This window comes from Mytilus trossulus, chromosome 14, assembly GCF_036588685.1.
Source record: "Mytilus trossulus isolate FHL-02 chromosome 14, PNRI_Mtr1.1.1.hap1, whole genome shotgun sequence".
NCBI classification, from domain to species: domain Eukaryota; kingdom Metazoa; phylum Mollusca; class Bivalvia; order Mytilida; family Mytilidae; genus Mytilus; species Mytilus trossulus.
In genome coordinates, this window is record NC_086386.1 from 60,373,097 (window position 1) to 60,495,193 (window position 122,097).

General features: G+C 33.0%; 3 protein-coding genes and 1 long non-coding RNA gene across 4 annotated transcripts; 1 reads left to right on the plus strand and 3 right to left on the minus strand.

Annotated features, from left to right (window-relative positions):
* Window positions 1-12,045: 12,045 nt before the first annotated feature.
* LOC134696554 (uncharacterized) lies at window positions 12,046-12,494 on the minus strand. Its single transcript, XR_010102968.1, has 2 exons — window positions 12,387-12,494; window positions 12,046-12,215 (listed from the first exon to the last, which is right to left on the minus strand). It is a non-coding gene; the product is annotated as an uncharacterized LOC134696554 (long non-coding RNA).
* Window positions 12,495-12,619: 125 nt separating this feature from the next.
* On the minus strand, window positions 12,620-13,342 carry LOC134697940 (uncharacterized). The gene has a single exon (XM_063560224.1). The coding sequence runs from the start codon at window positions 13,340-13,342 to the stop codon at window positions 12,620-12,622; it is 723 nt and encodes a 240-aa protein (XP_063416294.1).
* Window positions 13,343-14,519: 1,177 nt separating this feature from the next.
* LOC134697941 (uncharacterized) lies at window positions 14,520-16,973 on the minus strand. The gene has a single exon (XM_063560225.1). It carries the CDS (start codon window positions 16,971-16,973, stop codon window positions 14,520-14,522), a length of 2,454 nt encoding a protein of 817 aa, XP_063416295.1.
* A 7,338-nt stretch (window positions 16,974-24,311) lies between these two features.
* On the plus strand, window positions 24,312-113,284 carry LOC134697942 (uncharacterized). Its single transcript, XM_063560227.1, has 5 exons — window positions 24,312-25,112; window positions 28,843-29,160; window positions 43,301-43,528; window positions 97,026-97,167; window positions 112,677-113,284. The coding sequence occupies exons 1-5, from the start codon at window positions 24,312-24,314 to the stop codon at window positions 113,282-113,284; spliced, it is 2,097 nt and encodes a 698-aa protein (XP_063416297.1).
* Window positions 113,285-122,097: the final 8,813 nt, after the last annotated feature.

Below are 122,097 nucleotides of genomic sequence, written 5' to 3' on the forward strand. Positions count from 1 at the left end.
CCAATATCTCAAATTTGAGATCTTTATCAGACAATTAAGATATTTAAAACAGATAAGAATATCTGGTTACCATCGTCATAACAGTTGATATCAGTTTGTATTATATTTGGGTTTAAATGTTAGAGACATCATAAAAGATCCTGTGATTTAATGCAATGAAAACATTTCAAAGTTTTCACTGTTTTTACTATTTAAATACTACAGTGTATGCATGGGTATTATATATAAATGATAGCTGCCATACATATGTAAAAAGGGGGGAGGACGATGTGCATTTAAGATTTTTCAAAATAAATATGTTCATATTTCTTTAAGGGAGAAAGAAATGGATTTATGATTTAGAAATTATACCTTGTTGAATTTGTTTAATTCATTTAGAGGGAATAAACCTTAAACTTTGTTATTGTTTCTAGTCATACATTGCCCAAACTTAAATGTAGCACCGCTTTCTCTAGTATAAAGAAACTGATATTTTAATGCACACAATCTTCATTATAAACACTCAAGACCAAACGTTTTGGATGCCATTTTGGATTGTGATTGAAGAAGATTGTACTGTAAATAAAGATTTAGTAGTGTAATACGAATCAAAGATGTAGTTTGGATATATAGGTATTAGAATTGCAGTTTCGGTGTTGTAAAACTACACATCTCTTCTTATTTTCCTAACTGTAAGCTGTCAACACTTAGGTTGTGACCGCCACCCCTAAACCCTTTACATTTGTTTACTAAATGATAATGCGTTTTACAGTCATGGCCATTATGAAAACACAAAAAGCCAGGTGTGACCGTGTCAAGTGTTGTCAACAAAAGTACACTCTGCAAAATGAGGAGTTTAAGTAACTCTCAAAATATGCCGCAGCATTCAATCAAGTATCCCTGTTACGCACAATTATTACTGAATATCCAGGAAGAATATACAGTAAAACTTATTTTATTTTAAACATGGTCATTTAAATACATTTCCATTTTAAATAATTACTTTATAAATAATCATAATATCATATAAAGTCTTAGCGAAGTAAAGATGTTACAAACGCAGTGATGTGAAATTTACGGAGGAAAATCCGTTATCGATTCTTTGAATAAGATTTTGAAACATGTGAAATATGTGAATGAGAGACAGCGTGGTTACTGTTTCTTTACGTTATACCTTTGGATTCATACAATTTTCTAGGAAGTGTTGATAATAATAGAGAATGGTAAGTTACATTTGATTTTTGTTTGTTTCTTATAAGGGACAAATGAATACTAAATATAATTGACCTACCATTAGTGGTTCACCAGTAGTCAAAGGGTCATGACTGCGTAGCCGGCCTCCATAATCTCTATTGAAGTGAAATGTGCCAATTTTAATACATCTGCAAACATGCCAAATATGATTGATTTACCAATTATGATTTTCTATTAAATTTAATTTATCACAAACTTTTAAACAAATCTGATACCACCGAAGCCAGAAACGTAACGCCACAGTTTCGATTCGGTAACTTCGTTGCATGCAAGACAAACCTATGTGTTGTTAATGACTTGTCGACATTTCTTTTCAGAAATGCAAAAAAAAATATGAATTTATGATGCAAAAAAGATGTAAGTTTTGAATCAAAATATTATTTTATAAATGCAGTTCATTTAAACAGAAACGTAAACATATTATACGTTTGTAAATTCTTGTCTGTCCGAAATAAGAAACCGTTTGAAGATACCTAAGTGTATGTTCCAATTACGTCAATTATGTGCATGAAAAGTTAAGATATTTGCAATACTTCTGAACAATAATTAGACTTTCTCTAATTTTTGTGCTATTTTCACATTTCCTGACCGGTGTGAGAAAATATTTCTTCTCACTAGTGAAAAATCTGTTCTCGGCAAAGGATTGGTTGAAACTTATTTGTGACGTTAAATTTTCTTGTTTCGACCATGTCTGATGACGTTACATCAAAAGTACACAACTTTCCTCAAATCTTTGAAAAGGAAGCTGTCAACACGGAGGTTGTGAGTTCTAGCCCCCCCCCTTAAACCCTTTACCATTTTTAACTAAATGATAATGCGTTTTACAGTCATGGCCATCATGCAAACACAACAGCCAGCTGTGACCGTGTCAAGTATTGTCAAGAAAAGTACATTCTACAGAATGAGCAGTTTAAGTACCCCTTTTCAAAATGCGCTGCTGAATTCTTTTGCTTGTTTATAATTGTCATAATGTAGTGCACAATTATTGTAAAAATATTATTGGCAATTTTGAACATGAAAAGTTTTTAAAAAAAATGATGAAGCGGGGCAAAATGATCAAATTGGAAATAAGGAATACCAATGCTTATACATGTACAATGAATACTAAATATAGTTGACCTATCATTAGTGGTTTACCAGAAAAATCTCATAATTAGTAACTTTAGTTTCTAAACTAGGTAAAATGTTCAAAGTCAAAGGGTCATTACTGAGTAGCCGGGCTCCTTTATCTCCATTAAAGTGAAATGTGCCAATTTTAATACATCTGCAAACATGCCAAATATAATTGATTTATAGATTATGATTTTCCATTAAACTCAATTTATCACAAACTTTTAAAAAAAATCTGATACCACCGAAGCCAGAAACGTCACGCTACAGTTTCGATTCGGTAACTTCGTTGCCGGCAAGACAAACTTATGTGTTGTTGATGATTTGTTGAAATTTTTTTTTCAGAAATGCAAATGTATATATGATGCAAAAAGATGTAAGTTTTTAATCAAAAATTATTTTATAAATGCAGTTTATTTAAACAGAAACGTAAAAATATTATACATTTGTAAGTTCTTCTTTTCTGTCCGAAATAAGAAACCTTTTGAAGATACGTAAATTCATGTTCCAATTACCTTGCCTTTCAGTCAGTGTCATAACTATTCATCATGTGCATTAACAGGTAAGCTATTTGCAATACTTCTGAACGATAATTAGAATTTCTCTAATTTTGTGCTTTTTCACACTTCTTGATCGGTGTGAGAAAAATATGTCCTTTGCAAATAATTGGTCGAAATGTAATTATGACGTAAAATCTATTGGTTTCATTTTAATGTCCCCAATCGTGACGTAATGAAAAAGGCGACCATGCCTGATGACGTCACATATACAGAGCACAACTTCCTGCAAATCTTTGAAAAGAAAGAATAAAAATCAGTAGAAAAACAGATTCCACCACTATAACTCGTGTATTACGATATTTCTCCACTCTCAACAGTTAAATTCTACTTATTTAAAAAGGTCAGCAAGCCCTGCGTTTTAAATTTATTTTAAAATATCACTGTCTCGAGTGGGGAAATATCGTAACACACTGTTTGTAGTGGTGGAATCTATATGTCCAAACAGTACATATTCATTGGTCTCTTTGTTGGATAAGGATAAAGCATAATGATCTTTTCAAAAACTAAATGAAACGGTATTTTGGTTTTTATTTGATTCATATCAAAATTCCATTCTACATGTTTTGTATCTCGAATTCCGCTAGAGGCGTGCAATTACTAATAATACGTCTTAATAAATGTCTCCAATAATGATGGTTAACATGCAACATGGGCACTGACATGGTTGATGTCTTTTATTTAGGTAGCAATACACAGTAAGAAGTTTAGTTTCGCATTATGGCCATGGTGAATTTTTTAAATATGAAAGTTTTTATACAATAAAATTAATTTTTAGATAATTGAAGAATAATATAGCCTTCTTAGCGGGTCTATGATAACATTAAAAGATTGTTTTTAGCATGTATCCCGAATTCCGCTAGAGGCGTGCAATTACTAATAATACGTCTTAATAAATGTCTCCATTAATGATGGTTAACATGCAACATGGGCACTGACATGGTTGATGTCTTTTATTTAGGTAGCAATACACAGTAAGAAGTTTAGTTTCGCATTATGGCCATGGTGAATTTTTTAAATATGAAAGTTTTTATACAATAAAATTAATTTTTAGATAATTGAAGAATAATATAGCCTTCTTAGCGGGTTTATAATAACATTAAAAGATTGTTTTAAGCATGTTTTATATGCCATTTATCTGTTTGACAGTCCGTATTTTCATATCCGTACCGCCCATATGTCCATAAATTATTGTAGTGTTTATCGACAAAGATTTTGCTCTCGATCTTTTCAATTCTATTTTATGGTAAAACGAGCAGAAATGCATATCAGTTTTTTGGTCCACTTGATAGATATAAACCTATGGTTTCAGGAAAGGTTTCACTGTGATTGATTGAAATTTTCCTTTGGACCAAATTTTGTGACATGTTCCCCCCCTTTTTGCTATATTTTGTATCAAAGAAATGCAGATTGTAGCCATCGTTACACGCCAAAGGGATCAAATTTCACCATTATGGCCATTAAAAATCAAATCTATGGAAGATTCTCTTTCTATAAATATATACATGCATAAGCCTTATTTGTAAAGATGGGAAAGAGGGTGTTTAAAAATTATGAGTGTCAATTTTAAGTTTTTTTCCTAACTGTGTATTGCTATCTTAAGTAAACTGAGAGGAAGGGGTGACGAAGAGGTCCTGATCCCGAAATCCCGGTCTTAAAATTATGAATCCCGAGGTCCCGAAATTTAAGAAATTTAAATCCCGACATCCCGAAATTCGAAAAAAGAATTCCAGGATCCGGAAAGGATCAGTTCCGAAATCCCGAGCTTACAAACACACGATCGCGACGTCCTAAAAAGATCCTTTCCCCTCCTCTATATCCAAATATCTAACAATCTGGATTTACATGAGGCTAACAAAATAGGCATGTATAAAGAGAAAGAAAAGAAGACGTTTCCGTTTATTCGACGTGTGTTAAAAATAGAGTTAGTTACAAGGATTTTCTTCCATAAGCACTGTAAACAAGTGGTTAACAATTTTTAATCAGTGATTGTCCATCTCTTATAAGTTATCAAAAGGAGGTTGATATTTTTTTAGACTAATTATTGTACTTAAACAGGACATTTTCAATGTGCTTTAAACGTGTCGCAGAATAAAGTTTCGGAGTTATTTTTAGGTCAGTTGATTTCCTTTTTCTTTCATATGCGCTGTAAGTTAGTGTTTTGAACTTTTTATCAGTACCTTTTCATCTTGAGCGGGAAAACATCTTCAGAAAAATGTTTCACTTCCTTCAAATTAGACTTTATTTTAAACATAAAAGATATCATTAGTTTCATGGTGTGTTAGTGACCTAAAATGAGGCAGTAAATTCCATATGGGATGAGAGCGAATCCCCATATGGAATTTTCTGACCCCATATATATTGTATTAGGGCACTAGCATCTTGTGTAACAAATTTATCGTACCGACTACCTTCACATGTGGTATTTAGACTAGTGGCCTATCAAAGTGATAACTTGTAAGTCTTCAATACTTGGCACATGATTTTACTCCTGGTTTCAAGTGGATTTTTTTTTTTATTTATTATTAATAACTGTTGATGTAAATGTCCTTTGGTTTTTTTTTTTAGTCTTTGTTTACTCCTTTGTTTTGGTTGTTATTGTCTTTTTAGTATTGAGAACCTACTTCCATTTGTCTATACAAAAAAGCTAACAATAACCTTTACATTTTTTTATGAACTTATTTCAATATTTCATGATCAATTTCTTCGTCTGTTGAAACATTATTCATTTTTTTTTCTCAACACCGTGTTGTCCATTTGTTCTTACGGCTAAAACAAATGCCAATAATAACAACTTGTTAGCTTTAAATGGGGTTTATGAAATAATCTTTCATAATCAAATTCTTCGTCTGTTGAAACCTTTCAGAGTTTTCCTCAACACCGTGCTGTTTTAATAAGGTGACGTGTCATCTTTTTTGTTTTGAAAGGGAAGTAATTCCTCACTAACCCTATAAATTGTAACTAACCATGTATGGTAACTAACCTCATTATTAAGGACACCCTATATCAAATATATATAGTCACCAAATGTAGTTCTTTAACCAATCATATCCCCATAAATTTATAGGAGGTAAGATAAAATGTTATACGAGGGTGAAAAAAAAAGAGATTACGATAATACATGCCTGATAAAGGAACAAACATTGTGGGCAGATAAGGGTTTACAGAACACCTACTGGAGTTATCTTTTAAAAGCCAGTTGCACGTTTTTATCATAATTATTCTATTAGTATAGATGTTTCAAGCTTTTCAATGATCTACTAACTGGTATCAAATTGCTATATATCAAACGAAATTATTTCTTTAAGTTGTTTGATTCCCATTTTTTGAGATGTGTCAACAATTAAAAGTTTATATTTTGTCAAAATTTTCAAAAATTTAAACGAAATAAAAATGTCTCAGTCAACGTGTTGACAAGCATTTGTACAGTAACAAATCCTTGCTCTTGCATACTCCCTTTACAATCCTTATTCGATAAAATTACGAAGTATGTAATCTTGCTGTAAAGTTATATTTAAATAATTATGTAGATTTTAAATTATGTACATTCGATTGCTTCTTCAGATGGTCCGCTAAAACTCTAAAATTTCACATTAAGCTATATGGCCAAGTGAGATTGTGTATTTTTTTTTTAATAATTGACTGATGAACACAAACAAATATAAAAGAAGATTAAAGAAAAAAAGTAATGTGTATAGACGGACAAAAAACATGAAAGGAGTAAACTGATAGTTTCAGTTATATCATCTTATTTGTAAATCTTATCTCATTGTTTTTACATGAACAGATTCGCACTAAATGTTAAAGGTTTAAAGATAAGCGTAGAAAGGGAAAAATCATCTTATCAAGACAATGACACATATGAAATAAGAATTAACATTAACCAGATGTATCAAATTTTAAATAATATTCTTTCTGAATTTGTCGATTTCTACATATAGATGTTGGCCATGTGTATATTGTCATTTCCTTCTATACAGGAGGAAAATGGACAAAACATGAAAGATTCCGAGTAACGTCTGACATAAAATATCAATTTCAATATCCTTGTCATGTTTCAAAGTACATTAAATAACACAATTTTAAAAAAAAAACTCAATCCAAATTTTAATTTCTTGTAAAAAGTAAAATCACAAAAATACTGAACTTAGAGGAAAATCAATTCGGAAAGTTCATAATCACATGCCAAAATCAAATAACAAAACGCATCAAAAACGAATAAACAAGAACTGTCATATTCCTAACTTTCTACAGGCATTTTCAAATGTAGAAAATGGTGGATTAAACCTGGTTCTATAGCGCTAACTCTCTCACTTTAATGACAGTCTCATTAAATTCCGTTATTCCGTTTCTTAAGTGTCTGATAATATAAACGTAACAAAAACACGCTTTTTATGCTTTTGTGACACGCAGTTTGTATAACGTTGATGGTGTACTGATGGTGAAGCAAAGAAAATCCGGATATAAAATTTAAATCGAGAAAAACAACGGAGCAACAAAACACTGATCGTCTGTGATAGCAGATGCCAACATACACAGAAACGGACTGTCTGATAACAACTACCATTTTCATAATTTGGTACAGGATTTTTAATACAAACATGACAAAATGGTGGGTTGAACTGGGTTAAATGGCTAGCAAAACCTCCCTTTAATATGGCAGTGTTAAAAATACCGCTAAATTGACAACACTTCATGACAGGAATACATTACATGTGTACTATTGTTTGTCTGTTTGTCCTTTTCATTTTTAGCCATGGTGTTGTCAGTTTATTTTCGATTTATGAGTTGGACAGTCCCTCCTGTATCTTTCGTCCCTCTTTTACAAACAAACGCAATAACACTTAACACATAGAAATACAAGGATAAATAATATAGTAGTACATTACACCATGTAAACCACACAATAACAATCGTCACATCTCATAATTTAAGACACCACACCAGTACACCACCAACGAAATATAAACTGCGTGTCACAAAAGCAAAAAAGCGTGTTTTTTTGTTACGTTTATATTTTCAGACACTTACAAGAAATTAAAATTTGGATTGATTTTTTTTTAATTGTTTTATTTAATGTATATAGTAATATGACAAGGATATTACAATTGATATCTTATGTCCTACGTTACTCGGAATCTTTCATGTTTTGTCCATTTTCTTCCTTTATAGTATGAAATGATTATATACACATCGCCAACATCTATATGTAGGATTCGACAAGTTCAGTCTTGATAAGATGATTTTTACCTTATCTACGCTTATCTAAAAACCTTTAAAATATAGTGCGAATCTGTTCATGTAAAAACAATAAGATAAGCTTTACATATAAGATGATATAACTGAAACTGTCAGTTTACTCCTTTCATGTTTTTGTCCGTCTATACACATTACTTTTTTTCTTTAGTCTTCTTTTATATTTGTTTGTGTTCATCAATCAATAAATAAAATAAAAAACATATACACAATCTTACTTGGCCATATAGCTTAATGTGAAATTTTAGCGTTTTAGCGTACCATCTGAAGAAGCAATCGAATGTACATAATTTAAAATCAACATAACTATTTAAATATAACTTTACAGCAATATTACATACTTCGTAATTTTATCGAAAAAGGATTGTAAAGGGAGTACCCAAGAGCAAGGTTTAGTTACTATACAAATGCTTGTCAATACGTTGACTAAGACATTTTTGTTTCGTTCAAATTTCTGAAAATTTGGCCAAAATATTAACTTTGGATTGTTGACACATTTCAAGAAATTGGAATCACGCCACTTACAGGAATAATTTCGTTTGATATATAGCAATTTGATAACAGTTATTAGATCATTGAGAAGCTTGAATTCTCTTTACTAATAGAATATGATGAAAACGTGCAAACTGGCGTTAAAGAGATAACTCCCGTAGGTGTTATGTAAACCCTTATCTGCCAACCAAGGTTGTTCCTTTATCAGGCATGTATGATCGTAATCTCTTCTTCTTTCCCCTCGTATTACATTTTATCTGACCTCCTATCGATTTATGGGGATATGATTGGTTAAAGGACAACACTTTGTGACTATATATATTTGATATAGGATGTACTAAACATATGGGTTAGTTACCAAAATTGTTAGTTACAATATACAGGGTAAGTGAGGAGTTACTTCCCTTTCAAAACAAAAAAAAAGATGACACGTCACCTTATAAAAACAGCACGGTGTTGAGGAACATTCTGACAGACGAGGAAATCGATGATGAAAGATTATTTCATAAACCCTATTTCAAGCTAACAAGTTGTTTATTGCTTTCATTTGTTTTTGTCGTAAAGACAAATGGACAACAAGGTGTTGAGAAAAAAATGTATAAGGTTTCAACAGACGAAGAAATTGATAATGAAATATTGAAATAAGTTCATAATTATTTTTAAAGCTAACAAGTGTTATTGTTGTCAATTTTTATAGACAAAGGGAATAGATTCTTAATACTAAGTATTGAATACTTACAAGTAATCACTTTGACTGGCCACTAGTCTTAATACCACATGCGGAGATAGTCGGTAAGATAAATTTGTTACACAATGTGGTAGTGACCTAATACGATATATATGGGGTCAGTAAATTCCATATGGGGATTCGAGCTTCGCTGTCACCAAATATTGAATTTACTGCCCCCATATACATGTATATCGTATTAGGTCACTAACACACCATGTAACTTATGATATCTTTTATGTTTCAAAAACGGATAAAAAAAAGTCTAGCTTGAAGGAAGTGAAACATTTTTCTGAAGATAATTTCTCGCTCAAGATGAAAAGGTACTGATAAAAAGTTCAAAACACTAACTTACAGTGCATATGAAAGAAAAATGAAATCAACAGACCTAAGTATAACTCCGAAACTAGTTTTGTTCTGCAACATTTTTAAAACAGATTGAAAATGTCCTGTTGAAGTACAATAAAAAACCTTAAAATATCTACCTCCTTTTGATAACTTATAAGAGATAGGAAATCACTGATAAAAAAAATGTTAACCACTTGTTTACAGTGTATACGGAAGAAAAAGTTCTGACCTTATCCTTGTAACTAATATAAAAAAAAGAAGGTGTGGTATGATTGCCAATGAGACAACTATCCACAAAAGACCAAACTGACACAAACATCAACAACTATAGGTCACCGTACGGCCACTCTATTTTTATCACACTTCAAACAAACGGAAATATCTTCTTTTCTTTCTCTTTATACATGCCTATTTTGTTAGCCTCATGCCAATCCAGATTGATAGATATTTGAGTATACTTTAAAAAAAAAAAAAACATCAACCATGTTTCTCATGTTGCATGTAAACCATCATTTTAAGATACATTAATTAAGAATGGAATTTTGCTATGAATCAATGAAAGGCAAAATACCGTTTCAATTAGTTTTTGAAAAGACAAGTATGTTTTATCTTTATCCAACAAAGAGACCAATGGATTTGTACCTTTTAGACATATAGATTCCAGCACTACAAACAGTGTTTTACGCTATTTCCCCACTCGAGACAGTTACATTTTAAATAATAAATAAAATTTAACTGTTGGGAGTGTAGAAATATCGTAATACACGAGTTATAGTGTTGGAATCTGTTTCTCTTATGATTTTTAATCTTCTTTTTCAAAGATTTGCAGAAAGTTGTGTTCTTTATTTGTAACTACATCAGGCATGGTCGCCTTTTTTCATGACGTCACGATTGGAAATTTGGATGAATAAATAAAGGCAACAGTCGTATACCGCTGTTTAACACTCGCAAATCTATTGACAAAAAAACAAAATCGGGGTAACAAACTAAAATTGAGGGAAACGCATTAAATATAAGAGGAGAGCAACGACACAACATTAAAACGTAACACACACAGAAACGGACTAAGCATTAGACAAAATCCGATGAGAATAACAAATATAACATTAAAACCAAATACATGAATTTGGGATAGAAAAGTACCGTGACACGTCTTATAGTAATGTGAATTCACCCTCAAATATAAAAGAAAACAAACGACACAACGGAAACACATTGTCAAAATGTCACACACACAGAAACGAACTACAATATAACAATGGCCATTTTCCTGACTTGGTACAGGAAATTTTACGTCATGATTACATTTCGACCAATCATTTGCCAAGAACTTATTTTTTTCACACCAATCAAGAAATGTCAAAAAGCACACAAATTAGTGAAAGTCTAATTATTGTTCAGAAGTATTGCAAATAGCTTAACTTTTCATGCACATGATGAAAAGTTATGACATAGACTGACAGGCAAAGTAATTGGAACACGAATTTACGTATTTTCAAACGGTTTCTTATTTCGGACAGACAAGACGAACTTGCAATTGTATAATTTTTTTACATTTGACGTTTCTGTTTGAATAAACTGCATTTATAAAATAGCATTGAGTAAAAATTTACATCATTTTGCAATGTTTTATTTGCATTTCTGAAATTACAGAAATGTCAACAAGTCATTAACAACACATAGGTTTTCTCTTGCCTGGAACGAAGGTACAGAATCGAGACTGTGGCGTGATGTTTCTGGCTTCAGTGGTATCAGTTATTTTTTTTTTTAAAGTTTGTGATAAATTGAATTTAATGGAAAATCATAAATGGTAAATCAATTATATTTGGCATGTTTGCAGATTTATTAGAATTGGCACATTTCACTTCAATAGAGATCTTGGAAGGCCGGCTACGCAGTCATGACACTTTGACTCCTGGTGAAGCACTAATGGTAGGTCTATTATATTTAGCATTTGTCCCTTATTAGAAACAAATAAAATCAAATGTAACTTACCATTCTCTATCATAAACCAACACTTCCTAGAAAATTGTATCAATCCAAAAGTATAACATAAAGAAACAGTAACCTCGTTGTCTCTTATTCACATATTTCACATGTTTAAAAATCTTATTAAATGAATCGATTACGGAACTCCTCCGTAAATATCACATCACTGCGTCTGTAATGTCTTTACTTCGATAAGACTTTATATGATAATATGATTATTTATAAAGTAATAATAGAAATGGAAATGTATTAAAATAAATATGTATAGAATAAAAAGTTTTACTGTATATTCTCCCTGGATTGTAGCTGTGGGCGTCGCAAAGAAAAATACACTGAAAGTTCTGATACTTTATTCATGACTTTATTCATGTCGCAATTGTCAAATAAACATACAGTGCATCGCATATTTCACCCAGTTGTCTAACATTATGCAAAGTTCATGGCATACGTTGTTATGCAGGTTTACGCAGGTTTACGCAGGTTTACGCAGGTTTACGTAAGAACTGAAAGTAGACAAAAAGAACCGTAAATAAGTTTCAATGCAAAACCCCTGTTGCATACCAAATATAAACAAATCGCAGTATATAAACCTTACACAATATCAAAATGACTATGCGAATATATCAATTATCCATATTAAAGGACATTTATTACATTAATAACGTTCAAATTACCTCTTTGGGCCATTAACATGTCAAAATTTGTGTTCATAGCATCGTGCTTCGTTCATGGGAATCTGATATATCGGGGAAAGAAACGACAATTTACTACTTAGTTTGTAATCGTAATGTGTATCTTCCTCCTAATCAATGTACAACGGTAACATGGCTCCCCAAAATTAATGTTTAATTTTTCCAAAATATCATAGTCTTATTACCACTATACTACCATTACTGAACATCGCATACTAAATGTCATTAAGCTCCTCGGTGGGGACTTCCTCGGTTTCCCCTACTTCTAATACTAACACTAGTTTTTGAATCGGCCTATCTAATTCCTGAAGAGGTGAATTCCTCCTTCCACTTTTGTCAATTTGAGCACCGATCGTAACCCGCACTTTCCTTACAAGTCCATCCTCATCTACGTGTGCTGTGTTGATCTTCCCAAGATGCCACTGATTTCGCGCGGCTTGTTCATCTTTTATCATAACTATATCGCCGACTTTTCGTCTAGGAGCAGTCCACTTCTTTCTAGATTGTAGATTAGACAAAAACGTCTTTCTCCACCTATTCCAAAACTCGTTTGCTAAGAACTGAACTCGCCTCCAGCGTTTTCGAGAGTAAATATCACTTCTTTGAAATTGTCCAGGCGGAGGAAGAATAATCTTTGACTTCATCGTAAGTATATGATTTGGCGTTAGGGGTTCTTCTGATAAAGGATCATTCAAATTGTCAAGAGTTAAAGGACGGCTGTTCACAATTGCTGCGGCTTCGCACATAAAAGTTCTCAAAGATTCATCGTCCAATTGTGTACCAGATTGATGCATTAGTGACGCAAGCACATTTCTAACTGACCGGATTTGACGTTCCCAAACTCCACCCATATGACTGGCAGATGGGACATTCATTTTGAATTCTACAAAATCACAACCTTCATTCGAAAGAAATTGTTTTATACTTTTATCATCCATTTCAGAATAAGCTTCTCGCAATTCTCGTTCCGCACCTACAAAATTGGTTCCTCTATCTGTCCTTAGATGTCTTACAGGGCCACGTATGGCTATAAATCTACGCAACGCATTGATGAATGAACTGGTATCGAGTGAATTTGCTGTCTCTATATGTACGCCTCGGCATGATAGACACGTAAACAAGACACCATAGCGTTTAAGTTCTTTACGTCCTTCTTTAATGTACTACGGTCCAAATAAATCAACTCCACTATAGGTGAAAGGCGGTACCGGATCAAGCCTGTCACTCGGTAAGTCAGCCATTTTTTGTTCTTGAGTATTACTTCTATGTTTCCTACAAATTACACATGTTGCTAGATATTTAGAAACGGCAGTACTACAACCAATTATCCAAAATCCGTTCGCACGTATTTCATTTATTGTCATGCCTCTTCCTTGGTGTTCGGCTTTCTCGTGGAAATGTCGTATGATTAGTTCTGTTACGTGTGAATGTCTAGGAATGATCACTGGATGTTAAACTGCCAAGTTAAACTCCGCTCGTCGAATACGACCACCAACTCTAATAATTCCATCCGAATCTAGAAATGGGTCTTACTTGTATAATGATGAAGTTCGTTTCAATTGAACATTTCGAATTCGGGTTGATTGTCTATCTTCATAGGTTTTACCTTCACCCATCGATTGTAAAACAGCTATTTCTTCGCTAAATGACGATGATTGCAATTGTTTGATAATTTCAATCTCTGCACGTTGCATATCGTTAACGCACAATGTACTTACAATTGATTGGTTTTTACTTTTAGTTTGAGATCTAAGTGTGTCCTTTAGTTTTAAGCAAATGCTTACAGCTCGCTTTGCGTGATTCCAATTAGAAAAATATCCCAAACGTTCTATCATAGACGCAAATTCAACAACATCCATCGTAGTAGAAAATGCCTTCACTATTCGTATTTCAGGGTCATTCAGTGACAAATCGGGTTTATTCGCATCTGCGTCAAAAGATTGAAGTGTCCATAAAAATTTCGGTCCGGTAAACCAATTTGAGTTCTTCACCAAATCATTTGCGCTTGTCCCTCGTGAGGCTACATCTGCAGGGTTTTCCTTGGTGTCTATGTACTTCCACTGTGTTGGACTAGAGTGTTCTCTAATCTGTTGTACTCGATTTGCTACAAATATATTAAAATCTTCGGTTATCGTTCGCAATATAACCAAGAACGATTTTGTTATCAGTCCAAAACCACTCAGTAATGTTCTCGTATTGAAGTTCTTGTTTCAGTAGTTGACTTATTCTGATTGATACAATAGCGGCTGACAATTCCAAACGAGGTATTGTTAATAAACGACGTGGAGTAACTCTGGCTTTTCCCATTAGAAGTGAACAATGAATAAGTCCATTTTCATCGATTAATCGTAGATACGAGCATTGTCCATAACCTAAAGTGCTAGCATCAGAAAAATGATGAAGTTCGCATACTGTTATATTTCCAAAGTCTTTCGGTTTAACACATCGCTGAATTCCTAGTTGCGCTAGATTTTGAATGTCATTTTGCCACTGTTGCCATCTTTGTATCAAAATTTCAGAAGGCGTTTCGTCCCAATCAATTTGATCGCTACAACATTCTTGTAGAATCTGTTTACCCAGAAGTACGAAAGGAGAAAGAAATCCCAAGGGAGCATACACGGAACTTAACGTTGAAAGTATTCCTCGTCTCGTAAGTGGTTTGTTCGTAAGTTCAATGCGAAATTGAAAAGAATCGGATTCGATACACCATTGTATGCCTAGAGTCTTCGTAATCGGCAGTTTGTCATTTAATAAATCTAAGTTCTTTAGATCTTTTGCTCTATCTTCAATTGGTATTAGATTTAAAAGTTCTTTCGAGTTAGACTGGAATTTATGTAGTTTTAAACCTACTTTATTACACATCTCTCGACTTCCCTTTACCAAACTTACAGCATCATCGATGGACGCAACGGACCTCAAACCGTCATCTACATAGAAATCGTTTCTCAAAAAGTTTGAAATATCTGATCCAAACTCATCTTCGTAATCGTCAGCAACTCTTTTCAGACCAAAGTTGGCACAACCAGGAGAAGAAGCGGCTCCAAATAAGTGAACGTTTATACGATATTCTATAGGATCTTCATGAAGATTGCCGTCTTTCCACCACAAAAATCTTAAATAGTCTCTATGATCTTTATTTACGTTAAACTGAAGAAACATTTGTTCTATATCACAAATCACAGCTATGTTTTCTTTCCGAAATCTACATACTACTCCAATAAGCTTGTTGGTTAGATCAGGTCCTTGTAACAAATGATCGTTCAAAGAATGACCTTGATATCTAGCACTACAGTCAAATACAACACGCAACTTGTCGGGTTTTTGGTTATGGTATACCCCATGATGAGGTATATACCATACATGACCATCGCTATCCTGTTTAGACGATTCAACTTTTTCTACATAACCCTTTTCGATAAAGTCATTCATGCTTGTGAAGTAATGTGAACGATAGGTTTTATCCCTCTGAAGACGACCTTTTAATTGATTTAAACGTGTTACTGCAATGTTCTTGTTGTTCGGTAGAATAGGCGGGGTGTTATCTTTGAACGGCAATGGCATAACATAATGTCCATTTTCCACACTTATTCCTTCATCAAGAATAGAAATAAATCTTTTATCATCGTAAGAATATGAAATCTTGTTAACATTTCTGTCCGAAAAGTCAAGTTCCATCATGCGGGCAACTTCACTTGGAATTATTTCCTTAACGCTCGAACCAAACGAAAAGTAAACATGTTCTGAATCTCCACTTTTAATTGATAACTCATTCGGAACCTCAAGAGCAAGAGTACGGTGACTGAATCCTATCGAGTCGCAGTTGTCTATTTGCAAGGGATCAACTATACCAACGATTCCCCATCCTAAATCAGTTTTCTGTCCATACGGTCCATTATCAATTGAAGGTATTACCTCACGTGGAATAAGTGCACGAGGACATTTGTAACCAATCAAAAGCCCAAACTCACAATCTTGGACGGGCATCAACTTTTCTGCAATGTGTTCTAAATATGACCATCGACGTGCCATTTCAGCTGTTGGAATATGAGATCGATTTGCTGGCATGATGTCACGTGTAAATACGTTCGGAAGTGATATTCTAACTTCACTGTCAAATCCCCTTACCACTAGACCTTTTATTTTACGACTGTCAACTATATGATTTTCTGCATGCATTGTAGATAGTGAGAGTTTAACATCTGTTCCACGGAGTCCCAACGCACGGCGTGTTTCATCTAAAACAAAAGTAGTGTCGGACTGTGTGTCTAGTAAAGCATAAACAAGTCTTTCATTTTCGGGATCGTCTGAATGCGACACATAAACAGGCACAATCATAGAACTTTTGCAACTTGCTTTTGTATTGTTCATGAATACGGCTCCGGCCTGAGACTTATAATTTTCCAAGGTGCCAGTTTCTAACGGTTTATCCTTGTTGACGGAAATGTTCGGTTTTTGAAAGTCACCATGTAAAGACGTTGGATGAAATCTTGAACATACCTCACACTTTTTACGTTTTTTGACATTTCTTCGATGTATGTCCATATCCAAGACAACCAAAACAAAGTCCATTTTCCTTCGCAAAGTTTTTTCGCTCGTTCACGGACTTCTTAAGAAACTGATAACATGAATCGATGAAATTACCAGTTTTCTTACAAAATGTACATGTTAGATCCTTGTTGTAAGTGTTTTTGTTTTTATCAGGCACTCGCGAAGTTTCTGTCGCAAGAACATTATTACGCTGATTATCATATTTACCATGCTGAAATCGATTCGTCTTAAACTTGTCACCAGTGCTATTTGTAGTTTCTGATCTGACGGACTGTATTGAAGTTACCGGGTCATTTGCTATGATTGCTTCCTTTTCTATAAAATCTACAAACATTTGAAATGATGGAAATTCACGCTTATCGTCTTTGTGTTTCGCAACGATTCTGGACCATCGTGTTACAATCCAATCTGGTAATTTTGACAAAAGTTTACGATTTTCTCTATTGTCGTTTAACGCGTTCAATGTTCCCATAGTTTTCATCGCAGACAAGCACTGTTTTAGAAAGTCGGAAAATTTTCTTAGAGCAATATTGTCTCTAGACGGTACTTTCGGCCAATTATCGAGCCTATCACGGAATGCATTGCTGATAATAAATGGATCACCGAATCTCTTCTCAAGGAGTTCCTTTGCATCATCGTAAGCGTCTTCGGTAGACAATATTAGAAAGTTTTCAATTACCTCTCGCACTGAATCTCCGACATACTTTCGCAAGTAATGTATACGCTCAAACGTTGGAATTTTTCGTTGTTCAATAAGAGTTTAAAATGATGATTTCCACGCAGGATATTTTAAAGGATCACCGAAAAAGACTGACGGTTCGGGTGGCGGCAGTCGACTAAGACTCACTTGTTCGGCGAGTGATTTCGTAAGGTCTTCAATTTGAACGTATTGTCCTGTAACATTAGCAGTGTTTTCATTCTGAGGTACAAATGTTATAGCTGATGGATTAAGGAATGCGGAACTTACGCTTGACACAACTGGCATAGAATTTACGTTTGTTACTACTGGTTCAGAACGCATGTGTGTCATTACTGGCACATAACTTTCACTTTGTACAAATGACTGACTTACATTTAATGCAGACTGATCTAATAGTGATGGACGGACGTTGGATGTAGACTTAGCTTGCCTAAATTTATCGACATTTGAGACAAATTGACCTTGACCTTGTAGACTTGCAGTTGGGACGGAATAACCTTGAACTGGATACTTATAACTTGTATTGTGTATTGACTGAACTTGATCATGGTCAATATTCAACTTCTTCGGTACTGTTGACCTTGGCAGAGTACTTACAAAATCATCATGCTCAATATTTTCAATGTCAGTATCTACTTTAGCATACGGATTTACGTGTTGAAGAAATTTATCAAGAGTATTATCTTGCGGAAGTGATTTCTTCAATTCATCTAAATCTGAACCTTGACTAGCTTTATCCATAACATCTAGCTTGGCTTCGGTAGCCTCTAGTTCACGTATTGTTTGTATTCTTTCCAAATCTAATTTCGCCTTCGCCTCGATTGCAATATACTTTAATTTTGCTTTCAAGTCTGCGGCTCGCGTAGCAGTTTGTGACCGTTGTGATGCACTTGATCTATGTGAACGAGATGAATGACTAGATTTCGACTTGCATGTATATGAACCTCTAGTTTCTACATTGTCTCTATCAATTTCCTGAACACGAGTCGTTATTCTTTTCATGAGATCTGCGTGATAGTTTTCACAAGTTTCGTATCGCTTAAATATATCAGTGTCACTAATTAATTCCGGATGACCATGTGACTCACTTTCATTTTCAATAAGATTTGATAATTGTTTATAAACACTAGTTAAATGATTCATGTTTTCAACTAATATATTTCGATGTTCACGAATGATATTTGTGTCTTTAGTGTCACTTAATTGTACTTCTATTTTGTTTGACCATGACTTCCATGAAGAAACTGCCTTTCGAAAGTTTTTCTCTAAAGTATCAACTTGCCACAAAAATCCCTTATCGGTTAAACCTCGCTGTCGCGTGCTAGTACGAGTTACACCGCTAGCCTCAATCATATCGCCCTCGAAATCGCCTCGGGACATCATGTTCAATTATTTCAAAATATATATATATCACAAAATACAATGTATATCACAAAATATCAAGTTATCAACAAAGACATTTTAGTAACATTATTATTATTGTCATAAAATTGTCAACATGTAGTTTCAATCTGTAATTGTTCATCACATGGATTCTTCAAATCTGTGTCGCAATCTTCACACTTCAGACAGGTCAATGATGTAGAGTTCGTACTGTAGCTGTGGGCGTCGCAAAGAAAAATACACTGAAAGTTCTGATACTTTATTCATGACTTTATTCATGTCACAATTGTCAAATAAACATACAGTGCATCGCATATTTCACCCAGTTGTCTAACATTATACAAAGTTCATGGTATACGTTGTTATGCAGGTTTACGCAGGTTTACGCAGGTTTACGCAGGTTTACGTAAGAACTGAAAGTAGACAAAAAAGAACCGTAAATAAGTTTCAATGCAAAACCCCTGTTGCATACCAAATATAAACAAATCGCAGTATATAAACCTTACACAATATCAAAATGACTATGCGAATATATCAATTATTCATATTAAAGGACATTTATTACATTAATAACGTTCAAATTACCTCTTTGGGCCATTAAGGTTCATCATAAGGAATTGAAAAATATGGCCGTGTTTACACCTCAAAAATTACTATGAGTACAGACAAACTGGTACATCCAGGAAAGTTTTAAGGCATGGCAGGAACTAGATATATAAAAGTTATATGAAGTCTACGTTTCAGAAAATTAAAAACTTACCTGCATTTTGAGGTGCATTTTTTTCCAGTTTGCAGAAGATAGCAAAATAAACAAACACCCGAGTTTCATTTGATACGGTCCACTCAGTTACACAGTTTAAACCTGTTAAATCACCTATTGTCTACAGGTGTCTATTGTCCATCTATTGTCCATTTAAATCAATACTACTCACAACATTGATTATATGAGGGGAGCTTCTCAATCGTTTTCACTACTCAGTTAATTTTTGCACCTTCTGCAGGAACGAAAAAAAATGGATAGCAAAATCTAGAAAAGTTTATAATTTTCTGAAACATAAAATGCATTTAAAATTTATATATCTAGTTCCTGCCATCCCTCAAAACTGTTCCAGGTGTATAGGTTAGTCTGTACTCAGAGTAAAATTTGGGGTGTAAATACGGCCATTTTAGCCAAAAGGTTATGATGAACCTTAACATGTCAAAATTTGTGTTCATAGCATCGTGCTTCGTTCATGGGAATCTGATATATCGGGGAAAGAAACGACAATTTACTACTTAGTTTGTAATCGTAATGTGTATCTTCCTCCTAATCAATGTACAACGGTAACATGGATACTAAGTTATAATTGTGTGTAACAGGGATACTTGTTTGAATGCTGTACATTAAGTATTTTGTTAAAACAGCATGAGTGCAATATAGAATGTATGAATGTTAAAAAATAGCATTCATTTGTAAAAGCATTTCCAATTTGATTATTTGCCCCACTTCGTCATTTTCTCTTTAATTTTGCATGTTAAAATATTGCAAATAATATGTTAACATGCATAATTTGTTAACATTAATTTTGCGCTACATTATGGAAATAATATACAAGCAAAACAAATACAGCAGCATATTTTGAATAGAGGTACTTAAACTCCTCATTTTTGCAGAGTGTACTTTTGTTGACAACACTTGACACGGTCACAGAAAAGATGTGTAGTTTAACAACACCGAAACAGCAATCCTAATACCTATATATCCAAAATACATTTTTGATTCGTATTACACTACTAAATCTTTATTTACAGTACAGTCTCGTTCAATCACAAGTCAAAATGGCATCCACAACGTTTGGTCTTGAGTGTTTATAATGAAGATTGTGTGCATTAAGATATCATTTGCTTTATATTAGAGAAAGCGGCACTACATTTAAGGTTGGGCTGACTAGAAACAATGACAAAGTTTAAGGTTTATTCCCTCTAAATGAATTAGACAAATTCAACAAAGTATAATTTCTAAATCGTAAATCCATTGCTTTCTCCCTTAAAGAAATATGAACATCCTTTTTTGTAAAAATCTTAAATGCACATCGTCCTCCCCCTTTTTACATATTTATGGCAGCTATCATTTATATATAATACCCATGCATACACTGTAGTATTTAAATAGTAAAAAACAGTGTACACTTTGAAATGTTTTCATTGAATTAAATCACAGGATCTTTTATTATGTCACTAACATTTAAACCCCAATATGATACAAACTGATATCAACTGTTATGACGTTGGTAACCAGATATTATTATCTATTTTAAGTATCTTAATTGTCTGATATAGATCTCAAATTTGAGATATTGGTGATGTTTAAAAGCATACTTCTATTTTGAGTATATCAAATCAGGTGAATGGGTAAAACAGATTGCTTAGTGTATCGTCTGACGATATTATATTCAAGTGACGTTAATTAAATGTATTCATTTCAAAAAACAGGTAAAGGAGTAAAAAAAAATGGAACAGTGATTTCGTCTCAATCTGCAGATTTTCTTTAGAATCAATCCATATGAGTGGAAAGTAGGAAAATATATTTTGTATAAAGTCTTTAATCAAACTATACCTTTAAATATCATATGCCACAGTTTAACTTTTTAAAACTAAGAGCTAAATGATGTCTGCATGACGTGACACCCATTGTAATGATGTAAAACTGAAGAATTGTCTTAAAGGTTTCTACATTCACCATCACTAACTAGGTGACTGATCAGGAATATATGTGTAAAATACATGTATTACATTAGATGTACAAATGTATGATTCATTTTAAAAAGTCTCTTCTCAATCATGCATTATTAACGGATTTTTTGTCAGGAGTTACAGGAGGTGTATGTAATTTTATACTTTATAGTATTTTCGTTTTTTTTACTTTCTTTCGGTCAAACAATACTTAGTATGTCTTTGTTGTCTTGTATGGTATATGATTGGTATCTTTTCTTTTTTCTTGTTTCCTATAATATATTCATCTCTTATAGGTGTGAATGATTACATTTTCACACATATGAACATAGTGATTTACAGTAACCTTATTTTCTCTTGTATTTTTATCAAGTATATGTGTCGTGCCTATCGCACGGTCATTTCATCGAGTGAAACGATCGGACTAATTTACTTAGTAATTTTTATTATTTAACTAGTGTTTCCCTTTCATCCTTTTTATTGTTGACTAATAAGGCTGCATGGCGGTCTTCCTTTTTTGTATTGTAAAGCTGTACACAGTTTAGACTGTAGATGCACATATTGCATTGATTGTCCAAATAATCTCAGCAGCTGCCTTGTCGTGTAGCTTTACACTTTAATCATAAGTTTGTATTCTTCGTACTTTAACAATATGTTTTCTCATTTATGTTTTTCGGTGCATTCGTCCTTTTCGATTAAGTACATGAGATCACAAAGTTGTAACTGGACTCTTTAAAATACAGAATGAAATATTAAAATGTTTAAAGTCGTATCTATTGAAACCTACAATCTAAAATTTGTTTTAAAGACGTTATCTAATAGAAATCACTGTAAATGATCTGATGTCAGCTTATTCAAAACATACCAAATAACGTTCATAATTTAGTTGTGGTTGATTGTCTTACTGGCTTTGAATAAAGCATTGTATTTGTGAATGCTATCCTCATTCATATCTTCTAAAACACATATCGGTTGAATGACAGTAAAGTTTAAATCGCGTTATTGAACAACAATTATACGATATTTACTATGTTTTAAACTTTAAACCCATTTAACCCGTTTATATTTTGAATAGATATATTTGTGAATTGTAACTTTGAATTCTTTTTTAATTAAAAATATGCTGTTAACAACAAATTTTGATACAAGAGTGCAAATTTTATTATTATGTCGTAAAATACATCGAAGGACATCTTAATCAAAATAAATTAACAAAAAGTATATAGAACATGTAGAATTACATTCCAAACTCTGGTAATGATTTAGAGAGGCGAAAGATACTGGAAGACTACACAGATCCTCCACCACGTGTGGCAACCGTCTTGTTACTCATTTAAGTACTAACCAGACGATAGATCAAAGTCAGTAAGTCACATTCGGGGAAAAGGAGGACAAGACTGTGGCAACGACGATTGATAAATATCATTCGTTATCTTTGAAACCGATATTCCGATGGCGTCCGAAATGTTTTTGAAAAAATGATGTCAAATGCACCACTGGAAAATCTTGGTTTAATAGCTCCATTGTGAGCAGCAACACTTAACTAAGGAAAGCATCACAAGAAACGTAATCCCTTCAGTATTGTATCAACTGCAACATATATTATATTATACTCCAAATGCAGGCGCAGCTGGAATTTGTTACAAAGAACAAGTTAATTTACAATTGGAAAGCTAAACTCATTTCTTTTGTCGGAAGGATTTGTTTAATCCGACGCTTATTGTCAATTGCTTGGCGAAATTCAGGAGTGCGAGGCAAATTAATTGCAGTAATTGTATTTCGTTAACTTCGCTTTGATAGATGCAGTAAACTTATTTGTCATACTTTGAACATTAAATAATAAGATATTTGCTTCAAATAAACACAAACTCAACATTTGCCTTAATCAGTAAAACTAGCAGCACTAAATTTACATTGACTATATATAGTCAGTTCTATTATTAGAAATACGCTGTGATATTTAAGGAAACTGACAGTATCCAAATGCTCCTGTGAATCTTTGAAAACCCTTTACACACATACATATGTATATTCTCTTTAAGTGTAGTTAATCCAGGGCTGATACGAACATTCCGTATTCTAATATTCATCCATTTACATGAACGTGGCACGGTAGTTTTTCCTTGCCCATAAGGGATAAGGTAGACTTTTTAGAATTTTCACCACTTTCTAAAACTGCAAAAAATTCTACATTCATATTTAACTGATGTTCTTTCATTTTACTACTAGTATTCGGAAATGAATTTGAATATCATGTATCATGACCGTTTACTGGTTTGCTATTTTTATGTTATCTTTAAAACCCTAGTGCTATTAGGTCTTTAATCGTGCAGTGAATGAATACAAAATGCCGTTCAATGTGATTCTAACATTTTTTTTTATTTGTTAAGGTATGTACATTTTTGATTTTGTAAGTCAGAGTATGGAAGTGTTTGACAACCGTTTTGTTTACAACAGGTTTATTTAAAGATTTCAGTCCAGTTAAGACTGACGTCATGTTTTCAACAGGGAAGTTAAATCCGTCGCTAAGGGCCAGGAAAACAGCGATCATTTCTAGAGGTGAAATGTCGTTATCAAAAAGTTCACAAAATACGGGACAAGTTGAAAAACCTTGTGAAGTATGCGAAGTAAGTTACCAGATACAGTGGAAGTGTTTTGATTGCAAGCGATATATGTGTAGTGCCTGCAAAGAAACGATCCATCCAAAATTTAAACATGCTGACAAGCACAAAATTATAAAAACAAAAGATATAACCTCAGAAGATTTGGAGGAAAAGCCTGATCTGACGTCCATTAGCTGCACAGTCCATGATGGCAAACTATGCTGTCTTTACTGTAAGGACTGTGAAGAAGCTATTTGTTCTCTTTGTGTTACAGAAACGCACAACAAGCATACCATGACTGAATTAAGTGACGGATATGATACTTGCATTGAAACACTTAAACGGTTCACCACAACTATTAACAAGATTAACAAAAGAATTGAATGCATTACGTTAGTAGAAAAGATTAGATATGAAGACGGGAAAAGGAAAATGCTGATGCAAGAAAAAGAACTTATCAAAGCCATTCAAAGTAAAACAAAGATACTAAGCAGGGAATTTGAAAGACAATGGGATAAGTTCAAAGACATCATCAGTGAAAGGAAAGCGGCTTGTGTAGAAATTGAAACTAAAGGTAGCAGATTAAAATCAGCTGTCAATGCAGCAGACGCAAATGAAACATTCAGAGTTGCAAAAAGAGCAAATTACATATTTTCGGCTGAGGAAATGACAAGAATCAGTACTGCCATTGAACGTCCACACAGTTTTGTTCCCAGATTGATTTCGACAACGTCCATTGAACTGATTCATGGGTGGCTAAAGGTAAGTTATATCAAATGTTATAATTGAAAACAAAAATCAATATGAAATAGAAAAAAATAATCTGTCACCGGATACGTTTGTAAGTGCAGCTTGACAAGACTTCAAAAAATTCGCACAATTTTATTATGAGAAAAGTGGTTGTATATGGGAAGTGTTATCAGTACTTCGTATGATTGAAAGTAATTAACATCTTTAGACAAAGACTTTTTCAGAGTAGGTATATATAGTTTTTCGAGTATATATGACGTCGTTATTCCTAGTGAATCAGATATAAGATGTAAACAAGCTGAGATATTTTTTGTAAGACTTGAAATAGATGCATAAACCTAATAAAATGTCAGTTACTATTGGTGATAAAAATTCATCATCCCCCTTCTCTCTCTCTCTCTCTCTCTCTCTCTCTCTCTCTCTCTCTCTCTATCTCTCTCTCTCTCTCTCTCTCTCTCTATCTCTCTCTCTCTCTCTCTCTCTCTCTCTCTCTCTCTCTCTCTCTCTCTCTCTCTCTCTCTCTCTCTCTCTCACACACACACACACACACACACACACTTATTCGGTGTTATAAAAGTATTATTTCATCTTTACACAGCTTGTATTTTCAAACAAGGACTTGTTCAAATTTCAAAGAAAATGTGTAAATTTAGAATCTGTATATATATTAGTCATTTTATAAAAAAAATCTTGTTTGTGCATTGAGGAGGACATTTTTGGAATAAATTCATTTTTATTTTTTATTATATGACCGTGTGTTTTTGAAAGCAGTTAGTGTGTTTTTGTGCGTTCATAAAATTTCAATGGGTTAAAATATTATGTGTCAGTGAACTTTGATCGGTAAATATTAGAATATGAACGTAGTTTTAAGACTTGAATTTTCTATAAAAGTTTTGTGGTATATTACGATGTTTTATATAAAAAAAGAAGATGTGGTATGATTGTCAATGAGACAACTGTCAACAAGAGACAAAAATGACACAAACATAAATAACTATAGGTCACCGTACGGCTTTCGACAATGAGCAAAGCTCATACCGCATAGTCAGCTATAAAAAGCCCCGATATGACAATGTAAAACACTTCAAACGAGAAAACTAACGCCCTTATTTATATAAAAAAAAATGAACGAAAACAAATATGTTACTCATTAACAAACGACAACCTCTGAATTACAGGCTCCTGACTTGGGACAGGCACATATATAAATAATGTGGCGGGGTTAAACATGTTAGTGGGATCCCAACCCTCCTCCTAACTTGGGACAGTGGTATAACAGTACAACATAAGAACGAACTATAAAATCAGTTGAAAAAGACTTAACTCGTCAAATGGACAAAATACAAATGGACGTGGCCGGGTACTTGTACATCCCGATAACAAAAAGACACTAGGAACAGATCTGAGAGTACTCGCAGATATCTGACAGCTAGTTGAAAGCTATTAATTTGTATTTTCATTATATTATATATTTGCAATAGTCCATATATAAATACATATTATATGTATGAGTGTATCTTAGTTTTTTTGTTTCAGTTTGTCACAAACATATTTAATTTCTTTATATGACGATAAAGATTATTATTATATAAAATCTATTGTGAACTTTTTACTAGGACACTGGTTACGGACTAAAGTTTACTTGGAGAAAGGAGTAGGGGCGTTTAGATCGGGCTATGAACCAATAAATTAAGGGTTATCGGGATCTTTTACATATGGCACATAATGATTTTTGAAATGAATACAAGAAATATAAATGAATGACATGGCAATTATTTTGGTAATGACGTCACAATAACTTCCTTAAATTCAGTTTTCCATCAATATTTCCTTGAGGAAAATTGTGCACAGACAGAAAACAACAACAAAATTGAAGAGAAGCTTTATTTCAACAATTGACATATTCTTACTTAATATCAAATTGCTTCTTGTATGTGCACTTACTTTTCCAATCTTACATATTCTTCAAGGCTGACGTAAAGCAAGAAAAATCGAGATATCTTACAAAATATACACATTTTGTCATAGTATTTGCACTGGTAATTTGTTTAAAAATAAATTCGATTTTATTTCCTGAACACCCTGTACCTGAGTTTAATTTTGACAAGGTAATGATAATGAATTGTATTTTTTAAATTTGTACTATAAATTGGGCCAAATGAGGATCGTATAGCCCCTAATCCTTTATACCTCGTATATAAAACACTCAAACACTCAGTAACAGTAAACTGTATGAAACAGGAGTCGGTTTCACAAAAATACTTGAGACTAACATTGATCGCAAGTTATGAAAAATTCAGAATACTTACGATCAATTTTAGGGATAAGTTTTTTTAGACGTCCGTCAAAATTTTGATGGGACGTATTATGGTATTAAAATGTCCGGTGTCCGTCCGTCTGTCTGTCTGTCAATCTGTAAAAAGAAAAGTTTTTTTTTCACATGTCGCAGACTATCTCAGAAACTATTTATGTCTATTACATAAAACTTCACACACAAGACGAAGGGTGTATCATGCGCTTGTGGTGCAGCTGTTTATTGTGAAATCGACTCCAGATGTCTGTCCCCAGGACAATATATTAAACAAAATTGCCGTGAAGAGACACGCTCGAGAGTAAAACTTTAGAAAAAAAATCCAAAAATATAACGATTTAGAGAACTTAAGCATTGTTAAGGGAGTTCGCTTCTCAGTTTCAAAGTAATTAACTTTTCAAAACACTAGCTTATAATACTAGGGAATTAATAAAGGAATCCAAAGAGCAAAAACAATATATAGGTCACCGTGCTTGTTTTCGAGATATAAGCCATTGACATTTTGGCGGGCAAATATTCTCTCTTGACTTTTCATAGCTTTATCATTGACAAGTTCTCAAAACCTGTTAAAAAGTAATATAAATTTTATAAGACTTTTACAGATGGCTTAACATTATACATGTAAAAGATTTACAAAAAGAAAAATGGGGGTCACCGGGCAATCTTTTTCAAGGCGTTCTAAGGGATAAAACCAGAGAATTCTGAAAATCTGACAAAAAATCCAAAACATGACAAGCCAGCTTTCTTAAATAAAACAGCTGAAATTGACATAATGTACAACCTCAGTTTTGTAACGTTTTTGTATTTGTTTCAAACTTGAACCATGCAATAATTATTTAGGTTAATCCCTTTGCACTAAAAATAAAAAAAGCTTGATCATTTTAAAAGATTCTTCAGGATTCATACGAAAGTGTTATTTTTCAGCACTGAGATTTAAGGTGATAACCTATTATGAATATTGGGTTTCGTTAAAAAAAAAATATAAACTCCATAGTTTTTGCACATTTACTCTATAGTCCCTTTTTTTTCAAATCAACACAGTCGGTTAAGCTCTATCACTTTTAATAAAATAGAAACTTGTCTTATATTACTACAGAGAGATTTCTTGTTTACGCGCAACTTTTGTTCTTCAATTTGAAACGCATTAGGGATATTGGCCTAGTTACGGTTTCTGAGCTGTTTGGAACAATCTGAGCGAGTTCATTTGTTTTTGTTTTATGTGATATATTTTGAATTTAAATCTAATTTGGATGTCATAATAATGCAACAAATTTTGCAAAACTGATACATTTGCACATTGCCAGAGCATCTTCCAATATAGGATATTATGGATCTACATAACTATGTTCACACTTACCTATTATGACTCGACTGTTAACATTGGCTGATAAGTTATGATATAAATGGTATGTTATTTCATAATTTTTTCAGATGGGTCACAAAAAACCAGTAGTTGTGGCTATCGAAATCGGAACAAATAAAATCAGTACTGCTTACTTGGAAAGAAGAAGTTATGAGATTTATATTAGTAACGGTGAAAGTAGTCCTACCGACGTTAATACGGGCATGATGGAAGTGTGGTTGAACGATGAAAATCGTGTTAGACTGGATGCGTGTGTCTTATTGCAACCAAATAGATTAGTCCATTCTATCGGATACAGAGCGTTATGCAACTATAACGAAAATGCCGAAAATTTGACTGACTGGTACCTTTTTGAAAACTTGGGGGAAACGCTTGACAGAGAAAAGGTGAGTACTTCTTTGTATATATATAATTATATGCTTTGAGTCTTGTTGTCTTTTTTATAAGGTTTGATATTTTGATGCTTGTCGATCTGATTAGTTAAACCCTTCCGAGCAGATTTTATGATATGTTCTTTTTTGTTTTGTAACAACACTGTTCCAGGTCCATCAAGCTAATTTTATCATCAAACGGTCCCTTTTTGTCCTCTGAATCTCCTTTGTGAATTTGATATCTCACAATAATCTATAAGGATACTAAAAAGGGATATAAAAAGTCTCTGTTAAAGGGGCACTACTTACGATAGATATTAAAAATTAAAAGTATTATTTTTCATGATTGTTCAATCATTAATGAGAGTGAAAAAGTGAAATAATAATTTGCTTTTATCAGCTAAAATGGTTCCATTTTGTCAAATTAAACGGATAGTAGCTACGATTTTCATTAAAATTACTTTTTTAATCTATATGCCGGATTTTGTACAAAAAGTTTAATAAATATGATTAAAACAACTACTGGTTACTTTCCATTTATCATTTAGAAGCTTTTTAACGTTAACACCTAAATTTATTTCTTGTCTATAGATAATAATTTGATGTTAAGCCCAACCCTTATTCATATGACCTATGTTGATCTGAACTCTTCAGTTCCCAATGCGCAATCGCACATTGTGCCTCAAAGGGAAACTTGTCGAACAGGGGAATGTTATCGCGGAAATGGTACGTGAATTTACAGTTTCTGCGAGAAAAGAAACAAAAAAGAGGTGCAAACAAATTATTGTAAATTAAAAATAAAAAACGGCGATGAGATCGGTAATTAAATAATTCAAAAAACCTGCAACGCAGGCTAAGTCAAACAGAAGTAGCCAACGGTTTGCGTAACTTGTTTACATTTCTTAAAAATTCCAGATCATGTGAAAATAAATCGCAACGTTTTCATTATTGTCAAAAATATGTTAATAAATTTACGGGCAGGAATCTCCCACCTTAGAAGAAATTAGAAATCAACTTCCTACAATTTAGTATTATTTTTCACGTGTATCCTTCATGGAGGCCCCTATTCAACACACAAACACGTGTATACGTTATCGGCATGGTTTGGTCATACAAATGTAATAACAAGTGTATAATATCGCCATTGTTGGAGAATCTTGGGTTGGAATAATATGCCGGTTTTTGTTATATTTTTATTTACATAATTTGATAAATGGCGTCAAATATGTACGTTTAATATAAAGTAATTATCAAATACGTAAGAAAACAAAAAGCACGTGTTCATATCTATTTATATCTTGGTTAGCTCACTCGCTGTGTCGGCAAAGTTCGGGAAGTAAACCCGATGCATAATTAATGAGATGAATAGGCACGCAACACGATATGAATTATCAATTATTAACACTTCTGTAGTTTATGAAAACGTTCTAGCGATCTTATTGCTTATTTTTAGTACATATCTTTGATTTTTGCAGCTTAAAAACTTGTTCATAATTTTGTCAAAATCGTAGCTACTATCCCTTTAAGCTCATAAACATTGATAATGAAGTATTCACTTGCAAGTGAATAAGTCGACCTCATTTAATCCGTATTCATGTGAACTCCAATTTAACCCCGTAGAAAGAGATAGAATAACGCATGCATTGTCCGTGTACGGGTTTTTAAAGGAAAATAATGTCAACATTGAAAGTGAAAAAAAGGTAAATAATGTAATTAACTGATTCGATCCACACAAAATCATTCTCATAATAAAGGTATAAACGACGATAAACATACATTTTTAATCTATAATACAAAATTTAACAGACCTATAAAAATTTAATTGCACGAGTTGCTTAATCAATTTATATCCATGTTTATGTTTACATCGCTTATATGGTCATATAAGGTCAACTCGATAGTTAGTTAGATGGCGTCTTGGCTAAAATTAACACGAAACGAAGATACATCTTATTAAGACCATGTCCTCTAGATTGTTTATTTTATACTTTTGATAGTTTGGAAAAATGTTTTACATTGTTATGAATAAAATATGAGAATTTCTGTCAAATCGGTGACCACGAATTTGGCAGCTAGTGCCCCTTTAACACATTACATTTTTTTAAATTAATTTTGACTGATAATAATGTGATATAATTACAAAAGTCTAATAGTCTGTAAAGACCAGTTTTCTCTTAATTTGCATGAACTTTTACCCGACATTCTCTAAAAGTATGACTTGTATCTTAATTTTTCTTGACAAATTCTCATATATATTAAATTTGTATGAAATTTACTCGACATTTTCTCGACATTCTGAATATGGTCTTAAAATTTCTTGACAAATTCTTGACATTTGAATACTCTCTTGAAATTTCTCGACATATTCTTGACATTATCATTTTTTCTCAGAATGGCTTGACATATTCTGATCATTTTGAATTGTGTCTTAAATTTACTTGACAGTTCTGAGCTTTACAAATATCATGACCAATATTCATGATATAACTTTAATCTTTATTTCTCAATAAATGATATACTAGTACTGTTGTTTCAAGTTACACATCTTACAACAAAAATAAAAGTTGGGCATGTAAAATAATAAATCATTTTACAAATGAAAATATGAAAATGAAATCGATTTAAATGTTAAATGTTGGTTTTTAAATAATTACAAATTTTGATTCCTAAATATTAAAAATTAAATGATTTAAACCAAGCATACTGTGCTGTATACATATTTCATTCTACATTCATAATATTCAATGTTAATATGGTAAATAATTATTATAACAAAATGTGGCTTATACGTGTTATATAAACAGCAAATTGTGATGATATACAAATCATTCATTTAATCGAAGAAAAAATTGTGTAATGTCATCTATTGGAATATATATTAAGTATTACAAATGGACAGGATGTTCCCTATAAAATTAAGGATCCACACCCAAGAGTACACGCAACTGTCAAATTGAAAATTACTGCTTTACCTGTAATCAGCCAAACAACTGCTCAGTTGACCGACCATTCCACTACAATTTAAAAAGTTTATTGATAGATGAAAATGAAAATTATCATTTTGATGAAAAGAAAAAAAAATTAAAATGGATTTTCTTCATCAAAATTATTAAGTTAATTATTCAACTTAAAAAAACAAATTAAATAATTCCCAAAAATTTAAAGAAAATTACTATCTAGTCCAGGAATAATAAAAAAAATGTATTTATAATGGGTCCCATCAATGATGTCTATAGAAATCATTAGTCTCATGAAATGGATCTCAAACAGACATGCTTAACATAGATCTAAACATTTTTTTTTCTTTTCAGGAAGGAGTTATCACAAATACTTATTTTTGAGAAAAAAAATATAATATTCAACTCCCCTTTTTTTTAGCCACACAAACCCAAAAGATGAATTGTGTTGTCCAAAAGAGACACATGGTCACATTAAAAAATGAATGCGAACAGAAAGTCACAGGACATAAAGTCACAAATTTGGTAGGAAAAAAAGTCACAAATAATCTGTTAACAATTGTTTGAATATGTAAGAGAAATATATTATAATGTTTTACTTTTTAATATATATATTCATATTAAAGATTTTTATTCAACGAAAATAATCAGAAAAAGGAAATTTTGACTTTTGTCCTTTGGTTTTTTGTCTGTGTTTTTTTTTGTCCTGTGACTTTCTGTCCTACATTCTTTTAAAACTGCCTACAAGACACCTATTTTTACTAATAGCAAATTTGACTGGCAGTTTTGCAAATGGCAAAAATCTAAAGTTAAGACATCTCGTAATAAAAAGGAGTATTTAACAGCAATAGAATGTCATAAACAGTGCAGAATAAGTTTCTTCACATTGCAGGCAAAATTAATACTGTTGAGATAGAGTCAAGACATATTTAAGACTGTCAAGAATGTGTCCAGACATATTCAGACATTAATATTTAGAATGTCAAGAATATGTCAAGACATATTCAGACATTATTAAGCATATCAAGAATATGTCAAGACAGATCGAGACAAATTTAAGACAGTCAAATAATGGTCGAGACTAATCTAGAGTGAGACTCTTATCAGATGAAGTGTCGAGAAATTTTAAGACAATGTTCATACTGTCAAGAAACTTGTAAAGAAAAATCAAGAACCTTTTTAGACAAATTCATACTATGTCAACAATTTTTAAAAATCATTCAAACAAATTAAGAATTTCGAGTAAATATTCATGCAAATTCAAACAAAAAACTGGTCTTTTTAGACTTTTTGACTTTTGTAGTGTTATGTAGATAGCGTATGCGTCAACAATATCATTTGTTCTTTTGACTCGGAATTGCTCATTTAACCATATGAACAAATAAATGAACAAACATCGAGTCCATGATTAGAACAAATATATCTTTAGATCAAAGAAAACAGTCAATATCAACATAAAACAAAATATTCCTAACTCAAAGATCTCTACAAATAAAAAAAAAGGGTTAGCTGTCTTTGCACTACAATAGGACTTGGTTTCGTTGTGTATCTTAAAGTAACGTGTCTTTTGTTTAATTTTATGACACTGTCCAATTCATTGATCATCAATACAATTTTTTATGTTACCCAAACACGAATAATAATAAAATTTAAAGAGGTAGAGCCAATTTGCCGGCAATTTATTTCATTCGATAAGACAGGTAAATCATGTTTTAAATAGCCCGATAGATGCTAATTATAGTACATTAAAATACGTCAAATCATCTATTTTCATACCTTGAACAGGTATTCCTACAAAAACAAGGCCAAGACTATTGATTTTTTAATATTGATTTTATTTTACTATAAACACCCTTTATGCAATGTACCGTACCCCGTAACTTGTCAAGGAGCCAAATAATATCGAACAAATATAAATAGTGATTTTATCATCCTGAATATATGTATATCTGTATTTGTCCTGGTCTTTTAAGGTTTTATCGTCTATAAAATAAGATAAGATAATACATGTATATATTTAAACCGGAGAACATCTTACATTAGTTGGTCATAGATCACCCTGTGTTACTACCACATGTTATATTGCCTTTTCTTTCATTTTAACAAATCGGCCTTTCGTTGTGATACTATTACAACAGCTTCTTGTTGTTGTACCTACAATCACGATTTGTAGTGTAACTGATTTGTTCTGTAGGGTTGTTTTATTTTCTGATGACTTAGTTACCGGTGTAGGGACGGTGGTAAACATTTCAGTACTAGTATCTATACAGTTTGTGAATTTGCGACAAAATTGTTGTTGACTGCATTTTTTACATATAATACCATGTTCAAAAAAGGTTTCGAAAAATTGTTTTTTGTTGTTTTGAAACTTGTATACAATGGCCTTATCTTAAGTTATGTGTATATTACACCCCCTACATGCAGGCTTCGTTTCTATAGAATTAATTCTCGTGTTATTGGTTATGTACAGGCACCTACATCAGTTTGACGGCAGTTGTCCCTTGAATATATCTAATAAATGTAAACACATGAATAGAAAGTAAGTGAAGAGTATGGACAGTCATAGGATTGCACACAGTAAACGATACATTATTATTTCTTTGATACATGTAAAATGTTATACTAGTAAACTATATATTCAAAATGAACCAGAACGACTCTATGAATTAAGCAAACATCCGAAAAAATATGATAGAAACATTAAAATTTAATATAACAACACAAAAAATGCAAACATTCTGAGCGAGATTCGAACCCTTTCTTCAAAACCATAATTTCTTGGCAGTTCTGTGCTCTACCGATGAAGCTACGGCGATGCTTATCATTATATCTCTTATTTATAGAAGCTATATCGGTACAATTTATCGATGTTGCAATTAAAAAGTTGTTTTTTATGTAATAAGGACACACCAAACCAATTTCATTTTTGAGGGAAAAGGTTGTATGAATAACAACAGTCATAAAAAGCATAACTTTTTTTTGGTTTGAAATGTCCTTCTGGGGGGGATTCCCTCTTTTTTCCACCTAAAAACACCCGAAAAGCCGCATATTAGACTTTCATCCTTTTTGAGGGTTAAATTAACTATTGATCACACATATTATAATATATGAAAATCGAGATATTGATCAAAAAGCATTTTTATTTTTTGTTTTTATAGTAAATTCTATTCTGTCGGCACTTTTTGAAATTGGCCCTTCTGTGAAAAAAATCCCCGGCAAATTGTCCCTACCTCTTTACATTTTGAAACAAAACAAGTGATAAACAATATTTTTTAATAATAGAATATCACAAAACTCAACACATGAAATTTTAACAAATATTTGATATCGTACGTTTGACTCAGCATTCTTTAAACAAATGGGAATTTATGTAAAAAGCAAGATACTTTTATAAGTGCTCAGATTATTGTCCTTATGAAATAATGCATATTATACAAAGAATGCACACATATGAAACCATCAAAATAAAATCTGAAATCTTCATTATCATATAACTACTTGTAGTGTCTCTTTTACTATCCCTAGATTAAAAGATATTCGATATGTTTTTGTTTATTTTAAATATAACGCAAAACTATTCCTCAAACACCACACAATTACTGACATTACGATTTTGAAATATTAAATTAATAAATATTTATGGAGGGGTTTTTATGGCACAGGAACAGAAAAAAAGCAGTGGTATTTATAAAAGAAAAAGAAAAAAGAAATGAACAACAGCGAAAATCGTGGTCTAAAAACAAAGAAATTTATAACTAGCCAAGGCGAGCCTAAAAACAGAATGAAAAAACATTAACAAAAGAAGCTACGAGAAAACGAGATGAACGAGGACATGAAAAACACAGGAAAATTAAGGAAAGAGAAAGGAAGAAACTGTATCGCGCTAGATCAAAACAAGCAAAAGAAACAAATTTAGAATTTAATCACACAAATACACCATTCAAAAACAAAATGAGTCAATGGAGAGCTTTGCGAAAGATCAAAGTTTTGCTTCCGAAAACACCTACTAAGCGCGCCGCATTCATATCTGCATACATCAGAGATCAGAAATCGCCAACGATTAATATTTTGAGAATTATGAAAGTTATTACGACTCCCGAAGATAAAATAGATGATTCTATGAATTCTAACATAATAGAAAATATTCAAGAAATAATTTCATAAATGATTACTCAGAGAGCTACAAATGATTTGATAAGACTGAATCCAAACACGATATTTTCAAAAAAATTGAGGTTTCTCTTCATGTGACTCTTTTATACCGGCACGCGATCCTTGAAGTAGATGGTATCGAAAATTCAGTGGATAACCCTGTTATTATTACAGAAGAATTTTTCGTTATAAGGGAAGATGACAAACGTGACCAGTACTTCACACATTATGTCCAAAAATCAGTTGCAGAATATCTACATGAAATTAGCTACAATCCAAAAGTTATGCACGAATTTAATGATGGCTGTGCTACACAATACAAGAGTCGTCTTTGTTTTGGTCTTTTAGCAACAATTTTTTTATTTAGGATATAATTCAATCATACAAATTTTGTTTGAAACTGCGCATGCAAAAGGTGCCCAAAACGCGGCTGGCGGTAATATAAAGAAAAGGGCCGATTTGTCCGTAATCCGTGGTCGGTCATCCATTCAGAACGGAAAAGATTTATTTAACTTTTTTAATAATAATTTACAGAAACCAAAATCACTTGAACCGGCTGCAAGCGCAAAATTTTTCCTTGCTCATTTTGAAGGTCATTCACAGTCCATACCCCGTTTTGTGCCCAACTTCTATAATAAACACTGACGTTATCAATTTTAATGTTCTCATTATTCCATATAGATGAGAATATGACTTCCTCAAAATAGCGAGGATGTTGGAATCTCGACATGTTTTTCAAGGCACAAATAACTTCTTTCCAAAAAACGTTATCTGTTTTTTTTAGTTGTTCCAAAATAAGCCAACTCTGTAAAATTTATATGTTGTGTAACAGTAAATAATTTGATCCACTTTGAATTTGAATTAAATAATCTTCTAACCCGGTCAATTTAAGCCCTTGAATAAAATTTCTCAAATTAATCATTTTCAAACCGCCTCTGCAGTATTCCTTGATATAAGAGCTCCCGATTTACCTTGTTGGGTTTACCATCCCAAATGAAAGCATACATTTTACTATTGAGTTGTCGTAGTACATTTTCATCTGGACTTGGGATGGTAAAGGCAGCAACCATTTGATTTTCTGGGGGGGGGGGGGGGGGGCTATGGGGTTTTTTTTCTGGACAAGTCGAAAACAATTTTTTTCTTTCAATTTTAGCATTACATATAGTGGTAGCTGAGGGTGAAACAAACAATTGTTTTTTCTCAGAATCAAAAACAAATTATTTTTTTCTCCAAAAACTGGAAACAAACTTTTTTTTCCAAAAAAAAAACATAGCCCCCCCCCCCCCCCCTCCCAGAAAATCAAATGGTTTCTGCCTAAGAACAGATGATTCAATTTTGATACAATTAAAGATTTCATAATAGTTATTTTACCAAACGGAGTAAGCGACTGTTTTTACCATTTTTGTATAATACTTTCTATTTCTTGAATTCGAGGAGCATAATTTAGATTCAAATCAACACAAAAAGCGATACCCAATAATTTTAAGGTACTGGAACCCCATTTCAATCCCCACTTTACGCATATTTTATCTTGACTATGTTTTTTACTTCCTATCCATATAACATTAAATTTGTTTTTTATCTAAGTTAATTTTCAGTCCTGATATCTTAGCATTGAATTGTAAGATACGGAGGGATGCATTTAAAGAGGAAGGAGATCCATCTAAAATAAGTGATGTATCATCAGCATATTGAGACAATATAAACTCTGTATCATCTATCGTAATACCTTTAATATCATTACTATTTCTGACTAAAATGCCAAGTATTTCTGCATTTAGCAAAAAAAGGTAAGGAGACAAGGATCTCCTTGTCTACAGCCTCTTTCCACACAAAAAAAATCTGACAGACAGAGTTACTGTTGAAGAAATATTATTATAAAATGTTTTATCCAGTTCATGATGGATTCTCCAAAATTAAAATATTTAAGTGTCTCAAATAAAAATTACCAGGAGATAGAGTCGAATGCTTTTTCAAAATCAATCAAGAGTAATATACCAGGGATGTCATTTTCCTCTGTGAAATGTAAAATATCGTATATAAATCTACAGTTCTCCCAAATAAATCTCCCCGGAATAAAGCCTGTTTGGTCAAAATTATTTAGTTTATTAAGAACTGACTTAATTCCCTCTGCTATACAGCTAGATGCTAATTTATACTTGTGTTAGCTTACTAAAGGTAATATTACCTTCAAAAGAATCTTTTTCATTGTCTTTTAATTTAGGTGTTTGAAATGGTAATTCCCCTGATAGATTGACATCTTTTATACACTCTTGCCTTCTGTAAAGCTTCTCATAAAATAATTTTGTTTGCATCAATATTTCTTTTTTATTTTCTACTACAGTGTTAGCATTAATAATAATTTTTTTAATAGTTTTATTTATAAAATTTTGGGTTTCTAGGTTACAAAAATAATTAGTTGGTCTCTCTCCTTCTTCAATCCACTGGGTTCTTGACCTAACATATTGACCTTTAATCTTGTTTTGACGCAAAATTCTAAGTTCACATTTTTTATTCTCTTACTCTATTTCATTTATATTGTCCTCAGCGATTGTGATTTGTTCTAGTTTTTGTATTTCTTTTGTATTTTTTTCCCCCTGTTTTACCCTTTCCCTTTTTATATATGTCAAAAAGAAATAGTCTTACCTCTGATCTCATTGAGAAGTGTTTCAAACAATAACTGGTCATGATTGTGAATTGTATATCAAAATCATCAATAATACTATTTAAAGCATCTCTGCTATAACCTAGCACTGCATATTGCTCAACTGTGCTAATAATTGGGTTTTTTTAATTAATTTTACATATTCAGTATCTTGAAGGAGAGAGTTGTTGAATTTCCAGAGGCCCCTGTCTTTTATAAACTCATTTATCTTTTAATTCAAACTTACTGGTGAATGGTCTGATCTGTAGCTATTGCCAATGTGTATACCACATATGTCAACTATAAGGCTTTCAGAGATCAAAAAGAAATCTAACCGTGATTGTTTAAATGGATATTTTTTCACCGTGTAAATCTTTTAAGATCATGGTATCTCTCTCTAAATGGATCCACAAGAGTCTTATATTTTATAATTTCTAAAATTTTATCCCTTGATTTTGGATCATTTATATGTTTATAGTTATGGGTATCTAGGTCAAAATTCTGAACAAGATTAAAGTCCCCACAAATTAGACACAGTTGATTATCAAAAAGTCTATGATTTCTGTTAGTTTGTCATAGAAGCAAGGATTATCAGTATTCGGCCCATACACATTTATCAGAGTAAATCTCTTTTCTTCAATATTAATATCCAATCCCAACAAATTGCCATCCTCATCTTTTTTAACTCGGTGTATTTTATATTCAAAATTATTTTTAAACAGGATAGCAACACTTCAATGATTAGATGCGTAAGAATTGAGAATACATTGACCTTTACACTGGTTTCTTATCAGGGTTTCAACTTGTTCAAGTGTGTGTCTTGAAAACAAAATATATCAAAATCTTTTGAATGCCGATAATAAAAAAAATGTCCCCCCTTTTTCTCTCATTTGAAGTCCTTGAAAATTATGAGAAATTATTTTGATATTTTTACCCTCCATTACAATAATAAATCTTCAAAGAATTGAAAGTGGATAACTGCCAGCACAAAGGAATGAAAGGTTTAGTTGAGATATCAGGACTGTTTACATAATGCTCTTTTTGCTTCAAAAATATACCATATATGTGCCAAGTAATAAAATTCCATACCTTATATAAAATAAATACATGAAATAAACAAAAACAAGTTAAAGGGAAACACATTTAAAAGACTAAGATATTTCATATTCTAATGCAGATTTACACTTGTGGTCAAGGGGAGATAACTTCAGTTTGTTTTTAGTATATTACAGCTTTAATGTATATTGATCTACATCATTATTTGTAATACATGTCATTATCTTGACACCTTCATTATAAAATATCTATTCAAATTGGTAAACTATGTTATACATTCAATGATTCAATATGAACAGGATTAATATGGCAAAAGAGAAGAGATCACACAAGAACCACGTTACCACAAAATGTCCATTGTTTTGTGCTCTCTCATCTGATCTGGTCAAACTTGCCTAAAATGTATATCCCCATCAGTACTGCATGGTGTCAACTGCAATTCACATCTCAATGTAAGCTTACACAAGGCATTATAAACATAGATAAGAGAGATCTAAGAATCACTAACATATAATACAGCTCACTTGACACTAATGACAGTGATTTCCTCTAAAAAATCATGCTTGGTGTATAGTTTAAATCCAAAGTTTTTGTTTTTGAAATGTAGAGTTAAGTGGTAATGAATGATACATGAATAAAGGATATATACCTCATTATATTTTACTTGAAACTATCAATGTTCTGACCGTTACACTTTTGAGATGTTAAAAGATTCAGTAATAATTTTATTGGACTGTTTAAGAAAATTTTGTCTTACATTTCTGTAATTGTGTATGTACAAGTTTTAACCATAATGATGCCCATTGCCTAAGCTACAATGTATACCTCAAGCATACATTTACTTAATATAATACGAAACAAGTAAAACTAAATCAACAAATTTAGCATATAATATTACATATAGTAGCATATATATAAGTATCTCTAACAAGCTATGGCGTGCATTTACTAAACATATGAAAAAAGCAAAACTTAAACAACAGATTAAGCATTCATATACATGTAGAATATAACTATATATAACGAGCTAAGGTATGCATTTATGCGGCAAAAAGGGAAAGCAAAACTAAGATTGCAAAGTAAGCAAATTAAACTATTCTGCTAAAAGTTAAGCAAAGTCAAAAAGATAAATAAAAAGAAGAAACCAAAATGAACACAAAAACCTTTTTTTTTTCTTTTCTATACTTACTTCAAATGTTCATATCAAAGCCAGCAAAAAGAGATCTGTCATTAAAGCATCATTGATTTACTTAAATTATAGTACTTTTTTTTAATAAAGATTAATGTAAGAAAATATATGCACTGTAAACACAAAGCTAAATTAATTTTTAAATTTTGTATTTATAAACTATGTTTTTCTTAATGTATATATATTGCAGACAATAAACAGTTATTCCCATAACGACCAATTTTCTGTGTTGTTTTTACGTGTCTCTAAAGTCACATGGGCCCCTTTTGCTCTAATACGCGTTTGCACTTTGTCCCTTTTCTAATTGTGAATGCGTTATGAGATAACAAGAATCTTTCCTCCTTCATAGAAAATTGCAGGTCATCTAGTAAGGGAATCTCTGTTCCCTTCAAGTTGTAGGCTTTGGACATTACAAGTTATTTACCCCCAAAATGAACAAAAAAAACAAGAATATGCTTTGGGCCCTTCCCATGTGTTGGAACTCTTTGCGTGTTAGTAACCGGCATGGAATTGGCTTTTGGAGCATCTCTAAGCAACTTTTCAGAGAATAGCTTTCGTGTTGTTGTATCGACGTTTTCCTCTGGATTGCTGTCATTTATACCATAAATAAGTATATTATATTTCCTGTCATGCTTTTCGAGTAAAGTGGCCTTTTCTTTAAGCTCATCAATTTGCTGTTGCAAATCAGCTTTTTGTTTGAATAGCTTTTCATTTTCTAATTCTTGAAGCTGTAAATCCATACCTTGGACACCTCTTTTTAGCTCTGTATAATCATGTCTAAGAGTTTTCATTTCTTTGTGCGACGTTTCAAACTTAACATTGAGGACTTTAGCATCAGCTTTAACCTCATGTATCATACTAGTGAGGTTACGTTCGACTTTAGTTAACTGTTCTGAAAAAACTATGACTTCTTATCCACACCCATAAAATGGGATTTTAATTCCTAAAATTGTTCTAGTGATACTATATTCGGTTATGAACACCTATTATGTAAATATTTACAAAATGTATAAATGCAATGTCAACGAATATATATATACTGCACTCTACACAGGGTCTTCATGTACGATAATTTTGTAAAACTATACATGTAGTAAACAGTTTGTTTTGAATTGGAGCTGTATCAACGTTATTGTTCGTTACACCAGAGACATATAATACAATATATGTCTCTGGTTACACTGATAAAATACAGTGTTTAATACCACACAAACTATGATTTTTTTTATAGTGTTATAGAAACACAAAATGTTAATTCATCGATCATGATATATGATATATTGACTCCGTATAAAGTAGCGTTCACCTTAATATCCTCATCCTTACATGTAAATCATTTAGCCACCTTATATTTGTGTGGATATTATATATAGTCATTGAAAATAATCATCTCTACAACTTTGGACGACTCTACATTCCCTTAAACTGTCAAATATCTCAGTTTTTGTTGCTACAAATTTTCATTCATGGGCGCAGCCATTACAGGGGAGATAAAAAAAATCTTTCATTACCAAATGTTAACAACAGAGACCTAGTTTTTATTCCTGATTGGAACATATAGAGCGACAAAGCAACGGAACAATCAGAAACTATCCCAATTTCCAACATAGTAATAATTAAAGGAGTTCAAACGAGTCGAACTAATATGTATACTTCAATAATTACATTAGATGTATGTTTCATTATGATACTTTATTCGGATTGGCTAACTGCACATCACTTGTTATTCCTTTAGCAATTGCATTACTCAATAAAACTTTTCAATCATGATAACACGTGGTCCCATAATAAAGTGCACAGGTGAATTAAATAAAACAATTAAAAAATTCGTGTTTTCATGATCATAGCTAAAAATGTAATTATAAGTTACTGTATTGAATGCTTCTTTTTGTAACTTCACAGGGTTGAAAAAGCGTTGACCGTGCGCACATTTTTAGAATGAAGCGCGAAATTTCGCGGTCTTACAAAATGTACTTCGGTCAACGCTTTTACGCCCCAATGAAGATACAAAAAGAAGCATTCAATTCTTAATTGTACTTTGATAAAATGAACACTTTTTACTCATTTCGATTAAATCAGATTTAATTAAGCAAAGCTTATTTCAACAACTTATATTGGAAATATCTCTGATGAAAATAATGCATATAAATATTGCAGAATGGATTTTCAAATGACACTTTGCTAGCAGAATCAAGGAGTTATACGGGATGTAAAGTAAAGAAAATGAAAGCTTTGGATGTTTTTGCAGCTCTTATTAGTTACATCAAAGGAAATATTATACTACAAAAAATCAAAGAAAAAAACATCAGTATTGAGGATATGTATTGGGTGATAACTATACCAAACATCACAGCAGAACAGTTTATTCGTGATGCTGTAACGATGGTAAGGATTTTCAACTAACACATAAAGTATAATTTCTAACACATGGTGCGTTCGATTCCAATTTTAAATGACTGAGAGTTTCAGTTTTCCTACCAAGGGAGTGGTTATTTCCAGACACGCCCTTTTCCTCCTCAAATAAAAACTAACTGCAACAAAATAACCAATTGCAATAGCGATAAAGGTTGGGTTATACCACAATCAATCAACAATTATATCATGTGTTGGGTGCATTGTCGTTATTTGATCTGAAAAGTCACGATTTACACAAAAGGAGTAAAACCTTAAACTTCATGTGGTCCCCTCGGGTACACCGTTTAAAACAACAAGTATTGTCAGGTATATATACACGAACCTTAAAGGGGCACTAGCTACGAGATATATAAACAATCTAGAATAGGATTTTTTTAGTTCAATCATTAATGAAAGCGAAATAGTGAAATACTTATTTGCTTTTAACAGCAAGTATGGCTAAATTGTGACAAGATAAGCTAAGAAACATGGAGTCCGTATTCATGTGAACTTCAATTTAACCGCATAGCTAGAGATGGATAACGCATTAATCGTGCGTGATCTGTCCCAAGTCAGGAGCCTGTAAATCAGGGGTTGTCGTTTGTTTATGTGTTACATATTTGTTTTTCGTTCATTTTTTTATATAAATAAGGCCATTTGTTTTCTCGTTTGAATTTTTTTACATTGTCATATCGGGGCCTTTTATAGCTGACTATGCGGTATAGGCTTTTCTTATTGTTGAAGGCCGTACGGGGACCTATAGTTGTTAATGTCTGTGTCATTTTGGTCCCTTGTGAACAGTTGTCTCATTGGCAATCATACCACATCTTCTTTTTTATAAATCATTTGAATGACTAATTCGATCGACAAAAAATCGTTCTCATACAGGTAAAAAAGATGATAATTTGTTCAACTGATTTGTATAGTTCGTTCTAATGTTGTACTTTTATACCACTGTCCTTTGTTAGGGGGTAGGGATCCCGCTTACATGTTAAACAGAGCTATATTATGTATGTATGTGCCTGTCCCAAGTAAGTAGCCTGTAATTCAGTGGTTGTCGGTTGTTTATGTATTACATATTTGTTTTTTGTTCATTGTTATGCCCCATTTATGAGCATTATGTTTTCTGGTCTGTGTGTCCGTCTGTTCGTCCATCCATCTGTGCTTCGGTCCGTCTGTCCCTCTTCAGGTTAAAGTAAATTACACGAAGGCATGTAGGCAGTTGCCTCCTATTGCGGGCTGACAAAAAAAGAAAGAAAATGAACAAAAAAAAAAAGATTTAGCAGTATTTTAATAGCACTGTTTGTTAGTTTATCCAACAAGGTAATTAATCATAATGGCAGGATGTGTACGATATTTACATCTGGTAATTTTCTCTGAAAGGTACCCAACTTCTTCGCACACGTAAAATTATTGCTATTAATGTTTTACGGATTTTACTTGCTACCACGGTATTTTTGTAACTTGACGGGAGACATCATAGTATATGCTACAATGTACATTGCTATAATATATTGTACTAGTAGATAAATGATATCCCATACCCTGGAGACTTGCCACAAGAAGTTCACAGACGAAATACTTTTTCGTATATTAAGGAGATTGTGTCAAAATGTACATAAGAGTCAGCAATCAAATTCCGGGTAACAAATTAAAACTGAGGAAATTACATCAAATATAAGAGGAGAACTGCGACACAACACTTATAAGTAACACACACATAAACGAACTACAAATGTATATTAAAAAAATTATAACAATGGCCATGTGTCTGACTCAATTCGTGTAGTAGAGTCATAAAGCAGGCTAAAGCGTAGAAAAATCTTACTTTACCGGCACCCCTAATCTAACTCTGGTGTATAACTGTATTTGATATATTTCAAGCGCTTATTTATTGAAATGTAAAAAAAACTCTTACAAGTGGTGGATTCTGGGGAGGTTCATTGTATACAGGAAAATTGCCAGAAAAAAAATCATTTTCTGCATAAAATGGATAAAAAGAAAATCGCCTCACTCCGCTCGGCAGGTTGCCTCTCCTTCAAAGGCAGGAATTTTACGGCCCTGGAATTAAGATAAAAATTTGCCAGTATGCCGCGTTGGAATGAGAATGTATGAACAGGTTGGACTCAAAGCCATATAACATGGGGTGATCCCATGTAGGGTTTAACTCGTTTTGATCGTTTAAAAAACAACAACAAACGAGACACAACGTTTACAAAATTTTGGTAAGAAAGAAATGCGGCCTAAGTTATCAGTGTATATAAAGTGCGAATCCAGTTTGTTCATTTTCACTGTCGTGTCGTTTGCGAGTATGTCTATTGTAGAATAAACCCCCTTGGATGACGGGAAAAACTACGTTTGTATACTATGAAAATACGAAATAATTTATTTTTATGTATCTTTTAACACAATTTAATTAGAATAAAACTCACCATTAACCTATACAGTCGGAAACCCGGTTGAAATAGAACAAAAGAATCGAAGCTCTTTGTTAGAGAAGGCGATAAATGTGTACTGTAATGTTTACTATAGTGACAAACATTTTAAAAGTTTATAGAAACAAACAAAATTACAATTTTCTTCTCAATTACGAAGTGTTTTATTTTAAAAACACCATATGCATACGTTTTCAATTTATCTAGTACATAGTTAAGCAGAACTATTAGATATCAAGTCGACGACATGGATATCTTTCAAGTTGGATGTAGAAAATGCATATCCTCCGATTTAAAATTTGTATTTTACCACGGACGGAAAACATATCAATCTATTAGTTCAGTAATTTTCGTGTCTGTCCTTCAATTATGTGACTCAAGAAAAAAATCCAAAAAATGGGTAACAATAGTATCGAAAAAAGACAATCGAGTGCACCTTTTTATGTTAGGGTGTGTTTGAGTTGAATATTTTGTCTTGATATCGTACAAAGCAAGAATATTTCACACATCGTCTCGCTTCAGATTCTATCATTTTTATATATCAAAGCTACAGGTTGACTTTATAACATACAAAACAAAATCACAGTACTAAAAGATGAAATATATGGGTCAAGTGAAATACCTATCTGTTTTATTTTAAAAACACCATATGCATACGTTTTCAATTTATCTAGTACATAGTTAAGCAGAACTATTAGATATCAAGTCGACGACATGGATATCTTTCAAGTTGGATGTAGAAAATGCATATCCTCCGATTTAAAATTTGTATTTTACCACGGACGGAAAACATACCAATCTATTAGTTCAGTAATTTTCGTGTCTGTCCTTCAATTATGTGACTCAAGAAAAAAATCCAAAAAATGGGTAACAATAGTATCGAAAAAAGACAATCGAGTGCACCTTTTTATGTTAGGGTGTGTTTGAGTTGAATATTTTGTCTTGATATCGTACAAAGCAAGAATATTTCACACATTGTCTCGCTTCAGATTCTATCATTTTTATATATCAAAGCTACAGGTTGACTTTATAACATACAAAACAAAATCACAGTACTAAAAGATGAAATATATGGGTCAAGTGAAATACCTATCTAATGAATCACAAAAACAGAGTTGGTGTGTTTGAATAGCTATTTTTTTTTACTGAAAGTACTTGACGACAGTCTTTCAAGTTGGATGATGAAAATGCATATCTTCGAAAAATTATAATTTTTTGTCTGTGATAACTAGAGTTTATAGTCTTCAATCACTAAAAAAATCTAGTCTGCCCTTCCACGAAATATTTAATTAGAATTTTTTTAAATGTTTATGAATTTTCGAAAATTCCACCTGACAACCGATCAGACAAATGTTTTAAGTTGAATAAATGCAGACAATTGGCACTCACACCACATCTCATTGGCACTCACACCACATCTTCCTATATCTAAGATCATTAACTGATGCTCATTAGCTAGTTGATACATTTGTCTTTTAAAATACAACTGACATATAAGGATCGTAATGGTGCAATGTGGATAAATTTATCGGTTTCCAAGAGCAAAATTGGTAGCGCGTCATCCCTACAATGGCTTCCATTTCTACGATTGTGAAAATGAACTGGCGTATGGGGAGATAATTTTGACGAAGTAGAATTCTGATAATTTTCACAATTATACCATGGTTTTGTTGTATATGGTCTTCGAAAAGAAAAGGAAAGATAGGGAGACCTGGCGTTGGCCTCTAGAATTTTTTGACACAAGAATAGTGCGGGGCCACTAAGTTAAACTGCCCGCTTTGTAACAGCCGATTTAAATGAATGCCTAGGGGGGTAATCGAACCCACGGACACCAACTATGTTCTCCGAAAATGAAATGTCCATTCGTTTTTGATGTTTTTTGTCATTTGATTTTGCCATGTGATTATGGACTTTCCGATTGGATTTTCCTCTGAGTTCAGTATTTTTGTGATTTCACTTTTTCCTATATTTTAAAATCTCAAAAACAACCAAACGAATGGGTAAAATATCTAATATATATTACTTTAAGATAAGCGTTGATTTTCAGTTATTGAAAAATATAACTAGATTGTATCATCATAGGCTCCCATGTACAGCTACATTTTAAAATTTGCGGCGGCTTTTTTTTAAGAGGGATAGAAAAGCGGGCACGACTCTTTTAAGGAGCTTCATATATGATAAATAATTAGACTTTTTATAACAATATAAATGTTGAACCGTTAAATTTGATAGCACTGGTTACTCAAAATGAAGCTCAAGTTTTTGTATAAAATACCTATGATCAATATTTGATTATAATCGTGATAATTTTAAAATCCCATTTAATCAAAGTCTACAAAAGTATTGGTTATATTTGCTATTAAACAGCTTTTTTCTATTAAACGCAGTGAAACAATTAAGGATAAAGCTTTGCACAAAGTTTCTCCTTGGTATGTGTACAAAATGGTCCATCTCTATTATTCATTAGATTTTTTGATACTACTGCATTTTGAAATCTAGTAATTCTGCAGAAGGGGTCATAACCCTTAATAGCTTTGGAGAATTTATTTTCTCGTTTTTAATAAAAACAATTTAACATGTCGACCGTTGAGATGAAAGTTAAAAATAACCCTAAATCTGGGATTCCAGAGAGCTTCCAAATATCAAAAAAATTTGTGCATCCATTTCCAGTAAATCTAATTCCTTCACCATTTGTTTTTTTCTAGATCTGTAACGTTATCCGCCAACCATGTAAATGTACATCCTTCGGTGTCGAAAATTCAGGTCTAACTGATATTCCCGCGGTTTCAGAATCCCGTGCTTATTAAAGAAAATAGGCGGAGCTTTGTGTGTAAGGCCCGAAAATGGTTATCTAGCTGATTCTTAACAAAGTTTAACATTAAAAGATGCTTTACCACGGCCACCAATCCAACTAAGTCATAGACAAATAATATGAAATCAAGTTAATCCGATTTCCGAGTATGAAGTTAAAGTAATAAACAATCAAGAATTGCTATACATTCACAATGTAAGTCACCAATTTATATCATAAGCTTTATATTTAAAAAAAAAACGAGAATGTCATTCGACCCTTTATTTTGTATTCCTTCATATGTTATATTTATTTATCATATATTTAGTACAAAATACAGCTATTTTGTATATCTAATAAAGGTTCGTTTTTCCAGTCTGTATCACCTACCCTGTATCGCATACCCCGTATCGCATGGCTAAACCCGTATCGCATACCCCGTATCGCATGGTAAAACCCGTATCGCATACCTTTTTTTTTTTTTTTTTTTTTTTTAAACTTAAGTCAGTTATTTAGGTTTTTTCTTGCTAAAGAATTTTTTTTCTATTAAAAAAAAAAAAAAAATATATAAAAAAAAATTAAAAAAAAAAAAAAGATTTTTTTTTTCTCTAAAAATAGGTCAATTTTTTGAAAGACGTCATTGTTTGGTATGTAACGTCACGAACATCAAGTTTTTACAACAATTTTTTTGGCACACTAAATGCAACTATAAAAAATACAAAACACTCAATAATACAATAATAAACAAAATATTTTCAAAACAACAGATTGTAAGGTAACCTAGGTGCTTCGTATAAATAATTGAGCAGTTATTTTAAAGCTTTGAAACAAGACAAAAGCAGAACTGAAGGTAACCCAGTGCTATGGATCAGAAAACAGTTCATATAATATAAAACTCTTCTGTTGAAATATATGATAAAGCGTATAATACATGGCAAAATCCGTATCACATGCCGTATCACCCTCGACCAATATCATCCCTCGGGCCTAAAGGCCCTCGGGCTGATATTGATGTCTCGGGATGATACGACATATGATACGGATTTTGCCATGTATTATTCTCTATTTATCCTGCAATTGGGTGTCCTACTATACAGATACAGCCCTACAGATATCGCTATGCTGTATCTGTATACTATACAGATATCGCTTTAAAGCTCCGCCCACTGCTGGACTGAGTATTGTTTGAACCTGTGTGACCTCAGAATCAGTATTCCAGTTGCATTCCAATGACGATGACAATTGTCGATTTCAAAACTTAAATGTGTATGATTGTGTTACAAAATCAACCATGTCAATTTCAGCATGCATGTTTAGTGAATGTCAAGTCTGAAGCGTAGGCAACTTGTAAACTTCTGTTTCAAAACAGTAGGTCCGGTAAGGACCGATTTTGGCCTCAATTTTCAGGTTCATCTAACGAAAGTTTTTGGACACTTTTTAAACACTTAAGTGTCTATTTCAATTGATTCGATTAGTTCATGTGAAAGATTTTAATTGATTTAGTCATTAAAAACGCTCTGATTCAAGCTTAAATATGAAAAATCTATCAAATATGCAAAAAAACGTCATTTTTCAGATGGTTTTTGTCAAAAATGAAAGTGGCCGCTACCGTGTTCATCCTCAACCTTTATAAATGTTTTGTATTATCATCAAATACAACTTACTTTTCAATATTATGAATGAACACGAATGCGGCCACTTTCATTTTAGACGGAAACCGTCTAAAAATTAACCAAAATGCTAAATTTTTTAAGATTTCAGTAATTTAGCATGACTAAATGATGCTAGAACGCAATATTTCTGCATTGTATTGTCAAAAAACAGCTCATATTTATGTAGCAGAAGCATTTTACTTTCCAAAATATAGCTTACAGATTACATTTTCACAATTTTGTAAAACTGCTATATTTTAAGGCCAAAAAGAGGTCTTACTGAACATACTCCTTTGACAATGTTTTGTTATTTGTTTTTACCGTTGAAATTAGTTGTTATGTTAAAATAGATAATAATTATCCACCTTGAGCGATGTATTATTGTTGACCATTCGAGATTCTTTTTTGCGAACCCGTCTTCAGCGTAATGTGTGATTTTGATATTACTACGCGGGCCTCAAGGGATTACAAATCGAAAATAAATGCTAATTATGTTAGTTTTTGTGTCTTTTAAAACACAAACAATATACAGAATTAATTGCAGGATAAAGACAATAACTTTTTAGTGTCTTTAAATATCAGCTGTATTTGTACTCGGCTCGAAACAGGTGTAGTAGCTCGCGAAAAGCTCGCATACACCTTGTTACCTAGCCTCGTACAAATACAGCTGATATTTAAGGTTCATGTGGACCCTATGACTAAAATGGCCGTATTTTCACCTCAAAATTTTCTCTGAGTCCAGACAAACCTGTGCACCTGGGAAAGTTTTAAGGCATAGCATGCCCTAGATAAATAGAATTCCAATGCATTGTATGATTTAGAAAATTCATAACTTAACTGGATTTTGCCATACACTTTTTTTCGTCTCTACAGAAGATGATAAAATTAACTAACAGTTGGATTTACCTTGATATGGTCCACTCAGGTACACAGTTTAAATATCCAATTATTGTCCGGTATCTATTGTTCATCTAATGTCCATGTCAATTAAAAATGCTCACTTTAATTTTTACCTGTGGGGAAGTTCTCAAACCTGTTTCCCAACTTAGTTTATTTTGGCACCTTCTGGAGGAATGAAAAAAAGTGCACGGCAAAATCCTGGCAAGTTATTATTTTTTTAAAACATAAAACGTACTTAAAATTCATTTATCTAGGGCATGCTATGCCTGAAATTTTTTACAGATGCGCAGGTTTGTCTGTACTCAGAGTAAATTATGAGGTGAAAATATGGCCATTTTAGCCATAGGGTCCACATGAACCTTAAAGACACTAAACAGTTATTGTCTATGTGTTATCACAACTTTGTTGTACATTGAGTAGTATTTTTACTAGAGGTCGGTCATTTACAAACGTATCAACCGTATCGTATACGTTGACGTATCCGCATCCGCAGATATATCGAAAAATATTATGTGATCCCGAGCTATTTATAAGATCATGCTTCATTTAAAAAAAAATCTAATTGGAATCTCTTCGAAACAATCAAACATACACTTTCAATATTCAATATTCATGAAAGTTGTGTTTTCTAAAAAAAAAAAGTTCTACTTTTATTAGTCCTATAACATATGACCTCGGGGGCATTATTCACTATTTATGGCACCCTCAACGGAGTTGGGGTGACATATTGTTATTCTACGTTTCTTTTTGTTCTTTTTTTTATTATTTTTCTTCCACTATTTTTGTCCGGAGCAGTTCTTGGAATAGAATGAACCAAAGTTGATGGAACTATGGTATAATGTTGACCACCATGCGAAGTTGTCCTTCTGACTTTGGAATGGTCAAGATGGCCACCGTTACCATGGAAACAGAACAAATGTGAAAAAATCCAGTTTTTTGTTTTGGTGAACTGTTTGGATATGCTTTATCTCAGAATCATTATATTTTAATACAATGTAGGTGCCCACTATATACAGGTGTTGGATGATTTTGGTGATCATTGGAACTACTATGTTGCCATGGAAACTTCACCAAAAATTTCGAAATTCTCAAAATGCTCCAAACTTCAGGAAACTTCACAGTAACGATGAGCAACATTGGAAGATGTGGAATTTGGCGTTGGAATTTCCAAAATATCTGTTGTTACCATGGAAACAATGCAAAAAGGTCAAAACTTTGAATTTTCACAGAACATTCCAGAACATCAATGTTAAATTTATTCTAGAGACATAAAATGGTATATGATTATGGAGGGAAACAATTGCAGCAGGGGTTTGACTTTGGAATATTCAAAATGGCCGCCGTTACCATGGAAACAGCAAAAATATGAAAAACTTCAAAATGCTCTAAATTTAATGAAACTTATAACAAATGTTGCCTACCTTGTGTAGACTTGACTTTTGAGTTTGGAATTTTCAAAATGGCCGCCGTTACCATGGAAACAGCAAAAATATCCAAAATTTCAAAATGCTTCAAACTTAATGAAATTTTGCAAAAATGTCACTAGACATCTGTAGATGCACTATTTTGCCGCTCACCTGGCAATGGGGGAAGGGTGCCATCCGTTATTGCTAGCAATTACAAATCTAGTTATTATTTTTTTTCTTCCACTTTTTTTGTCCAGCTTATATCTTGGAATTTTATGAACCAATGTTAATGGAACTCAACCATAATGTTGACCAGCATGTGCAGATTTGCAATCGGGGTATGGCACCGTCAAGATGGCTGCCGTTACCATGGAAACGAAACAAATGTGAAAAAATCCCGTTTTTTGTTTTGGTGAACTATTTGGATACTATTTAACTCAGAATCATTATATTTTAATACAATGTAGGTGCCCACTATATACAGGTGTTGGATGATTTTGGCACTCATTGGAACTACTATGTTGCCATGGAAACTACTCCAAAAATTTTAAAAATCTCAAAATGTTCCAAACTTAATGAAACTTCACAGTAACGATGAGCAACATTGGAAGATGTGGAATTTGGCGTTGGAATTTCCAAAATCGCTGTTGTTACCATGGAAACAATGCAAAAAGGTTAAAACTTTGAATTTTCACAGAACATTCTAGAACATCAATGTTTAATTTATTCTAGAGACATTAAATGGTATATGATTGTGGAGGGAAATAATTGCAGCGGGGGTTTGACTTTGAATATTCAAAATGGCCGCCGTTACCATGGAAACAGCAAAAATACAAAAAAAATCAAAATGCTTCAAATTTGTTGAAACTTATAACAAATGTTGCTCAGCTAATGTAGACTTGACTTTTGTTATGGAACTTTACCAAAATGTTAAAGACCATGTGCAGAAGTGCAGTCGAGGGTTGGCATATCCAACATGGCTGCCGTTGTCAAGGAAACAGAAAGAATGTAAAAATGTAATAGAACATTCTAGAACATTGGTGTTAAAGTAAATCCACGACCATTAAATGTTATATAATGGTATTATTTTATGGCGAGCACAATATAAAGCAGCAGTATGACTTTGGAATTTTCAAATGTTGCCATGGAAACTGTGCAAAAAAAGCAAAATTTTGAAAATTCTTCAAATCTGTATGAAACGTTACAGAAATGTTAACTTGTTAATCTAGATGCGGCTTTCAACTTTGGAATTTCCAAAATGGCTGCCGTTACCATGGCTGTTGTTTAGTGGCAATTGGTGGACCAGGGTGACATCCGCTATTGCTTGCAATGGCAATTCTAGTTCTATTTGCTGTTCTGATATTTTCTTTTTACTATCAATGTGCCACCCGCATTCAAAAAAAAATAAAAATGAAAATATCAGTATAAAAACGTTAAAAATTGAATAAGAATGCGAAGTCATATGTTATAGGACTATACTTTTATATGCCGTTTAAAAGGTGCCAATGTAGGGCAGGTACACGAATATCGTACACAATCCTTTAATAATCTAGTTTAAAAATATTTCAAGATCTAACATGAATAAACACAAAAAAATCAATTGTACTTTTTTTTTATACATGTAGGGAACTTTGAATATTGTTCATTTGCGATGTTATCATAAGAGGTAATAGAAACACGAGTTGTCTTCAGATGTCATATAAATACATGTACATGTAATAAAACAGTACTGAGTATCACTCTATTTGTCAAATAACGATTTGGTTCTACGTGAGCACAAGTTCATACACCGTGAAACAAACGATTTTACCGTATTCACTCCTATCATGTCTTTAAACTGGTCCAACTATCCGGATTATCTTTAAAAGTCGGGTTACATATATTCCACAAAAACTCGAAATTTCCTTATTGTTTTGTAAATTTATGTATTAGAAATTAATCAGTCGCCCATTTGCATTACTGAAAGTACATAAAATTAATCTTTCGGGACCACATACTGTTTTTGGTATATCTGCAGATGCGGATACGTCAACGTTTATGATACGGTTGATACGTCTGTAAATGACCGACCTCTACTACAGCTGTTCTCCCGGTAAATAACGATTATACAATCTGCACGAAATTCTTACCGACATCTTATGCTATTTGTTAATAAGACACGTTATACACGAGGTCTGGTACATTGATTGGTCGGTGTGATATATAGATTAATTCTAAAAAGCAAAATACTTTAAAATTGTACTAATTATCAAATTATCGCAACACAATTAAAAATGTATGGTTAAGAAGGACCATGTATGACTTAAAAGTAACGAGTATGATTAAGTGAGAGATATTTTAGTTACCAACATGATGATGTTCTTTTATACAATGTCAATGTTAATTATGAATACATTCATCTTTAGGTACCGTCCTTCCTTTAGAGGATAGATATCTAACAGTAAGCATGAAGGTTTAAAATTCATCCCTGTTAATGCGGATGCGCTCGACTCTTATCTTAATTGACTGAAATTGCTAGTTTTTTTTTTTACCGAAGACCGGAGTCTCTACTGGCAGCCTTCAACAAATAAATGAAAAATTAATAGTCGAAAACTGAGCTAGCAAATTATCCATTTGACAAATCACGCAGATCAAAACTACATTATTTGCCTGGAAATGCAAATAATTATTGCGCGTATCTATTTTCTATTTCTCGTTATAATGAGGTTAGCAACCTGCATATCATATATACATATTCTCGTCCTAATTTCATTAAATAAAGTAATATAAGTTTAACAGCTTCTAACAATCTAACAATGATTATAAAAATAAGAATACTCGCTCGGAATAGTAAATAACCTCTCAACCTGAACCTTATATAAAGAAATGGATGTCTTTGATGAAACGTTAAGAAAATGAGACAGCAAACAAACTATAAAAATAATCAAATAACCAACATTGATCGAAATCGTTTTTTTCTTTGGCGACCAATTAAGCAATATGGTATCTGTAATAGAGCAAATCTAAATTTTTCGTAGTGTGTTCTTGTGTTACCATCAACTCATATTTGGTACGTTTTAATCCTATATGATACCTTCAATTCATATCCTCCTAATTTAAAATCGATAAAATGACAATAAAGACATATATACACATCTCGCAACGTATAATTGATTTATATATCACAATGCTTATTACAGGTACCAGTACTCAATCATGCATAACGTGTCTTATAAACACATTAGTAAGTTGTACGACTTTGCCACCAGCAGAGCAATAGAAAAACAGTACATTGACGGGTGTTACACGGACTCTTTTACGATGATACACGGACTCTTTTTTGTTGTTACACGGACACTTTTAATGAATAGAATCACTCGTGCATGATCAGCGAGTTCATGGGCACTTCAACTTTCAATTAGATTTGAACTTTTTGGTTCACCGACATATTTCCTGTCTTTTTATTAAACAAAATATTTACGTAAGCATCAATAGCTTTTTTCAAACATTTCCAGTAAAATACTATTCATATCAGTACACTAAGAGATTATACATTTAACTTCAAAAAGGGGGGGTGGTCAGGTTTTCTCCTCTAAAAAGATATTTTGATCCCAAATTCTATGAGAAAAAAGTTACAAATATAGATTTATTTCGTCTTCAAGCCATTGTTCAACTACTAAATTGTCTATTCTTCTTACCAGCACACTTGGTACAATTAAAAACCTTATAATAAATTGTTCAAATAAGGCCTTCGAAAATAGTGGAATAAATTACTTTTGGAGTGTCAAGAACTCGTTGGAAGTACTTGATAAATTGCATGCTCATATTGGTGATTTTGAATCTGTTCAAAGTTTTGATTTTTCTACCCTGTATACCACATTGCCTCACATTCTCATTAAGAAAAAATTCACACACCTAATTAAATGGGCATTAAAAAAATCAGAATGTGAATATATATGTTCAAACTCTTTTAGGTCATTTTTTAGTAGCAATAAACTATGTTAATTGGACATGCTTTGATACTATATATGCCCTTGAATTTTTACTAGATAACATTTTTGTTCGCTGTGGGGATTCCGTATATCGTCAGATTATCGGAATTCCAATGGGGACTAACTGTGCACCACTTATTGCGGACCTCTTTTTGTATTGTTATGAGTTACAATTTATGACAAAAATAAGCAAAGACCCATCAAAACAACATCTGATAAACAAATTTAATAATACTTTTAGATATTTGGATGATATTTTGGCTCTCAATAATGACGACTTCAGTATGTATATTAATGAAATTTATCCTGCTGATCTTACTTTAAATAAAGCTAATACTAATAATGACCACTGCCCTTTCCTCGATCTTGATATCTATATCACTAACGGAAAGCTGAATACTAAAATTTATGATAAAAGGGATGATTTTTTTATTTCCTATCGTTAATTATCCGTTTTTAGATGGTGACGTTCCCTTGTCACCATCTAACGGTGTTTATATATCTCAACTTGTACGATTCGCTCGTGTTTGTAACAATGTTTTAGATTTTAACGAGAGAAATTTAAGTATTACTGAAAAATTATTACACCAGGGTTTTCGATATCACAAACTAGTCAAAACTTTTACTAAATTTTATCATCGGTATAAAGACATCATTCGTAAATATAGCTCAACATGCAGACTTTTTATACGTTCAGGTATTTCACATCCAATTTTTTATGGAAATATTCTTTATAAAACACAAAGGTGTCAGTATTCACCTCAGAAACTTTCAAAACCTTTAAATATACTGATTAAGAAGGGATATAATTACGATACTGTTGTCAAGTCATTAAAGATTGCATATTTTGGCGTTAATATTGAGTCACTGATAAGGTCTTTGCGTCGGAACTAAAGAAATTTATTCTAAAAACAGTTGTTGGCATGACACGGGTTATGTTCTTCTCATATATGTTATGATGGTATGATACTAAACCCCTAACGGGAAGGATTGTGCCTGATGTTCATATGATGAAATCATAATCTTTCAGTCAGTTTAATTGAAGTCTGGAGCTGGCATGTCAGTTAACTGCTAGTAGTCTGTTGTTATTTATGTATTATTGTCATTTTGTTTATTTTCTTAAGTTACATCTTCTGACATCAGACTCGGACTTCTCTTGAACTGAATTTTAATGTGCGTATTGTTATGCGTTTATTTTTCTACATTGGTTAGAGGTATAGGGGGAGGGTTGAGATCTCACAAACATGTTTAACCCCGCCGCATTTTTGCGCCTGTCCCAAGTCAGGAGCCTCTGGCCTTTGTTAGTCTTGTATTATTTTTATATTAGTTTCTTGTGTACAATTTGGAAATTAGTATGGCGTTCATTATCACTGAACTAGTATATATTTGTTTAGGGGCCAGCTGAAGGACGCCTCCGGGTGCGGGAATTTCTCGCTACATTGAAGACATGTTGGTGACCTTCTGCTGTTGTTTTTTATTTGGTCGGGTTGTTGTCTCTTTGACACATTCCCCATTTCCATTCTCAATTTTACTATGGTCAAACAGATGACAAATTGATGTTCTGCATGATTCCTGATTTTCCGAATACCGTATATTTAAAAGTGCTTATTTAAACAAAAATATTTGGGTGATGGCGTTGAAAAGTAAATAGTTGATATACTCAGACACACCCGAAAAGAACATACCGCCCTTTTATGAAGCAAAATAATCGGTAAAAAAATGGTTTCTTCAACGTATGGACATGCATAGTATTTTGAACAAATGCTGAAAGTAAAGAAATGATGATACCGACGTTTATATTTCAATAAAAACGACAGGAAATAAGTAAATAAAAATCAAATCTTATCAAAAGATAAAATGCCTATCAACTTACCAATGCATGATTGATCCTATAAATAAAAAGTGTTCGTGTAATACACGTCCAAATAAGCAGCAAATCTAGAGGAAAATCATTCAACTTATGTCATCAATTTTGGACGGTAAGCTACGATTGGATCATATAGTAACACGTGTTTAATCCCGATCAACACTTGCAGATCTAGACACGAGCATGAATTTTTAAATAAATCCAAGTATACTATGTCTGAATATATATTATATTAAGACAAAATCCATTTTTTTATAACATTTCATTCACTAATGAATTAGGAAATTCATTCTTTTGATACATTTATATTGTTATTGAATTTATATATACATAAACAGTGGAGATCACTTCTAACCTCTCATTAAATCTGTCAGAATCTGTAAGTAGAACTGTTCTAGACAGTACGTAGAACTGTCAGCCTGACACCTTTAAGTCAGTTCTAGCTATAACAGTTCTAACCTAGAACAGTTTTAGACAGTTCTACCTAGAAACGACCAATTCTTTGGTCAGTTCTACTTCTAGAACAGTTCTACGGTTTGAATTGATTACAAATTCTACGGCTAGAATTAATTTATAAATTCTATACGGCTAAAATTGATTTATAAATTCTACGGCTAGAATTGATTTATAAATTCTACGGCTAAAATTGATTTATAAATTCTACAGCTAGAATAGATTTATAAGTTTCAAGAACTCTTGGTTTAAATGCCTAACCATATCCGGTGAAGGGAATGGTTGTGGATTTTGACTGTCACAGAAGAAAACGTTTTTCATATATATATTGATTTGTGTTTTCTCGTATAACATTGAAATATTGATAATTTAGTATTGCTGTAAATAGACATTGATCGTTTGTCGTTAAATATAGCAGACTTTAGTTAAATTTGATGCAATTTTAACGCATCAGTTTTTCTCGCCCTTTGACTGAGTGTTGCAAAATCGGAAAATATCTAAATTGTGTAGCCATCATTAGCCATCGATACCATATACATTTATAATCATCATCAATATTGCTTGAAATATTTGCGTGTGCATTTTATTACCTGCTTTTAACATTTGACACTTAACTTTTCTGTGTATTCTCACCTAGATTCAATATTGTCTGCTTCATTGTCGCTGTGTAATACCCGTATAATATCATATATATATATATATATATATACAACTCGTCTAAACATCAACCTAACAATGTTAGATCTGTAAATTTGCTTTCGCAAATTTTTGGTTCTTCCCTCGCCGGGATTCGAACCCATGCTACTGTGATATCGTGACACCAAATCGCCTGCACTGCAGCCGTCCCGCTAGACCACACGACCACCTGGGCTCTCAAAAAAAGAGCTTTCGGTGGCCATATGTTACCTTTCCACGTCAGTTTTAATCTAGCGGCGTACTACAGTACATGATATATAAGGCATGAAGATGTTATTGTTACAGATCAGCTAAATTATCTATAGTAAAGGATCCTACAAATTAATGTAAGATACAGTCACAGAAAATAATTATATTCATAAGTACGTCTGAGTCAGTGACAACCCTACAACAGATGTATCCATCGGATCGCCATCAATGATGGTGATACATGGCTGTGTACATAATGTATATACAACTCGTCTAAACATCAACCTAACAATGTTAGATCTGTAAATTTGCTTTCGCAAATATATATATATATATATACAACTCGTCTAAACATCAAACCAACAATGTTAGATCTGTAAATTTGCTTTCGCAAATTTTTGGTTCTTCCCTCGCCGGGATTCGAACCCATGCTACTGTGATATCGTGACACCAAATCGCCTGCACTGCAGCCGTCCCGCTAGACCACACGACCACCTGGGCTCTCTAAAAAGAGCTTTCGGTGGCCATATGTTACCTTTCCACGTCAGTTTTAATCTAGCGGCGTACTACAGTACATGATATATAAGGCATGAAGATGTTATTGTTACAGATCAGCTAAATTATCTATAGTAAAGGATCCTACAAATTAATGTAAGATACAGTCACAGAAAATAATTATATTCATAAGTACGTCTGAGTCAGTGACAACCCTACAACAGATGTATCCATCGGATCGCCATCAATGATGGTGATACATGGCTGTGTACATAATGTATATACAACTCGTCTAAACATCAAACCAACAATGTTAGATCTGTAAATTTGCTTTCGCAAATTTTTGGTTCTTCCCTCGCCGGGATTCGAACCCATGCTACTGTGATATCGTGACACCAAATCGCCTGCACTGCAGCCGTCCCGCTAGACCACACGACCACCAGGTGGGAAATCCGGATATGGTGTACTAAAGAAATATTGACACCGAATGTTTGTGGCACAACATCCTGTCCACAAGTTAACAATTTTTTTTTTTCTGTGACGTATTAAATTTATATTAACATCTTGTGATCAATTTTATTTGGCAATCGTCAATGGCAGTCAGCAGGGTTAAAGAACATCAGTTGTTCGACCTGTTAGTCAAATGCGTTTTGTTTAAATATACTTTTTCACGCTTTTGGTCTTTTGGAAAATGTTGTTTGTGCTGTTTTTAGACCCTTCTACAACGAAATTTGTTTGACATGCACACGTATAAAAATTGCGGTTTTTATCCAACGCAGTCATAGGTTTGAACGTAGTTTTCAATTTAGACTCGTTTATATTTTTTGTTTGGGCATGTATCATATTTTCCCTCCGGTTTATATGATCCGTTCATCCTATATATTGACTCTTAAAATTCAAGAGTTAATCTAAAAATGAGGGTACTTTCTCTAAAAAATGAGGGTACTTTTTATATGGCCTTCCAAATACCGTTTCGGTCCCTAACATCACTGAAGAGACATTTATTGTCGAAATCCGGATATGGTGTACTAAAGAAATATTGACACCGAATGTTTGTGGCACAACATCCTGTCCACAAGTTAACAATTTTTTTTTTTCTGTAACGTATTAAATTTATATTAACATCTTGTGATCAATTTTATTTGGCAATCGTCAATGGCAGTCAGCAGGGTTAAAGAACATCAGTTGTTCGACCTGTTAGTCAAATGCGTTTTGTTTAAATATACTTTTTCACGCTTTTGGTCTTTTGGAAAATGTTGTTTGTGCTGTTTTTAGACCCTTCTACAACGAAATTTGTTTGACATGCACACGTATAAAAATTGCGGTTTTTATCCAACGCAGTCATAGGTTTGAACGTAGTTTTCAATTTAGACTCGTTTATATTTTTTGTTTGGGCATGTATCATATTTTCCCTCCGGTTTATATGATCCGTTCATCCTATATATTGACTCTTAAAATTCAAGAGTTAATCTAAAAATGAGGGTACTTTCTCTAAAAAATGAGGGTACTTTTTATATGGCCTTCCAAATACCGTTTCGGTCCCTAACATCACTGAAGAGACATTTATTGTCGAAATCCGGATATGGTGTACTAAAGAAATATTGACACCGAATGTTTGTGGCACAACATCCTGTCCACAAGTTAACAATTTTTTTTTTTCTGTGACGTATTAAATTTATATTAACATCTTGTGATCAATTTTATTTGGCAATCGTCAATGGCAGTCAGCAGGGTTAAAGAACATCAGTTGTTCGACCTGTTAGTCAAATGCGTTTTGTTTAAATATACTTTTTCACGCTTTTGGTCTTTTGGAAAATGTTGTTTGTGCTGTTTTTAGACCCTTCTACAACGAAATTTGTTTGACATGCACACGTATAAAAATTGCGGTTTTTATCCAACGCAGTCATAGGTTTGAACGTAGTTTTCAATTTAGACTCGTTTATATTTTTTGTTTGGGCATGTATCATATTTTCCCTCCGGTTTATATGATCCGTTCATCCTATATATTGACTCTTAAAATTCAAGAGTTAATCTAAAAATGAGGGTACTTTCTCTAAAAAATGAGGGTACTTTTTATATGGCCTTCCAAATACCGTTTCGGTCCCTAACATCACTGAAGAGACATTTATTGTCGAAATCCGGATATGGTGTACTAAAGAAATATTGACACCGAATGTTTGTGGCACAACATCCTGTCCACAAGTTAACAATTTTTTTTTTTCTGTGACGTATTAAATTTATATTAACATCTTGTGATCAATTTTATTTGGCAATCGTCAATGGCAGTCAGCAGGGTTAAAGAACATCAGTTGTTCGACCTGTTAGTCAAATGCGTTTTGTTTAAATATACTTTTTCACGCTTTTGGTCTTTTGGAAAATGTTGTTTGTGCTGTTTTTAGACCCTTCTACAACGAAATTTGTTTGACATGCACACGTATAAAAATTGCGGTTTTTATCCAACGCAGTCATAGGTTTGAACGTAGTTTTCAATTTAGACTCGTTTATATTTTTTGTTTGGGCATGTATCATATTTTCCCTCCGGTTTATATGATCCGTTCATCCTATATATTGACTCTTAAAATTCAAGAGTTAATCTAAAAATGAGGGTACTTTCTCTAAAAAATGAGGGTACTTTTTATATGGCCTTCCAAATACCGTTTCGGTCCCTAACATCACTGAAGAGACATTTATTGTCGAAATCCGGATATGGTGTACTAAAGAAATATTGACACCGAATGTTTGTGGCACAACATCCTGTCCACAAGTTAACAATTTTTTTTTTTCTGTGACGTATTAAATTTATATTAACATCTTGTGATCAATTTTATTTGGCAATCGTCAATGGCAGTCAGCAGGGTTAAAGAACATCAGTTGTTCGACCTGTTAGTCAAATGCGTTTTGTTTAAATATACTTTTTCACGCTTTTGGTCTTTTGGAAAATGTTGTTTGTGCTGTTTTTAGACCCTTCTACAACGAAATTTGTTTGACATGCACACGTATAAAAATTGCGGTTTTTATCCAACGCAGTCATAGGTTTGAACGTAGTTTTCAATTTAGACTCGTTTATATTTTTTGTTTGGGCATGTATCATATTTTCCCTCCGGTTTATATGATCCGTTCATCCTATATATTGACTCTTAAAATTCAAGAGTTAATCTAAAAATGAGGGTACTTTCTCTAAAAAATGAGGGTACTTTTTATATGGCCTTCCAAATACCGTTTCGGTCCCTAACATCACTGAAGAGACATTTATTGTCGAAATCCGGATATGGTGTACTAAAGAAATATTGACACCGAATGTTTGTGGCACAACATCCTGTCCACAAGTTAACAATTTTTTTTTTTCTGTGACGTATTAAATTTATATTAACATCTTGTGATCAATTTTATTTGGCAATCGTCAATGGCAGTCAGCAGGGTTAAAGAACATCAGTTGTTCGACCTGTTAGTCAAATGCGTTTTGTTTAAATATACTTTTTCACGCTTTTGGTCTTTTGGAAAATGTTGTTTGTGCTGTTTTTAGACCCTTCTACAACGAAATTTGTTTGACATGCACACGTATAAAAATTGCGGTTTTTATCCAACGCAGTCATAGGTTTGAACGTAGTTTTCAATTTAGACTCGTTTATATTTTTTGTTTGGGCATGTATCATATTTTCCCTCCGGTTTATATGATCCGTTCATCCTATATATTGACTCTTAAAATTCAAGAGTTAATCTAAAAATGAGGGTACTTTCTCTAAAAAATGAGGGTACTTTTTATATGGCCTTCCAAATACCGTTTCGGTCCCTAACATCACTGAAGAGACATTTATTGTCGAAATCCGGATATGGTGTACTAAAGAAATATTGACACCGAATGTTTGTGGCACAACATCCTGTCCACAAGTTAACAATTTTTTTTTTTCTGTGACGTATTAAATTTATATTAACATCTTGTGATCAATTTTATTTGGCAATCGTCAATGGCAGTCAGCAGGGTTAAAGAACATCAGTTGTTCGACCTGTTAGTCAAATGCGTTTTGTTTAAATATACTTTTTCACGCTTTTGGTCTTTTGGAAAATGTTGTTTGTGCTGTTTTTAGACCCTTCTACAACGAAATTTGTTTGACATGCACACGTATAAAAATTGCGGTTTTTATCCAACGCAGTCATAGGTTTGAACGTAGTTTTCAATTTAGACTCGTTTATATTTTTTGTTTGGGCATGTATCATATTTTCCCTCCGGTTTATATGATCCGTTCATCCTATATATTGACTCTTAAAATTCAAGAGTTAATCTAAAAATGAGGGTACTTTCTCTAAAAAATGAGGGTACTTTTTATATGGCCTTCCAAATACCGTTTCGGTCCCTAACATCACTGAAGAGACATTTATTGTCGAAATCCGGATATGGTGTACTAAAGAAATATTGACACCGAATGTTTGTGGCACAACATCCTGTCCACAAGTTAACAATTTTTTTTTTCTGTGACGTATTAAATTTATATTAACATCTTGTGATCAATTTTATTTGGCAATCGTCAATGGCAGTCAGCAGGGTTAAAGAACATCAGTTGTTCGACCTGTTAGTCAAATGCGTTTTGTTTAAATATACTTTTTCACGCTTTTGGTCTTTTGGAAAATGTTGTTTGTGCTGTTTTTAGACCCTTCTACAACGAAATTTGTTTGACATGCACACGTATAAAAATTGCGGTTTTTATCCAACGCAGTCATAGGTTTGAACGTAGTTTTCAATTTAGACTCGTATATATATATATATATATATATATATATATATATATATAATAGCTTAATTAACCTCATATATGACTGAGAATAAGCTCAGAAAATATTTAAGGAAGTCGGTGAGTCCAGAAAAGGGGGTAAAATTTCGTACCCCAGTGGTATTGTCAGACAGTAAAGGCATTTACCTCAGAGACCAAGCAAATACATCTGAAATAGACCGCATAAGGTGGTGGGTCAAAAGAGGAGCAAAATCAGCTGAGAGGGTTGCTTGGCTACGAGACCATATTAAAGATTATATTGTTTATCTTGGCCCCATTCACATATATATTTGGCTAGGTACCTGTGAGCTCACATCGATAATAGACAACAAGGGCAGGATTTCTCTTTCCTCTTATAACAATACCACCGTTTAAAATATTGTCTATCAATATAGACAGATAGTAGATATACTCTCCAAATACTTGTCATATAGAGTCACCTTCTTGAGCATTCCTATATATAGCATCTCGCTCTAAAACCAACATAAAAAAACACAAAGATACTGCAACCTTCAACTATCAGGACAATGATCTCCGCCATCAAATTGATAGACTAAATTTCGAAATAAAAGATCTCAATACATCACTTAATTCTGTCTCTCCAAATTTCAACTTGGATATTCTGCACAACCCCAGCAGGCTAACTTGTCGTAATTCAGGCTCAATTACAAGATTTCATTATAATTTAGATCTTTACAGAGACGGAATTCATCCTGATAGGCTATTATCCAAAGTTTGGCTTAAAAATTAAAAATTCAAATGTGTAAGGACTGCTGGACTGGAAATCAGATAACAGGCAACTATATTTTACTGTACATTGGTATGAGTGGGAACCTCCACTCTACACCATTCCTACTGTATAACACAAGACACTTCATGGTATGATTGGGAACATCCACTCTTAACCATCCATACATTACGGAAACGACTAGAGTGACTTTTGATGTACATATAATTTTAAATCTTCCATTCTAGAGTTGAGTTATTTTGATAAAAAATATTTGTGTATTTTATCCAAACGTTTTTACCTGTATTGAATATATGCCTAAATTTTATTGAATTCGCAATAATATTTTATCTTCCTGGATATTTTAATTGTGCTTTGAAGATCGATTTTTAGAATACTGTACTATAAAATCTACACCGGGTTTATGGTATGAGTGGGAACCTCTACGCTACACCATTACTACTGTTTATTGAAATAGCAAATTCACACAATTTGGCTCGATAAAAAGTTATATTTAATATATACTTGCTGCATTGCAGAGCAAGCCGAGCACTTGAAGAAAGTTCACCTAAAACGGAATAATTTGGTACGAGTGGGAACCTCCACTTCAAACCATTAAAATCAGTCATCTAATACTCTCTCATCATCTCCTTAAGCTGCTCACCGTGAAGCAGTGTCTTTTTTGGTACGAGTGGGAAGCACCACTCCACACCATTATAAAAAGATATATATTAATCTCTCATCGTTTCAATATTCAACACCTGATATCTTCTGATCATTGTCCTCTAACATAAAATATTAGCATAACCAAAACAGCAATTTAATTGGTACGAGTGGGAACCTCCACTCCACATCATCATAAACCAACATTTTTATTCTCTCCCTGCCTTCTCAAGTAAATTTGCACCGTCTCATCATACATTCAATTTCAGCTTAGTTAGTAATAGCGACTAATTTGGTACGAGTGGGAAGCTCCTCTCCACACCATCTTGAACCAACATTTTATACCCGCTCATTCCATTCTTCAGTACTCTCATCATATCGTCTAACATTCAATATCAGTATAATCATTATTAGCGACTTATTTTGTACGAGTGTGAACCTCCACTCCACACCATCCTAAAACAACATTTTATACCCGCTCATTGCATTCTTCAGAACTCGCATCATACCGTCAATATCAGCATAATCAGAAATAGCAATTATTTGGTATCAGTGGGAACCTCCACTCCACACCATCATAAACCAACATTTTTATTCTCTCCCTGCCTTCTCAATTTCGGCATAGTTAGTAATAGCGACTTATTTTGGTACGAGTGGGAACCTCCACTCCACACCATCTTGAAACAACATTTAATACTTTATATACCCGCTCATTTCATTATTCAGTACTCTCATCATATCGTCTAACATTCAATACCAGCATAATCAGTAATAGCGACTTATTTGGTACGAGTGGGAACCTCCACTCCACACCATTCTAGCTTACCTTCGCATACTTTCTCATTTCCTCCTCTTATAGTATCTCATCATATCATCAAACATTCAATTTCAGCATAGTTAGTAATAGCGACTTATTTGGTACGAGTGAGAACCTCCACTCCACACCATCTTGATACAACACTTTATATCCGCTCATTGCAATCATCAGTACCTTCATCATATCGTCTAGCATTCAATCAGCATAATCAGTAATAGCATCTTATTTGGTACGAGTGGGAACCTCCACTCCACACCATCCTGAACCAACATTTTATACCTTATCGCATCTTCAGTACTCTCATCCTATAGTCTAACATTCATTATCAGCATAATCAGAAATAGCGACTTATTTGGTACGAGTGGGAACCTCCACTCCACACCATCCTGAATCAACATTTTATACTTGCTCATTGTCCTCCTTAGTAATCTCTCATCATCTCATCAAACATTGATTATTAGCATAACCAGAAACAGTGACTTAATTGGTACGAGTGGGAACCTCCAATCCACACCACTCTTTACCAGCATTTTATACTTCCGTAAAGCATTCTCTACTAAAAAAAAATTCATCATCTCAACAAATATTGATTATCAGCATTACCAGTAATACCGACGTATCTGGTACGAGTGGGAACCTCCACTCCACACCATTCATAACCAGCATTTTATACTTCCGTATAGCATACTATAATATTCTCTCATCGTCTCATCAAACATTGTTAATTGGCGTTACCAGAAATAGGGACTTATTTGGTACGAGTGGGAACCTCCACTCCACACCATTCATAACGAGCATTTTACACTTCCGTATTGCATTCTCTAGTATTCTTTCATCGTCTCACCTAACATTGATTTTAAGCATAACCAGAAATAGTGGCTTACTTGGTTCGAGTGGGAACCTCCACTCCACACCATTCCTAACCAACATTTTTTACTCAGGATTTGACATTAACTATATCATAACTCGAAATAGCAACTTATTTGGTACGAGTGGGAACCTCTACTCCACACCATAAAATAGAAGAAAATGGAAGAAAATAGAGTATTAAGATCAACTAGGGATAGGATACCTACCCAGGTATTCACACCATCTAAGGCCAACGTAACAGTTACAAATTATGTCCTTAATGAGAAAAAAGTTGTGAAACAACTCATTGATGCGACAGACAGATACATTTATGTACATTTCGAATATAAGCATGGTAACATCGTGTTAGAATTTACGCCAGCTGCATATTTGCACTTTGCTGAATGTGTTCAAGCTCATTTCTCAAATCACGCAATGGTTGATTGCAAAAGTTTTGAACGAAAAGATAAAACAGGGAAAATAGTTGAAACCTCCTTGTCAGTTCTTAAAAAAGAAAACTCCAAATTTCAGCTTTACAGAAGTAACATGTACAATTCTACAATGCGGGTAGCAGTGAATGGAAAATCACATATGCTATTCATTGATGAACTAAAAGCCATAGCAAACCTGATGTCGAACAAATCATCATATCAACAACTGAACAGTAAAATTCGTGAAGCTTGTCTCAAACTTGTAAATAATACTGTATCTCATTTAAGTAATTCATCTACAACCGACATATCAGCACTGTCAATAACATCAGGTAGTACCAATGTTGATATCTGTCCAAAATGTAATAGAAAGTGTCTGAGTAAATGTATTGAATGCTCTGTTTGAAACCCGTGGATCCAATTCAAGTGTGAAAAGCTCAATAAGTAACAAATATTAAACACACTTGAGCAATCTCCTGATGTTCCATATGTATGTTCAATATGTACAAAAAGACAAGGTAATGTGTCATCAAATATGATCAGTTCTACCAGCCTACCCCCTCCTACCAGCGGCAAGAGTGTAACATCAGATGGTGTTGGGGAAACCGAGTCTGTACAAAAGAGCCAACAGATCAATTACCCATCTGTTACTTTGGCGGAATCAATACTATCTGAGGAAGTTAACATTATATCTGAAAATATGATTGAAAACTCAAATCCATCAATCAACTCTGATAATCAAAACCAGAGTAGAAATATAGAACCGGTAATAATTAACCCATCTAAATCAATACCCAAAGCCACTGATATTATATCATTAGAACAATTGCCAGTAAAACAATTCAAAACAGGGGAAACAAAATCAAATCTAAAGAAAAAGAGCTAAGACAAAAGGAGCTCCGATTGAAGAAATGGGAAGAGGAGTTAAAACAACAAAGTGCAACAAACTCACAAAATTCAAGTGAAAAGGCTAAACTTCAAGCATATATCATGAAATTAGAAGCTTAGATTAAAGAACTAGAGAAAAGCAATAGAATTCTTACAATAAAAGTAGCTGGAAATGTAGACAGTTCACCAACAAATGTTACAAATAGAGATCTTCCAATCCCAGACATGCTGAAACGCCATACAGAACATATTGTAGAAGCTTTTCCAATGCACATTGAAACTCAACACCTGCAATCTAAAATATAAAGTATGGAAAACATCTACAACCTTAATAGAAGAGTTTCTGATCTCGAATTCAACTCCCTAAAGCAAAGACTAAGATGCACTAGAATTGTCAAAACAACATTGGCCATCTCCTCAAAGTACTGGTAATCATCAATATCATGGGTATCAGAACTTTATACCTGGACAACACATGAATGAGTATCAGAGTCATATACCAAATCCCCATGTAAATGGGTACCAAAACCATAAACCTGCTCCTCAGGCAAATGGATACCAGAATCATGTCCCAGGTCTACAAGTAAATGGATACCAGAACCATATCCCAAATCCAAATAGTAATGGGTACCAGAACTATATACATGTACCAGGTCCACATAGAAATGGGTGCCATAACCATACACCTAGTTCTAATGCTGATACCGGTAGTTACTCTAATAAAATACCTAATCCACAGGTATATGGGTATAATAATCTTAAACCCGGTATGCATATGGGAAATGGTCAGCTGACACCTAATGTACCAATTAATGAGTCGCACCAACGGGGACAATTACCTCAAAAGGTGAACATGCCACATATGCATAACCACAATAGTAAGACCTATCCATGGAATTTACCACCACCCTGTTACATGAAAAATCAACCAAAGTCTGCCACACAGTCTGATCTCGAAACAAGGCACGAACAGAAAACACCGACGATGGAAATTAACAAAAGCTCCATGAAAAATATGGTAACAGGCTTCCCTCTTCAACTAAGCTCTATCCTGTCTAACAACCCTCCAATTGATCCACAACAACCAAATGATGCTGGACATTCTAGTGCGGTTACACAAGATTTGGATTATACAACGGTAGAAATTGAAGACAAAATCATACATCATGATCAAATCACTTCAGAAGATTCAGAGAATAGCTAGGAATTGAAATCAGTGAAAGATCAATCTGTGGTATCCACCCTTCCTGTGACCGCTGCTGCTGACATAGAACCTTTGTTAGTCACAGGAAATAATAACCAGGAGGAGCATTTTTTTATGGGGTAACAAAGCCTCAGAAGGACCTAGGATAGACCCTGAATCACTACAAGCATTTGACATTGTTTCTTTCAACTGTAAAAATGTGCGAAACGACATGGACTGTATTAAAGATATTTTTTTAAAGAAAATTCCAAAATCTTTGTTTACAAGAACACTGGCTTTTTAATTTTGAGAAAAAAAGCCTTGATGAATTTTTTCCAGGGTGTGATTGGACAGCTAAATCAGTAGATGAGCTCAACCCCATCGGACCAACTCAGCGACCATGTGGATACGGTGGAGTTGTCATACTCTGGAGAGAAGACATCAAGCATTTAATAGAGAGACTTGAGGAGGGCAATGAGAGAATCGTCTGTGTCAAAGTAAATGTGTCACCTAAACCGTACATCCTAATGTGTGTATACATGCCATGCAGGGGTTCCAAGTATGTTAACTCCCAGTTCAATGATATACTTGACCCATTAAGAGAAATAATTAATAAGTACTCCCCAAAATATCAATTTGTCTTGTGTGGTGACTGGAACTGTGATATATCTAGTAGATCCAAAAATATAAAATTGTCAGAAAGGCAGGCTGCCCTGAAGAATTTTCTCCAAGAGACAAATCTTACCTTCAATGAGACTGATGTTACCTTTATACATCCGAATGGCCAAGAAGTCTCCACAATTGACTATATCTTCAGGAGCAATGAAATAGATCCAGATCTAAATCTCACAAAACTCCTAGATATGTTGCCTTCAAATACCTCAGATCACCACCCCATTCATACTACTATACAATGCCACATTGAATAAAACATTAAGAAAGTAGAGTAGAATCAGTATCCATCAAAAGTAAATCGGTTCTAAAATAGACTTGGAAAAGTATCAAACAGAAATTACAAATAAAATTAATGAGCTGGAAGCCATAGAAAAAATTATTGCATCAAAGATCTCATCCATGCTTTAACTGTAGTCCAAGAAATTTTTTCAAAAAAGTCCAAACCTCATAAACAAAAAAATACTCACATCTGGAACGATGAGATAGCTCTTGCAATGTTAAACATCAAGAAAGACTTATTTGATTGGAAAGAGGGTGGTAAACAAAAATCTGATAAAAGTGCAACTCTTAGAAAAAACTCTAGATCAGAACTTCGTAGAGCAAGACGGCATGAGATAGCTTGACAGAGGGATGAGAAGTATGCCGAAATTATGAATACACGGTCCGGAGACACCAAATCATTTTATAAGTTAATAAATAATCAGCGCAAGCAAGGAAAGACCTCTATAGCTGAAATTATAGTACAAGGAAAAGTATATGACAATACAGCAGAAGAAATAATAAAGGGGTGGAATGAACATTTTGCTCACCTGGCTACTCATGCTGCTACTCCTGAGGCTGACCATACCAACAGGGAGGCAGACATTGATGTCATCATGGAATCTTGTCTTGACGACTCAATCCAAATTTCCTTTTCAGTTTTAGAGGTCCAGAATGCTATTAACAAATTAAATAAAAACAAATCTCCGGACATTTATGGAATAACTGCAGAACATTTCATCCATGGTGGATCAGACCTGACTAGTGCATTCACAAAAATAATTAACAACATCTGTATATCATGCGTTATCCCAGATTACATCAAGATGTGAATTTTATCACCAATTTTCAAAAAGAAAGGTTTGCCAACTGATCCGAAAAACTACAGAGTAATTACAGTTCTTCCTGTTATTGGTAAAATACTAGAGATACATGTACTTCTTAAGGAACATCTGTGGCAAATAATCGCTGCCACCCAAAACCAATTTCAGAGAGGATTCACGTCTAAAATATCACCATTATTTTGCGCTCTTCTACTTAATGAAGTGAGTATCGATGCAGTATTCAGAAAAACACCTTTATATGTAGCACTGCTCGATGCAAAATCTGCTTTTGACGTCGTAAACCATAGTAGTTTATATAGGAAGTTATATCTAGCAGGGATTTCCGGTTCATTATGGCTACTTTTGCATGATCTAAGTGTTGGTGCTCAGACATCAGTTCGATGGGAAAATCTGGTCTCCGAACCCTTCGATATTAAGCAGGAAGTTAGGCAGGGAGGAATACTAAGCACAGAATTATATAAACTTTATATAAATGATGTTCTTAACCAAGTAGAGGACAGTGCACTGGGATCCAATATTGGACACATTCACTGTCCTATACCAACCTGTGCAGATGATGTCACTCTGGAAGTGAATGACCCTACCAATATGCAAACCCTTTTGTCAACTGTGGAGAATTACAGTCAACAGGAAAAGAATTCATTACAGCCTACAAAATGTTAAATTATTAAAACAGGGAAACCAAAAATAGAGGATAATTTTAACTTCATATTAAATGATACACCCATTCAAAATGTTGAAACAGCTGTACATTTAGGAATAACCCATAGTAGTAACCCGCGGCAAACCATTCCAATCCATGTCCAGGAAAATATCAACAAAGCAAGGAGATCAATGTACAGCTTGATGGGAACAGGCATGCATGGCAAGAATGGTTTTAATCCCGTAGCATGCCTGCAATTATTCCAAGTTTATGTATTACCAGTACTCATTTATGGCCTAGAAATACTATGACCAATTTCTTCTCAAATAGAACCAATTGAAGTCTTCTATCGGAAAAGTATCAAACAAATTTTATCCCCAATAACACAACAGACATGGCCGCATATATACTGATGGGTACCATTCCCGTAATCAGCAAAATGCATAAACTAGCTTTAGGAACCTTTGCAAGCATTTCAAGATATGAGGAACTCTATAGAAAGACAAGTTACAGAAAGACAAATTCTTATCCCAACTACTGTAAGGGAGCTACCATTTGATATTTAGGGGGGGGGGGGGGGGGGGGGGGGGGGGAGGCTAGGATGAAATTTGAAAAAAAAATAGGCAGGACAGGAGTTTTGATTAAAAAAAGGCAGGATGAGACACTTGCAAAAAACAACAATTTAGGTAAAAAAAAGTCATGATAAACAAAAACAAAAAAGGCAGGACCGAACAGAGCGAAAAATAAAAAGTCAGGACAGAGATTTCAGCTAAAAACAATGCAGGACAAAATTTGTCATCCTATACATACAATATACAACTTACAGCAATATTGGAAAATAATGACCACAAAATTTTGTTCGCATCAATTTATAGTGCCAGCATGTCCTCTTTTTATTCAAAATATTGAATCGTAAACAAATATCAGTAGTTTTCATACTACAGACTGAGTCGTGTAATAAAATGTTTTGACCGCATCAACCAAAACTGACCATATTTGCTTTTTTTTATGTAAATCTTTATAGCTGCACAGTAATTCAGTTGTAATTTTAGGTCAAGAGAGACTGTAGTATATAAATAACTGCAATATTGGAAATCAATGACCACAAACTTTTTTCGCATCTATTGAGAGTGCCCGCATTTCCTATTTTTAAACAAAATATCGCATCAGAAATAAATATCAGTAGTTTTTATACCTCAGAATGACTCATGTAACAAAATTATTTGTCTGCATCAATCAAAACTGACCAGATTTGACAGCATCAACCAAAACTGACCATATTTGACCTCATCAACCAAAACTGACCATATAGTCCGGCCGATCGGTGAAAAAATTGCTCAAATAATGAGGAAAGCACGTACTTTTGCATGATGGTATATTTTTCTGTACTGAGCAATATTAGCTATGGACCCACCCTCAAAATTCAATATGGCGGCTTATTTCAAGATGGCTGCCGTACGTTCTAAAATATTTTCCAGTATTGCACAAACCACAGTGGATTTGATGCTGGAAGCACAAAAATCAACATATTTGATAACCTGGTGTACTTAGCAAGATTTTGTTTTGATCTATTTTTGAAATACAAAATGGCGGCTATTTTCAAAATGGCCGCCTTGAAAAATAAGTAAATATTCATTATTGAGAATTGACCTGAATATAAGCATTTTATTGATGTATAGTGTCATTTAGTATCTGTCCCAGTAGTGTCCTTTTTTTAATTTTGCCTTGCTTGTCATTTCATACACAAAGTAGTAGCTTTCATAAAAAGCTGCGGTTGTAGCTTTCATTAAAAGCAGCACTATTTGTTGTCATGGGTCACACATAAAAGTTGTGATTTTGGATTTATCCGCCTTGAGATATTATTCAGTGCCTATCTTATTTCTTGGGTCGCAATATTTTGCAATTTGAAATATTAAACTGTGAATTGAGAATCATTTAAACACATATCAGTGAAATGGCAGGAATTGAGGACAACAAGGACAAGAACATTGAAATGGCAGAAACTGAATCACTTGAAGATATGGAGAAACCCCCAGCTGAAGACAATTTAACAGAGGACAGCTCAGAAATGACTATTAAACAATTGTACCAAGAATTTTTAGCAGATAGAAAATCTAATGCTCAAAGAACAGCTGAGATTTACCGCAATATAAAACAGAGCGAAGCGCGAATTGATAAAATATGTGTTGGTCTCATTACGTTTCAAGCTGAACAGAAAGAGGCAATGAATATTAATAACGAACAGATGAGTGCAATATCTCAACAACTTCAGCAGTCTGAAGACAGGATAGACCACAAGGCAAGTAATAATTGCTTGGCGGAATTGATGGTCAGACCAATAAGATATGCAATGTTGTGGTGAGACGAATGGACAAGCTGACAACAACTGAGGAAGGAGACACAGTTCAATTTAAAAGTGCCTTTGAAATGCAGGGTACCTTCCAACAACTGGCATCTGTTGTAAATGAATTAGTGGACAATCGAAATAAAGAAGTTAAAATTCCTGCAAAGGACACATCATCTAAGCCAAAATTTGACCTTGGCCAGTACAACGCAGGTTTACCAAAAGTACACAACAAAATCCATGCCTTGGGTCTTTCCTAATTGTAGTTCACATGAACCATCAACTGCGCCAACTCTGTTGAAGGTGTCTTCACATTAAGTCAAAAGTCCTACGTCAGGGCCCTTGGCCCTGCATCAGACAGTTCAAATTATTCAATAACAATCTCCATTTAAGAACATACTATAAACCTCTAGTACTAATCAAGGATACCAGCAAAAGACGTATGTGTCTTCTTACGCACACTTACCATCTACTATGAGTCAATAATATTTGGTTCAGAGCAGCACACCATTACAGAAACAATTGGCTGCAAGTGGATTCTATCAAGTTTCTCCAATGCTGAATGCAGCGCCTACTTACGGTATCATCCCCGTCGAGTCAATGGCAAATCCCACATTTATCACTCTAATTATGACTATCTCGTCAGCTCCTTGAGCTCTAACAGGCTTCCCATAACAGCAAGCTGACTCCAATGACCGATCCAGGAAAGGGCAGAGGAAACACAAAGAGTGTGGCAAAACCTCTTCTTCAGACTCCTCATTGGAGAGAGAATATATCCGATGGCAAGCAAATCTTGGTGCAAGGGACCTGAGCCGAAGCCCACAGCTCCCAAAAATGCAAAAACTCAATTGAATAGGATCCATTACTTGGGAGGCGTTCATTTACCAATTTGAACGAACTGCCGGTAGATGATAATGGAAAAACATGACAAATGTGTGTAGGCCCCAGATTGCCAGGCCGATGTTGGCTTTAGATACGCTCGCAAGGTAAACAGAGATGAGGATTCCAAGGCCTTAAAAGAGGCATTCATTTGGAGCATTCCGTCGAGGATGTAAAGACAAAGAGTCTTCAAGGCATGTAATAGAGAGGAACCAAGAAACATTCAACAAGGCGTTAAAACAATTGAAAACCTCAATAACAAATCAGATGGCGATATATGGATCAAAAAGTGCCAATTATGACCATCGACAAGTCTTCTTTGCTAATGGCGCAGTATCACCGACCGATAACGCAAATATGAGCAGTCCTTTGGATAATGAGGTGCATAACCTCACACAAATTGTCACAAAACTAGCTGATGTTATGTTTTCAACTAATTAGCATAACCTTGGATTGGGCGATCAATATAACTTCGGTTCTTCTGATCAAATAATCATGGAAGATCACCATATCAATGGAAGATCACATGATCAATATACACGTGGAAGATCTCCTGAGCAATACAATCGCGGTAGATCGCCAGATAGAAATACACCCAAGCTTAATGCCTATCGATCAGCAACACCCCACTAAGCTAGAGATCATATAGTTCCTAAAGACAACGGTTAGCATCTCAACGGAAAAACTCCAGAAATCCCGGTTATTTCAGACAACGGTCATCTTCACCAGGATACGGAGCAAATCAAAGTGCAACCTCAACAATGGAGTCTTCAAACAGCAAAGGGTTGGAACAGTAGGCCAACGCACTATTCCAAAGTCTATTGGCCATGAAACATCACCTCATCACAAAATCGAACAGAAGCCCACGGCCTCGTCCGATATTGTCATCAGACGAACCATTTGAAAGAGCTTAGCAGTACGAGGTACTATACATGACCAGAATGTGAGCATGATTGTGGACACTGCTGCAATGATAACATTAGTAAATGAGAAATTAATTCCGGCAGAAAATGGAGATTTGGAGAACGTAACGCTACGTGGTTTGGGTTAACAGCTTGTTATAGGGAAGAACGACTCTTGACATTAATAGAGTAAACATACAATGGGATGTGTGCAAAGAGCCATTAACAGACGATGTTATACTTAGGCTAGATATTTTGGACACACTGAGTGCAGTGATAAACATGAGTACTCCCATAATTACCATCAACAATAAAGTGATAAATGCGGCATGTGTTAACAGTGGAAACGAGATTTCAACTCAGCAAGTTTGCATAAAACGAACCATCACAGTTCCGCCAAACTAAAAAATGACTGTTACCATTAAAACTAATAAAAGTGCTGACCAGGAGTGCATTTTAGGACCATGCTCGCTGAATAGTTGCGAATTGGTTTCGCACGTAGTTGGAAAAGGAAACAGTTGTCCCTTAACCATTTTAAATGATGGTAATCGTCTAATCCGCCTAAAGAAAGGTACACCTATTGATTACATAGAATAATTTGACGATGTAGTGGGTACGGCAGACGAAACCGCGATAAGTGACGTAAGACGTCGCATTGAAGAGACACGATACATTGCCTCAAAGTTCAGATGAGTAACCTACTATTCCAGCACATTTACCCGACCTATATTAACGTTCAATCGACTCGTTTCAACCTATTTCATTTCAACCATTAACACTGAAAGCGTTTAAAGAACAATTACAATAACATGTAACATATTGATTAACATTTTGAATTTCACTATTTGTTTTTGTATATGCAGCCATATTTGCAAATGTATGTGTTATAGAAATAACCAAATTATTTTTTTTATATTTTAAAATTAATTGATTACAAATTCAAGAACATGAAGTCCATTTTTAAAGAATCATTACTTTAATTTCCGAAATTATATAGAATACCTTTAGGACAATCTTTATATTTATACCGTTTTTCCGCCATCTTGAAAATGGCAGCCATATTGGATTTTTCAGAGTGGGTCCATAGCTGAAATCAAAGGGTATATAACCAAGAACTACTATGCAAAGTTTCATGCTTTCCTCATCAAGTGAGCAGTTCTGCTCTATATCTGCACCAATCGGCCGGACTAATATTTGCTCTTTTGTATGTAACTCTGATAGTCGCATAGTAAATCTGTAATATTTTTATGTATGGATGGATTGTATAATAGAAATGATAAAAATATTGGAACAAAATGCTACCTAATTTTGTTTGCATCAATTTAGAGTGCCAGCATACGGAATTTCGAAGCCGATAAGGGCCATTCAAAAAAAATAAATTATGTCGTAATTACGACACAGCATGTCGTAATTTCGACATAACATGTCGTTATTACGACATCACTATGTCGTAATTTCGACATAACATGTCGTAATAACGACATTACTATGTCGTTATAACGACATCGCTATGTCGTAATAACGACATCGCTATATATAAAAGAATATGTATTATGATTGCCACTTGAGAGACTAAATGACACAGATATTTTTAAAACAACTATACGTCATCATAATGCCCCCAATAATTAGAAGAAAAAAAACGCATAGTCAGCTATAAAAGAGGGAGGAAAGATACCAGAGGGAGAGTCCCCGAAATGCTGTGTTGCAGACAGTGTTATTATTCAATTATTAGCTCCCTTGGTAAAACTTCAAATTTCATATAAGTAAATATTTGTTAATTGCATAGCTTTTGCTATTTGAATTCATTGGTTAAAGATATTTATTTATATTGTAAAGTTTAATATTTGCATCGTTGCAATATCTTTCGATACCTTCTTTGAATACTTTCAGTGAGAAACTTATCTATTTTATTAAAAACAAATGGAGGTGATTAAAATAACTGTTGTCTAATGGCTGTACAGACAGATTAGGTCGATATGCGAGCCTAACTTGCAAGGTAAGCATCCCATCTGCCTGAAAATAAGTGCAACTTATATTAATCCCTTTCCACTCTGCGGGTGCGAGAGCTGCCTTGTAGCGGCATTAGCCTACTCTTTTTCGAAATCTACAAGGGTGTCTTTAACGTGCAAGAGATGAAAATACATGGTGTCAGATGTGGGATCGTCTTTGCCTTCGATTAATTTCTGCAAGTTTTATTCGGTTTTTTATATTGTTCGTTGATTCTGGTTCTGTTCGTTTTGTGATGTCATTTTATCAAAAAATTACCTCGCGTTGTGGAAATCGATATAATAATGTTTAACCCTTAAGTTATTTCAACTTAAAATGCAGTACTGTCGCAAGTAATGTAGGAAGGAAAGATGGGACGAAAGTACATGTATACGGTTTCATATTTTTTTTTATCATAGGATGTTTAACTTTCAAGTTGCATATCATCTGTCATTGTAAAATTTCTACATCTTTAATTCATCCCCAATACAAATATATCTGACACTCTGCAAGTAAATCGAACATTTTTACCCTTGGTTAAATTTGAATAGAATTGTAATTTCCCTGACACATAAGTTGTCGAAATACACCCCTTCAATTACTTGAACCTTGGCTTGAGAATTATTTCCCAAGTCATCTTCAGATATATACATTTTAAAATATAGTAATCTACTCCTGGGTCGTCCGCGAAAACGGCAAACAAAAATATAATTCCGTTTTTTTTTTAATTCGATGAAACGGTTTTCGTTGCTGTTTGGGATTCGTCTTTCAATTACCTCAATTTCATGCACAAGTTTTTATTGACGAAAAGTTCCGGCTTCGCTAGTACAGGAATTACTTTCATCACGAAATAGCAGGACAAATCGCGAAGTAAAACCTTCCGTAAACTGGTATTAAGTGTTTTGATATTGGTGATTGCACCTAACTGAAGTGACGACTTTAAATGATCTATTTCGGAGTACTTCCGTAACAAAAATTTCAATTTATTTTACAAAATGGGATTTTCCCCCCATTTCCAAATTCTTTTAAATAAATCGTTAAAAGCTATACAATTAATAAAAATTGCAAAATTTAACCTGTGTCGAACCTATTTCCCCGGGTGGAGTCTTTAGCAACATGCACTATTTTTTTTCGGCAGCAATCATTATCATCTTCCTCTAAATTTCATAACACGATTTGTTTTAATTATCATAAACATTTAATTGAAACTTTAGCACATTTAACGTCGGAAGTTAGCGTCTTTAGGATTTTAGACGTTTTCAGACATTTGGAAAAATTGGCTACCGTTTTGTAATGTATGGAATCATTTTATTCCTTTAAGACCCAAATATGTATTTAATAAGGAAAGAATCTTGGCATTTTTTACTCTTCGTATATTTTACTTTTGTTTTGATCAATTATAAAAAAAATACGCCTTAACTGCTTTGAAAAATGAAATATCAACTTGGACAAAATGGCTACCGTTTGAAAAACGACTGTGTAAAGAAGATTTTATTGAATCAGCAATATTTGAACTCACATGAGGCAAATATTTGTACTTTTGTTAGATATTATTATTGTCTTACTATTTTTATTCATTTTCTACTATAATATGCAGTCGAGTCAAATGAAATTTGGTAAAATAACGGCTTCAACGCCACAAAGAACCGACACATGTCGTTGTTCCTGTCAAGAATCAAGAAGATCAGAGAATAAGAAATAGGATCACTATACATAAGAGTTAAAACAGTTTTTCATAAATGTAACGTTGGATGGGGACATCCGTTTTTTTCACATAGCTTTCTTTTTTTAATCCTCAAATATACCAGATATATCTTAGGAGATGATCAAGAGCTGTAAAAACATAATTCGAAACATATATTGATTTGTTTTAATATTGGTTCGTGTTTTCTAACATTTTTATTTAGTTTTGCGGATGAAATTTCCTAGATTCTGTTTTAAATCCTAGGGGTTGTAGGAACATCGCGCGTGCCCAACGTTTGAAAGTAGAAATAGAGCTATCAATACTTCAATACACCCTTATACAAAGAAGCCATGTAGTTTGCGCTTATTTAAAGGAAGATGGAAAGCTTGGCTTGACTTGATTGTACAATTTCAGTCCTCTAATAATTCCACATATCATTCTTCCAACATGTGTGACTGCATAGCTTTTCTACGACCGGTAACTTGTTAATCTAAACGACTTTGTCTGACTGTACAGCCCTAGCACTACGGTGCATGATAATCTTAATTGGTATCTATAACATATATAAGTTTCTCACTGAAGGTATCCAAAGAAGGTAACCAAAGATTTTGCGACGATGCAAATATTAAACTTTACAATATAAATAAATATCTTTAACCAATGAATTCAAATAACAAAAGCTATGCAATTAACAAATATATACTTATTAAGCTTCATGTAAATTATTTAACAATAGAATACATTAAATATGAAATTTGGAGTTTTACCAAGGGAGCTAATAATTGAATAATAACACTGTCTGCCACACAGCATTTCGGGGACTCTCCCTCTGGTAGCTTTCTTCCCTCTTTTATAGCTGACCATGCGGGGGCTTTTATAATTATCGGGGACATTATGATGACGTATAATTGTTAATTTCTTTGTCATTTAGTCTCTTGCCAATCATAATACATATTCTTTTAAATATAGCGATGTCGTTATAACGACATGTTATGTCGAAATTACGATATAGCGATGTCGTTATAACGACATGTTATGTCGAAATTACGACATAGCGATGTCGTAATAACGAGATGTTATGTCGAAATTACGACATGCTATGTCGTAATAACGACATAAAATATTTTTTTTGAATGGCCCTTATCGGCTTCCGTAGTTTACAGTATAGCGATGTCGTTATTACGACATAGCGATGTCGTTATAACGACATAGTGATGTCGTTATTACGACATGATATGTCGAAATTACGACATAGCGATGTCGTAATAACCACATCTTATGTCGAAATTACGACATGCTATGTCGTAATTACGACATACATTTTTTTTTTGAATGGCCCTTATCGGCTTCCGTACCAGCATGTCCTCTTTTTATTCAAAATATTGCATCATAAACAAATATCAGTAGTTTTCATACCTCAGACTGACTGGTATAACACAATTATTTGTCCGCATCAACCAAAACTGACCGTAATTGCACTTTTATTATGTACATGATGTAAATCTTAATATCCGCAAAGTAAATCACTTATATTTTTATATCAGGATGGATTGTTTAATATAAATAAAAGCAATATTGGAAAACAATGACTACAAAATCATGCTCGCATCAGTTTATAGTGCCAGCATGTCCTCTTTTTATTCCAAATTTTGAATCGTAAACTAATTTCATTAGTTCTGTGATATCTCAGACTGACTTATATAACAAAATTATTTGTCCGCATCAACCAAAACTGACCATATTTGACAGCATCAACCAAAACTGACCATATATGACAGCATCAACCAAAACTGACCATATTTACACTTTATTATGTAAATCTTAATATATATATATATAGCCACATAGTAAATTACTTATAGTTACATATCACGATGGATTGTATATTCCAAATGACAGCAATATCAAATACTGGAACACATTGACTACCAAAAAAAATCCACATCAATTTAGAGTACCAGCATGTCCTCTGTTTATTCAAAATATTGAATCGTAAACAAATTTCAGTAGCTTTAATATATATCAGACTGAGTCGTTTTAACAAAATTATTTGACCGCGTCAACCAAAACTGAACATATTTACACTTTATCATGTAAATATATATTGCCTCATTGTAAACCAATAATATGTCTATGTCAGGACAGATCGTATGATAAAGATGACACCATCTTTGGAACACAATGTATACCATATCTAAAAAAAAATGTCCACATCAATTTAGCACGCCATTTATTTCCTCTCTGTATCCATAATAGATATCATAATAATGAACCGTCACTAAAGTGACTTTTTAAGTCAGTAGTTCGTGATGGCTTTTTTTTTTTTAAACAAAACCATTTAACGGCATCATCCAACACTCACATGACTGATTCATATACTTTATTTTAAAATGAAAAGTACATGTATCATACTGTATGAGAAGTTCTCTTCTTGGAATAGTATACTGTTAATATAATTTGAAGAAGGCAAAGAAAAAATGATTGATTTTGATTGTAGCCTAATGTCCAGGGGCAAATGTTTCATTCATATTCAGATCGACTATTTTTCTAACGTTCCAGACTCCCAGATATCATTTATAATCGATATAGATAAGGGGACGACCATTTGATATTTTCTTTTTTTTTGGGGGGGGGGGGGGGGGGGGCAGGAGGATTTTGAAAATAAATAACCCAGCCTTGATAATCACAAAAATACATGGTTTGTTCTGTGGTAGCTTGAAAATAAATTAACTGACTTCCAATGTGTTGAAAATAAATAACTCAGCAGGTATAATCGAAAGTATGAGATATGGCACCAGATTCTTCATAAATTCATCTTTTTTCCCAACAAAAATCGGGAAACACTTCCCAATTTTTATGATAATAAAGTATAAATATTAAATAAACTTGAAATGTCGGAAAATGGGTTTCATTTAACTTGAGGTATATTGTCTCAGGAAACCTTACCTCACTTTTATTTTAACAGGGCCGTAACTACATCGAGGCAAATGCCTCGTGTAGGAAATTTCAAAACCAAACGCTTGTCTCCATATCAAATTGTGTTCACGACGAGTGCCTTGCAAGAAGCAAGTTCTGTTTTCCCTCAGACTTAGCCCTGATTTTATGGGATCAATGTTTCTTACTAGTATTTATTTGTCTTTTGTTCATTGGTTGTCCTTCTGTATTCTGTTAGTGTCGCATTCCTTTTGTAATCTAGTAATTTTGTTATGAACTTGATCATGAGTTTTAAAAAAAAAAAGCAGCCACAAACTTAACTATATGAATTCCATTTTTGCTTTATCATGCACATTGGTCTTTTGATGTTGTCCCTAGAAACTTAAGTCATACACTGAATTTATACATTTTTCTTTGAGACCAAAATTTTGTCAAAAGATTATTAAAACAGAATTTGCATTTTCAGATTAAGAAAGGGTCTTCGGAACATGCAGAAAGCATGATTTTGCATCATTTGTTCTATAGCTTATTGGGCCTTCAGTGGCTCCAAAACCCTTCCAAATATAAATTTGCCTCGCTCCGCTCGGCGAATATGTTCGTCAATACTTTTCAAAGAGTTACAACCAAACTTTGATACTATGTATGGGTGCAATAGATATAGGAAGATGTGGTGTGAGTGCCAATGAGACAACTCTCCATCCAAATAACAATTTAAAAAGTAAACCATCATAGGTTAAAGTACGGCCTTCAACACGGAGCCTTGGCTCACACCGAACAACAAGCTATAAAGGGCCCCACAATTACTAGTGTAAAACCATTCAAACGGGAAAACCAACGGTCTAATCTATATAAACAAAACGAGAAACGAGAAACACGTATATATGACATAAACAAACGACAACTACTGTACATCAGATTCCTGACTTAGGACATGTGCAAACATTTGCAGCGGGATTAAACGTTTTAATGGATCCAAACCTTAATACATGTATATGCAGTATGGAATATAAAAGATTCAATATCTGCAGAAGAGGAGGATTAATTCTGATTAAATGGTGACATAATGACTTATATCTTTATTACCAAAGTCTATATAAACTATAAACTATAAACAACATCAATAATACATAAAATACATACACAAACACAGACTATGTGACAGCAGAAGGTGTTGTAATTATAAACAAACATTATTTTAATATTTCGGATCTAAGCTTAAAAGATCTAAATATAAATTTACCTAAATTACACAATTCTTTTACATTATTAGTACTCATCAGTTTAATAAATTTGTACATCGACGGTTTTTTACCAATAAAATGGCTTAATATAAATTGTTCTAAAACCTTGAAAACGTGGACATTTGAGGATGAAATGAAACTCATCATCTATATCATTTTTACAAAAAGTACATATTCTATTATTTCTTGTTATACCATAAAATCTTCCATTTTCTATAGCTAAGTTGTGGCTACTTAATCTTATTTTTGTTATACATTTTTTGTAAACATTTGGAATTGGTTTGCATAAATAAAATTGCAGACAAAAATTATCTAACATATATTTATAATTAGAACATTTTGGAGACATATGCAACTGAGCATCAAGTTCTTGTTTTAGACAATCGTACAAACGTTGCTTTATGACAGCAAAATATACATCTGGCAAGTCACAAATAAGGTGTTGGCTATACCATACATCACCTAAACCAATAAGAAAAAGTTCGTTCTTTATAAAATACAACCAGTTACACTTATTATTTGGACATCTCTCTAATTCACAATATAAGTAGTTATAACAATTTTTCAATATACAGTTTGAAGTATTTAGCAATTTAAACCAATATTTGAAAATCTTACATTTTCTTGCGAAAAGAAGAGGCAATCTACCTAGTTCTTATATATATCATAACATTGTTAGTAGACAACTTAACACCAAGTATATTTTTACAATAGTTCATGTGGACTCTCTCTATTGCCGGGGCTTTATGTGCACCCCATATTTCGCTTGCATAACTCAATAAAGAATTTATATAAATATCAAACAGTGATAACAAAGTGACATAGTTTAAACACATACTTTTCACATTTCTTCTTAAAGCAAACATTGCTTTTCTACCTTGTTCTAACAATTTCTGTTGTAACATATTATATTTGCCATTAAAATTTAAGTACACCAAGGTAAGTAAAATTATCAACAACTTCAATTTCCTTATTATCATAATACCATTTCTCATCAACATGAACTCTTCCACCTTTCTTAAATACGACAATTTTAGTTTTATCAATATTAACACTCAATGACCATTTTGATGTATACTCATATAATGTATCAAGCATATTTTGTAACCCCAAAACAGATTCTGAGAAAAAAACCATATCATCAGCATACATAAGTAAAAATAAATTCAATTCTTTCATCTCATATGGTATGGCATCACTATTAATGAAAGCCATTTCACAATCGTTAACATATAATGAAAAAAGTATTGGAGATGATAGATATAGGAAGATGTGGTGTGAGTGCCAATGAGACAACTCTCCATCCAAATAACAATTTAAAAATTAAACCATTATAGGTTAAAGTACGGCCTTCAACACGGAGCCTAGGCTCACACCGAACAACAAGCTATAAAGGGCCCCACAATTACCATTCAAACGGGAAAAAACAACGGTCTAATCTATATAAACAAAACGAGAAACGAGAAACACGTATATATTACATAAACAAACGACAACTACTGTACATCAGATTCCTGACTTAGGACAGGTGCAAACATTTGCAGCGGGATTAAACGTTTTAATGGGCCCAAACCTTCTCCCTTTTTAGCTCACCTGGCCCAAAGGGCCAAGTGAGCTTTTCTCATCACTTGGCGTCCGTCGTCCGTCGTCGTCCGGCGTTAGCTTTTACAAAAATCTTCTCCTCTGAAACTACTGGGCCAAATCAAACCAAACTTGGCCACAATCATCATTGGGGTATCTAGTTTAAAAAATGTGTGGCGTGACCCGGTCATCCAACCAAGATGGCCGCCACGGCTAAAAATAGAACATAGGGGTAAAATGCAGTTTTTGGCTTATAATTCAAAAACCAAAGCATTTAGAGGAAATCTGACAGGGGTAAAAATGTTTATTAGGTCAAGATCTATCTGCCCTGAAATTTTCAGATGAATCGGTTAACCTGTTGTTGGGTTGCTGCCCCTGAATTGGTAATTTTGAGGAAATTTTGCTGTTTTTGGTTATTATCTTGAATATTATTATAGATAGAGATAAACTGTAAACAGTAATAATGTTCAGCAAAGTTAGATTTACAAATAAGTCAACATGACCGAAATGGTCAGTTGACCCCTTTAGGAGTTATTGCCCTTTATAGTCAATTTTTAACCATTTTTCATAAATCTAAGTAATCTTTTACAAAAATCTTCTCCTCTGAAACTACTGGGCCAAATTAATCCAAACTTGGCCACAATCATCTTTGGGGTATCTTGTTTAAAAAATGTGTGGCGTGACCCGGTCAACCAACCAAGATGGCCGCCACGGCTAAAAATAGAACATAGGGGTAAAATGCAGTTTTTGGCTTATAACTCAAAAACCAAAGCATTTTGATGAAATTTGACATGGGATAAAAATGTTTATCAGGTCAATATCTATCTGCCCTGAAATTTTCAGATGAATTGGACAATCGGTTGTTGGCTTGCTGCCCTCCAATTGGTAATTTTTAAAGAAATTTTGCCGTTTTTGGTTATTATCTTGAATACTATTATAGATAGAGATAAACTGTAAACAGCAATAATGTTCAGCAAAGTAAGATCTACAAATAAGTCAACATGACCTAAATGGTCAATTGACCCCTTAAGGAGTTATTGCCCTTTATAGTCAATTTTTAACAATTTTCATTAATTCGGTAAATTTATGTAAATTTTTACCAAATATTTTTCTCTGTTACTAATGGGCAAGATTCATTATAGATATAATTGTAAGAAGCAAGAACGTTCAGTAAAGTAAGAACTTCAAACACATCACCATCACCAAAATACAATATTGTCATGAATCCATTTGTCCTTTGTTTAATATGCACATAGACCAAGGTGAGCGACACAGGCTCTTTAGAGCCTCTAGTTCTGAAACAATAGCATAACATCACAACATAGAAAAACATACGATAAAATATCAATTGGCAGACTTAACTCAATCAAAAAACGTATGATTACACAATAAACGAATAAATTTGATCTGCGATATCTGAATACAAATGGACACCTCTCCCTGCACCAAGCCCAATTCATTGGTAAAGTATTTAGAATTAAAACCATCAACACATACACAAGTAGACACATTAGTATACATAGATTTAATTACTGTTAAAAGTTTACCTTGAATACCAATTTGTGATAATTGATACCATAGCATTAGCCTTTGAACAGTATCGAATGCTTTTGTGTAATCAACAAAACAACAATAAAGACGTTTGTTTGCTGATAGGGACTTAAAAATTACAGAAATTAGGGCAAACATTTCATCTACAGTTCCAAAACCTGGGCGAAAGCCGAACTGGGCGTCAGTGATGACATCAAAAGAATCGGACCAGTCCATCAAACGTTGATTTAATACGGAAGTAAATAATTTTGCGAAATTACTTACAAGACTTATACCTCTAAAGTTATTTGGATCGTCTTCGTTTCCTTTCTTGAAAATAGGCACAAGTATAGCAATGGCCCAGCTAGCAGGAAATATACCGGATTGTAAAATACCATTGAAAACCTTGACTAATGTTGGCATAAACACATCTTTATACTCTATAAAATATTCATTCAATATACCGTCTACTCCATGACTTTTATTGCGCTTTAAAATTGCGGATGGCTTTTAAAATCTCCTCCTCTGTAATCACTTCATCAAGCTCAGGATATGAGACAATATCTGAAAAAGTCGATTTTCCATGTCCCCAACTTCACCAGCAATTATTTTTTTATTCAACCATCTTTTTTGAAAATTTCAAGTTTCAGTATAAACTAAATTATATAATGCACCAACCCCTGACAATTAAACACTCATTCTTATATTTCTTCCAATAAAATATTGTAATTTAAATGTTCAACCCCCCCTAAAATCATGTTGTCCCCTGTGTTTTTTGGAAAACTAAATCATTCAAATAATATTCAAATTAATTAAACAGGCGTCCGATTCTCACATATATGATAAATTATATAATAAACTTGCCCTTAATTTGTCTTTTTATATTATAACTATAGCATGTAATAAAATTTTGCAAATTTTAAGACAAAACAATTTTGTCCCCAGAGGTGATTTCCCTCCTGTTACCACTGAGTTTTTTACCTGTGGAAACGTTAACAAGACCAATAGTTATTTTCCCATTATGTATTGTGAAGAGCATCATTTCCTGAATGCGTTAGTACAAAAAAATAGTTGAAAAGGCGGCCAGGTTTGAACATTCAAGCCCATCCAAGGTAAGAATTTATAGAAAAATACTTATTGGTGTTCCATCCTGTTATAGCCTTTTCTTCCACTTTCTGAGAATATTTTTAAGTGTGCACCACAATATTAGGTGTGTTTTTATATCATCTTTTTAAAAGTTATAGGACACAGGAAATACACTTACATTTAATGTAATAAAAAGGACAAAAACTATCGCGTAATTCCTTTCTGTTACGTTCTGTCATGTTACCTGATAAAAAGTAACAGCATAACCATCATTAGTAACAGGAAGGATATTAAAGACATTTTCACTGAAGATCGAAGAGTTAATCTACTATATGTCAACCATTTCATTTAATATAAGTTATCACCACCATATCAAATAAATTTCAAAATAATATACAGTATATTGAATAACAAAATAGGGTTTTTGCTTTTGATAACAGCAGAGAACATTGTGCAATTTTAGTATAGTAGATAGTAACAGAAAGGAATTTTTTTTAGAATTTTTCATTACCTAGGCAGATTTTTTATCTTGCAAATACAGTTTCAAAGACTAAATGACATTGTTTGCTGTTATCTTCCAATTGTGACCAATCTTGACCAATCTAAAATGATGTATTTTTCTTAGACTTTAAAATAAAGCAGAAAAATCCATTCTGTTACCAACTCTGTCCTGTTACCGTTGTCCTGTTACTCAAGATGCTTTCATGTTACCGACATACCGAACTATATTTAAGTATATTTCTAAACCTTTTGTATTGCAAATGTTAAAATCAATAAATGGCATTTGATAAACTATTGCAGGATATACTAGTAAACCACAAATAATGTCTTAAACTTATTCCTTATTCCCATTAGAAACTTTTTAAAATTGATTCCCTTTGGTAACAGGAAAGAACTGGATTTTTTTGTACCATTTTTAAAATTGCCATTGTTTCCTTATTAAACAATTGTTTGAATTACAGACAACAGTTCCTAGATCCCAAATTATGTGTGTTCTTCGATTTGTGCTATTGAAATACCGGGTTTAAAGAAAAAAAAAATGTTTTTTTCTTATTGCCAAAAAATCGACTTTTTCAGATATTGTCTCATATACACAATCGCCATCAGTGTTAATAAGTAAATCTTCGTCACATGTATTGTCTATATTAACAGAAGAGTTCATAGAAAGATTGTAACGGTACATTATTTTTATTCTCGGTCCTTTTCCTAAATTTAGAAGAAAACAGTTTTGGGTTACTATATTTCAAAAAATCCATTGCATTACCCTCTATACGTTGATATTCTCGCTAAAGACGACGTTCCATAACTTTACATGTATTATTTATAATAAACAAATCATTTAAAAATTGTATGTTCAGTTTCGAATATCATAAATATAGTTGTGAAAATGAATAATCAGTCCCTTGCTTTAATGAAAATAAAAAATCTTGCTTCAATAGTGCAGAAAATGAATAATCTGTCCTCTTAGTTTACAAAAATATATAACCGATAAAAAACAAATCCTCCTGCCCCCCCCCCCCCCTAAAATATCAAATGGTCGTCCCCTAGGCCACACCAATTTAATTTCTTGTTCTACGGATTTTTGGACTCCAAAATATGGGGCGAGCGAGCGATTTGAAAATTTAAAAAAAAAATATTTAATTTGCAAATTTTTGAGGCGAAGCTTGAAAAGTAAAGGCGAGTGATTATAATTTTTTTTTGTAAACATTAAAAAGTAAATTTTGACAATATTAAAACTTGATTTATCACTTGTACGTTGACATTTCTTTAATTTCTGATGTATTTTTTCCCTGTTCACCAAGAAATAGTTAAATCTGGTCTATGTGTGTGTGACTTACAATGAGACAATTCTCCATTCAAGTCATAATAATCAGTTTGGGGGCAACCTCTTAATGTTATAAATATCCTTTTTACATGTTTTATGAGGGATCAATATAATTTATAATATATTTGTTTGTATAAAAGAGCTCATATTTTCTCAAAGAACTATATATATATACGATAAAATATGATGCAATTCTCCTCTTTTTGAGTACAAAATTCTAAGTTTTCAAAGGTTTTGTATAGAAGAACTATACAAATCCTTGGTATTTCTATTTTCTTTTCTACATCAATAAAATGACCCCTTATCTGAGGGAGGGTTGTTGTCAACCTGATTATAACAAACACAGGTCAAAGTACGGCCTTTTACACAGAGCTTTGATACAGACCAAACAGCAAGCTATAAAGGACCCCAAAATTATTAGCGTACACAATTCGAACAGGAAAACCAACGGTCCAATTTATTTATATATATCCAAACAGGAAAATACCAAATTATGAACAACATCAACAAACGATAACTGCTGAACGACAGGCCCCTGAATCAATCCGGACAGGTGCATAAACATGCAGTGGCTATAGATAGTTTTGTTTCGCCAGAATACAATATAATTGCAGTTGAAGGCAAATCCTTCAGAAGTTCTTCGTACTTTATTCCAACAGCGAACATGTTTTGATAGGGAATATAAGTAAGGGGGAAAGAAACCAATTGTTTGTTCTTTACAGGTATTTCCGCGCTGTTATAAATTTATATCGGAGCACTCCCTCTTTGGATAAATAGGTTTCATGCCGAAACAAATATTCTCACAGACATTTACACCTTATGGTGGGGTGATTTTATATTTAAAGTCGTTATATACAGGTTAGACTGTGATTTTGAGACAAATGTTGATATCTTTTTATAATATTTACAAAAACAACGGTGCGGGAAATGGACATAATTAAATTTCCGGATGCGGGAAGCGGGAATATAAAAAAAAAAAAATCTGTTTTGAAAAAAATAGGTGCGGGCGGGTCCGTCGAACAAGGAATCAAATTGGTGTGGCCCTAAGTCTGGCTAAATTGACGAGATGGTGCAAATGTACATAGTTTTTTTACGTTATACAACACTTTTTTCATTAATATCCCATAATTCATCCACTGTACAATTTTCGTTTGAACATTGGTCAAAACAAAATCTTAAATCATGAATGTAAATGCAAGGCAAACAAGGCAAATTCCAATTAAAATTCCATGAATTAAATGCAGAGTTATATTTAGGAAGAGACTGTTTAAAACGGGGAACGAAGAAACGTAAACAATGATGTTTCATATGCAATCTTATAAAAATATTTCTCCAATGAGTTGGATAATCTTCTATCAACTTCGATATTTGTACATACATGTAACGTTTGATCAGTAAAAAGTATAAAAATTCTGCTATTATATAGTAAGTAATTGGAACTGGTTTTTGTTTCTTCCAAATTATAAATTTAAGTGCCCTTACTGCAGTAACATCATTTAGAACTGTTCTACAGTCCTGACTGATCATGCTGATTAAGTCAGTTCTGCTGACAGTTCTACGTTAGAATTGTTTTGGACAGTTCTATCTAGAACAGTTTTAGACATTTCTACCCTAGAACAGTTTTAGACATTTCTACCCTATAACTGATCCTGACAGTTCTAATGAGAGGTTAGAAGTGATATCCACTGTATTTCAGTGGCGGATCCAGCCATTTAAAAAAAGGGGTTCCCAATCCAGGACACAACGGGGGGGGGGGGGGGGTCCAACTATATGTCCCATTTAAATGCATTGATCGTCCAAAAAAGGGGTGTTCCAACCCCCGGGACCCCCACTTCTGAATATTGATTTCATGTATTTGGAAACAAACGTGCGATTTTTACGATTTTTTTAAAGGGGGAATGGGGGGATGGAATGGCACATCCTGCATTTTTTCATCAAAATAAAGATCACAGTCTGTTTATTTTAAATTAAATTAGGCCCCCCTCCCCGCTTTCCGTTTCGTCCATAAAAGTCAAACGTTATCTTACTTACCACTAAAATATTTCTTTAATATATTACCATTTTACGAAGTTGCATTTCAAAACTCTTAAATGTGTACAACCTTCATCTTTTACTTGAAATGGTTCTTTTTCTCAAATTATTAGATTCCTGATTTTTTTTCAGTTGAAGGGAAATGAAAACAAAATGTGTTTATACTATAACTTACATTAACTGCTTTATGGCTATCTTAGTTTCTCAAATGTTTAGGGTTGCAAAATGTATCAAATTAGTACTTTCTTGAAACGTCGTACAAGTCAGATACAAAACAAAAGTAACAAAAAACAGGCCGGAAACAACCTGCCGTATAGTTTTTCTGCACTTGTAGTCAGATCAAGGTCCTCGGTTATTGCCTCGGACCTTGACTTGACTACTCGTGCAGAAAAACTATCCGGCAACGGTTGGTACCGGCCTGTTTCTTTGTTACCTTTGTATAGTATCTAATACATAAAATGTCGGTAAGAATTTCGTGCAGATTTTATCGTTGTTCACCGGGAGAAATTTCAAAGCTGTAGTAAAAATACTCATCAATGTACAACAAAGTTGTGATAACATATGAAGGAAAACAAAATAAAGAGTCGAATGAAATTATCGGTTTTTTGAAAAATATAAAGCTTATGATATAAATAGGTGACTTACCTTGTGAATGTATAGCAATTACTTCTACTGCATACTCGGAAGTCGGATTAACGCACTTGTTTTCATATCATTTGTGTATGACTTGGTTGGATTGGTGGCTGTGTATACGTTAAAACAGATATTTCTTATTTTTGGATAGTTTTGTGGTGTTTCGTAAATTATACCATAGTTTTGTTGAAATATATGAAATATCTATAACATGTATAATAACATGATTAAAGTACAAATAAAGTGTAATTGAAGCAACTTAATCCATTAAATTGTTAACAGGATGCGAATCATTTCTGATGTGGAATTTTGGGAGGTGTGATGAATTTTCATTATTGTTTTATATGATAATTCGACATGCAACAACTGAAAATAGTCTTAAAATTACTTTAATATTGATAATATTTACAATGCAAGCTGGTCGTAGATTCTCACTTGAATATACACAAGTATAACCAACTTATGGTTGATTTCGGACATTGTGTACTCTTAATTGATTTTTTTCTATACGTTCGTTTTATGTTTCTTTCGTCAAAGATCTGCACCTTTTGTCAGTAAACATTTTGCCAAAAATAAAATTAAAACAACGGGTTTCTGATTCGTATTATGTACTTTAAACAAAAACAAATCACAAAATACACAGTCGCCTATAGTGTAAAAGCCAACCAACTATTCTCTATTTGTATTAAATCAAGTTTAAATACACAGAGTTTTTGTAACGCGATGTTTCCAAGTTATTCACAGACCCGTCTTTTTAAAATAGTCACAGTATGTACATTTAATATAAAAAAAAATCAATGCTGTCAGGAAATGTTCATTTGTAAAGTTTTCACAATATAAAATTGAAGGAAAAGGGTATATGTTTTATTCTTTTAACTAACCCAAGTAAGTGTTTCCTATATACCAGAGTATTTCCCAACTATTAATCTGTTTTTGTTTCGTAAAAAGCTTAACAAAAAAAAGTCATATGATTATACTATGATAATATATTTGTTCAGAAAACATTACATCTCGTCTAAAACCGAGTCATTAGAGGGGCTTGCATTTCAATATTTCCGAAAGCATTGCATACTTAACTCAACAGTTCGTCAAATAGTCTTTCACTCTATCGACCAATATTGCTTCGCAAAGCAGAGATAAACGTTCGGAATCAATTGTACGATGGTTATATTCCGTCGTTTAGAACCATTGAAATATGTATGTAACAATAAACTGTATTAAACGATTTTGCTTATTTGTAACAGCAATTCATGAGATATTCAAACATATATATATTAAGGTGACTCGATTATTGCCCTTGTGTGTATCATGTGTTTAAATTATTAGTAGGACTACGTGTGTATTACCAGAGACATATATACACAGTGTATATATGTCTCTGGTATTACTAACGACCTGCACTGACCGGTGATATAGAATATTTGTCAATCATAATATTAATTGATAAATCCAAAGTAAATAAAATACGTGACATGCAATAATTATAATAAATAATTAGTTTAATAATCTGGTTTTTCTTGGTTGTCTTTTTTTAAGATTTATTATTATTTATTTTATTAAAAAGTATGTATATTCAGCTCAACGAACTCACTGTTCCCTATTTTTTTTTTTTTTTTTTTTGACCGGAATGCGAGATGAGATAGGATCGAAAACACATTAAATATAAAAAAAAAGTTGCAAATCAGGACTCTGGTAAATTAAATTGATTGATTATATCTAACATATCATGCAAGATTATTGTTCGACGAAATCTGCAAAGCGCTAGGACCAGGTTGTGAATTTATTGGAACTTACATCCCAGCTTCTTTGTTCTAACAGGGGTGATCTGAGCTGGATCACCCCGTCCAGATCACCCCAGTTTGAGTTTTTTTGTTATGCTTCTTCTTGTGTCCGTATGAACCACCTTTAAATATCAAAATTCACGTAGAAAAAAATCCAGTGTATATACTGGGATTCGAACTCAAGGCCTTTAGAATATCAAGTCGTGACACATTTTTTTTTATCTTTATTATAATCAAACATCGTATTTACATATCACATTGCCCTGTGCCCTTTGTCCTGAAATTTTGACATTTTTTAGCTGAAAAGTGTCAGTCTAAGCCCTCCGTAGATATCGAAAATGACATTATTCTGGGAAATCGGTTTGATACAATCTTTATATATACAGAGTCTATATATTCGTTGAATGTTATGGACATCGAAAGAATATGTGGGTCTCACCGTCATTTAAGCGGTCTCAGGTAGGTTTTCACTATATATTTTGAATATCCAACTGGCACTTTGTTGGCCATTACGTCAGTTCATTTTCACAATCGTAGAAATGGAAGCCATTGTAGGGATGACGCGCTGCCAATTTTTCTCTTGGAATCCGATAAATGTATCCACATTTCTGAAGCGATACGAGCAATGATGTATGAAATATTCTTGCTTTGTACGATATCAAGACAAAATATTCAACTCAAACACGCCCTTACCTAAAAAGGTGCACTCGATTTTCTCTTTTCGATACAATTGTTACCCATTTTTTGGATTTTTCTTGAGTCACATAATGGAAAATTAATGAACTAATAGATTGATATGTTCTCCGTCCGTGGTAATTTTTTTTTTTTAAATCGGAGGTTATGCATTTTCTTCATCCAACTTGATAGATACCCATGTCGTCGGCTTGATATCTAATTGTTCTGCATGACTATGTAATAGATAAATTGAAAACTTCTGCAAATGGTGTTTTTAAAATGAAACACTTCGCTATTGAGAAGAACATTGTCGTTTTATTTGTTTCTATTAACTTTTCAAATTTGTGTTACTATAGTAAACATTACAGTATGCATTTGTCGCCTTCTCTAACAAAGAGCTTCGATTCTTTTGTTCTATTTCAACTGGGTTCCCGCTTTAGATGTGGTTCATTGATTTACAACTTTCCACATGCAAGAGACCGAATGACACAAAAACCTAAAAACCATAGGTCACCTCACGGCTATCAGCAATGAGCAAAACCCCCACCACATATATAGTCAGCCAAACATGTGTTCAAGTTTTTTTATTGGTGGAAGAAGCCGTGGAGCTCGGAGATAACCACTGACCTTCTGAGTCGAGTGCACCTACCCCGTGTTGACCGCTAGTGATACCGTTATTTGACTACTGAGACACAAGAGACAACGTCACTCTATCTTTACTTTGCGTCAATTTTACAAATTAAGTAATTTGAACGAAAATTTTATTGTTACAGGCAGATATTTCAAATGAGGATATGACTATCATTCGTGAAGCGGATGCTCTCTCTGAATTATGTGTAATCAAAGAACCATCATTGAAAGGCATGGTACCACAGACAGAGACATATCAGCAATGTTTGATGTTTGATCTAGGAGGTGAGAATATTATTTATATGTACACTACTTGAACTATGTTTTAAAAAACATAATCTCTTCTCTTCAATTTGAACTTTTCGTCAATCCGTAGTTAATCCACCTATTAGTCTGTCAGTCATGTTAGTTTTCGGGTGATAAAAGTTGATTGCGTTACATTGGATTTTTACCATAATATAAGTTTATATATTAATATGACAAGAAAATCTCTAATGATTTTGAAGTCTAACCACTGATAGGATACTCAAACTAAATTACGCAAGAAAAATCCTAGGAAATACTGGAATGTAACCAAACTTAAATATTGTCATATGAAATGAGTTAAGAACCCAATAAATTTTAGAGAAAAAGATCCACGGTTAGGCTCAAAGGTGATAGAATTGTGTGCAGTTGACATTATATAGAAGGCTTGTATTATAGCACGGTGACAAATAAGGTGAAAAATTAATGGACCGAAATACCTCACGGCTCATTTTGGTCTTATTTTGTAGATATATATCCTTTAATTAAGGCATGACGTAGAGTGTCAAAGTGGTGCAGATTTTTGAAAATTGCGGGCAAAGGTCAAAAGGGGGATTTTAAAAAATCGAAAATTTTATACATTTTGTACAATTTCTCCGTAGTCTCTCATGTCAAATGAGAACTTTTTCGATGAAAGCATGTGCTAGGAATGCTCCACCAATACAGCTTGTCATATTTATGTCTGATTACCAGATTTTAGTGATATATACTCTTACCTGCAACATGTAGGAAATGAAAAAAAAATATCTTTATCTACGGAAATTATCGACAAAAAATATTCATAATTAAGATTTAGCTATGCAATGATATACGGCCATTTATAAAGATATTTTTTGGAAAGTTTTGTTAAAATGCCATAAAGAACAGAGTTGAAATCAGAACTGTAAAGTTAACAACCGGTCCATTATGGTATCAGAAATCAGAGTTGTGCTATAGTTATCAGCGTTGGCCTGTAGTTATCAGAGTTGGGTTTCTGACTGTTATCTGAGTTGTCGGATGCTGGGTTGTATGTACTGTCGTTTGCCTGTTATGGTTTGACTTAACCAACAGCACACCTTACGGACTATTGAGTATGGGTAAGGGCCTGAAAACAGTTATAACAAACACAGTGAAGTTGGTTTTAGATGTTATATCTTCTAAAGCGCATTCGATAATGCCACTTTTGGGACCGAAATTCACTTGTTCGATTTTGCGTTACTGTTTCAGGTTCGTCCAATCAGATTCGTTAAACAATCAAGCTATCTTAGTTACCCTGATATTTTGGGGTAAAAAGGGGCGTGAAAAGGTCTTTGCTGGACAGGACAAAGAACCTTAATTGACCAGGTTACCTAGACATAGGTTGTTTACACAACAACTTGTTTGTGTTTACCGGACAATAGAATTACTAAAAAACATGTCTGATTGTGTCCACTTAGCTTGTCGCTAAAACATCTTAAATTGATAAAAATAAAGCCTAACAAAGAGAAAATCTAAAGTGACAAATGCCAAAATAAATATCTATCAGATGTGAAATTCTTATCTTAAATGTTTCGAGAATATAAAAATGATTTCCTTCAACAATAATGAACGAATATAAAACAAAAATACTTTTAATAAATACTGCAGCTTCGAAATGAACTTTAAATGAATAAAATATCTTAAACTTATGTCTTTTTGCTGAAAACTAAATTTTCACCAAAATATAAAATGAGGTCCAAAATGACTCCATGACAACTCCCCTCTACTTCTGCTGATTTCGTCCCGAAATCTTGTACTTTCTACATCTTGATCATAATAATAATTGGTGAGAGTTGTAAACATAAGAACAAAAGTTAATTAAAAATCCATAAACATATATATAAGTATTTACAAACACATCAATATAACTAACAGCCAGTCAGTAGTCCTGTTCACTAAATATTGTTTTGCCATGATTGCTTTACTCTTATTTTAAAACATTTATAACCCCGTGAACTTGCGGCATGAGTCCGTGAAGTTCGGCACGGGTTACATTAAAGTCTGTAGGTCTATAATCGACATTATGGCTGCTTTAAACGCAAGACCGTATAAAAAATATATACAAATTTATTCACACAAGTTTACAGTTCGAAAGCTAGGGGAAGACTGCCCCAGCAACAGTTTACAAAACATAAATTAATTCAAAGATAAGGGTATTAAAACATTATGAAAGGTTCTTATAAAATATATCTTTCATTGTCTAACCTTATGTTATAATAAACGGATTATTGTCCTCCGGCTTAACTTTATAAAATAGCGATAATTGCTTCTTTTGAAGTTGAGTGTAAGTTTAGCACTTTTGACAGCCATCAGATTAAGTTGTAAAATAGTAAATCTATAATCTCTTTGGATATTTGAAATAAGAAACATTATATTTCAGAATAAAGAAACATTTAAAACAAGAAATATTCAACTCGAGTAAAACTAAAACGAGAAATAATCAATTAAAAGCGAAAGTTCATATAAATATTCAAAACGAGAGTTCATATAACTATTCAAACCGAGAGTTCATATACATATTCAATTCAAAACGAGAGTTCCTAAAAAGCACTTTGCAAATTATAGTAAAAGTTCTCAATGTCACTTTACTTCCGGTTATACATTTTCTAATATAAAGATTACAAACAGTTTTGACCTATATATGTCTGCAAACTAAAATGTGGATAAAATATTGTTAAGTATGAATTACATTTGGTGTACTTAAGATATCTAAATCAAAATAGTATATACTGTGAACAACTTTTCTATAATAATTATGTGGTTCAATACCGAAAATAAAGAACACGAACATGTGTTTTACTCAAGATAATGACTCGGAAACTCATTTTGACTAAATAGTGTACACATATCAACACTGAACCAACTGTGAAAGCACGATATAAATATCAAGTTATGGACGCTAAAATATACACTGACTAACCACACATTTGCTTACTAGAATGTAAAATTAATAAAACTTTTAAACACAAAGGTGAAATGCAAGTCGATTGAATGTATGTCGCGAACATACATTTCTAGCACTGAATATTAACAGATGCTCATGACTACTGTTAATAAAATGACTTGAAAACACCTTGTGAAAAAAAGAAAAAGAAATCCGAAACTGTGTAATGAAATAGTGATTAGCTTTAGTGATATTTCCGAACGTTTTCAAAACATTGACTTTCAAGATATATGGTGTGAAGATAGACTTGTACTATAGTCTGAAAAAATTGAGTACTAGCATAAGCATATGAGTTCGTGTGTGATAAGTGCGAACTGAGCAGATAATTCTCCCAGCAAAATGCAAGAACATCAGCATCTGAACCATACAGTAGTAAAATATTACTGATCAATTCTATATGAATCACTATAATACTGACTTCTCCATTTAAAAATGTATTGCAATAAGTACGGACCTTAAACATTATGGGTACTTATTGAATACTGGGCACTTATCGAGTACACTTGATTCTACAATCTCTGTATTAAATAGCAAGAATTAGACGTCAGTGTGCTGTAGCAGTAAAACATATTTTGTTTACCGATGATCTATTACAACACATGCTGACCTTGTCATGTTTTCTTCTATATAAATTAACTTATGAGAACCATTCATAAACTTATGGGTACAAACCAAAAATATAAGTACTTACATACATGTGTAAAACTTACATACATGAGATCTAACTTATGAAATGAGCATTGACTTGTATAAATGAGTAATTTTCTATAACGAACAATTATGAATACTTTTTTTAGTAGGATATACATATATATTTAATAATTTAAACTGATATACGTTTCTCATGATATGATATGATTGATTGTTAGTTGCGTAACGTCCATTGGCAAATATTTCTAAACAAATCTACAATAATATTGAATGCACAGAATTTAAGTATAGATAATGTAACTTGATGTATGAGTCTTTCACTTGAACTTTATGGGTAACGAATTCTTCATGCTATAACAGCACTGTAAATCTGTTTCTTGACTTGCTTTGCTGTTTCGGGGGGAATTTTATCTTTATTATAATTTTGTATTTTGCAAATGTTATTATTGAAACTATCATACTTATGTACAGCGTCTCAGGAACTTCTGACTGCGTGTTGTTGAGGGTTTATTCATACGCCACGTCTTTGGTTTTCGCGCGATGATTAATCGTTCTTCGTTTGACTTTAACTAGGAACTTCATTCTTGAATCTGTTTCTCTGCACGACTTTGTTGTCTGGTGAGTTGCTGTGTAGATCATATTTCTTGTCTTGTAATTTCCAACCAATACCATTAGTAATCAGGTACCGTATTAATGATCTTTAGGGTCTCCGCCAGTTATCAGAAATCAGAGTTGTGCTATAGTTATCAGCGTTGGCCTGTAGTTATCAGAGTTGGGTTTCTGACTGTTATCTGAGTTGTCGGATGCTGGGTTGTATGTACTGTCGTTTGCCTGTTATGGTTGGACTTAACCAACAGCACACCTTACGGACTATTGAGTATGGGTAAGGGCCTGAAAACAGTTATAACAAACACAGTGAAGTTGGTTTTAGATGTTATATCTTCTAAAGCGCATTCGATAATGCCACTTTTGGGACCGAAATTCACTTGTTCGATTTTGCGTTACTGTTTCAGGTTCGTCCAATCAGATTCGTTAAACAATCAAGCTATCTTAGTTACCCTGATATTTTGGGGTAAAAAGGGGCGTGGAAAGGTCTTTGCTGGACAGGACAAAGAACCTTAATTGACCAGATTACCTAGACATAGGTTGTTTACACAACAACTTGTTTGTGTTTACCGGACAATAGAATTACTAAAAAACATGTCTGATTGTGTCCACTTAGCTTGTCGCTAAAACATCTTAAATTGATAAAAATAAAGCCTAACAAAGAGAAAATCTAAAGTGACAAATGCCAAAATAAATATCTATCAGATGTGAAATTCTTATCTTAAATGTTTCGAGAATATAAAAATGATTTCCTTCAACAATAATGAACGAATATAAAACAAAAATACTTTTAATAAATACTGCAGCTTCGAAATGAACTTTAAATGAATAAAATATCTTAAACTTATGTCTTTTTGCTGAAAACTAAATTTTCACCAAAATATAAAATGAGGTCCAAAATGACTCCATGACAATGGTATGAACAAAATGATGAAAATTCTTGGCTGATTATTTAAACTTACAATTATGTTAGAACTACAAAAATCAGTCTTCATGTTCATGATACTTTAGTATACGAAGTTTGTTTTTATATTTATAATTGAATCACGGAACTAAAGCAATATCACATTGAGAAGATGTGTCCCACTTTTTTATAAAACAACGACAAACATGGTTGTCAATTGTTGATGTGGTTTATAAATGTTTCTCGTTTCTTGTTTTTTATATTGATTAGACTGTTGCAATGATTTTACACTAATATATTTTTGGAGCCCTTACTGTTCGGTGTGAGCCAATTGACTCCGTTTTGAAGACCGTACTTTGACCAATAATGGTTAACTTTTACCAAATATGACCTGGAGAGAGAGTTGTCTCATCGGAACTTATACCACATCTTCTTATATCTATAAATAAAAGAATAAATAGCAGACTTGAAAGCCCGATAAATATGTAAACTACAAACAAAGAGTCACAGGGATATTACACTTCAAAGGTTGTTGTGTATGTATAATTATGATAAATTAACACTAGACATCAATATGCACATCAATTTGAAAAGGTAACGGAATAATAAGAAAAAAAGTATATGTCATCGTATGGCGCCCACAATACTCATGAGTCTATTCAGACCACAATGTACTGATTGACCATTGCTTCTGGGTCATTTTGATCCGCGGTAAACTGATTTTCTCTGCAACATATGTGTGAATATAAGAACCAGTTATAATGACAAATTTTTGTACATGCATGTTTTTCCCAACCCCTTGTAATTTTTGTCCTTTGCCAATTTCGATTAAAGAGGACGTGTCGCATCCTGTAAGAGCGCGAGCTGCTGTTGGTGTGCCAGACATCAGGGTTCCAATGGCTAAAAAGTTGCATATGTCGTCGTGGATATGTTAAAACTGTCTTGTGGCTTTGTTTGACGAAACGTGTCCAGTCTAAAATCACAATGCATCATGTTTGAAATCCGAGGAAAAGACCTTATTTGAAATAAAACATAACTGTCATGATTTTGTTATTGTACAACCCCTGGAATAACTTTTCAATATCCGTTCGTTGGCAAAGAGAGGCAACAGAATAATTTGTATATCTGTCTCTGAAGTCACTCACAGATCTTGCACAAAATTACGTCACAGTCTATAGATTTGAGAAAGATCCCGCTAGAAATATTTCGTCATGTTCTTGCAAATCAAAATCATTGTTGTGCGATAGTGCATAGTTACAATGTACCTACAAATCTTATTAACCCATGTTTATTTTCAGGTGCACAAAGACATTTCTTATACTCTCTAATTGATCTGTATTCAATGACTCGAAGAACAATTTGGATCTACCACCATTTGAAATAAACCTTATTGTCCCTTTGTCGCCTTTAACAGCTGACTATGTGGTATGGGATTTGCTTATTGTTGAAGGTCGTGCGGTACATTGTAACCTATAGTTGTAAATATCTGTGTCATTTAGTCTCTTGTGAAGAGTTGTTCCAGTGGCAATCATATCTCATCTTCTTTTTATAATGTCCGATGCAAGGGGAGGGATGGCCGCCTGCTGACATCTTTAACTTCGGCACATTCTGTATGTGACTGTCCCAAGCCAGGAGCCTGTTTTCCAGATGTTGTTATTTGTTATTGTAACATTTTTTTGTTCGTTTATTATTTTGTACATTAATTATGCCGGTGGTTTTTTTTTCGTTTACATTGTTTTACATTGATGTAAATTTCCTTCGGTTTTGTGAGTCTTTGTTTACTCCTTGGTTTTGATTGTTATTGTCTTGTCAATTCTGGCTCTTTATAGCTGACTATGCAGTTTGGGCTTACCTTGTTGTTGAAGGCCCTACGGTGACTTATAGTTGTAAATGTATAATATGTAATATTTGGTCTTTTGTCGAGATTTGTCTAATTAGCAATCATACCACATACTTTTGATTGTGGTTTTATTTCAGTCATTGGCCAAATCTCAATAACTGTTGTACCATTTTACATTAAGACTTTGGACAATACCAATACCATCTATCTGATCAGGGGTATACGTTTCCGTTTAGTATCAAATGAGAGTGCATTGTAATCATTATTCTTTGTCATCTACTAACCAGGCAAAATATTTATCAGAGAGTTTGGAATACCAAGGAGTAAACAAAAACTCATAAAACAAAAAGACCTTTTCTGTTCTGGAAACGTGAGAAATATGTTGTCAATCATGGAATCAAGCATCTTAATGTCTTTTGTTTGCATCAGAATGAGTATTTATAAAGTAGGATTTATCCACATCACATACACATTCTTAATCTACACAAGACAATGCCTGTACCAAGTCAGGAATATTACAGTTGTTATTCATTCGTTTGAGTAATAACTTTTGAATTTGCCATTTGATTAGCCTCAGGGACTTTCCGTTTTGAATTTTCTTCGGAGTTCATTACTTTTTAGATCTCTCCAAGAGACAAGATACGTATTTGGCCATTCCTTTTTTTTTTTTAAACAAAGCAATACCAACTCTTTCAATTTGTCGTATGGTTTAGAATGGGGAATGCCTGAGTAAAGTGTAGAAAAGTTAAATAGTTCAATAGTATTGTAAGATGGAAGAGTCTTAGATTGTCTGTTCTCTAAAAGATCTTAGGAATTTTTTATTATCCGCATCTGATTCACGCCACCTCAAAAAAAGGCAGTTTCACTATAATTTTGTAGCCCGGCTTTGATTGCTTATAAAATTGATGTTAATAATTTTCAAAGAGATTTAGTGGAGGACCCAGAAATATACCGTTCTTTGTAGGGACACTTATGTAGTAAAGCTATCCGATATAATAATGAAAGATCCAGTTTTTCATCTTTGGTTGAAATTCTAAAGGAACATAGAACAGTCCTATGATTATCCAGGATGTCCTCTTGAATTAATATCCTGGATGTATATGGTGTGGGTAGGTTGTACTGTTCAAGTATGATTACAGTGTATGGCCAATTTCAGTAAAGAACCGTTTAATTCGATTTAATTGATACATTCAACAATATTTCACGCTATCTTGATGATATTTTTTTTACTGCCAAAACTTACCCACAGCAATTTACTTTCAATAATTCAAATATGAGCAGCAATTAGTGTCCTTTCCTAGATTTAGATATTTTGGTTTGGCACAAGAATATACACAAAAGTTTACGACAAAACAAGAAGATGATTTTTCTCTCCTTATTGCGTGCATGCTATTTGTCCTTTTTGGGGGTGATGTTTCTATGACCGGACTATTTGGACAGTGCAATGAAATTAGTTTTTAAACAACATTTCAGTAATTCAATTGCTTTAATATATTTAGGTTTTGCATGTATTTAATTATTCTAGACTTTGTCGTAAATTTAGGCATAAGTGTTTTACACGGATTATATGTCATAATCTTGGACAAAGGTCTTAAATGCATTTACTCAATTTATTGCATTATTCATTCTCTGTGACAGTTTGGACTATAATTTACAAATACGTGTCGGACACTAATTACTCTTTTAATCTATTGTTAATTCTAATTTGTCATCTGTTAATCTGCTTAGTCCTTTAATTATGCTTATATATATTGTTATTGTTCGTATGTTACATTACATTTAGTTTGGAGTTTGTTGTTCGGTCTTGCCGGACTGCTGAAATAAAAGTTTAAGGAGCGAAATCTTCCTTCTTGATTTACATATAGCCGGGACGCCATTGCACCCGGCTATATCTCTCTGACACCATCTTAATACGTGGTTAACATATTTCACAACGTAATCACAGTAATCTGTAGTGACGTTTTGGAGTTCAATAAGCGTTATTTATGTATTACTAGTAAATCATTAAAACATTCGATATCATAAATTACTTTATAAAACTTTAACTAAATTCTTTCATAGATACAAAGATTCGGGTGAAAGTTCGGCTGTACCTGTAAACAAACTTATTTTAAACAGAAGAGCACGTCTTTTATTTAAGAAATAATTGATGCAAGCTATACTTTATTGTAGTTTTTACATAATAGGCATTGTATTCGTGATTATTTTTGTCCGAGCGATAGTGAGGGTTAAAATAACACGAATATAATGCGTACCCATGTTAAAACTACAATAAAGTATAACTTGCATCAATTATTTTGATTCTAATTAGGACAATTAAGGTGATTTCCATGTCCGATCTGTAAAAGTGTATATTAGGGTCTGTGAAGGCTCTTCCATGAACCTCCCATTTTTGTTTGTAAACAAGCAAACGACTTTTGAGGGAGGTGTTTTGAACAGCCAGCATGCACGGTTGTCGTATCTAGGTCAAAAATGTCAATTCAATTCGAATTGCAACACGTTACAGTCATAATAAATGGATTATTAACAACAGGTACATCATTCAAGAAGTTGGAAGAGGTTTAAGTTAATCAAATTTATTAAATGTATGCCAGTTTGATAAAACTCATTATACTGCAGTAGTCAATATACGCATGTGCAAACACATTTTATTGGATTTAGAGCTTGGGTTTATTCACAAAGCGAATGAAGCACGTCATATAAGAATTTACAGTGTTTTTGTATACCGAGCCCAGAAAGTTGTATGCATCCTGTTTAACTTCTCAATCCTTCAAATAAACTTATTCTAAAAGGTTAACGGTTTTTTTAACAATTAAACAGTCATGTAACTATATCTTTGAATATTGTCTTTTGAGATTTTGTTAACATTAAATTAAAATTTTACTAAATAGTTTTGTTATTAGATATATTAAATGTGGTTGGAGTGCCAATGAGACAACTCTCCTTCAAGTCACTGTTTGTAAAAGAAGATACCATTATAGGTGAATTAACGGTCTCCAACGGCCTTGAAGATACAATGAAAAGAATGTGATCTATGACATAATGTAAATATGTTATGCACATATGAATTCTAACGAAGATTGTAGACACATTCATTTTGGTATTGCACAAGGTCATGTTTTCTATTGCTGTTAATAACGTTTTACCCGTAATCCTTTGGAAGTTTGATGCGTACCCATTTTTCGTGATATCCTACTACTGATGTTGTGTTCATAGATATATTTGGACCGATTAACTGATTGTTGGTGTTTAACCACACTATCAGCAGTCTTGACAATTTAACGGCGATCAGTTTTACTGTTGCGAAGCCCGAGTACAATCCTAGTAAATCATTATATAAATACAACACACAACATCAGTGTTGACAGGCTAGTGATCACGGTAAATGCAAAAACTTATACCATTCAGTCACCGCTCCCTGATGTCTTTGATCCAATGTATATACTGACCGATGTTAGTATTTATTTCGCGTTAAAATTGTCAAATGAATATACCTAAAAATAATGGATTTGTTCGTCTGAAAAATTGTTGTGAGTTTCATTTGAAATAATGATTGTATTGGCATTCTGAAATATAATATAATTTGTACATTTTTCATCTATCACATAATAACATAATTTTTATATAGAAGGTTGATAGACATAACAGTATATGTTAGTAGATAGAGGGTGGCTGATAGAAGGAAGTTATAGAACTATATTCCAGGTGGCATAGTTTAAATCATCCCATTGAAACATTCCGCACGCACGAGTTGTTAGACCTTTATAGAAAATGTGTGTTCCACGATATCTTCCAAATGTCGGAAGCACAAAATGTCTTTTTTTCCACAATCATGACATCACAAACGAGACTCATCCCTAAATTGCGCCGAAATTATGAATGTCCTCTTGGTTTTGTCCGCCTCTTTTCCGCTTTATAATTATTTTGATCTGAGCGTCACTGATGGGTCTTTTTGAAATTTTTGCTCCTCAATGCTCTTCAACTTTGTTCTTGTTTTTATCTGAGCCTCAATGGGGAGTCTTATGTAGACGAAACGCGCGTCCGGCGTATTAAATTATAATCATGTTATGTTTGATAACTATTTACACCACTGGGTCGATGCCACTGCTCGTGGACGTTTCTTTCCCGAGGTTATCACCAGCCAAGTAGTCAGCTCTTCAGTGTTGACATGAATATCAATTATTTGGTCATTTTCATAAATTTCCTGTTTACAAAACGTTGAATTTAAAACAAAAAGATTGTGTTTTATCACAGGCATATATGACTTTAGCCGTATTTGTGTTGTGCGGGAAAGAGGGAGAAAGCGCTGACTAAGGCAGTTGTCTCCCCTTTCCCGTTGAAGGATTAAATGTGTTGTTGGTCTCTGCTGTTTTACATGTCTGTGTTCTCTATTTAACTACGATAATTGGGGGACTATCGTTTGCGTTCTTTCGAGGCTTCCTGGTGAATAAAACAAAGATGTCAATATATGTTTATTTGGAGTCCAACCATACGAGTAAATTAATCAAATACATAAATATGAAATAAAAGAGTTTGGTTCTTAAAATGAAATTGAATTAACAATTATCGAAATACTTTATCAACTAATTGAAATAGTGTATCATAATAGTTATGGTAACTTTAATCACGAAAACTTCTATTATTTAACTTTTCATTAAACAGAATTTATAAGTTTACGTACCTGGTGAATAAAACAAAGATGTCAATATATGTTTATTTCGAGTCCAACCATACGAGTAAATTAATGTTTCATTCCTTAGGGTTTCCTATTTTAAACCCTAAGAACACGTGCTGGTTGGACTTGTTTTATTCACCAATCAAAATGACTTTTATAATACTTATTTTTATAAGGACAGTTTCTATTGGTTAGATCTCTTTTACCTTATTCACCTTTTTGGGGTTACTACTTTTAATTACTTAATACTTTGTTTTATGACCATTAGGGGAATCCGATTATTTCGATTAGATTGAATTCTAGGTGAACAAAAGGAAAGCATTAGATATATTTGCTAAAGGAAATACTTCTAAGAGTTCAAGCTGTCAAACCTTATTTATGTCGCTAAGTGTCAAATAAGAAGAATTTCACATCTAATACTTATATATTAAAAGTTACATAATTAAAGACTTTCTAATCATATCTTTTTATACTAAAAGCTTTATACAAGAATTAGTTATTTTTTACAATTTCATAGAAGATTCCTTAGTTTTATATGAAATATTAAAATTTATTTCTTTAAATATTTTACCTCATTTTACCTTCATTATATATCCCTGTTGTTCGAAGAAATTGATCCGCAATTTAACATTCTAATTTATTTCTTTAAAACTTGTTTAAATTTAAAAAAAAAATTTTTTAATATTCTCTTAACTGGATTTGACTTTTTAACTTTGTGGCGTATGATCAGTTGATATGGCATATATCGGTTTTACAAGTTGTTATAACCAAGATGACTCATTGCGTTTTAGATATTCTTGTTTTTATTTTTCTTATTAATAAAACAATTTTTTTGTTTTTTTATTTTACATGTTCGATCTCTTCATCTTTATTGTAAGAGCGTTGTTGTTTTATTTTATTACCATTATTATTATCGTTTTTCTATTTCTTATATGTGGTAAGCCCGCTTTTCTTGGTAGTCTGCTCGAACTCCAAACATACCCGAGTCATTTCCTCTCGCTGGAGTATGCTCATTTCCTGGGTACTTTGTTCCGACTCCAGAACTACCGCAAGTCATACCCTCATTTTCTATTATATTACTTTAGTCGGATTTGTTATTTGTTTTACAATGGATAGTTTCTAAAACATTTGATTACAATTAAGATTTTACATTATGGTTAATGATTTGCTTATGCTAGAATACATTATGTTTGCTATAATCAAGATTTTACATGATGACTAGCTAGGTCAACATATTTAGCACTAAATTAGGTTTGTACCGTCCTAATTCTTATGATGAAACTCATATTAAATTCTTACATACGGGAACCTTAAAACACATGTTTTACTCAACATTTATCGTAATCGCTATAGAACCATTAAAAACTTACACAATTTACCAACATTTTATTCATTTTTACACGTGCATTTCTCTTTAAATTTCTCTTTATTTATTTCTCTATTTTCATTCCTTATAGGACACTGTGCCTTTAAGTTACTTCGGCAATTTCTGCTTTTTTTTTAAGTCTTTAAACAACCAACCTCTTCTTACAGATCGTATTTTTTTTATGTACTTTTATCTTTTGAAAGTTAAAGTTTAAGGCATTATTTTACGATTCTCATATAAACAATGGTATTTATTTCTACTCTTTTACGTTAAATGAATTTGAACCGCCTGAAAGTTAACTTCTAAGACATATTACATTTCAATATAGTTACTCTAAGTTACTTTTTCGTACTTTCTATATTTTTGTATTTTCTATTCAGTTAACTATAAATATTTTATTTCTCATCTCATATTTCTTTGTTTTCTTTTACATTTAGTCTTAATCATTTTAGTTTCTTATTTGCCATTTACAGTCTCCAAATTTAATATTTTTCTTTATCAATATTTTTTTATATAGTTTTGCACTTAATTAAATAGAAAGTCATATTCCGTTTATCTTCATTTATACATTTCTTTTCAAATTTAGCTTTATCAATTACGCTATTTCAATTTAATCTAATTCTTACATAGATTTTGTATTTTTACTTTTTACTAACTTTAACTTATTTTCTATCTTATCTTTTTTTCTCACTAAGTATATTCGCTATTTTATCTATTTTAACTTCAACTTAAACTTATTTAATATTCGATTTATTTTTTAAATTAACTTTAACTTACTTGCTATTTAAGAAACATATTTTTTTTTAACAATAGAACATATATACAATATATACACAAAGAATGAAACAATATAGTTCATTTTAAATCCCACTGTTCAGAATCAATGTCCGAATTAAGGTCCGTAATGTTACACATTTCTCCGTTCTCCATTCTGCGTAGTTCTTTCTCCTTTCTACACACTCCTTTCTCCGTTCTGCATGCTCCTTTTCCATTCTCCTGTTTCCTTTCTCCATTTTCTTTTCTCGATTCTCCTTTCTCCGTTCTTTGTTCTCCTTTCTCTATTCAAGTCTAAATGCTCCATTTGTATTCTCCTGTCGCCTTTCTCCATTTTCCTTTATCGATTCTCTTTTCTCCGTTCTACTTTCTACTTTATCCTTTAGAATATATTTAACACACTTGATTTCTTTTCGAATTTCGAATACACTATTCTTCGGGAAACTACTCGCTTTACGGGTACCGTGGATCTATCCACTTGCCTCCACCATTTCTGTTATGCGGGAAAGAGGGGGAAAGCGCTGACTAAGGCAGTCGCCTCCCCTTTCCCGTTGAAGGGTTATTGTGGTTGTTGTTCTACTGTTTTACATGTCTGTGTTCTCTATTTAACTACGATAATTGGGGGACTATCGTTTGCGTTCTTTCGAGGCTTCCTGGTGAATAAAACAAAGATGTCAATATATGTTTATTTGGAGTCCAACCATACGAGTAAATTAATCAAATACATAAATATGAAATAAAAGAGTTTGGTTCTTAAAATGAAATTGAATTAACAATTATCGAAATACTTTATCAACTAATTGAAATAGTGTATCATAATAGTTATGGTAACTTTAATCACGAAAACTTCTATTATTTAACTTTTCATTAAACAGAATTTATAAGTTTACGTACCTGGTGAATAAAACAAAGATGTCAATATATGTTTATTTCGAGTCCAACCATACGAGTAAATTAATGTTTCATTCCTTAGGGTTTCCTATTTTAAACCCTAAGAACACGTGCTGGTTGGACTTGTTTTATTCACCAATCAAAATGACTTTTATAATACTTATTTTTATAAGGACAGTTTCTATTGGTTAGATCTCTTTTACCTCATTCACCTTTTTGGGGTTACTACTTTTAATTACTTAATACTTTTATGACCATTAGGGGAATCCGATTATTTTGATTAGATTGAATTCTAGGTGAACAAAAGGAAAGCATTAGATATATTTGCTAAAGGAAATACTTCTAAGAGTCCAAGCTGTCAAACCTTATTTATGTCGCTAAGTGTCAAATAAGAAGAATTTCACATCTAATACTTATATATTAAAAGTTACATAATTAAAAACTTTCTAATCATATCTTTTTATACTAAAAGCTTTATACAAGAATTAGTTATTTTCTACAATTTCATAGAAGATTCTATAGAAGATTCCTTAGTTTTATATGAAATATTAAAATTTATTTCTTTAAATATTTTACCTCATTTTACCTTCATTATATTTGGACCACCTTTTGGAATTTCAGTCCACCAATGTTCTTCAACTTTGTACTTGTTTAGCTTTATAACTATTTTGATCTGAACGTCACTGATGAGTCTTTTGTAGACGAAACGCGCGTCTGGCGTAATGAATAATAATCCTGGTACCTTTGATAACTATTCAAACACTATAACTGCATTGACTTTAAAAAATGTATCATACTATATAACTGTTATATTGCATTTGGAAATATTTTATTTGTTTTCAGACGGAAAGACAGACATTACTTTGATGGACATTACTGGGCCAAGATTTGTGAAAGAAATATATCGCGGAGATACCTGGAAAGGGAATGCATTGGTTTGCGAGGAGATTTTCTCCATTTTGAATCAGATGTTAGGTCTGGATGTCGTAAGTCTTCTCAAAGAAGAACTAGAATACTTTGATTTTATATACAATATGGAATTTAAAATAAAAAACTTTAAGTCAGAAAGCACTGAGAAGATTACTTTCAAATTTCCCTGTTGCTCTTTGAAAGAACGGCTAACTGAACCACTACAAGAAATTGTACGTCATTCAAGATTCAACAAACATGTCTCATTTGTCGGGGACAAGTTCAGATTCACTGCACCTTTCTTTAGATCATTATGTGAGAGTGCAATAAATTATGCTTCAGGAATACTTGATCAATGTATTTCTGCAATCACCGAGGAATACATTTCCGAAAGAAGGACATTATTTGTTTTTGGGGATTGTTCGAAATCACCCATTTTTATGGATGTTGTTAAAGAAAAATTTGGACCATTAATTGAAGTAAGTGTCCCAAATGTAAGCATTCCAGTGTTGACTGGAGCGCTATTTTGTGGCTTTCAGTAATTGATTTATTTCTCATTATTTTAAATCTACAATGTAAACAACAAGATAGTTTAAATCATAAAAAGTATTCTTATTCATTATTTATTATCCAGTTTGCACGTCTAAATGTTTTATTCAGGTTTCAATCATTATGCACCTGTGAACAATATTGCATGTACACAACACACGAGAAAAATGTCATTTGATCTACAACTTTTTTTTTAATTTCTTCTAATATCAATTTTCTGGCATACTGATATGATCTACAAGTTAGACATCTTTTACCACATCCTCAGAACATATGATGATAAGAAAAAAATTAAACCAACAAACAGAAATATTTTGTAGGAAGTTAATGTTCCTTAAATTTTGTTAAGAAACGTTAGAAACACTCACAGATGGAATAAAAGGTATGCGGAATGAGATTACTATTTCGAGTTATTTTCCCTAGTCGAAATTTCGCAAACGAGTTAGAATATCAACTGTTAAAAGGTGGATAGATAGGACGTGGCATTGTAAGCACCCTCAAAACTGTATTACTTCTGGATCTTCTCATACTGTTTGGAAAGATATTTTTTTTTCCGGTGAGTTATGCTCTTTTGAATTCGTTTTATATAAATACTTGCAATGTAAATGCTCTCACACCTACATTTCTGACCCTATTATTATGGACGAGTATGTTAATCGAGTATTAAGGCCAAGAAATAGTAACTAAATTTGGAATTGCGTTGTAAGCGCTCTATCGCCTACCTTTTGTGTCAACTTTTCAAGAAACAGCAAATTCTTTGAACAACAAAAAAACAAATAGAGTAAAACCACTGCGTATACACAATATCTTCGTTAGTGAGAGAAATTTTAACGATATAAAAATAGGATAAAAGATTAAGCAAAGTATTTTTTTGAACGATAATCCAATTAGACTTAAAATCTTCAATGACAACTTAAATGCTAAAAAAGGTAAAACAATAAAAATAGAGAACCCCCAAAAAAGTTCAAAACAGAAAGTCCCTTAACAATTGGCAAAATCAAAAGCTCAAACACATCAAACGAACTGAATCTTCCATTCCTTTGAAAGAAGGATATCACTGAAAATTTCTTTAAATCCGACCTTGCCATCGCAGTATGGATCGGTTGTTAATTTTTTTATTGACTTTAACTAATGTTATGTATTGTAAGTAGAGAAATTTATGGTTTTAAAAGATATCATAATAGACAGATGCTATTAGTTTAACTGGGAAAATAATATTACATATGTTGCAAAAAAAGCAATAATCTGTTCTTCTTACACGAAGAAGTATAATCGGTGATATTCCTATGACCCCTTGTTATGGTGTATATATTTTACAAAGTGTTCGCTGTTCCCGTATCTATAGACGCATTTTAGATTTCAAAGAACTCCATTTATGTATATATATCTGATAAATTATTAAGTCGGGTATTTCGTTACCACGAATTTTAAGTAGATTATCCTATGGTTACAAAGATTTGTATTGGAAAGATTGTAAATGTAAATCTTTTATTAAAAATGGAATTTTACATTCAAGATGTGCACGGAGATATTGTTTATAACGCCAGTAAACTTAGATACGATTCAGGTAAACTTATAAGTCATTTAAAAAATAATATTCTTTGATTTGAAGTTTTGACATCGTAGTGAAATCTGAAGTTGATTTTGTTTTTGATCAATCAAAACATAACTAAATATACATTTTCACAAATGTAAAGTTATGAATACTCTTGGTCCTCCATCCTGTAGATACTGTTTACTTACTTCGTTGGCATTGTACAAGGTTGTGTGCTTCTCATACTGTTTATTACGTTCCTTAACTAAATCCATTCAGTAATTGGTTGTCTCTCGAATAAAAAAAAAACCTTTTATTTTCCATGCAATATTAAAGTAAAAGTCTGTTTCACTATGAACTATAATATCAATTTTAATTTTATCAACCATAGTTTCTGAAAAAATACAGTTCCCATTTCATAATCTGAACAAACAAAATTAGTCTCGGCTGCTCAAACGTTTCACTTATGACCATCTGATAAAGGTTAAGAAATTTGTAAAATCTTGATTGATGAAAAATTATTCCAAATTGTTTATATGTAACCGATGATAGATTATTTCGTATAGGGTGGATTAGTTGTAAAAAAAGTACTATACTTAATTAAGGTAATCACCAAGAATATTTCCTTTTGACGCGAGAAACTGTGAATAGCCAACACAACTGTTGTTGAAAGTGCAAGTATTACAATTAATACTTTTTTTTACCACGGGGAGTTGCATGTACCGCTTGGAAATGTACCCTTAACAAAAGGAACAACTCTAAAATTTGGTACGCTTTTCCATGTTTGAGAAAACATTGGTTCTCGTCTAATGCAAATGTAAGGGGCCACAAAATTCGGTTGAGATTCTAATTAACACATCCACAATATTCTAACAACAAACACAAAATATACAAGACAAGACAAGACAAATACTTTATTAAAGTATCACCACTTGTTACATATAAAATATACAACAAAAGTCGCATTACATCTTATTTAGTCAGGATTTTCGTTTAATTAAGGCATTCATCACAAACCAATTAGCAAATTTTGAAAACATATTTTCGTCGATCATAATGATCTCGGAAACATTGACTTCTCTCAGTTTAATCAATCTTGTAAGTTATATCTTTTGATGTAGGCAATAGTTCTACAGTGTTCAAACAGAATCATAAAGTTACAAGAGATCATAGCTGCCAAAATAACAATGCATGCATTTTCTTTTGCGCCTTCTTGGATTTTATGTTAAAATACAACTGAAAATTTTGAGTAGGATATAAAATAGTAGGTCGGGGTATATGTGTAACAAAATAAATATGTTTTCCTGAGCATCCTTGGTGAACGATGTGTCATATTCCAAATATTATTTGGGTTGATTTCTTATAACAATTCATACAGTTGAAATTATATATAGAACATTATATTTTAACTCTCATTCTGATCATTGTTATTACCATGTACATATATGCTATGTTTGTTTTTAATACGTATTAGGTTTTTATGATGATTATCTATGTTGTTGTAGATTTAATAGTGTGGTTTGCAATAAATAATATGATGTGTTGCTGTTCTTGTTTTCGCCCTCAATGTGTTATGCACTATTTCATTGATTATTTACTCATTTAAACAAAATTTGTAAGTACACACATCCTTTGTTTAACCATTTGCTGCAAAAATTTGATTACGTGTGTCTCTTTTATCGACGCAGCTGTTTGAAACAAAGACGTCTAAATTTATAAGAATGTATCATCCTGCTCTACATTCTATCCTATTTACTTATCGTGATTATCGCTTAGAAAGATTTTCATTTTGACACACCTTATATTGGCCATATTAAAGAGTTGTACCATACAAAACAGTTGCTAGAAAACACAATTTCCATACTATGACTTTCGAGGCATTGACATATTCAGTTAATTATGATATGAATTAAAACTAAGTGTGAGGCTATACGCCATCAAAACCGTAACCAAAAGACAATCATGACCGTCAGCATGTCAAAGAACTGGTTACATGATTATAAGTAAAATGATATGAACAAATGACATTCAGGGAACAAACAAAAAATAACAAGTCAACTTTGGACATACAAACAATATTTATGCTAAAGACAAACACTACAAAAGTTCATCGAGCCTGTGCTTAAAGCATGTTAAAAGTACGGATGGTTTCAGTTGCCTGTAAGGGTGAACTTCCTCTCCTTGACACTGATGGCAACCTATTGTCAATTTGCACGACATCGAAATTCACTTGGATAAAGGTACAATTTATGATTAATTCTAGGATTAAGGAATATGATCTCATTGTAGGTACACTAATGAGGTTTTTTCATTATTTTTTTTTTGGGGGGGGGAGGGGGGAAATGGGGTCATGAAATATTTTGGTGACATATATCGTCTCTTAGGCATAAAAACTATATAATTCAATACAATAATAAAAAAACAGGTTTTTTTCGAAATAGTCCATTTTATTCAAAAGATAAATTACAATGATAATAGAGATGTTCTACATTACTGAAAGATGCATGCATCACACTAGTGTTTTAAACATGTTTAAGTTGTTTCTCCTTGTGACGAGGTACATGTACCAGAGTTTTGTATGTTTCACTTACAATCTGATACAATCACACACAGCTGTATACTTGAAGAGCGTGTCAAGAAGTCAGTATGACTTTCATTGTTCTCTTCTATTTGAACATTCTTAAATTCAAATGAGTTCACCTTGACATTCATAGATTAAATTGACACACATCCTGGATAAGATTTACTCAGCAAATTTTAGTTTATTTCCAGTATTGACATGAATATAAATAAGGTCATTTTTATAAATTAACTGTTTGCAAAAGTATAAATTATTCAAATTCTAAAGATTTTCTTATCTTATTCGGTATCGCGGTTTACTGTTATTTCTTTTCTCGTTTTTTAATCTAAAAATAACATCAACCTGTGTAAAGCGGGATTGTGTAATGTTTCTTCAATAAGTGTGTAGTTGTTCTTTTTTCAACCATATAAGATATAACATATATTTGAGTATTGAGTGTATTAATTTCCATACCAACATCATTTAATTTTATATTTGATATTATTTGACTGAAAATGCATTCGGATACTTAGTATAGATAATGTACCGTCACCGACACTTCTTCTTTTATCATTGTCATCAAGGGGTACACATATCTATTAATTTCATTCCACAAATACAACTGATTCAATAATTTAGTCATTTAAGTTGAGCATACTTCTTGTAATTTATATTATTGAAATCTATTTAATTGTCAATAAAAAATAGAAAATAAAATGTATAAAACGTACTTTATCATTTAATCAATTATTTTGATTCATTTCGATAATAATTAGTAACTGTATTATTTTATAGCCTATATCATCTAAAAAGTAAAGGAATAAAAGGAAAAAATACAAACGTTCTTGTCTTGTTCTACATAATGTATCTGTCGAAAGCAGTGAATTGCCGCCCTCGTCGGTTTTCTAAAAAAAAACAATGATGCTCTGTTGTAGGGTATGTTATTTAAAAAGTTCATTTCGGGTAAACGTTTATCGCACGTGTCTGATATAGTGAAATCCATGAAAACTATAGGTTTCATTTCTTATCAGCTACTAAGACTTGAATTTCAAACATAGGGACAAAACGTTTATCGCCATATGCGTGTCAATGACGGTGGAAGATAATCATGTACCGTGCCTACATCGCTCATCATGCTTATTTATCTAAGCAATTGAACACAAAGAGTTATTCAAATTGGGTTCATTTTTTAATATCAGTATGCCGTTTTCGTCAGCAATCCACAGGGAACCTTTAATTAGTCCAACAGACTTTGGGTTATTTAGACCATCTGATGCATTAACTAGACGCCGTTTATACTTGAGATTTTTATCCAGTATAAAAACACAGTGATGTCGACAGTCTGACACTAAAATATTTCCTTTCGTATCAGTACATATTCCGAAACATTCAAAGTCATTTTCTGGAGCATAACCGATTACCCCTTGAAACGATTCAATAACGGTACCGGATATGGGATTTCTCTTTTGAATAAGAGATGTTGTCGGCTGACCAAAAACTTTTACGTACAAAAAGTATATGCCTTCCTCAGTACATAAAATTTCGTTTGGTATGTGGCAAATATTTTGATAAAATTCTATGCGACGAACTACCACCCCTTCTAAGTCCAAATGTATGAATGCGTATTTATAACCTTGGTCCTCTTGTTCTGTACATAGAAGTAGAACTATAATGGTATCTTCAATAGTGACACATGCGCAATGAGGAAAGAACGGTTGTTTTCCTGAATTGGCAAACAAAATTAGTCGATTTTCATTTACAAGTTGCATTATTTTTGTGTCTTTGATCAGTAGGATAAACACACACTCGTGTCTCAACATACCTATGTCACACACGTTTTGTGCATAAGTTTTATCATCTAATGTATGATTAGTGATTTTATGTAATTTGTTACCGGAAATTATCCATGCATTTTTGTCTGAAATCGGCACGATTTTCGTAATGTTTTTGTACGTGTATGATCTATCGATACTGATCTTGTGAAACATTGAATATTCTTTATGTTTGTCATTACAATCTTTCTGTTGTGTATCGGTTTTGCCTTTTTTTATACAATTGGCTTCGGAACTATTATTTTTTGAGTCAGAATAACGCTGGTTTTCTGTCTGAATAGACACGTCACGACAGAGAGGCGGGTTTTGAAGTTCACTTTTTTCGATCTCATCACTTTTTGCTTCAATATTATGACCGTGTGAAAAAATAAGTTGTCCGACTGACATTTCTTGGTCGTTCGGAAAGTGAATTGTTCAAGGAAATGCTTATGAGAATTCGCCGTAAAAAGACAAGACTTTATTTCTGTCAATATGTTGACGACACTCCAAAATTTTAATTCCTGAAGATTAGTAGTATCTATTTTCAAGAATGCTAATCGAACGTTTTCCATGCGATCTAATGTTTGTTGAATTGCTGTTTTCTTACTTGAGACTGTATCATTTAATTGCCTAAGAAGATCCTCTTTTAACATATCAATCCGTTTCTTCCTGTTTTCGGTATGATACTCGATATTATGTTTAATATCGTCGCGTAATCCTAGAAGTGTTTCGATAGACGATCCATTTAAAGTTATATCATGTTCTTTACTTAAAACTAACCTCTTAAATTCATCACGAATGTTTGTTTCAGCATCTTGTATTTGACAAAAGTTATGCTTTTGATGGAACTGACCTAAACAATGGAAACAAACAAAATCCACACATTCTTTGCAGTAGAGCTGACAACTTTCTTCGTGGTGAAACCTACATCGCACTAGGTTGTTCGAGTCCATTTGATGTTTCAATGATATGTTATTCGCCATGATTACACCATTTATGTTAAAACTTGAATAGTTTGTACTTGTTATTATCTGATGACATGAATTAGTTAAATATTTTCGTTATCATACAAATGAACTTGATTTCTGACAATTTAAATCTATATATTCAGATAAGTATTTAATATGTGTATGGTTTGGATCAACCGTATACTAGAGATATCTATTTTATATATCTCTGGTTATAATACACAATCGAGTAATAAAAATAAATTTTATATAAATTTGAATATCAGCCTGATGAGGAATATTTGATCGTATTTCTTTATATCTAAGATAAAAATTTGATACTGAAAACATTTGGTAAGTAATGTTCATACCTTCGGCGTAGTTTTGGTTTAACCTAAGATAAGTTTTGATCAAATTTAGCCAAATATAATATATGTAAATTCATAGTCCAATCGACGACTAACCATTTGCTAACGAGGTTTTAAATGCTTTGTCCATTTTAAAACAAATTATTTCTCGACTTTCGCTAGCAGACAATTATGAATAGTCTCGAATATTCCAAACCTGGATCTTCCCTTCTATGAATATCGAGAAAATAAGTCGAATGAAAAATTGTTAGATAACAGAAATACGTACTGAACTCCAGAGGAAAATTCAAACCAGAAAGTCCCTTAACAAAAGAAAAAATCAATAGCTCTAACACATCAAACAAATCGAAAGTAACTCTCATATTCCTGACTTGGTTTATGCATTTTCTTATGTACTCTCATGTGCAACACGACGCGTGACACATGTGGAGCAGGATTTATGTACCCTTTCAAGTGATCAGCGATCACCCCAAATATTATGGGGTTCGTGTTCCTCAGTCTGATGTTTGTTTATGTGCTGTGTTTTGTGCACTGTTGTTTTCCATCTAGTCGTTTCGGGGTTGTGTTTGGGGAAGGACATTTTCAGTTTGATTTCGATTTATTAATATTCCTTTGATACCTTTTGTCTTTTTATGCCCGGTATTTTAAATGTAACAAATATGTTGTCAATCAAGAAATCAGGCATCTTGAAATTATCGGTTTCAGAGAATTTTTTGTTTGAATCAGAGTGATTCTTTACGAAGTAGGATTTATCCCTTCCTAAGACAAGATACTTGTATCTACGTTGGCCATTGTTTTTTATGAAGCAAAGTAATACCAACTCTTTCAATTTGTCTTTTAGTTTGGAATGTGGAATACCTGTGTGTAAAGAGTTCAATTCAAAGACAATTCAAATGTTTTAATACTGTTACAAGATGAAAGAGAGTTAGATTGTATGTACTCTAAAAGATCTTTGGAATTTTTAAGTATCCAAATCTGATTCACGCCACCTCTAGAATAGACAGTTTCACAATAACTTTGAAGCCCGTCTTTGATTGCTGATAATAAAGATGTTAATAAATAAATTTAGAAAGAGGTTTCGTGGAGCACTTGGAAGACCCAGCAATATACCGTTGTTTGTAAGGACACTTATGTAGTTTAGGTATCCAATACAGTGATGGAAGATCCAGTTCTTCATCTATGATTGAAATACCAAAGGAACAAAGAACAGACCTATGATTATCCAGGATTTCCTCTTTGGTAAGTGTCGTAAGGGTATATGTTGAGTTTCCAAGTGAATTGTCTATACCTAATTCGTTTATCAAGCAATTAATGTAATGACTTTTACAGACAAAAACGATGTTATTTGGGGCTTTGTCTGCGGGGACAACAACATATGTATCATGGAGGTCGGATAGGTGTTTAGCAACATTTGGGTCTTTAAAGATTGACGTAGCATGGACATTGATGAACCCATTCAGTTTCTTAATTCTGATTTGTATTAACGACCTCACTGCCTTAATCCATTTGGATAGAGTGTCTACGTCTTCCTTCTCGCGCTTAGTCCATTGCCTGGCATGATCCTCGACTGAATCCTTCAAAATTTT

Excerpts from the sequence above, each read along its gene's own strand:
- LOC134697941 (XM_063560225.1), bottom strand. The coding sequence starts at position 16,973 with ATGGACTTTGTTTTGGTTGTCTTGGATATGGACATACATCGAAGAAAT.
- LOC134697942 (XM_063560227.1), top strand. The coding sequence starts at position 24,312 with ATGTCGTTATCAAAAAGTTCACAAAATACGGGACAAGTTGAAAAACCT. Across the intron at positions 25,113-28,842 it reads TGATTCATGGGTGGCTAAAG|ATGGGTCACAAAAAACCAGT; the intron begins GTAAGTTATATC and ends TAATTTTTTCAG. Across the intron at positions 43,529-97,025 it reads TTCGTGATGCTGTAACGATG|GCAGATATTTCAAATGAGGA; the intron begins GTAAGGATTTTC and ends TTATTGTTACAG.
- LOC134697940 (XM_063560224.1), bottom strand. The coding sequence starts at position 13,342 with ATGGATGATAAAAGTATAAAACAATTTCTTTCGAATGAAGGTTGTGAT.